Source organism: Balaenoptera physalus (genome assembly GCF_965194825.1).
Source record: "Balaenoptera physalus genome assembly, chromosome: 17".
In the NCBI taxonomy this organism is placed as follows: Eukaryota; Metazoa; Chordata; class Mammalia; order Artiodactyla; family Balaenopteridae; genus Balaenoptera; species Balaenoptera physalus.
The window spans coordinates 17,203,291-17,347,469 of record NC_138895.1 but is presented as its reverse complement, the minus strand read 5'-3'; the positions used below and the strand labels follow the sequence as shown (position 1 = coordinate 17,347,469).

At 39.0% G+C, this 144,179-nt stretch overlaps 1 protein-coding gene and 1 pseudogene across 2 annotated transcripts in view; both read left to right on the top strand.

Moving 5' to 3' along the window:
• Positions 1-44,096: 44,096 nt before the first annotated feature.
• On the top strand, positions 44,097-121,554 carry TRPA1 (transient receptor potential cation channel subfamily A member 1). Its single transcript, XM_082432662.1, has 29 exons — positions 44,097-45,793; positions 46,160-60,258; positions 65,519-65,679; positions 72,129-72,288; positions 74,787-74,962; positions 78,947-79,054; positions 81,971-82,079; positions 82,270-82,415; positions 82,880-83,016; positions 90,809-90,857; positions 92,952-93,051; positions 93,704-93,804; positions 94,810-94,979; positions 95,066-95,230; positions 96,252-96,366; positions 97,321-97,487; positions 100,417-100,510; positions 103,510-103,569; positions 104,096-104,194; positions 105,682-105,752; positions 106,311-106,473; positions 107,252-107,341; positions 107,607-107,776; positions 109,382-109,511; positions 109,943-110,125; positions 113,064-113,132; positions 116,718-116,831; positions 118,345-118,445; positions 119,088-121,554. The coding sequence occupies exons 2-29, from the start codon at positions 60,204-60,206 to the stop codon at positions 119,290-119,292; spliced, it is 3,468 nt and encodes a 1,155-aa protein (XP_082288788.1). The 5' UTR covers positions 44,097-45,793; positions 46,160-60,203; the 3' UTR covers positions 119,293-121,554.
• A 19,852-nt stretch (positions 121,555-141,406) lies between these two features.
• Positions 141,407-144,179, top strand: part of LOC309646357 (serine hydroxymethyltransferase, mitochondrial pseudogene) — a 23,248-nt pseudogene continuing 20,475 nt past the window's right edge. The window contains exon 1 of the transcript in view: positions 141,407-144,179. This exon is cut by the window's right edge and continues 20,475 nt beyond it. The product of the transcript in view is annotated as a serine hydroxymethyltransferase, mitochondrial pseudogene (transcript).

Sequence of the window (144,179 nt, the reverse complement as noted above, 5' to 3'; positions counted from 1 at the left end):
TGGGGATGGAGTTATTTGAAGACTCCCCTCACATATCTGGCCCCTGTGCTCAGATGGCTGGGACACCTAGAACTGGACAGACATCTCTCACATACAGCCTCCACAGTGGTTGGCTTGGGCTTCCTTACAGCATGGTGGTCTCAGCGTGGTTGGACTTCTCAGTGGTAGCTAACTTCTTCCAGAGTGAGAATTTCAAGAAAACCAGGTGGAAGCTGCCAGCTCAGAACTCCCACAGTTCAACTTCTTCTGTAGTCTATTGGTCAAAGCTACAGGCCAGTACAATTCAAAGGGGTAGAAGAACACCTTTTGCTCTGACTCCACCTCTTGCTAGGAGAATGGTATCCTCTTACAAGGAGGGAAGGAACTGAGGGCAGCCATCTTGGAGTCAAGGTACCACACACCTGCATAAGGTTCACCTGCTATCAGTATTCCCTGGGTCAGGAAAGGAACTCTACATTTTGAACAAGTACCCCTAAAAATTCTTAAGTGCACTACCTTTTGAGACTCAGTCTAGTTAATGTTTGGTAGTGGTTGGATCTCTCCTCTTAAATTTTTGACCATAAATTTAAAGAAAAGAAGAAGAGATTCCACTTACGGGTTTGGATCCAAAAGGCTGGTTCAACAAGTCGTATAGATGAACATTACTGAAGAGAAAGCGTAAACACTCTCTATTAAAATGATTGACTTCTGGGGCTGTTTACCATAAACTCACACTGATTAGAGATCTGAAAGAGGCCTCAAATTCTCTGTTAAAAAAGTTTAGAAAGTATAAGAGAGAAAGGGGCATATTTTCAGGAAACAGCAGAGTCTCACAGGGAGCTTGTTCTCAGATGTGGGGATAGAAGATGATGTGAGGTGGGGAGTCCATTTGTGGCCCCAAGGTTGGGACAGGCGGGTCTTGCACCTCCAGTCAGATCACTTCCAGAAGAGGTCCTGAGTCCTGATGGATGACCAAACTTGCTCTTCTCCTACAGGGAGGGGCCAAAGCACACCGCTCGGCTAGAACTTAACAAACTACACTCTCTAAGGGGCAACCCATAAAAAGGCACAGGAATCTAGAGACAGCCTTTAAGCCAATAGGAAGTACAGAAGCTCAATCAAAGGAGTAACCAGGCATCAGGGATCCACAGATTTATTCCATGCCCATCATTGAATGCAGGTTCTGTGCTGTTCTTCCTTAACTCTGCAAAGAGTATTACAGCCATCTCTCCTTGATGACTTGGAGAATGGAATGCCAGCTAGATTTACCATTCCTCAGTGTCCTGGGCCCCAGGTTCTTGAAAGAGAAATCTGACAATAATGCAATAATTGTATTATTGTATTAAATAATACAATTATTATTTAAATAAATTGTGTTTAAAATTTAAATAAATTTAAATTTATTTAAATTATTATTTAAATAAATTGTATTGTATAAATTTGACAATTTATACAATAATTTGTATAAATTAGCCAATAAAATAAGTTAACACATAAAATTAACCTCAGAGTTTCAATACAATAAAGCAACTGTGTTCAGCCAACCAAGGCACAGAATGGAGCGGCAGAGAACAAACCACTCATATAACGAAATAACAGAAGAACTTGGCTTATGGCTTCCATTATGTGGGCAGGATCTTGATGGCCCGATCTATATACTCTTGAAGGTAAACAATTTAAAGACATTTAAATGAGAACGTGAAATGAATTGCAATGACCCACCCTCCTCTCCAAATGATTTAATACCCACAAAATTCAACCATAAGAGATACCTCGGCTACTATAAACATAGAGTCTGTCTATGACTTTAGGAGCTGTGATATATTATGACAAGATCATGATAAATTCTGGTGGTTCTTCCTCTAAGAAATACTGCGGAAGTAAGTAGTGTGAATATGCAATGCATGAAAGCAGGAACATTGTTCTATCCTGCTATTATCGTTAATACAGTGACTGAAATGTGAATAACCTGAAATCAGCAAAAGATATATCAGTCCTGCCTTGCAAGGTGACTTTCTATTGCTCCAAATATAATGAGCAGTCTGGTTTTTTTTGTAAGAAGAATCCCTTGAGAATGGTGTGTGGCTGGAGAGTAAAGTAAATTAATCAAGACCTGAACTTTCCTCTTTGGTCAAGAAGGGTCATTCTTTTTTAACCTTTACATTTATCCTTATAATTCTCAGCTGTTTTTCAATGCAACCTTACTTAATCTTCAGGAAATCCCTGTAAGGTAAGTCAACATTATTAAACTGAGATACTGAAACATTAAATGATTTGCCCCACTTTTTGACACAGAAAACCAATGTCAAGGGGCAGAATTAAAATGTAAAAGGTTCATCTAATGGACCATTTTCTCTCTTTGGACACAGGTGTCTTTGTTTTTTGTAACAGACTACCAAGAGTTTTGGAAGTTGATAATGACATTTTGAAAGTCTCCTTGCCATCTAAAAGAATAAAGTAATGAAAGATTGATATAAGACTTCGTGTGGAAGCCATTCTTTTTTCAAAGAAGGGAAATGACCAGAAAGGGTTGTGTTATGGCCTAGAATAAATGTAATGCAGTCAGAGACAAGGGCCTGACTGCCCTTGTCAGGCATCCTTCTCCCTTGGTGATGATCTGAAGTGATCCAGGGAAGAATTGAGTAAACAGCAAGGGGATGAACTGCAACATAGTCAGAAAGGTGTGTTGCTGTCATCTGAGCCCCATGAGATCTGAAGATGAGGGGAAAATGGAATGCACAGCGAAGTGATTTCTAAGGCTGTGTTAGTTTCCTAGGGCTGCTGTAACAAAGTACCATAAACCAGGTGGCTTAAAAACAACAGAAATTCATTATTTCACAGTTCTACGGGCTAGAAATCCAAAATCAAGGTGTCAGCAGGGTTGGTTCCTTCCAAGTGCCCTGAGGGAGAATCTGTTCCACACCTCCTCATGGCTTCTGGTGGTTGCCTGCAATCGTTGGTGTTCCTTGGCTTGCAGATGCATCACTCCAATCTCTGACTCCATCTTCACATAGCATCTTCCCTCTCTGTGTCTTTTCACATAGCCCTCTTTTTATAAGAACACCAGTTATATTGGATTAAGCCCCACTCTAATGACCTCATCTTAATTAAATATGCAAAGGCCCTATTTCAAAATAATGTCACATTCACAGGTACTATGGCTTAGGACTTCAACATACCTTCTTGGGGGACACAATACAATTGCTAACAAAAAGAAAGGGAGTGGAACAGAGTCCCTGGTGAACCTTTCATTGAAAGCCTACAGTTTAAACTGGTCTCATCATAACTGTCGATTTTAGATGTAATAAGATAAAGAAAACAAAGTCATGGGCTATAGGTTAGTCTTTTTTTAAAAAATAAATTTATTTATTTATTTTTGTCTGCACTGGGTCTTCGTTGCTACGCTCGGGCTTTCTCTAGTTGTGGCGAGCGGGGGCTACTCTTTGTTGCGGTGCGTTGGCTTCTCATTGCGGTGGCTTCTCTTGTTGTGGAGCATGGGCTCTAGGTGCACGGGCTCAGTAGTTGTGGCTCGTGGGCTCTAGAGCGCAGGCTCAGTAGTTGTGGCGCACGGGCTTAGCTGTTCCTCAGCATGTGGGATCTTCCTGGACCAGGGCTCAAACCCGTGTCCCCTGCATTGGCAGGTGGATTCTTAACCACCGTGCCACCAGGGAAGCCCCCAAATATACTTTTTAATGAGCCAAAATAATATTGTGAAGACAACTTATTTCCAAAGGCTGGAAACCTCTATCTGTGAAAAAGCATTGTTTTTACACAAATAATGCTGCATTAAAATTATTTCTCATGCAAATCCCATTATTAGCTTGATAGTGCTCTTTCCATTTAGGCAATGAATTCCTAATAGAAAAATTGTAATTGTGATCATAGACTTTCCAGGGTTTTTGACTTTTCAAGAATAGGGGATCATTGATTTAACATATAAGTTTATTTTAAAATATAAACATCAACTCTTTCTTTTTTCAGTCCACTGTGAAAAAAATTCTATGTCTTCTCTAGGCACTTGCATGCTTCTGACTGTCAATGGAAGAGGTGCCTTTTAAGGAAATACAGAAAAAGAAAAAAGGTTAATATTTCAAGGTACTATCTTACAATGTTTATAAACAAATGGGAATACATTGGGATATATTTTACTAGTTCACATTTTAAGAAGGACATCACTTTTATTTCCTATCTTTTCTTTTGCATTAGCTATGCAATATTTGCCAGATTCATATATGTTGCACTAAAATCATTGAAATAATCTCATGCTACCCATGGTCTACCTTGCTTGTCTATATTTTGATCATTTAATTGTCACTTTCAGATACCTAGACATATAAAAGCAAATGGAAAACAAAAGACTTTTCTGGGGTTGCTCATTGTCTAGCCCATGGCTTTGCACAATAAAGTCAAAATAATGATCTATATATGTTTTTTTTCATTATCCAGAAGGATAACACCACAACTTTAATACTGAAAATCATTAGTATAGACCAGTAAATAGTTAACTTACCTCTAGGAAGTATACCTTTTAAAATGAACATAAATTTTTGAGTCTTATGAAAATGATTATTGGTTAGAGAAAAATCCTTATCATTGGGTCTATTTTGGGTATAAATAAAGAGGAGAAAGATGGTTGGAATTATTGGATGTAGAAAGGATTTAAGAAGAAGAATTGAATAGGTTTGCAATGGTGTTTTTCTCTTTAATCTTGATGTATAACATGACTTACAATAGAAGTGAAAATTATATTATTCTTGAAGTAAGAGAATTGCTTACTTCAGATATATGCTCTGCTCTTTGCCTGGAAGTGTCAGGGTTATAGTGAAAAGGATTCACATCATTAAAAGCTTTTTTTAGGGGGGGTGGATAGGAGTGAGGGTAGGAACAGGACTAACTACCCAGATGAAGAAATAATAACATTAATGTCAAGGAAAATCATTACTTGGGATTTCTTTGGCTGGTCTCTTGCTGGGAACTTATTTGATTGCTGAAAAAAGATTAGACATGTTTAATTTGCTTTAGGTCAAAATCCTCATTAAAATGAGAATTTATTGTTTACTTGCCTTGAGAATTGTGAAATTTTCTATTCAATAAGATATAGTGATGGTGATGATCTTACTTAAAATACATTGTGATCCATCCTAGAAAGTATAAATAAGATTTTTAAAAGAGTAAACAAGCAATTTGGGAAAAGAACAAAATGTAACAGAACCAGGAACAGTACTAATGGTGCTATTCTCACAGTTTTACAGTCTTTCATTTAAGCATCTAACAAATTAGTTACAAGACACAACTTGTTCTGGGGAATCAGCACTATGTAGTGGAAATATTACAGAGCTGCATTTAGCGCCCGGCAACTTTTGGCTTAAGCTTTGGCCACCTCATTTGTCTCCCTCATTATTGTCATCATGTCATTACCATCTCCACCATCATCCTTATCATCACCTCTGTAGAGAAGTCTTCTCTGAACTAACTCTCTTTCTTTGTCACTAGAGTTTATCTTCCCATATTTTTTTAACCCCTTTACCCTATCTTAAGTTTTTTCAGGATATATTTAAACATCAAAAATTATATTTTCTGTTCATTTGTTCAGTCTAGCTACACAAGAAGAGGATGGATGAAACTGGATGTTCTTAGAGCAAACTAGATGTCTGAAAAAAAATGTATTGTAATTCAAATATATGAAGACTAGAAGCCCATAGTCAGTAGGACACATGGATTGACTAGATTTTCTAGGGGCATCTGTGCCAGTGTATAGAGTCAGCCATAGTTTTTGTCTCCTCCTAAAAGTGGTCTCCTGGTCGGGATAGGAGAATAGGAGTTGGCTTTCCTCTATGAGCCTATATACCTTCTATTTGGAACACTTATGACAGGATATTACAGTTGCCTGTTTCATTCCCTGACTGATCTGTGAGTTTTTTAAGGTCAGCAACTATTTCTTGTTTAATACTGTGTGTATAAAACAAAGGTCAATGCCTGACACCAAGATGTGGAGCTCAATTTTGTTCTCTCATTGAATTAACGAGTGAGTATTACCTTAAACATGTATGTACCATAGTCAAGGTGTTTGTATGTGGGGGGTGTGTGTGTGTGTGTGTGTGTGTGATCTTGAGTTCGGTGTTGGCCTTTGTAGTTCCATGTTATATTGAATGGTTCTAATTCATCCAAATAAATTAATTGTGAGAATTATAGTACATCAAATGTTGCTTCCTGAGAAAAGTAGAATCAAGCTGTCAAAACTGATTGGAAATTTCAAATAATCACTCCAGCCTTTAATTTTGTATATGTACCATTAAAGTAGTTTGAATGAGGCTTGTGATATAAAATGTAAATTTGGTTTGTGGTATAAAAATAGCACATGTATCCATAACATATTTCATGATTATCAGTGATGGTTTAATTTCAAAAGAGCAGATATTAAATTAAAATACACTTCACTCCCTCCCAAATTTCAGTTAAATTGGATTGCAAAGTTCAAGTTTTATGTGAACAGAAAAGACCACAGGAAAGGCCAATATAATTAAAATTCAATTAATATCGTACTCTTTTTTGAGCCTACAACAAACCATCCATTGTATTTTGGCAATGAGTAATTCCCATTTGTCATGAAATTAGCCATTTACTTTCTTCTCCAATTTCAAAATCAAGTAGCAGTCTGATTACATTCATTTCTTTCTTGGTTGAACTCATACGTATGTTTTTCATTCATAGTTCTTGTGAGATTCTCTGATAATATTTATTTACTAAGCCTTTTGAAATATGAACATTTATAGGTCAATTCCATTAGAGAAATAATTGGGTTCTTTGCCAACATCAGAATGTAATAAGTAATGGTAAATCAGCCTTTTGAACAAGTAGAAAATTAAGATAAAGTGTCTATTACGGAAAAGGGGGTTGCATTTGTTTTCATATTTCCCTCCCAGCAAGAAAAAAATTTCCAAGACTTTGCTTTCAGTTCCTTTTGGGTCTTGAAATGGCCTTGGGCATCGATTTGGTTTTACAATGATTTAGATTAGCATGACAACATTTGGATTAATAATTCTTTTTTGGGTAAATTGAGCAATAAAACACATTTATAATAAGTAAATGCAATACTTATATTGTTTACTCTGTTCTAATTACATATGTTGTCTCATTTAATACTTATAATTAATCCGTGAGAGATATATTATTGTTCCAATTTTTCAGATAAGGAAACTAAGGCTCAGAGAAGTTAAGTAACTTGTCTAAGTTCAGAAGAGTATTCTGCTGCCCAGCAATATACATAAGAGCTATTGAATGCTATTTTCATTCAATAGCTTTGTTCTATGCACAGTTGTTCAAATTGTGCAAGACTGGAGAATCCTAACAAAACTTAGAAATCTAATAACTCAGTTGCTAAATCAATGTTGTTAGCTCAATTGTTTTAACACTAAACATTTATCCAATTATGCCTTGCGTTTCTTAGTAGTAATTTCAAATTTTAATTGTACTATCATATTGACTAAAATTTTGGTTATTTTCCCCTAAAATAAACAGTGTAAATCCGTGGACTTTGGGTGGAATATCTCCTTGGAGCCATGGCTGCCCATCAGATGGTCTTGCAAAGAATGGCCTGTTTGCTATAACTGAATTAATCAAAGTCTCTCAGATCATCCATAAATCTATAAATGCCATCTGGTATCTATGCTACATAAATTAGACTGAGATTTTTGAAAACTGGAAGCATAAGTGAAATTCCTAACCTCCAACCTCAAGGCATCAACTGGAACTGTCCAGCAATCCTTCTGCGTTTCCCTAGTCTGTGTGCCTCATTATTCTCCACTGTGACTATTTGAGAATTTCCCCTCTCTTCCTAAACTTCTGTTCACTCTCAGCCTCCTACTTTGCAGAGAAAATAAGAACATTAGATGGTGTGGCTGGCAGACCATGGTATGATGGGCCCCAGTGATCACCACCTCCTGCTGGTCACACACCGTTGTGACTTGCATCTTGCTGGCAGTCTGTATTGCTTTCTTGACTCCCACACTTTAATGAATTAGACTGCCTGTGGTGGCAGAATTTCTAAACTGGGCCCCCAAAGATGTTGAGTCTTAATCCCCAGAACCTATGAATATAATATTATATCACTCTCATGATTATGTTACATGGCACACCTGACCTCAAGATAGGGTGATGATCTGGGTGGGTCTAATCACATCAGTCCTTAAAAACAATGAGCTTTCTCTGGCTAGTGGTAAAAGAGGAAGTAAGAGAGACCTGAAACATGAGAAGGATTCACCATGCCATTGCTGGCTTTGTAGATGGAGGGGACCACATGATGAGGAATCCAGGCATCTTCTAGGAATGAAGACCAGCCTCCAAGTGATGGCCAGCAAGGGAACACAGACCTCAGTCCTGCAACCGCAAAGTCCTTCCAACACCCTGAATAATCTTGGAAGTGAATTTTCCCCCAGATCTGCCCCTGTGGCAAGGAACTGATGGCATCCTCTTGTCAACAGCCAACTAGGAACTGGGCCCTTTTGTCCAACAGTTCTGGGGGAACTAAATTCTACCAATGACTACATGTACCTGGAAAGAGTTTCTTCCCAGTCACGCATTCAGATGAGATTCCACTCTTGGCTGACACCTTGATTACTGCCTTCTAAGAAGCCCTAAAGCAGAGGACCAATCCCTGACTATGGATACTGTCAAATAATTAATGTGCACTGTTTTAAGTGCCTAAGTTTTGGGGTAACTTGCTATGTAGCAATAAATAAAATAAATAGCACATACAGATTAAAAATGTCCTCCGTTGCTCTCCATCAAACCTATAATTGATCACCATGAAAATGCAACTTGCTATAGCCTGGCTTGTTCCCTCACCACCAAAGGTGCCAGTGAGCTTTATACTAAATCCAATGGGGCTTCCCTGGTGGCACAGTGGTTAAGAATACATTTGCCAATACAGGGGACACGGGTTTGAGCCCTGGTCTGGGAAGATCCCACATGCCACGGAGCAACTAAGCCCGTGCGCCACAACCACTGAGCCTGCGCTCTAAAACTACTGAGCCCGCGTGCCACAATTACTGAAGCCTGTGCGCCTAGAGCCCGTGCTCTGCAACAAGAGAAGCCACTGCAGTGAGAAGCCTGTGCACCACAACAAAGAGTAGCCTCTGCTCGCCGCAACTAGAGAAAGCTCATGCGCAGCAACGAAGACCCAATGCAGCCAAAAATAAATAAATAAAATTTAAAAAATAAATAAATCCAATGGTCACTCAATATCTTAGAAATGTTTGCTGTTGCTGCCCACTCTCTTCCTTTGGCTTCCACCACATCCCACTCGCCTTGTTTCTTCATAGCTCTATAGTTTAAGACTACCCAATCACTTTTGAGAGGTCTCAAGCCTGCCTTCCTCCTGTGAGTTTTGATCATGTGGGAAGCACACATCTCAGACTTGCTCTTAGTGGGGAAGTCGCTCCCTCTTATTGTTTTAATCTCCCCTTGCTCTGCCTTCAGAATGGTCAGCCAGTAGCTTCCTCTTAAAACTTTTCAGGTGTCCATCTGGCACCAGTCTCCATCTCCTCCAAATACTGATGAGCATATGCCAAGCTCCCTGAGTCGTACTCCTGCAGTTCCTCTCACATAGCATAAGCTCCCCTCTCCACTCACTCACAGCAAGGGAAGGGAACACACACGCACTGATAACCCTCATCAAAGATATCTACTGTTGTGTTCAATTTCTTTCTTAATGTTATGGAGGTGGATGATCTACTAATGCTGGTAAAATCAGTATCACAATCTCTTAGCATGTCTGCAGAACCAGACTGATCCCTGTGATTTTTTTTCAGCCCCTGGACCTCCGCTAAAACTAGGCAACAGTAAAAAGCATCACTTAACATCCTACATTTTTAAGGCTGCATTTTCGTCCTAAAAGGATGAAGTAGATAATACAATTCATTCAGATTTTAGTCTTGGATACATTTCTTGGCATTATATGAGAGAGCTCCAGCATGTGGTAGGACCTATAAATACAACAGGAACATTGCATTAAACATATTTTACAGTTTTGCAACCAATAGTAACATTAGGCTATATAAAATATTTCTCTGTTTTCAATAGACTCTAGTGTCAAGACACTAAACACACAACCAAATAGTACACTAACATCACCATTATCTATAATGTTTGGAAAAAATTCTCTACACATGAATATTGTAGTTGATTCTCCAACATTCATTCTACCCATGTAACTGGCCTAAGACAATCATGGCAGGTCCATCCCTATTGCCAGTGAGTGGATCCAGAATGGGCAAACGACCAATGAGACATGAGGAGAGGTCTGCAGGGACTTCTGGGGAATATTTTCCTGGCTCCAAAGAGAGAGCTTCAAGGAAAGGATAGTCTCTTCTTTTCTAGATATTGTACCAGAATGAGAAAACTGGAATCGCTGCAGCTATGTTGCTACCAGCCTAAAGATGGAACCAAACCAGAGAATGGCAGAGAAGAGATGGATAGCGCCTGGATCCTTGATGATATCACCTTTGGAATCCAGGTGTTTATTACTTGCAGCAAAAACTATTTTACTGATAACATATTTTGAGCACCAATGACATATAGAGGTCAAAAGGGACTTTTGTAGTTAAATTTATGCAGGCATCCCTAGGAAGAAAATCAGAGGAGTTTAACACAAATATAAGAGCAAATTTAAAATGAAGAACAGGGCCTGCTTTTAGGCTGGGTCTTATGAAAGGACTAATCTGGTACCAAAATTAAGATACCAGACAAGCCACGACAGGAACAAAGAGTTGAGAAATACAAATGGAGTCAGAACTTGGAGGTGAGGGTTACTTTCTTGCATCTCAAAGAGTGACCTTAAGCCACCACAACGTCCTCACCAAGTGAGACAGAGATGCTAAAGCCCCAAGACCAACTCAGAGAAGTTGTTGAGCCAGGAAAGGCCTGGAACGTTCTGCCCTCCTATATGAAAAACAAAGACCATTGTCCATCTTCTTGATTGGCAGGTAACTTAAAAGATAAGAGAAGGCAATAATATCAACCTATAGAGTCTTGGGAAGGAGCTCTAATCTCCTGACCAAGAATATAGTTGGAACACCAGGAAGACCCAAACACACACCAAGAACCAGAGGACATTCTATTACTTCACTGTTAAGCCATTTTACATTAAAGTGGTTTTATTTCAATATATTCAAAGAGAGTAAAGAAGATACGGTGTACAAGCTAGATCTTATAATCGAAATACCAAGTCATTCTCTTTGTTGCTATTGAATTGTGAGTCTCACCTGCACCCAAACATAACCACATGTACGATTAAACCATATTTAATTATTAATGTGATGTTGGATGTACATGATCTTGTACATTGTAGAAAGTTATCTCATTACTCCAATCCTTTCCTCCAAAACCAGGGCTAGAGGAAGAGAGTCTACTCTTCCATACATGTGTCAAGAATAGATTAAATCTCACAAATCTGGAAGTAGTCATTTAAAATAAGATCAACCATGGCTCAAATCCCAGCATTGACACTTTTCTGGCTAAGTGATTTTTGAAATTTATTTAATCCCTTGAATCTATTTTCTCCTAGGGGAAATAGAGATAATAATGTCTCCCTAAGAGGACCGTTATTGGGCCTGAAGGAGGGAATGTGTAAAAATTGCTTATCAGACAACCATAACCTAACAGAGACCAAACTAGGTCAGTTCTCTTCTTACTTTTCCTAATAAGGACTTACATTGGAGAGGGAAAAATCACTGAGGGGCTGAGAGATTTTATTGGATCAATCTCCCTAAGGGATGTTTATCACAATGGGGCCCCAAGAAGTCAGAATATCTTTGCTTGGATGAGAATTCTAACTTACAGATATTAAAACATAGCATTATTTTTAGCTGAAGTGTACTTAAGTATGTGAAAAATAATTGCCTGGGCCTTATTTTCTTATTTTTGAATTCTTAGAAAAAAGGAAGAGAGATTCTGTGTAAATGTCAGTATTTGTTGAAATGCCTACGGGTCCCTCTTACTTTTAGCTCCTAGGAGCTGGAAGTTCTAGTTCTGGGGGATGATTATGAGACTGTTTCCTGTATTTACTAAATAGAACTAAATAAACAAAATAAATGTCTGACAGGAAATTGTATTCACGAAAGTCAAGCCACTGAAATCTGCTGTGTGAGAGAATGGAAATGAATTTGAGGAGAAGTAAAGACCACAGAACTCTCCCTACCATTCAATTCTACGTAATCCACATCAAAGGGAGTTTAGAGGCAACATCTCCTGGCTGCTGGCACAAGTCATGAGGGGGATGCTGATCTGCAAGGGCTCTTCAGTAGAAGCCTGGATGCAGGAGGGGAACGGAGGAGGGGTTAGGAGCAGAGGGACCCCCAAGAAGGAGGACCTTCCACAAGGGCTCTGTGGGGCTCTTCCTAATGACCCTTTGGGGATGAGGGGCACCCTATTCCTGAAGCTTTTGACCAAGATTCAGAGGGACATGGAGAGGCAAAATCACATTCTGCATCTGGCCCAAACCTGTCCTATTTTCTAAATAAGTTGATAGATAATGTCTTTCATACACTTAGAACCTCTGCTTTGTTTTTCTTTTTTTTTTTAATTGAAGTGTAGTTGATTTACAATGCTGTGTTAATTTCTGCTTTACAGCAAAGTGATTCAGTTATATATATATATATATATATAATAGATATATATATTCTTTTCCATTATGGTTTATCTTAGAATATTGAGTACAGTTTCCTGTGCTAGACAGTAGGACCTTGTGGTTTATCCATTCTATATGTAATAGTTTGCATCTGCTAACCTCGACCTGCTACTCCATCCCCCACCCCCTCTCCCTTGGCAACCAGAAGTCTGTTCTCCAGGTCTGTGAGACTGTGTTTCACAGGTAGGTTGATTGGTGTCATATTTTAGATTCCACATATAAGTGGTATCATATGGTATTTGTTTTTCTCTTTCTGACTTACCTTCACTTAGTATGCTAATCTTTAGTTGCATCCATGTTGCTGCAAATGACATTATTTCATTCTTTTTTATGGCTGAGTAGTATTTCATTGCATATATAAATATATATACACACACATATATATATATATATATATATATATATATATATATATATATATATATATACATGTACCACATTTTCTTTATCTATAGAATCTCTGCTTTGAATCTCCCTTATATTAGCCTGAATTTTAACAGGAGCTAGAAGACTTATAATTCTATATTTTCTCTGGAGGGTACCATGGTTCTGATATTTTATGCTGCTGACCCATGGGGGATTTATATATTTTGATGGTTAGGTGAACAGCTTGTAAAACACCTCAATGTTTCTTCTTTTTGAAGACTTTTAAGACTCATCTGTTATTAGAAAGTATTGCTCCTTTCTCTCTTCTCCCACAGCAGTTTGTATGTGTGTGTATCTATAAGTATTTCCAGAGGCTTCTAAAATTATTTGTTTACAAGTCTCTACTCCATAAGAGTATTAATTTCCTGAGGGCAAGAACCTTGTATTATTTATATTTAAACGCTCAGCACCTAACAAGTGACTGATATATGGTAATTCCTCAATACTTCTGTAGAGTGAATAAATAAATGCTGACATTCCTTTACAACATTTGCAAAGATGGAAAGCCAGGGATGGTTGGAAGGGAATTTTACATAATTTGCATATCCATATAAAATTGGATATATCTTCAGTTTGTTTCTGCTCAATAAATATTTTTTGAATATCTATAGGTACCAGCCAATGTTTTGGGTATAGGGGACACTGAGATAGTTATGACATTATTCCTACTTGAAAATAGTTCAAAATAAATTATTAATTTTAAAATTTGTTCTGGATAAGAGAAGTGCCTTGACATTTCTCTGGAGCTTACTTGTGTGTCTGATGGCAGTTAATCTATCTGTAAGTATGATGCCATTTGAACTGGTTTTCTTATTCTAATGTAAGAAACCATAATCAGTATTGCCAATAAAACAAAAGCCCATACGGTTTTTTAAAAATTGCTCATTTCTCTGCACTATAGTTTCATGAAATTATATTCTTTGTGTCATGGGTAACTTAACTAGATTATTGCAGTTTAGTAGTTATCTGTTCTTATGCTTGGTTTGTACTTATCCTTTAAGTGGGACTTGCAACACTGCAAGGTGCTCGTCTCAAAACGCCTCTGGTTTTTGAGCCATTGCTGCCATCCAGTGGGAGAATATCATATTTCATTAAATAAAAGGAAGACCATTCCCCCAAATAACTAATACTATAATCATAATCAAATTTTTCTAATCACAACACCAAAAATTAAATCCTCTATGATACTGAATTACAATAAAAACTAATAAAAGCTAAGTCCTTTAAAACATTAACCATTCCAACAAATCTTGATCAATATATACAGATATTATAATCGTTTGGCATGTTTTATCCTTGCATTGCTGTGCTCATGGTTATACAAGATACCTCTTTTCTATCCTTCCACATTTATTACAGTTAGATGATTACTCTTACCTGGCAATTCTAGATGATTAGTTTCACTCTTCCTATTTCCAATTTTTCTTCTGTGTTTCAGGGTTCTCTAGGGAAGACACAGAGAAGTTCATGCAGGTTCATTTTGGCCCTGCTGCTCATTGGATAGCTCTTTTAATACCTCATTAGTCTTTCTTCTATGTTTTCCCATAATTCTAACCCAAGGTTCAACCATTTTTATGGTTCTTAAAACTGTTTAGAGATATACATGCTTGGATGCATATGCAATTCTTGTTAATATCTTTATTTATTTATTTATCTTTTTTGCACTGCTTTCGTTTGAACTAGTGGATGTACTATAGAAATACAAGCTTGATTTCTAAAAGATTAGGTCAATAAGTACTCATAAATGCATATGATTTCTGTACACAGTCTCCAACTACCTGGCACCTGACAGGGTCAAGAATTATAAATGAGCAAAAATCATGTTTATCTAATCATTGCATGCTTGAGAGTGTGTTGACCGGCATAATTAGGAACATATCTTTGAGTTTTACAGAGAGAGTCTTTGCCCTAATCTCTTGTCAGAGGGATGGTGTCAGCATCCCTTCTATGAATTCTTCTAAGTCCTTTTCACTTTAGATGGTTCTTGCCAGCAGATCACACATCCAACTCTACTTCCAAATCTCTGCCTTCCTTGTGGATGAGATGGGAGAGAGAACCGTGTGCATGACTGGACCAGAGGAAGTAAAATTTACTAAACGGTCTGTATCGCCATTCCTTTTGGGGTGAGTTTATTTCTCTTGTGATATGCTTGGCTTGTTTTGAAAGAACATCTTTAACTGCCTTTTGGGGGAAATTTTGAAATTCCATTAAAACCTGTCTCATATAAAGCACCTTCCTTGTGATTTCAGGAATTCTTTTTGTATTGCGTAACATCTGATCACTTTCCTGTCCATATTAAAATTGTTAGCAATGAAATTTCCGGTGCTGTCCTTGGGAGACTAGAGCCTGAAATTTAAAATACTCAAGTGGATATTTCGTCTGAATGATTTAACATCTGACTCGTCTAAGTTAGCCAGGTAACTTGTAGATATTTTGGCATTGTCCTCAGCATGACTTCCCTGCAACTGGTAACAATTGTGTTAGTATCTTCTTTCCATTGGTTCTCTTTGTGATTTTTTTTTTTTCTGTGAGTTTCAAATCTTTCTTTAATCAATAGCTTCCTGGTCTCAAATATTTTTGTTCCTTGATCTTTAATTGCTCACAGTACCTAGCAAAAGACTCTCTTGACATTAATCAGAAATCTTACGATGATAAATGTTATCTTTCACATTTAATTATTCAACCTAATAGATCTTTCTATTCCTTTATAATATGTTTCCTCTCTAAACTGTAAAAGCAGAAGACACCCACCTGCTTGAACCGATGGTTCCACTGAATCAATTTTAGGGAGGACCCCTGACTGTCACTGGTGCCCACACTCACGTAATGAAGCTTCGACAGAGACCAGGACACGTGACAGGCCTGTCCTTGAGAGCTTGGAAGTTGTGTGTTATATGGAATACCAATTCAAGCCTAATGGAAGTAGTTAAGAAAATTTTAAAAAGAGGAGATAAAGATAAGTTTGTCTCAAAAACCTTTAGAAAACAGTCAATGTACCATAACTTCTTCTGCAAGGGCGTCACATGGATGAGTCCACACACTGACAAGTAAACTCCCAATGAGATAAAAATATTAGTGTAAAAATACAAGTATCTAACTAAGAGAGGGTGGACAGTGTGCCTTTTCGGCAAACACACAAACGAAAGCCACCAAAATCTCCAGGCCCAAAGCAAGGAGAATTACTCAAAATAGTATAAATTTTGGCAGGTAAGTCAAACCCCTACCAGTGTTTGATTGATTACCTTTGTATAAGGCATTGACGTGTAATTCTACGATCACTTAAGTAAAAAGTAATTGTGATCATCAAAAATCACTATTTAGCACTTACTTTGTGCCAGCAGACACTGACGATGTAAAAAGGGCTGAGATTAGTCTCTATTATCCAAAGAAAATAGGTACAGAGTGATGCCAAAGAAGAGTGGCAAAGGCAGAACAAAAAGAACTTTTCATTGACGTACAACTTTGTTGGGCTTCTCTCTTTCTGTCTCTGAAATTCTGACTTACAATCAACAAAACTGGATAAATAAAATACAATGCAACTGGAGGAGACTGAGTTATAATTTATTCTCTTATATGCCACTAAACATCTAATTAGCAGAGAGAAAAAGATACATATTTTAGACTCCTCTTAGGTATAAGAAAACAAAACAAAACAAAATCCCACAAAATTGATTCTTGTATCTCAAGTGTCAGTTTCTCAATATCCTACAAATGAAACTCCTTTAAATATCATCAGAAATGTTTTGGAATTTAAAATGTACACACTGCCTGGAAATCTCTGAGTGGGGAAAAAAAACTTGATTTAAGTAATTTCAAACGTTAGAGAGAAATGTATTCATTATTGAAACCAACTCATCAAAGCAAATGAACGCATTTTTAGAAAACACAGTTCCAAGATGGGGTGACACACACTGTAATCGCAACAGGAAGGTGTGTGAGGAAAGGGACCCTTAGTGTTGACAGGCTTTGCACTGACACAGTCTCTATCAAATGGGGATGCAGGTCAGAAGGTACTTGGTTTGCAAAGTACTGCTGAAATGCTATTCCGTTTAACTTGAGGGTGTTGATCTCTGTTTGCACCTTTGAATGAACTTAGGGAGCCAAGATCCATAGGATCCTTGAGGTCTGTGTCTAACAGCAGTGGTGACTAGAATGAAACCGTCTGTAATCATCCTCCTGAGGAAACTGACCAATGGAAGTCGCTTGTGAGATAGTCTGACATGCATAATGTTTATCTCTGTGTCATTTACAGGAAAAATTGACAACCTCTGTGTATTAGTCAGGGTTTTCCAGAGAAACAGAATCAATAGAATATGTCTGGGTTTTTGTTTGCTTATATATATGTATATATATATATACATATAATACATGTATATATGTATTGTAAGAATTGCCTCACACGATGATCACGGGTCTGCAGTTAGCAAGCTGGGGACCCAGGTGAGCCAAAAGTGAAGTTCTGATCAAAGGCCAGCAGGCTCAGGGCCCAAGAAGGGCTGATGTTTAAGTGCAAGTCGGAAGGCAGGAAAAAAAACGTCTCCAGCTGAAAGGCAGTCAGGCAGGAAGAACTCTCTCTTGTTTGGGAGAGGGTCAGCCTTTTTGTTCTATGTGAAACCTAAAAACTTCAGAGATAAAAATATGGAAGACATGAAAAGGAAAAGATATGAACCAGTGCATTGATTTAAGAAATGTTTTCTGAGACTCACTAAGCGCTGAGCATTCACTGTTCTTGGCATAAGATAGAAGGCAGTGAACGAAGACAGATATCTTGGCCTCGTGGAGTTTACACTCAGTGACAAAAAGATGGTAAAAAGTAAGAGTACATAGACAGAATATGATTTCAGGGGGAGATAAGGGCCAGGAGGAAAAGTAAAGCAGGCCCAGTGGCTGAAGAGGGATGAGGTGGGCAGATAACCTGAGACAGGGTGGATGAACAAAGTCTGAAAAGTTACATTTATAACGTCAGTTTACATTTATAATTACCTTTTCCCGTTATCTTTGCATCCAGTTAGCACTTTAGCTGGTTAGGATATTTTACCTAAATACCCCAAACTTTCATTCCTAAAGGATCTAAGTTCTCAGCAATGCTACCTTAATTGAGTTGCCACTGTCTCCTTTAATTGACATGGAAATATCAGGGGGTATCCCATAGAATCCTCTAGGCTCCAGGCACACCCCTCCCTTTCTGTCCCTATATAGTGGCAACCAAATTTCATCTTGCTATTTGGGATCAATAACATTAGCTAGCACAGTGATCACCTTCTTTGTCTATTTGTTCTATAGAATGATGACACTCAAATGACCAAGTGGCCATCCTAGTTTCCAGTTGGGAAATAATTGTTACTTCCTGTGGGAATGTACCAGAGTTCAAAGGTATGATGATGGGAAGTAAAAATTTTGTGAATAAGTTATTAGGTATAATAGATAAGCCCTTCCTATTTTCATGCTTGATCCTGGACTCACATATTCTGACTGTGGGAGAAACAGAATCAAATCGTTGTTGCTTATTTTATGCACATACCACATCCTGTTGGACACTGCAGAGAAACTTTACAGAGAATTAGCTCTATCGCTGAGGTTTCAATAGGCCAGTTCTATCTAGGTAAATGGTAAGAACAATAAACTATTTGGTTGTGGTATCATCGCTTCTCTTCTCTTTCCATAAAATGAGTTTCTGCGTTCGAAGCCACGCTATATGGGAGAATGGGAAGGTAAATTAGGTACCACATATGAAGGTGTTAGGACAAGTATAGTAGGCAAAAAGGCAAACCTCTATCCAGAATAAGCATCTACTCTAGTGAGGGCATGTAACTTTTCCTTGTAAGGTAGAAGGGGTCTATGGTAATCAGCCTTCAGGTGACACTGGTATTGGTCTCTGCTACTAGCAAGCTGGACAGTCAACAGTGGTGGGGGAATCAGCTCTAGTGCGGGGGAACCCTGTTCTCGAGCCTCTGCATATGCTCCATTTCTGCCCCATAAGTGCTTGTAAGTGGGACCATTAAGCAAACACTGGGGTGGCTTGGGAAGAGTTTAGCTGACATCCAAAGAATGAATAAGTTTGCTCAGTTGCTTATTGATAGCCTTCCTTAAAGCTAGTGCCTTTGCTGCCTGTTCTTATGGGACTTTAATATCCTCATACAGTGGTCTCAGTTCAAGAGACTATTTGCCTGTCCTATTGTTTTTATTCATCTCTAGGTTCTGTTACCTAAAAGGATATAATTTTGTTCCAATTTTATCCTACCTTCATTTACACATGCATATCCTTCCTACCATGATGTATAAAAAGAACTCAATTTTAGGTTTGAGGAGTTGATAGTTAAAAGTATGTATGTGAAATCTTAGTTTCTACTCAAGTAGGGTTAAAAATGTAAGCTGACCATTTTGAAACAGATTTTAACAATGTGGATAAGATTCTTACTAAACATTATGAAGAAATCCACTGTATATGTCAATGTACTTCAGTGGCACACACAAAAATATTTGTAATACATGAATCTTTCCAAAAAGGGTGGATGTTCTAACTAGAATGCCAAACGCCTTGATGGGTGATGGAACATAGGCTTGAAGTAGAACTTGGGACAGATGAATTGCTTTGCATTATAGCTACCTGAGAATTGTGAAGAGGGAAGCAGAATGCAAGGTAGGCTGGCATCCACTGGATGGGAGGTGGGTTGAGGTGCAGGACGCGTCATTAGCATAAAAAGTAGGGGCGCAAGAGGGAAGAGATATGGGAACATATGTATATGTATAACTGGTTCACTTTGTTATAAAGCAGAAACTAACACACCATTGTAAAGCAATTATACTCCAATAAAGATGTTAAAAAAAAAAAGAATCTGAAAAAGAATATATATAACTGAATCACTGTGCTGTACACCTGAAACTAACATGGCATTGTAAATCAACTATATTTCAATAAAAAATAAATAAAATAAAATAAAAAAGAAGTAGGGTATTGGAAAGGGAGTGGTCCAAGAGGAATTTTAGGGCCACAGGCTCTTGAGTGTGACTCATAAATCTCATGAAATGCTTAGTGTGCTTAGAGTAGTGGTAGAAACTGATAAAGAGGCACAGTTCCGTGATTGACATGGCACTGAAATCATAAGGTTTTGTGGATGAGGACACTGCAGACAACTGAGTTACATAAGTGAACTTGGGCAACTGGTAACATGGAAAAGAACCCTCTTGGGAATATGTTCCTTCATGGGCCTTAGTTTGGTGGGTGCATGTTTCTCTATAGTATAATGACTGCTCAACAGTGATTTCCTGCCCTGTTTTTTACTAAGCCATTTTTACAATGGGACAATTTGATAAATTTGGTAAACATCTTAGGCTAGTTCAAAGGCAAACAAACTCATAAGAGGATGGATAATAGTCTGTTCACTGGTTGCCTCTAAATAGATACAATGAGTCACCTCTTCCCCTTCGTTTACCATCTGCTGTGACTTAGAAATCAGCCCTAATTTAAACAAGAATGTACTTTATTCTCTTTTTCCCCTTCCTTTGATATTCTTGCATGTGAGAAGGATTGACCTAGGACTCACACATTTATTTATTTCTCGTTGTACATGATAAACCATATTTGCTGAAAGTCTCATTCTCTTGTTGTAAACCAGGTAACCTAGTGAGCTGTATTATCTCTTTCAGATTGAAAGGGTGAAGCCTAGAATGTTAAATTTTTCTGTAAGACTGAAGATGTTGTTTGGGTCAGGCAAAATGCATTAAAGAGCTTCAGATTATTAATAGGCATGCTATAGCGGTATATGTTATCAGCTCAAAATAGGTAACAATTTTGGTCAGGCCAAGAAACCAACAGGTATTTCCTCATAGAGACCTACCAGGTTCATAGTTAAGCTTCTAGGCAGTTCTGAACATCTCCTTAGCATTCTGTTCTGCTCACTGCCCCAAACTATTCTGCAGGCATGTGAACATTAGAAATAAATATTGTCATACTGAAAAGATGAACATGTTGATTCCCAAATTAAGGTTCCTTCTGATTAGAAATTGGCTAGGTCTATACTTGTCAAAAATTTTGCTGATGGTGACCAAAAAAATGTATTTACATCTTTTAACTGTAATCTCTGTGCTAATTTTCTTCTAAAAAAGACCAGCATCTCTGTGACTTGGACCTAATTTAACTATTTAGAGCAAGTCCAATGATGGTACATATATTTAAGGAGTGTTGCTCAGTGGTTCAAAGAGTTATTTGGTGAAGAATTTCCACTGATTTTATTGGATGTTAATGGGTTGTTATGTTGTCATCTTGGAGGAGAACTTTATAGTCAAAGATAATTCGTATCTTTAGCCAACTGCTCACTTCGAGCTTGAAGGGAGATGGAGAGATATAAATCCTGGTTCTTATATGCTGATTTGTTTGCAAAAGTACATAACCCGGTAATCCTAAACTTGTGTATCTACAATAGGAAGTCACAGCCATGAAGATACAGAATTGAAAATTATATGGTATTTATTGAGAGTTGTATCAGGGGCTTTACTTGCCCTGTGCTCTGGTGCACTTTTGCACAGTATTTTATTCTTTTGAAGTTTCAAGGGTAGGCATTTCAGCAACTCTCACTGGACAGGGAAGTGGGGATTGAAGGGCCAGAGTAGAAATGGAATAAAAGTGCTTAACTTTCCTGAGTGTCCTCACTCATGGCATGTCGATGAAAGCATGATCTTACCTAATTGTCACAACAATCCCAGGAGGGCGGGGCCATCAGTCTCATTTTGATATTAAGCACCAGAGAAAGTGGAGAAGCCCGTCCTGGAACCCAGGGCTGTGACAGCAGATCTCTTGGTCCTCCCCTGTGCGCTATATGCTGCAAGATAGAAACTCAAGTCAAAGCTCTTGATGGAGCTCAAGTGTACTGTGACCAGAGCCAGCCTCCTGGGCCTTTGGTTTTGCCCCTGCTTGTAAGTGAGGGTATGTTGCACTGTGTCTGGTGCATGAAAACACTCAATTAACATGTGTTGCTTTTCTCTTCTCTCCAACTCCTCTGGCACACTGGCTGTTGACTCCTTTCCCTAAAACATTACTTTTATCATGTTATTCCCCTCCTAAAAATCTGATAGGTGAGAACCACATCAAAATCATAGAAAATGGAATGGATAAGTAAGCTATGGGATGTTTACACAATGAACTATTAAATAGCAAAGAAAATAATTGAACTGCAGCTACATGCCACTTCATAGATGAATATTATGGAAATGTTGAACAAAAGAAAGAAGACAAAACATTTTTATTTTTATTATTTTTTATTGAGGTATAGTTGATTTACAATATTATATTAGTTTCAGGTGTACAACCTAGTGATTCAATGTTTTTATAGATTACACTCCATTTAAAGTTACTTAAAGTATAGATCACCCTCTAAATTTTAAAAAGAGGAAAAATGAACTATGTTTCTTACGAATGCAAAGCGTAGCCTGGGCCTTGGATGGACACAGGTGGTGTGCCAGGAACTCGTGCCTGGTGGATCAGGAAGCTAGTGAAACTCCCAGAAAGCACATATTTAATAAGGCCACCCAGTCAAGAGCACCAGATAAGAGCACTCAAGCCCTCAGAGTGAAGTCCTACTTCTCTACAAATAGTGATTTCTTGCACATAAAGTTGTCCTGTGTTGAGGCTCTCAGTATGATAAAGATTCCTGCAGAGGCCACTGTGCAATTTTCAAAGACCAACTGACCTGAGATAAGCCTGTGGAAACTGTGAGGGTCAAAACACCTGCACTGACGTCCAAAGCCATGATTTCTTCCTCTTCTAGCAACTTCTCTCCCGAATTCCACTCTTGTCTTTATAGGTTTCAGTGTTTCTGATTCATGCACCCAGTAGTGGGGTATCTGACAGGACCTAAAATATTAAAAACACGCACTTTATCTCAGCTTGAGATCTGAATAAGGTGAGAAATAAAACACCAAGTGAGACATAAAGCATATTATGGCAAAGGCAAAGTTGGAGAATAGAGCTTAGTTTGGTGGCCAAATGTGCAGCCAGGTTCAAGGGCAGTACTGATCCTTGGAGGGGCAGAGGAAGGTGAGAGCTTGCTGTACAACCCCCCTCCAAGAGGAGAAGGTAGGACTAAACCAAGCACATCCTGTTTATCCTTCCGGAAATACTCCTCCTCAAAGTTGATACTTATTAACCTGATGTGGCTTCTACCATCCAGGGGAAAAACTGAAGGAAGGGCTGGGAGTTACACCAATTAATCTCCTCCAAGTGGAAGGAAGTGGGAGCATTGATCCTCCCTTACAAGGAAGGACAGAACATTTTCAAAAATATTTCTAGGGCTTAGGCAGGCTGTGAGGTGTGGAGAACTTGTGTGTGCATGTTACCTAAGACCTATGTAATATGCTTTAAAAAGTTGTATTCAGAATTTAAAAGCCAAACACCTTAAGAAATATGAGCTAAGTCAAAACCTGTATCACAGTTAGATTTATAAAACTGCACAGAAACCTGCAGATTAGAAAAAAAGAATTTTTCAAAGGGGTCCAATTTCAACAAGTGGAAGAAATGGGTCAAGCGGAAAGAATTTCTATTTTCCTAATTGGAAAAGGAAGAATAATTAAGGGAATGATTCCGCTTTGTGCCCTTCTCTCTCTTCTATAAAGCTATATTTTACAGCTGTGGCAAAGGGGCATGGAGTCTAAGCTAGTTTTTCTCTCTTGAAAAAAGAGCAACTTCACCAAATCTTTGTGCTAAGTAACTTCTTGTTCTTGGTTATAGAGTTTTTTTGTTCTTGTTTTTGTTTTAAATCTTTATTGAATTTGTTACAATATTGCTTCTGATTTTTTTTTTTTATGTTTTGGTTTTTTGGCCTGGAGACATGTGGGATCTTAGCTCCCCGACCAGGGATCGAACCTGCATTGGAAGGTGCAGTCTTAACCACTGCACTGCCAGGGAAGTCTCTTGGTTATAGAGTTTTTAAATGAGAGATTAATGTTGCAAATTCACCTACTGTAACCGACGTACCTTGAATATATACTACATTCGAAAGGAATGATTTCATGAGAGTTCTGCTTTATGGCATTCTAATTTTGTAGAATTCTGACGAAAGCTCCTTGGGGTGAGTAAGAAGAAAACTAACAGGTTTCAAAATGCAATTTTTAAGCAGTCTACTTTTTAAATAATAAATCGAAGAGAATGCTTTGTTAATTGATTGGATTTTAAAAATTTTTTGAGAAGCTTAGTGATTCAAAACAATCTATAACTATTTGCTGTATATATGCAAGTGTCTCTCACTCTGGAACGACTTTTTAAAATGTCAATGATTTTGCCCAAACTTCCCCCAAACAGCTGGGTGTGAATATAGCCACATAGGGTCATGATTAAGCACAGTACTAGCTCACAGTGGTAGTGTGATTGTAAAATCTGAGAGTTTTAAATTTGCTTTAAGGAATTGCCTTGTTTGAAATATAAATACAATGCAAGAATTTGTAAATGTGAAAGCCCCATGCCTGAGGAAAAACTAAATTCAATGAAATCAGTGGAAAAATCACATCCCTCTTTTAATTAGCGTCCCTCCTTGATGAAAGAACTGATCCTCTAAATGTAATGCCGTAGGATTAGCAAAGTTTTAACTATTTGGGCCTCGGATCTAGAAGAGAAATTCACCTATCTCGACAGCGAGGCTGATTTGAGAATTGTGAACGGTGTCTGTGGGGCTGGCGATCTGTGTACAGAGTGTGGATTTGGGGTTTAGATGTGAAGTTTAGCACAGAGGGCCACAGGGTGAACAGTGGAAGCAGGCCAGGAAGCTTCCAGACTCTGAGCTAGCCCAGTGATTCCTGTGCTGGGTTTGGTCCTGAGTCAGGAGGAATTCATCGACTATGCATTGCCACACCTGGCAAGGTGCAGGTAAGGTCAAGGTTAAGTTCTCATAACCAAGTTTTGAATCACATTTTCAAAGGCAAACCTTGCAAATTCCTCTTCCATAATGAATGCCTTTGATGCTCCCTCACCAGCACTATTCGTAGAACTGACTTTAAATGGTGATTTTCATAGCAGACATTTGGGATGAGATACAGGTCACATGGGATGATTTTGTAAAGAAATCTATCATGACTGGGCAGTTGATACAGAGAGGTTGGGGCAATCTGAATACAGGAAAGTCCTATCCAGAGCTGCCATATAATTTTCTTCCATATAAACTCACCCTCCACTTCCTACACACTTACTATGATGAGAGAACCAGTTCTTACAATGGGATCACGAGTTTCATTTAAAAGCTTGATAAAAATTTTGACCATCTACTGGGTGCAATCATTGGATAAGACAAAATACTTGCTTTCAAGTAGCTGAGTGAGAAAACCAACCACTATAACTGCAAAAATAAGACATGCAAAAAGCCTGAGTAGGGTGATGTTGTCTAGCCTGGGAATTGAAAGAAGGCTTCTTAGAGGAAAGGCTGTCTGAGTTGCGCCTGAATAGGGAGAAAATAGCCAGGAAATGGGGCATGTGTCTTGGGATGGGAATGGCAGACAAAAGTTCCAAGGGTGGGAGCCGAATGAATAAACCCTCAGAGGTTCGAAAAAAAAGAAGAGAAATGCACTGAGGTTTCCAGGGAGTTATAAGCAGTTGCAATCATGGCAGGGCAAAGCATGAGGCCAGACGGCTAAGAGTCAGGGCTGGTTAGTTGGTGGAGCAGGTCATGGAAACATTGCAAGACACAATGCAAGAGGCTTGGACTTGATCCTTAGGCGACTCGGGAGCCATCGGAGGGTGTTAAATGGAGAAGCTGTCTTTAAAAAGACATGGCTGTGTGGAGAAAGGATTTGAGGCAGACAAAATAAGGAAACCATTGAGAAGGCTGCTGCCCTGGGAGAGAGATGATGAAAGATTGAACAGGGCAGTAATCACAAAGATGGAGAAAAAGGAGATGGATTTGAGAATTATCAGGAGCTAAAATTAATAGAATGTGGTGATGGATTATATGGGAGACGGTGAAGGAGCTCCGTACCTGCCGTGGTAACTAATTGGCTGTAATATAGCCTATTCAAAGAGCCCACTTAGAAGAACGCAATTCAGTTTTGAGTATTTTGTTGGAGGCCCCCAAGTGGAGATACCCACTAGGCAGTTGGATATGTGCTAAGGGCCATAGCCAGGTCAGGGCTGCCGCTACAGATTAAAAAATCAACAGCAGAGAAATGGGAATTAAAGCCATGAGGTGAATGGGATAATTCAGGGAGAATGTATAGAACACAGAGGTCAATGGGCAAAAGCAGCAAATGGATGGGAGGACCAAAGAGCAACAAAGAATCATCAGTATAAAGAAGTAGGAAGGCATGGGTTGAGGGTGCCAGTGGTGAGCTTTAGAAAGGTCCAGAGGGACTCCTGGGCATATATCTGGAGACAACTCTAATTTTAAAAGGTACATGCACCCCAGTGTTCATTGCAGCACTATTTACAATAGCCAAGATGTGAAAGCAACCTAAATATCCACAGGCAAATGGATAAAGAAGATGTGGTATATTTATGCAATGAAATATTACTCAGACATAAAAAAGAATGAAATAATGCCATTTGCAGCAACATGGATGGACCTAGAGATTATCATACTAAGTGAAGTGAGTCAGACAGAGAAAGACAAATACCATATGGTACCGCTTATATGTGGAGTCTAAAAAAAATGATACAAACGAATTCTTTACAAAACAGAAATAGACTCGCAGACATAGAAAACAAACTTATGGTTACCAAAGGGGAAGCAGGGGGGAGGGATAAATTAGGAATTTGGGATTAATATATATACACTGCTATATATAGAATAGATAACCAACAAGAACCTAGTCCCTATAGCACAGGGAACTGTACTCAATATTTTGTAATAACCTATAAGGGAAAAGAATCTGAAAAAGAATATATATCTCTGTATAACTGAATCACTGTGCTGTACCCCTGAAACTAACACAACATTGTGAGTCAACTATACTTCGATTAAAAAAAAAAATATTACAACAAAAAAAGTTTAATTCTGAGACGACATTTTCTGAGTAAATGCACTTAAAAGAGTTGAGCAAGCTTTAACCTACAAAGTAACATTGATCAGTTGGATGTTAGGAGAAAAATTTTGACCCGTTGACCAAGTTATTTGTACCATCTAGAGCTAGAACTGCATTCTCCAGTATGGTAACTACTACCACAACTGGCTTTCTATGTTTAACTTAATTCAAAGTAAATCCAATTAAAAATGGAGTCCCTCAGCAGCACTACCACACTTATTAGTAGTGCTACATGCTAGTAGTTCTAATTGCACTAGGACATCAAAGTGCCCATTAGCCACGTGTGGCTAGTGGCTACTGTTTTGGACAGCATAGGTATAACATTACCGCCATGGTAGAAAGTTCTACTGGATGGTACTGATCTAGAAATGACTACTTGGTCTCTTGATGCCCAAGGAAGGAGCCATGTGCTAATCAAAATGCCATTTACTAGTAGGAAAATTGCAGACGTGGTTACAGTGATTATGTAGTCCTTTGTTCACAGTATAAAACATTATAGTATTAGGATTACAAACCTTTGAAGACTGAAATTACATGGAGCTAAATTTAGGAAATTAGTATTTAGCAGTACTGAATAAGTGGAGGTGAATTCTTTTCCCTTTTGTGTTCCAATTCAGTAAAATTTGGATATGCTGCCATCATTTGGGTGATTAGGAAAACTGAACCAAGTCTAAGCAGTTGAAGTTGGCATTTCCTTTCTCAAAATCTGCCAAATGACGTAAAACAGTAGATGCCTTTTGTGTATCAAGGTTACTTTGCTTTTAGAAAAAAAAAAAAATCTTTCACTATCTCTAATTCAAACCAATGACCTAAACTGTTTAAATTGTTCAAAATTATAAAGTGAGAGGTCAGAGAGCCCCCAAATACTGTTCCATTTGGGGGGGTGGGGGAAGTAGGTTAAAAATTAAAAATATCTTCTTCAATTTGTGTTTCTTTATAAATTATCCTTCGTATTGGAGAGTAGTAATGCTAGCTTCTGAGAAGCAAACATTAGTAATCACAATAAACAATTCAAATGAAATTAATATCTATTCTGGTAGTGGCTTAGAGGATGAAAGTAGGAATTCACTGAATAGCTTCTTTGCTATGGCATTGATACTTCTTTTAATAATCAAACCATTACCCAGGAAATGTTGCCCAAGTTGAGGACGCTGGCTGGTCTGGATGACCCAAGCATGCGGCTGTGTGGTGCGCTGCCCATAGCGAGTTACTGCCTGATTAACAAACAGGGAACTATAACTGTCTAATTGTGTTTTTGTGGGTGTGCGCGTGTGACTTTAAATAATGGGTCTTGCTGCTCAAGAAGTACAGAAGGAAAACACCGGGAAGAGCAGGCTGAAAAGCTGTTGTTCTGAAGGCGTCCAGCAGGTGGCAGCAGTGCTGCAGCTAAAGCGAGCATGCGCCTTACGACTCCGATTGAACCAGACTGATTTGTGATCAGCCTTAACTAACCATTTCTCTTTATGACACCAAGCCAGAAGCACAATCTAAATATCTATATCTTCAGAAGAAATCTGCTTTCATCCTGGGAGTGACTGATTTTAAACATAATGCACAGAAAGCTTACATACAGCGCCAGCTTCAAAGGCTTGAGCACAGTGTAGCGGCACGGATGAATAAGCACCGTACAAACAGGAGATAAGTGGATGGACCACTTTCCACTCTAGGAGAGGCCGTCTGTGAAGAACAACTCTTTCTTTTCTAACTCCCCTTTTCCATCAGTTCCTTCTCCTCAGCATGTAAGAAGAGAAATATATTGCCATTCCTAAAAAACAAAATTCTCCAAACCTTTTTTGACCTTTGCTCCCACCAGCCACCATCCAATTTGCTTCTCTCCTTATAATCCCAAAACTTCTTGAAGCCACGATCAATACTTCCTAATCTCTAGAACCTGCTGTGTAGCACAGGGAACTCTACTCAGTACTCTGTAATGGCCTATATGGGAAAAGAATCTAATAAAAATAAAAAAGAGTAGATATATGTATAACTGATTCACTTTGTTGTACACAACATTGTAAATCAACTATACCCCAATACAATTTTTTTTAAACATCTTTATTGGAGTATAATTGCTTTACAATGGTGTGTTAGTTTCTGCTTTATAACAAAGTGAATCAGTTATACATATACATATGTTCCCATATCTCTTCCCTCTTGCATCTCCCTCCCTCCCACCCTCCCTATCCCACCCCTCTAGGTGGTCACAAAGCACCGAGCTGATCTCCCTGTGCTATGCAGCTGCTTCCCACTAGCTATCTATTTTACGTTTGGTAGTGTATATATGTCCATGCCACTCTCTCACCCAATAAAAATTTTTTTAAAATTTCTAATCTCTACTTTCTCGTCTCTCAGTCTCTCTTCAACTCCACCTCATCTGTTTCCCATGCTTGTGTTTCTCAAGTACATCCTCCATACAGCCCGAAAGGAAATTTGCCCAACTTCAAATCTCCTTTGTGGTTAAACCTTTGTCTCTTAGGATAGAGTTCAACTCCTGAGCAGGGCATCGGAGGGCTTCCTCTCTGCCTGACCTTATCTCTCACTAGCAGGCCCCAACGGCAGGCAACGGTTCCCAGCACACACAATGCCTTTTCTCATTTCTATGCTTTTGTTCCTTTTCTCTTCTCTCCCTGGAATGCCTTAACCCTTCCCCTTTCCCAGCTTTGCTTGAATTTCCTACGCATTCTTTAGCACCAAGCTCAAATATCACTTTCCTCCAAGAGTGTTTCCCTGACTCCCCCAGTCCTAGATCTGAGTTTCTGTAATCCCCTCTGTATCTCTCTGGAACATACTTATTAGCGAATATGCTAATTATCCGTTATCTGTGTCATAGTTGTTTTTTTTTTTAAAGATTTATTGATTGATTGATTGATTGATTGCTATGTTGGGTCTTCGTTTCTGTGCGAGGGCTTCCTCTAGCTGCGGCAAGCGGGGGCCACTCTTCATTGCGGTGCGCGGGCCTCTCACTATCGCGGCCTCTCTTGTTGCGGAGCACAGGCTCCAGACGCGCAGGCTCAGTAGTTGTGGCTCACGGGCCTAGTTGCTCCGCGGCATATGGGATCTTCCCAGACCAGGGCTCGAACCCGTGTCCCCTGCATTGGCAGGCAGATTCTCAACCACTGCGCCATCAGGGAAGCTCTGTGTTATAGTTTTTTGTTTGTATGTCTCTCTTCCCTTTCAGACTGAGAATTGCTTTACAATAAGGAGGAGGTTTGAGAGTTTAATGATTCATTAGAGACTCCAAACAGAAACAATATTACGTAAAATACTTTGTCTTATACACATTATAGAAAACTTTCTTTAAACATCTGCTACTTATATAAATACAGACATTTATAGTTATTTCAGAAGAAGTACTGTAATGGAAAATTATGGGATTAATTAATCTAGGAGTCGAATATTTAGAAAATAATGAAATATGGTTCTTTGGGAGAAAAAGTAAACAAACTTTGGAAAATCTAACTAGAGGCGAAACAAATGGTTAAACAAAGAGAACATGATAAATACATAAAGAAAGTTACTACTATTACAAAATACCAGGCCCAATGGTATGCAATACCAAACTGCTTCAGTATGAAGTATTTAATATGAATGGACTAATCACCAAGGATCAAATTTAAACACTTATCAAATAGTCTACATAAAATACTTCAGATTTTTACAAGTGAATTATTTAAATATTTCAAAGAAAATTTATGTACCATTAAATTGTTTCAGAACATAGCAAGTGGTATGATTCACAATTCAGCCTAACAAAGCAAACATAATACTTGAACCAAAAACCTATTCTTAGCCCCCAAACTAAAACCAAAACCAAAGACATATTTCAATTAAGAATGTACATATGGAAATCCCACGTAGAATATTGGCTAATAAATGCAACCATATATTTTAAATAATATGCCTTGATCACAAACGACTTATTTGAGAAAAACAGGGAAGATTCAATATCTGGAAAGTCATTAGTGTGCAGTATCTCAAACTTGAAGGAAAAATTATACACATTTTTCAATTTTATAATAATGACGTTTGATTAAATTAAATGACCATTTGTAAGAAATTTTCTTTTAATAGAATAATGGCTCTTAAATATAATAAAAAGCTTCAAGTGTGAACTTTGATAAATTTATCATTTTTTCCATTTTTAGCGAAAGAGCCAATTGTTTCAACTTTGTATCCTGAAAAGAGAATGTGGTAAAATGTTTTGAAATCCAAGTTGTCTACAGTTATGTAGTAAGGACCCCATATGTGGCTTGCAGGATATTTATGCAAACAATTATTATGCCAGGTTGTGGTTCTTGCCCACTAGGTCTAGATGAGTTCAAACTTTGTAATTCTTTTCCTGTAACCTATGTCTGTATGATTCTGGAACTAAGCAATATTTCTATAAAGGCATCCTTCTAAAATTTGGCAAATATTTTCCAGAACAGAAAAAAAAAAAAAGAAACTATATAAATACTGATGGAACAGAGTTTACTTAAAAATGATGAAAGAATTACAAATATGAATTTTCTTTTTGTCAGTTATCTCCCAGAAGTAATCCAAGAGCAGTTATGTTATCTTTGCTGCATGATACCATTAATAAAAGTTGAACTACTAAAATATCTTAGCAAAACCTGATGGGCAAACCCTCATCCTCCTACTGACCTTTATTCTTGGGGTTTGAGGGAGATAAATAAGCATTCCTGTATATGTGCCAGCCCCCCTGCCCCAAATCAAAGCCAACTGAGAAACAAAATGAACTAGTGGAGATGAAAAACATCAGTTTACATATTGATAAAGCTAGATGGGAGATGTAAGGCCGTATTAGGCTGCTGAATAATTTCCTCACAAGGTTGACTTTCCCTCGGTGACTGTAATGTTCTCCTGCTATGGGCGGAGCCAACCACTGACCACTGGAGGAGCTGGGAGCAGCCTCTCCTGAAAAAGAGACCAATGAATGCTGTGTTCTTTCCCTAAACTCACCAGTAAGATCAGCTGTTTTCTTACCAAGGGAAAGAGTACGTGAGGTAGACCTCTCAATACTAGAGAAAAAAGGTATAAATTCCCAATTTGTAGAGTACAGTTGCTTTTACCAAATATAATATTTTCAGTAAGTTCTTTTTTTAAAAAAATTTTAATTTTACTGGATTACAGTTGATTTACAATGTTGAGTTCGTTTCAAGTGTACAGCAAAGTGCTTCAGTTATACATACACATATATTCACTCTTTTTTAGATTCTTTTTTCATATAGGTTATCACAGAATATTAGGTGGAGTTCCCTGTGCTATACAGTAGGTCCTTGTTGGTTATCTATCTTATATATAGTAGTGTGTGTGTGTGTGTGTTCATCCCAAGCTCCTGATTTATCCCTCCCCCCTACGATTCCCCTTTGGTAACCATCAGTTTGTTTCCTATGTCTCTGAGTCTGTTTCTGTTTCGTAAATAAGTTCATTTGTGTCATATTTTAAATTCCACATATAAGTGATATAGTATGATATTTGTCTTTCTCTTTCTGACTTACTTCATTTAGCATGATAATCTCTAGGTCCATCCATGTGGCTGCAAATGTCATTATTTCATTCTTTTTTATGGCTGAATAATATTCCACTGTATATATGTAGCACATCTTCTTTATCCATTCATATCTCAATGGACATTTAGGTAGCTTCCATGTCTTGGCTATTGTAAATAGTGCTGCAAGGAACATTGGGGTGCATGTATCCTTTCAGATTATGGTTGGCTTTGGATATATGCCCAGGAGTGGGAGTGCTGGATCATATGGTAGTTCTATTTTTAGTTTTTTAAGGAACCCCCATACTGTTCTGCATAGTGGCTGTACCCGTTAACATTCCCACCAACAGTGCAGGAGGGTTCCCTTTTCTCCACACCCTCTCCAGCATTTATTGTTTGTAGACTTTTTGATGATGGCCATTCTGACCAGTGTGAGGTGATACCTCATTGCAGTTTTGATTTGCATTTCTCTGATAATTAGTGATATTGAGCATCTTTTCATGTGCTTTTTGGCCATTGCTATATCTTCTTTGGAGAAATGTCTATTTAGATCTTCTGCCCATTTTATGATTGGGTTGTTTTTTTGACATAGAGCTGCATGAGCTGTTTGTATATTTTGGAGATTAATCTCTTGTTGGTTGCTCCACTGGCAAATATTTTCTCCCATTCTGAGGGTTGTCTTTGTGTTGTGTTTATGGTTTCCTTTGCTGTGCAAAAGCTTTTAAGTTTAATTAGATCCCATTTGTTTATTTTTGTTTTTATTTTCATTACTCTAGGAGGTGGATCAAAAAGATCTTTCTGCAATTTATGTCAGAGAGTGTTCTGCCTATGTTTTCCTCTAAGAGTTTAGTGTCCAGCCTTACATTTAGGTCATGGAAGCAACCAAAATGTCCATCAACAGAGGAATGGATAAAGAAGATGTGGTACATATATACCATGGAATATTACTCAGCCATAAAAAAGAACAAAATAATGCCATTTGCAGCAACATGGATGGACCTAGAGATTGTCATACTGAGTGAAGTCAGACAGAGAAAGACAAATATCATATGATATTGCTTATATTGGAATCTAAAAAAAAAAGGATACAAATCAACTTATTTGCAAAACAGAAGTAGAGTCACGGATGTAGAAAACAAACTTATGGTTACAAGGGGATAAGGGGTGGGAGGGATAAATTGGGAGATTGGGACTGATATATACACACTACTATATATAAAATAGATAGCATAAGAACCTGCTGTATAGCACAGGGAACTCTATTCAATACTCTGTAATGGTCAGTTATATATATATAACTGACTCAGCTGTACACCTGAAACTAACACAACATTGTAAATCAACTATACTCCAATAAAAATTTTAAAAAACTCAGACTCTAATATGAGGTTTCATAAGAGCAATTTTGGGTGATTTTAGTGACTTTTTAGTGTAGGGACAAATAGTCATATTTTTTGACAGAGTCTGTGGTAATGGCTATAACTAAATTCAGAACAAGAGTTTATTTTCATACTGATGAACATATTTTCAACAGAAGTTAAAGGTAAATAGCTTTTAAGGTAAGTAGCAGAACATAGATTTTAGTCAGGGAAAATATCATATCCAAAGGTTATTTATTTTCTGATTTATTTAAGCTTTACTGATGATAGTGATAATGTTCAATCATCCAGAAATTCCACTCTTTAAATTGACTTCTCCCCCGAGGATTCTTGGTAACTAAAATTCTGCTGTTTAATGATTAACTTAGTGTGAGCTTAATAAATGCTATTATCTAAATGACTAATGAAAAATAAACTTCTATAATATCTAGCTAGTCTAACCTTTGGGGAAGAACATGAAATATGAGAAATTTTTAAAATTGTGACCGGGCCTTAAGTTGCATAGATAAAGGGAAACCCAATGACACTTTAACCTAGGTTTGTGAAATTTCCCAATTTCTCTATTTATCTTCATAATGACAAGCTGGCATTCCTGCTGTAGAGGGAATGAGAAACTTATTTTTGAATGTCTAAACCAAAAGGTAGCGCTCAACTTGGTGGTGTTATCAAACAGCATTCACGCAGAACGTGATAAAGTCCCCAGAGGCAGATCAGTGATGGTTCGCAGGATGCTTGTCAGATGTGTTTCTGGGCAGCGAAGGTGCCCTTCCAGTGCAATCTGGCAGTTACTTTCCTCCGTGGCCACTGCCCACCACGACATCAGGCAGCAGAGCAGAGGCCGACAGCAAGCAGGGCTCTCACACCTGACACTTAGCTGGTGGTGGACCCCCAGGCATCGTAGCCATCCTGGCTGAGCGGCACCCTCCTTCCCCCAGAGCCAGTGAAGGCTGCTCTTAAAACCTGGTCTTTGCCTGGCCCAAGAACTACCATTTTCAATAAAGTTTCTGATACAAAGCAGCAGCCATCCCAAGGCACTTTTACGCAAGACGAGACCAGTATGAGACAAACAGAGAAGGTCTAATGGGATCTGGGAAGCATAGGAAAGGTGAACAAAGACACTTTTCTTAAGCATCCCTGGTGTTATGGGTTGAATTGTGTTCCCCACCAAAAAACCCCTTATATGTGGAAGTCCTGACCTCCAGTACTTCAGAATGTGACCTTATTTGGAAATAGAGTCATTGCAGATGGAATTACATAGTTAAGATGAGGTCAGGCTAAGGTAGGGTGGGTCCCTAATTCAATGAGTGGTGTCCTTATCAAAAGAGGAAGTTTGGACCCAGAGGCAGATGCACACAGGGAGAACACCCTGTGACAAGGAAAGCAGAGATTGCGACAAGGCTTCAAGAAGCCAAGGAACACCAAAGATTGCTAGCAAACCACCAGAAGCCAAGAGAGAGACATGGGACAATTCTCCCTCACAAACTTCAGAGGGAACCAACCCTGCCAAAAACTTAATCTTGGACTTCTAGCTTCCAGAACTGTGAGGCAATAAATTTCTGCTGTTTAAGTCACATGTTTTGTGGCACTTTGTTATGGCAGCCCTAGCAAACTAATAGACCCATTGAGCCAGTTCCTTTGGAAGAATTAAAACTCACTACCAGAACACCACTGTATAGAATTTATAACGATTGTATTTCTAGAACAGATGGATAGATAGTTGGAGAGGAGGAAAAGGAATAGGTAGATAGGCTTTCATTAATTCTAATTGTTTTATTTCTACACACATATGCCTATCCATCTACCTAATCTCTCTCCATAATTTAGATAACTACATAGAAAACTGTCCATCAATCTAATTCCATGCATTGGGGTCAGTCACTCTCAGCTTCTTCTTGCTGTTGCTGTAGTATGTTCTAAACACTATTAGAGATATTTGCATTCAAGATTCTGTCGACCTGGGGGGCTGGCCAATTAGATGGTGTGTCTCACGGAGAGACGCTTTAGCTACACTCCCGCTGGGGGTGCCACAGGTCAGAGCCAGGAAATTAAACAACTCTCTCTTGAGCAACTATTATGTACAAGGCTCAGTGTGAGGCATTTGGGGACAATACATACATTAATAATTAACTACTAAGCTTGACATTAACAGGAACACATATATCATTTTTGAAACTTTTCATTAATAATACGATAGATGGAAAAAAGACCCTGGATTGTACAGCCAAATTACAGGACTCCTTTGAATTTAGGATGGGTTTTATGCCTCCAAGGTCTGGCAAAGCCCAACTACAGCACTTTTGTCCTCCTCCTCATAAAGAGGTCCATTCTCTAGGGTCCCTATTTCCTCGGCATTTGCACAGTGAAGCCCTGTCCCCTGGAAACCTAATGCACAATAAAGTCAAAGAAAATTTATTATTGTATGATTATAATAACTCATTTACCTATACCTCTTCCACTGGTGAAGGGCAATTTCCTCAGAATCTCTAAAAGGTATACTACTTATCTCCATATGTATTGAGGAAGAATATTTATTCATGTATTTAGGGATAATTTTATTTTGAAATAGTCGATAATTTTTTTCCTATTTATTTGCTTCTATTTTTTCAGTGACTTTCTGGAAGATGTTTTATGAAACACTTTGGATGCCATATCCACTCTCCTGGGTTCAGGAAGCACCCAGGTAATAAAAACTTCCTGTATGTCAGGGGTCCCCAACCCCTGGGTCTTGGACCGGTACCCGTTGGAGGCCTGTTAGGAACCGGGCCGCACAGCAGGAGGTGAGCGATGGTGAGTGAGCAAAGCTTCATCTGCCGCTTCCCATCACTCGCATTACCTCCTGAACCATCCCCCACCCCCACCTCCCCACCCCGACCGTGGAAAAATTGTCTTCCACGAAACCGGTCCCTGGTGCCAGAAAGGTTGGGGACCGCTGCCATATGTGATACTTGGACCTTACCAGATGAAAGGGCTTCTCTCTCTGCCCCAGAACACATTATTTAACTACAGTTAGAAGGGGCTTCTGGACTTAAACGCCGCTGAAACTACTTCAGGAAATAATTTGCTTTATTGATGGGTAAGAAGAGATGCCAAATGCAATCACAGAGGCAGAGAGCAAATATTATTAAGATTCTGATGGAAAGAACATTATTCAGTTTGAATCCTTTCATTAGAATCCAGTATCTTGTTATACATGGGTACCAAAAAATGTTTTCAAATTAACGAGAGCCCCCTTATTTGGATGTATCTGGAATCAGCTTTATAGAAACCGAACACATTACCTGTAGCACCCGGAAGTCCCAGTTCCACCTTTCTTAACAGGATCAAGCGAGTTTACTGGACATTCATGAAACGTGTTTGAGATGGACATGGAGTGGCTCATCTGAACACAGTGACTACTTGGGAGAAGGTAGAGAACCACTTGGAAACGTTTAAAATCATGAAAATGAGTGATGTTTAGCTGGTGAAATTTGGAAATAAAGTTTCATTATATTATCTACTTTGTTGGGAATACATTTTTACTGTATTATATGCTTTACTTCACTAATTTTCAAAAATTACATGGACCCTGGGACTTGAGTAGTTTCCCAGAAGCTATTTCATCTCTTTGTGTGTATTGCTTATGTTATAGGTTGAATTGTGTCCTCTTGAAAATGCATATGTTGAAGTCCTAACCCTCCCAACCCCCAGTACTTTATCATGTGAAAATAAGATGGTTGCAGAAGTAACAAGATGAGGTCATACTGGTATAAGGTGGGCCCCTAAAATAATATGACTGGGGTCCTTATAAAAAGGGGACATTTGGACACAGACATACACATAAGGAGGATGCCATGTGAAGACAAAGGCAGAGATCAAGAATGCCAAAGATTGCCAGCAAACAACCAGAAAGAACCAACCCTGCCAACACATTGCTCTTGGACTTCCAGCCTCCAGAACTATGAGACATTAAATTTCTGCTGTTTAAATCACCCAGTTTGTGGTACTTTGTTTTGGCAGACCTAGCAAATTAATACACTTACCCACTAAAGAGCTTTTAGGAGTAAATCCCATGCCCCAGCCAAGGCAACATTAATCATTCCCAGCGGTCTCAAAGGGTGTTGACAATCAAAATAAATGACCTGTTTGCACACTTCGGAGCAGAAGTGTCAAGTCGTCTGGTTCTTTCCTTGTTATATGGTGTTACATAGATCTCCATAACTCTAGAGGCGCTAATACTAAAAAACAAACAAAAAAAATTGTTCCCCACTTAAGATTTCCTTAATACTATAATCCATTTATTTCACTTCTTAAAAATTATGGTAATATACACATAACCTAATATTTACCATCTTAACCATTTTTAAGTTTACAGTTCAGTCCTGTTAAATACATTCACATTGCTGTGCAACCAATCTCCAGAATGCGGTTCATCTTGCAAAACTGAAACTCTGTACCCATTAAAGATCAGGGCTTCCCTGGTGGCACAGTGATTAAGAATCCCCCTGCCAATGCAGGGGACACGGGTTAGAGCCCTGGTCGGGGAAGATCCCACATGTCACGGAGCAACTAAGCCCATCTGCCACAGCTACTGAGGCTGTGCTCTAGAGCCCGTGAGACACAACTACTGAGCCTGCGTGCCACAACTACTGAAGCCCTCATGCCTAGAACCTGTGCTCCACAACAAGAGAAGCCACCGCAATGAGAAGCCTGCCCACCACAATGAAGAGTAGCCCCTGCTCTCTGCAACTAGAGAAAGCCCGTGCACAGCAACGAAGACCCAACACAGCCAAAAATAAATAAATAAAATAAATAAATTTATTAAAAGAAAAATCAACTCCCCTCAGCCCCTGGCAATCACCTTTCTACTTTCTATCTTTATGAATTTGACGACTCTAGGTACCTGATAAACGTACAATTATACAGTATTTGTCTTTTTGTGACTGGCATATTTCACTTAGCATACTGTCTTCAATGTTCCACCATATTGTTGCATGTGTCAGGATTTCTTTGCTTTCTAAGGTGGAATAATATTCCATTGTATGTGTACACCACATTTTTTTTATCCATTCATCCTTCGATGAACACTAGGGATGCTTCCACCATTTGGCTATTGTGGCTAATGCTGCTGTGAACAGGATCATGGGTGTACTATATAATCTTCATAAATCAGTGCTGCTTTTGTTCAGGCCTTTCCTCAAAGGTCTTCAAATTTCTTCCTGTTGGTGTTCTGTTGACATTTTCTCTCACCTCTCTGTTCTCTTCTCGCAATTTCTCTGTAACCCTTCACTGTACTCATGGTCACAAGGACGATAGCAAAGTCCACGAAGGCTCAGAAGTTAGCAGGTCAGCTAAGCCTCAAAGGGACTCATGTTCAGAGTAACCCAGGGTTCTCAGGATTAAGGGATTTGGTCCACAGAGATAAATTATAATGATTTCAACTATTTCTTAGATACAGATTCATATGACCTATGCTAGAAACTTAACTACAACTCATATTAAATTTTCTGTAGGAATGTAGTGAATATATTTGGGGGATGTAATTTGTATTGATCTGTATGCTAGGGCTACAACCTGTAAGTAATCTGTAAATTAGCGGCACTCATAGAAAAAGAAATTTAGAAATCGTTTTACCCATATAGTAACAAAATAATATGGGTGTAGAATTGAACACTGCCTACGGGTCTACAATTCAAGTCTATAAACATTTTTAAACAAATACGATATTTTAGACACTAGATATAATAAGAGCCCCTACCTGTTAACACATGCTTTAAATATTCTTCCATGCACAATAAAACTACTAGGTGAACATGATCACCCCAAATCCCCTGGTGGGGAGACCCTAAGCTTAGAGAAATTACGTAACCTACCAAAATCACAGATGATCTGTGTGAGAATCAAAACTGTCTGATTCTCATGTTGGTGCTCTGACTGCTGTGGTACAGAAGCAGAATTCAGCAAGAAGGCAAGAAAACTCTAGATGAAAAAAGGAGAGGTCTGGGCATTGCAGGACAGACAGGGAGCCTTTTCATAAAGGTTTTCATTTTAACCTTTGATTTCATTAACTAATATTAGAAAAATAAGTCTTTCAAAAAGAATCTTAAAATTCTTTCCGTGTGACAGCATCACTGTAGCATAAGTTAGGTGTAGTCCATTTTCCAAGGGCGATAGAACACATTCCTGGTCTATCTGATGTATATCCTTCCTTAGTTATTCAGCATGATGAAATGACCTCTTTATACAAGCAATAGCATAATATATGAAGATGAAAGATAATTGGAAGTCACAACAAAATATTTAATTCAGATTTTATAAAGATCCTTAATTACAACCTTTAAAATATAAACTTACCTCTTCAATTAAGATACTCATATTGTATTTGTCTTTTTCTGTCTGAATTATTTCACTTAGTGTATTGCCTTCAAGGTTCATCTATTTTGTCCCAAATGGCAAGATTATCTTCATTATTCATGGTTGAATAATATTCTGTTATACATATTACCGTTTCTTTATCCATTCATCTGTTGAAGGACACTTGGCTTTCATAGGTCCACTATAGTGAATAGTGCTGCAAGAAACATGGGAGCCAGATATCTCTTCAAGATTCTGCTTTCATTTTGGGGCTATATATATATATCCAGAAGTGGAATCTCTGAATCACAGGGTAGTTCTATTTTTAAGTTTTTGAAGAACTTCCATATTGTTTTTTCACATCAGCTGTACAATTTACAGTTCTGTCGACAATGTGCAAGGGTTCTACTTTCTCCAGTACATGTGATTACTTGTGTTCTTGATGATAGCTCTTCTAAGAGGTCTGAAGTAATATCTCATTGTGATTTTGATTTATATTTTCCTGATTAGTTATGGTGAGCATCTTTTCATGTATTCCTTGGCCATTTTGATGTCTTCTTTGGGAAAATGGCTACTCAGTTTCTCTGCCCCCTTTTAAAAAACTTGGATTCTTTGTTTTTTTATTAAGTTGTATGAGTTCTTGATATATTTCTGATATTAATCCCTCAGAGGCTGGGAGGTGGGGACATTGGGGATATGTTTTTAAGGATCCAAGCTTAGAACAAGTAGATAAAGAACACCTGGAGAGCTAATGCACAGCATAGTGATTATAGTCAACAATATTGTATTATAAATTACAAAGTTGGTAAGAGACTAGATTAATTGTTCCCATCACAAAAACAAAAAGCAATGAAAATTATGTGATGTGATAGATGTGTTAGCTAATACTATGGTGCTAGACTTTTTGAGATATATTAATGTATCAAATCAACACACTGTACACCTTAAACTTACACATTGTTATAAGTCAATTATATTTCACTTGAAAATGTAAAATTAAAAAAAAAAAGGTACTCATAAATTCCAGATCCTGAAAATATATTTTTAACTTCTGCCCCCCCCAAAGAACCTTTTATTCTCATTGCTTTCCAATATAACCTAATTTATGTGACTGAATGTCAAGATGAGGTGACTTTCCAAATAAAATTTGATAGAAATTGTATCTGAGAAAAGCTGAAATTGAGATTTCTGTAAAAAGTTGGACCTGAGATCAAGGCGGACTTAGAGAAAATTTTTTCTAATGGTTTAATTTCAGGAACTCAGCTGAGCTGATTCCCTTGTTACTGGGGCCACTCTCAGAGGAAAAGTGTGCAAATGATCTGAATCCAAGGAAGCAGGGGGATGCTTTTGGAAAGCTAATGGGTTTTAAAAACCTCATCCCCACCAGAACCCTGATGGGCAGCATTAAGCCCTTGGAACGTGAAAAGTGCTGAGAGCACAGTTTTAATATTATTAAGCTTCTCACAGTGAATTGAAGTTTCTTGTTCAGAAAAGTGCTGAAGAAAACCTCAACCCTATTGACATGCTGAAGAGTAATAATGTAGAAACCTGGGGGGATGGGCCGGGGGAACAGCAACAGTAATTGGAAGCTGATGCAGCAGTGAAATATAAAGGGTTTTCCTCACAGAGTTCAACAGCAATGATGAAGGAGGAGAAGAGATTTCCCAAGGTCGGTCGAGATGAGAACAGATCCTCAGAAGTTATTTGATTCAGTTATACATATACACATACCCATTCTTTTTCAGATTATTTTCCCATATAGGTTATTACAGAATATTGAGTAGAGTTCCCTGTGCTGTACAGTAGGTCCTTGTTGATTACCTATTTTACATATAGTAGTGTGTGTATGTTAATCCCAACTTCCTAACTGAATCATTTTGCTGTACACCTGAAACAAACACAACTTTGTAAATCAACTATACTCCAATATAAAATAAAAATTAAATTAAAAAAAGAAGTTATTTGGCAAATCCCAACTAATGGCAGTAATTGTGAGCCACTGTTGGTACATTTTGTCATTTGAGGCAAATCGAGTCTTGTAAGACACTAGAAGCAAAAGTCCCTTCTTGATATATTCAATCCTATTCCAAAGCTTTAGAAGAAAGTATATTTACTTTTATAAAAAGCACTCCCAGTAAGTATTTTTAATGATGTAAGATGAAGACATTCCTTATCCAGATGACCTACAATTACCTTTGTAATCTGAAAATGCTAGAGCACCGGAACGTCTCTGTATGGGATGAGGCGGTCATAGGTACAGACCCCTCCTCCTAATCCCTGCTTTTTAAAACCCATCCCAAGAGAGTATCTCATGACTCCCAGGGTGGCCTGTGCTCTGCACCCTTAGTGATAACTCTCGCGGATGGATGGATCCTTCAATGGTCCTGTGGCCAACCATTCATTAGGAAGATTTCTATTTTCCTAGTGTTGATTGAATCTTGCCTGTGGAATGTTTTCATGTCTGCCTCAAGGATGCTCAGATGGGAATGGTGGACAGAGCTGGGTTTCATAGAGCTTAAAGAATTTGTTATAATGAATGTCTATGGGTAGAATTTGGTCTGAGACTTTCTTGCATTATAAGTTGGTAAGAAGGTAGCGGAGGAGTGTCTACACCTTGGCAGTCTTTGTTATGACTACTGTTATCCACTGAAAAGGACCTAAGAGTCATGCAACACCAAACTAGCTTCAAACTGTCTGTAACATCACCTTGTTCTACCTTTGTATTTGCAATCCGAAGGAAGTTAAATAACTAGTTCAAGTAACTAGAAACCTTCATCTCACCTCTACTGATCTGTCAATCTGTTCCTCCAATCCAGCACTGCCTAATAGAAATATAATGAGAGCCACTGTTTGAAAAGTTAAAAGAAACGGGAAACATTTATTTTATAATTCAATTTTTATTCCAACATATCCACAATATTATTGTCTCAACATATAATCAATGCAGTTAGTAAAAATATATCCTAATTGTTTTTTTTCTAACTGAAAGTGGTTGAAACTTGATATGTTTTTTTACACTTACAGCACATTCAATTCAGATGGACACATTTCCAGTACTCCATAGCCCCATATGGTAATGGTATTGCATGGGCTGGTACAGCTCCAATCTTTCAAGGACAAACTTATTTGAACCCTCTCCGAAGCCTACAGCAATCTCTTCCTCCACCAAATTCCTGTAACAATACTTTAGTACCATTGCCCTGGGTTATTCGTTTCTTTTATTTACAAATCTTATTTCTTCAAATTGACTGTGAAATCCATAAGGTCAGGATTTGTCTTGAATAGTTCCAGGCTTTTCCTCAGTGAGTCTAGCAATGTGTTCTACATGATAAATAATTATGTATTTATTCATTTAACGATTATTTGCTGTTATTTCACTGCAATTATGTAAAAAAATATTGTTTAAGAACAAGCATGGAAAGGTAGGATTAAGGCAAATATATTTTGGATAACTTCATTCAATTCATTCAAACTCATTCATTCAATATTCTGGTGCAATCAATAAAAGTGAAAGAAAAGTTATAATAGTTAACATTTATTGACCATTTATTATTTGAAGTACTAGGTTATCAAAAAGTTAATTTTCATTATAATCCAATGAGATAGGTACTATTATTTTATCCATTTTTTTCAGAAAGAGAACAGAATGATTAAGAAACTTGCCCACGATCCACAGCTAGGAAATGGCAGTTGTGGTTTATATCCAAGTATTTGGGCTTCAGAGACCACACTCATCACCTCTACACAATCTACCTCACTATAATGCTATTCATCATATTATAGCGATGATGAAGATGAACTTAAGAAATTAATGTTCTCAGAAATTGTAAGACCATGGACCAATGTCAAATGATTTCTCTGCCTCCTGTCTCTCTTCCTACTTTTTTTTTAAATGATAAAAATAATCATGGCAGGGGCACTGTCGTAATTGCATACCACTGTATCCCCAGCATCCAGCAAAGGGCCTAGCACAGAACTGACCCAAATGATGTTGGTTAAATGAATGAATGAATGATGATGGTATATTCTTTATACATTCCGTTATCTGTCGCCTTTAATTAAACTGCTCAAAATTTTTCAAGAGTCATAGAGTAACAATTAGGTTGAAACAATTTGCCAAAGACAAGCAGTTGATTCAGCGACCAAGATAATAAAAATGAAATCTGTTCCCATTTTGTAAGATGCAGAAATAACTCAGATCAATAAAGATTCAGATTTTAAAAAAAGCAAACTGATGTTTGTTTTAGGCCACACTTGGATGGGAAGTGAAGCAGGAACTAGAGAGTCAGTGGGATCCTGAGTCTCTTGGGAGATCAGAGACCTTCCTGCAACATCCTGGGCTGACCAGCAAGTTCTTACAGTGTGTCTTGCTTCTCTCTCAGCATCTACTCCATTCTCTAGCACCCTGTGAGCAATGACACATATGATACTTTTCTCTGTATTTTTCTTCTCCACCTCGATGGTATTCAAAGTGTTCTTTGTAATGTCATACGTTTCCCCTGCTGCCCTGCGGGGGCTGCCATAGTGAGTTGGAAGCTGTTTAAAAAGGGTTTGAGGTCCCCTACCCTGGATTCAAGCAGTGTAGTTTTATCTTTCCCCACCGTGCAGACTGGGATTCTGGGCAAACTCTTCTTAGAAAGACGATTGTTGCTGGAAAAAAAAAAAATGTTTGAAAACCTTTGAGCAGCCTCTGCTTATGCATAGTTTCTATTTTCTTATCTCTTTGTTTTTCAGTAGCCTCACTCAGCTAAATAAATCTTTCATCCATTGAGATGACCTCTCAGATTTCACCTCAGGATTTTACAGTAAACATATATTTGATTTCAAAATCCGCTGCTCAAAATCTCATGCTCTTGGTATTAACTCACATTTTGAAAGATGTAATGCGATGGACACAGTCATTTTTCCCCTTTCAACGTATTATTTCATTGCTCTTAAATTTTTTCCTTTAGTCCCATAAGCTGTAATTGCAAAGGATATACACAGGGCAAACCTTGGTTTCCTTTTTTCCTCCCTCCCTCTCTCTCTCCCTTTCTTTTTCCTTTATTTCTTGAAGTATAGTTGATTCACAGTGTCGTGTTAGTTTCAGGTGTACAACAAAGTCATTCACTTATGCATACATATATATCTGAAACCTTGGCTGTCTTGAAAGTGCCCCAGGTGTGGCAGACATCTTGATTTCTGTGTCATGTGTGTACTTTTTAAAGCTAAATCATAACTTTAATATGTGAGCAGTGTATTTGACAACTATTTTCTCCTAATGCAATACATTATATTTGGGGGTAAAAAGCAAAACAATGTGTACCAAAAAGTGTCTAGCACGGTTAAAATAATAATATTACAGAAATGTTGGAAGGGGAGAGATTTTTTCATTCAGAAATCTTACTGATACACTCAAATGAGTGATGGTGCATCTATCAGCTGAGTTTCATTATTTCCTAAGAGTGTTACAAGCTTTCTTATATTTATTTTTCTTGGAAACAATTAATAACTAAATAAAATCAGGCATTTTTTTTAAAAACGTGAATCTATAATACTGTTTATTTATTTATTTATTTATTTATTTTTAAACTTTTGGGTTTATTTATTTATTTATTTATGGCTGTGTTGGGTCTTCGTTTCTGTGCGAGGGCTTTCTCTAGTTGTGGCAAGCGGGGGCTATTCTTCATCGCGGTGCGCGGGCCTCTCACTATCGCGGCCTCTCTTATTGCCGAGCACAGGCTCCAGATGCGCAGGCTCAGTAATTGTGGCTCACGGGCCTAGTTGCTCCGTGGCATGTGGGATCTTCCCAGACCAGGGCTCGAACCCGTGTCTCCTGCATTGGCAGGCAGATTCTCAACCACTGCGCCACCAGGAAAGCCCCAAAATCAGGCATTTTTAATTCTGAAAATTTTAGAATATTACCGCAGCTAGATAGTTTATACACTAATGTGAATGGGATGCATTCCTCCACATAGTAAAAATAGAATTGTTTTTAGAGAAAAAAAGATAATCTGAAGTCCCTAAGAGATAATTTAATACAACACATATTATTCCAGGAATCAAAGATCCTGAATAAATTATTTGTGAAAGATCGTAGTTACCTCATTCCCGTTATTATACAACTTGAAGAGTTATGGCCCCATAGATTCATGGGACGATAGTGGATTTCAGGGAGTCTGGGAACCACCTAAAATGGTATGATTTATTCATGTATTTACATATAATATTTTCCTAGGTAAATAGTGTGTAGTTTTTATCAGAATCTCAAGGGAGTCCATGACAGGTGAAATTCAAAATAACCACTTTAGCAATTGTACAGTTGTTTCTTTGGTATATTTTGAGGTGGACGTTTGTGATTGGCTTTCCCACCATCCACCTTCCCCGAAATTTTTCAGAGAGAGCCACAATTTTCATTTGAGGATTCATTTTCCACTATTCTTGGTCTATGCCTGAAACTGATTTCACTTTGGCTAGAACCAATATACTGCCTTTTTAAGAGAATTGAGGTTGGAGTCTGTAACTTGCAATTAAGACCTTCCAAAGACTTACCATATATTCTTTTCCCTCAATTACTTGGCTTTGCTTTTTGCAGACAAGATCAAAGGTTGGCTGCAGGCAAAACCAAAGCTTGACCAATAGAATTTGCTCTGTCTTTCATTTGCTGGAACAGATTATATATAGGGAAACACCAGCCTTGTGCTAGCATTAAGTCCCCATCAGTCGATTTTATTATTACCAACATTTTGCCTTTTTTTGCTCCCTTTATAATGTTTCCTCAGTGGCTGCAGTTGCTTACTTCCCACTGAGACGTAACGTTACTTCTTCCTGGATAGTGAGAGATCACTTTTTGCCTTCCTTTTCTGGTGCATTCTTCTGGATACCATCAATTTCTTCCCCCTGGTTTCTTGCCCTATGAAGGAAAGATTCTTAAACAAAGATTGTGAAATTCAACTTCTGTTCTACAGACTGATGCTTCATTAATGCTTTTAGGGAGAGACAGAGGTCATTGCCAGTAACCATATGGATGAAGCATTGAATATTACCCCTCAAACACATTATTTATTCCTTCTTGATGAGAACACTTCTATCCTGTAGGACTTAGCCCAACTGTTCTGTAAAGACATTTTTCTTTCTACACTTCATTGTGGGAAATTTTATACATTCTGAAAAGTAGCTGGAATAGGCATATGGTTAGCATGGAGTAACAGCAGACTAACCCTCCTACTGAAACAACTAGAAAAAGTCAGATAAATAATGCAAACCAGATTTTGAAAGGTATCATTGAGCTGTGGAAGTAACAAAGATAAAATCAATTGAAATTATGGAGAGATGAGACCCTTCCAAAGTATGCTGATGAGGGTCAGGTATTTTTCCCTCTGGGAGTATTTAAAAATTCTGAACATGGGCAGAAGGTAGAGGTTAGAATACCCAGAGGAGATTTATAGGAGGAAAGAGAGACCTGCAAAGCTTTTACTGGTTACGTGGGGCTAGAGTAATACATGGGAGATGGAAGGGGTTCTACTGAATGGTAAATTTCCCCATGAGCCATTTTCTGAGTTCTAGGTCTATACAGGAGGCTGAGGAGAAATCCAAAAGCACTTTTAAAAGGCAGAGTGGGATCCTGGGTAGTTTCACTGTCTAAAAACAACAGCCAGTATTCTTCAAGATCCTTGACAAAATGTAAAGCTGTGTGGGGTGAGGATCTAAAAAGATCACCTGAGAACCTCTGAAGGCAGAAATAAATCTCCTACAATGTTTCAAGTCTAAGGAGGCAAGCACCAAAAAAAATCTCAATTAATATCCCAGAAAGGACATGCCTTTAAAATCGATGTGAATAAGAATGAGTCTTATTAAATGCAACCCAGGCCTGACTCAGCAAAATCGTTGACTGAATTGAAATATTCATCTGTTCTCTCTCTTTTCCTGAGAAAGGAAATATGGAAATCTCTTTGATGGGAAAATACTTCAACTACAACCTTTATGGTCTTTTAACATTAGAGCCTATATAGTTCTTTATTGTTCATTTTATCTCACATGTGATCAACAATTACTTGACAGAGAGCTGATCCATGAATGATCCTGATATTGGGGTTAACAGACAAGGATATTAAAATTCCATCAACAGTATTAAGACAAAATATTGTGCAAAAGTATAAGCATGCTGAATGGGAGGACTGAATAGAGAATCCAGAAATAAACCTATAAAAATTTAGGCAGCTGCTTTATGGCAAAGCTGACCTAGCAGTGCACTAGACAAAAACAGCTTTGAAATAACTGTGCTGGGTTCAGTTGTACCATTTTTTTTAGATTCCACATATCTACAAAACAAAAAAAAAAGAGTTACAGATGTAGAAAACAAACTTATGGTTACCAGGAGGTAAGGGGTAGGAGGGATAAATTGGGAGATTGGAATGGACATACACACACTACTACTATATATAAAACAGATAACTAATAAGGACCTACTGTATAGCACAGGAAACTCTAATCAATACTCTCTAATGGCCTATATGGGAAAAGAATTTTAAAAAGAGTGGATATATGTATATGTATAACTGACTCACTTTGCTGTATACCTGAAACTAACACAACATTGGAAATCAACTAGACTCCAATAAAAATGAAAAAAAAAAAAACCCAAAAACTGTGCTGGGTTAATCAGATGTCCGTATGAGGGACCAGTGAACTTTGACTCCCATCTCACACCATATATAAAAATCAAGTTCATATAGATTATTATAGATCTACATGTGACATGGAAAGTGTCAAACCTTTTAGAAAAAAGTCATCTTTGTGACTTGGATTGTTTAAAATAGTACACAGAAAGCATTAAAGATAAAGGAAAAAGTTGATCAAGTGGATTATGTTAAAATTAAGAACTTCTGTGTATCAAAAGACACCTCTAAGAGAGTATAACAACAACCCACACAGTGGAGGACAATACTCTCTTACATGTACCTGAAAAAAGACCTTTATCCACAACATACAAAGAACTCTTACCAATCAATAAGAAAAACATAGACATACCAAAAATATTGATAAAATATTTTAACATATACATCACAAATGAGGATATCCAAAGAGCCAGTAAACCTATAATAAAATGTTCAACTTTACTGTTTTCAAGGAATCGCAAATTCAACCACAATATATCACAATACTCCTGCCAGAAATAAAAAATGAAAAAGATAAAAAATATCAAGTATAGGCAAAGATGTGGATAAACTGGAACACTTAGACAATGCAGGTGTGAATATAAATTGGTATAATCCCTTGGGAAGGTAGTTTAGTGCTATTTGTTATAACTGAACGATACGCACCCTATGACCTAATTATTCTCAACAACAAATATGCTAAACAACAAAAATATGAACATATGTTCATCAGAGGACATGAAATAGAATTATTATAGTGACACTAATTTGTAACAGTAAAAAACCTGAAAATTCCAAATGTCAGTCAATAGTAGAATGGGTCAGTAAATGGTGGTATATTCACACATTGGAATATATGTAGCAATGAGAATGAATGATTTACAACTACCTAAACAATTCCCAAATATCTCATCCTAATATTGAATGAAAAACCAAGGCACACAGGAGTGTTCCATTTACATAAATCACATAAGTTAGCAAAGATATGCTGCAAGAAGCCAGGATAATGATCAGCCTTGGGAAAGTGGTGGTGGGGATTCATGTGGGGTCTTCTGAGGTTCTGGTAATATTGCCTTTCTTCACCTGGATGCCAGTTACTCAGGTGTGTTCACTTCATGGATATTGAGATTTCCCTTACAAATTTTTTAAAAAGTAGGCAAAACAGTAAAATGAGCCATCATGTATCCATGTAATCTTACTCAGCTACAATGATCAGCTTATGACTAATTTTGTTTCAAAGATACTCCCACTTCTCACTTCCCATATTGCTTTGAAGCAAATTCCAGACATTATATCATTCATTTCAGCTGTAAATATTTTAGTTAATATCTCTAGATCATAAGGATTCTTTTAAAAACATAGCTACAGTAACATTATCAGACTAAAAAATAGACAATAATTCCTTGATATTATAAAAAATACATCAGCATTCAAGTTTCCAAACAGAGCATATATACAGTTTTTTTGTTTGTTTTTTTTGTTTGTTTTTAATAGCTAGAGAAGTTCGTTCTACTTGCAATCACTCTTATTGAATGAAGTCCATTCCATGTGGGATCTGATTCCCACATGTTTTCCTGACATTTTTTTCATCTGTTAGTTCAACCGTACCAACATCTATATACATATAAGAAAGTTTAGTTTTTTACTAATGGTTTGTTTAATGAATAAATGACAATGCTTCCTGAATGTTAGATACACACACACACACACACACACACATTCAAACTCTATGTTTAAAATGACCCCCTTTCCTATGGCTCTCTAAGATAATAGTTTTCTAGTTTTGTTAAAAGTCTTTTACAATATTCTATTTTCAGAATGATGTGTGTGAACAAATATATTAGATGAAATTGCTTTTTAAAAATCAATATTTGACTTTACAATTGTAAGAAGGCTCAGAAGACAATAAAGGCACAAAATGGAAATTTTGCTTTCTATAGCAAATTATAGCTTTGTGGATTCAAGTGACATATATAATACACAGGGCATGTTTATTGCTGTGGTTTGGACATTTGTATAAAGGAATTATGGTGCTTCTTGAGCACAGGATGTTTGCACCAATGATACTCTCCTTTGTATTACCATGGCCTATATTTACTCAACATGTCTTGATGTTGGAATCCTTGAGTCATCATTAAGGAAGTTGGCCTAAGCCCTTGAAATACAATGATGTTTTCCTGGATAACTTTTCAATGAATAAACTTTTATGGTGACAAAAGCAGAGGAGTACTTTGGCAAAGTTATCAATTCTGATTCTTCCCTCACTGTAATTGGCCTCTGCAAAAGGTAAGCAGGCCATGGAAGAAACTCCTGCTAGCAGATTTTATTCTTCTTTTGTGTGTGTTTGTTTTTTTCTTTTTTTCAGCTGCGCCACGCGGCATGTAGGACCTTAGTTCCCCGACCAGAGATCAAACCCCCGCCCCCTGCATTGGGAGTGCAGTCTTAACCACTGGACCACCATGGAAGTCCCTAGTTGATTTTATTCTTGATAATATAGGTAATGAGTTCTCCAGCCCCCAATAAAAAGTAAAGCCAAAATTTTGGAGCTAATCTCTTTTTGATTTTAATTGGTTTCCTCTTCCAGCAACCAAGAGACATCTTCCAAATTTGTGCCATTTTTAATAAAGGGGAAAGGGTAATGATAAGGGCTTTTTGATGTTGTTTTGTTTTTAGAATGAGTAGTTTTAGAATGACTCTTCCTGTGTCATTAGTGAGAAATTGTGAGAGGCTATGTATTAGAAGGTGTGATATTGTGATTTATAATAAAAAATATATATATTTGGTCTTTGTCCCCTTTTCTGGAACAGAGCTTCTAAAACCATTGGAATTTCCTAAATGGTGAGCGCTATACAGGTATCTTTTGTACTGTTAATGTGATTTCTGGAAAGCAGGTAGATAAGGATGGGGGTTGGTTGTCAGATCACCACGTGATTAGAGGGTTAAAACTTTCAGTCCCACCCCACTGACCCTCAGGGAGAGGAGAGGAGATTGGGGTCAATTGCCAATGGCCAATGATTTAATCTATCATGTTTATGTAATGGAGCCTCCATTAAAACCCAAAAGGAGAGGGTTTGGGGAGCTTCCAGGTTGGTGAACATGTGGAGATTTGTGGAAAGTCTGAAGAGGGCACAGAAGCTCCACACCCTTTCCCCATAACCTTGGCTTATGCATGTCTTCATCCAGATGTTCCTGAGTTATATCCTTTTATAATAAGTCAGTAATCTAGTAAGTAAAATGTATCTCTGAGTTCTGTGAGCTGCTCTAGCAAATTAATAGAACCCTAGGAGGGGGTAGTAGGAACCTCTGATTGATAGCCAGTTGGAAGTACAGGTAACAACCTGGACTTATGACTGTCATCTGAAGTCCAACAAGGGGGTCATTGGAACCTCCAATCCGTAGCCTGCAGGTCAGAAGCACAAGTGACAACCTGGGCTTGCTACTGGCACCTGAAATGGGGGGGCAGTATTGTGGGATTGAGCCCCTAACCTGTGGAATCTGATGCTATCTCCAGGTAGACAGTGACAGAATTGAGTTGAATTGTAGGACACCCTGGTGGTGTCTGGAGAATTGTTGGTGTGCAGAAACCTCTTCTGCCAAACACTGAAACTGGATCCAAGAATCTAAAGAGAAGTACTGTTGTTAACTTCAAAGAAAAAAAGTCTTTATTGTTATATTAACAAAAAGTACAGAGTAGAGCAATTCCAAGATTGGTTCAGTAGCTCAATGACATTGTCACAGACAGATTCTGTTCATCCTTAAGTACCATTCTTAGCATGCCAGTTTCCATTCTCATGCAGTTTGCCTCATGTCACAAAATAATTGCCACAGCTCCAACATTAAATCCTCATATGACAATGTCCAAAGCTAAAGAAAGGAGGGAGGCAGAAAGAAAAGTGCCTGTCATAGGGTCCTCCCTCTCCTTCAATCAAGGAGTTAAATTATTCTCAGAAGCCCACCACCCTCCCAGCCAACCTTCTCATGTCTCAAGTTCTAGTTGTTCATACCCAAACCAATCACTGGCAAAGTGGAATGGGATTACCACAATTAGTTTAGACATATTATGGTTTAGTCCCTGTGCTTATCAAATAAAACTCAGTATTATCAAAGAAAAAGATGGAATGGAATTCACCTCTCCTGGGTTGCATCGTGGTTGTCTGCCATGCACCATTTTGAACAAAGTCCTCACGTGTGTTTTCCAACCTTGCATTCATCAACGTGTGTTATATGCCAGATGTAAGACAACAGAAATCAACATGGAAAGCAAGAAAAACAAATAAAAACAACTTATTTATTAACACTTTTAGTGCACAGACATAACAATATACTCTATCTATTTTGTGGAAGGCTCATAAGTCATGTCACTTTAGTAAACTTGTTCTAGATAAATGCATTAGTTGAGATAAGGATAACATTTGAGCAGACATTTTCAATCCTACAATACTACAAAGAATGGGTAGAAAGGAGTGTTAACAGTGCAATTTCATCACAACCATAAAAAATAATTAAAATCATATTTACCTCTGATGATATTTCATCTTTATACACCAGATCACCAAGTAATTTTCTGGAAATCTAAATAAAATAACTCTGTAAAAATGTATGAAAGAACTCCAAAAGACAGCACGAAAGTCCACTGAAAGAAGGAAAAATCAACAAATGGAGACTTTATCGTGATGACTATTCTGGAACAAACACATCTGAGTTTATCTTCCCCCCAAATATTTACTTCATTTGCTAAGACAGCTTTCCTGATGTTTTAAACTTTTCATATGACTAGACACCCTTGTGACTAGGCAGCAACACTGTGAAATTGTGATGAGGCAACTTTAAGGATAATCGGGCAACATTTGGTAATATAAACGCCTGCTCTATTAATCCTATTGGAAGATTAACATCTGCACAGAAAGAAAATTAGCAGTTCAAACAGCGTTCACCAAAGTCTGAGGTGTGCAGTGCATCCTTGGTGTCCTTGTACCTGAAGCTGGCCAAATTGGCCAGCATCTTCTGGAAGTGTGGTCTATAAGGGGAGCAGATTTTTACTGTTTGAACAGATGGATGGAATTGGATCAGATTATTCCCATGAATGTGACTGGAATCCTCATTAAAGGATGCTCACCCAAGAGAAAAAACATAAATCTAGAAATGCAGGGTGCAGGAGAAAAAGTGAAAGGAAGATAGTGCTGGGAAGCAATAGGAGGATAAGAAGAGATAAGCAGAGGAGGCCAATGCATTTCTATTGCCCCCAATCATAGTTGTATCATCACCTGCCTGTTAGGACCACCTAACTGGTCCCCCATCTTTAGTTTTTGTGCCATCCAACCCATTCCTCACGTGAGCAGCTTGATTTTTCTAAGAAGCAAATTGGGTTGCTGCACCTTTTTGGTGTCTCACACAATCTACAAGGTGAGAGATAAAGCCCTTGACAATCTCACTGCTACTTACCTATGTAGACACTCACTGCTCAGTTTTATGCTCCAAGATCATTGAAAAACTTATATCTGACTTTCAGGTTCTCAAGCCTTTATCCATACTATTTCTTTGCCCTCAAATGGCTTCTCCACCATCCGTTGACTCCTGTTAACACACCAACTGCTTTTCCCTCTAGGAGAAGGTCTTCAGGCCAGAAACCATGTCTTTCTTTCTTGTGTCTCCAGTATCTAGCCCAGAGGGTCTTTAGCAAATGTTAATTGAATGAATGCATCATTTAAAATGGGAGATTAATGTTTAGCCATATATTCATTCCAATACTTTATTTCAATTAGTACACTGAGATTTATTTTAAATGCTGTTAGATGTACAAGAAAACTGTGATATTTATCTTGGTTTTTCCAATAGTAGTGAAGGGATTTTTTTTTTTTAATTTAAGTGTAGTTGATTTACAGTGTTGTATTAGTTTCTGGTGTACAGCAAAGTGATTCCATTATATATGGGTATTCTTTTCCAGATTCTTTTCCATTATGGGTTATGTTAAGATATTGAATATAGTTCCCTGTGCTATACAGTAGGATCTTGTTGTTTATCTATGAAGTGATGTTTAAGGAAAGAGGGTAATGATGTTCAGCTTGACTCTCAATTTGGCCTTTATTAGAGATTAACTGGCTATCTCCCTTGGATCTCTGCTTGGAATCTCCCAACGAGGGTGAGACACAATTTGTCCAATATTAACCCTAATTTGGATTGATTCTGTGCCTTCCTGAGCAAGAACGTAATTTTACTTTGTTTCTTTTTCTGAAACCACAACACAGGAAATTTATATCTGGAAGGGTTTGCTCTTGGGCAGGCAATTTGTCTGGAAGTATTTATTGAGCACAGTCAGGATGAATGAGACTACGGAGTCTCAGCGTTTACAGATGAAAATAACAATTACATGAGTAGAGAGATGGAGGGAGTAGGTGAGGCAACTTGTTGATGTGTGGAGATTATTAAATGTTAGAGTTGGCAGCCAAAGATGTTAGGGAATCTTTATCCCTAACAGTCCTTAAAAGTCACATATGTTGACTTTGGGAAAGTCAGTCTACCACGCTATGCCTAAGCTTCCTCATTTGTAAAAAGGGGAAAATCAAGGACCTACTTTCATAAACTGTCATGAGAATTCAATGAGATAATAAACCTAAAGCACTGAAATGAGATAATAAGTATGAAACTCTACTTCCACTCATCTCACCCTCAAATTGTCCTCCAGCTTCCATAGTGTCTATGTCCCAGAGGTCTAATAAATCCTAACCCCCTCTTTATTTCTACGGCCATGGTTCAGGGTTTCTTCCTCTCTGACTTTCTGACCACCACGCCATCCATATCGATTTTATTGACCCCACTCTGGCTTGCTTGCTTCATCCCCTACAGTATTGTTAGAGATATCTCCCCAAACACCTGGAGTTTAAAGCCCTACAATATGGACAACCCTATTACCAAAGCATCCATGGTCCTTCACGCTCTCCTTTCCTTCTACGCCCTCATGAGAACCCATGTGCTTGCAATGCCTTCATTTCACCATCCTTTCTCACTTTCGTGATTTGCACCTGCTCCTCCTTCTGTCCGCACTGATCTTGCTCCCATGCATCTTCCTTCCTCACCCCAATTTTCTCCTCGTTAGCCGCTACTCATCAAATAAGAAGGGCTTTGCTTCCTTCAGAGAGCCTTCCCTGAGCAACCTCCCACCCATAGCTGTGGTCCCACAGCACGTGCGGAAGGACTAACAGCAAGCACATTTCTTTCTCCTCTTAGGAACTACATCTCCCAGACTCCCTTGCAGTTATTATGGTCATGTGGCCACAATGGGCCTGGCCCAAAGCAGTGCCCTAGAGTTGGACCATGCTTTCTCCCATGGCTTCATACAAATAAACAAGGCAACAAGGGAAGCCACTAGATGATTATAGCAGGATCCCTGGTCTGTGAACCACGACTTGAAGAGAAGTTTCTGGCTGATTGGGAATACCTGTTTTGGACTTTGCGTGATTGAGGTACCAACTCTGATTCCCGCAGTTAGCCTATGCTAACACTGTACACTCTGGTGCAAATATCTACTTCTCTTTCTTTCACATTAAATTCGCAGCTCCTTAGGACATCCTAATATACTACCTAGCATACAATTACTGCTCAATAAATGTTTCTGAATTAATAATTGAATGAGTGAATAAAAATGAATTAGGGACAGAAAACAGAACACATCAAATGGAGCATCTCCAATCAAGTTGTCATGTTTGATGTCTGCAGCTAGCTTAACTTAAGACATTACAGCTCTCACAATTATCTTGTTAATTACTCTCTTTAGAAGTTTATTTTTTTTCAAATCATATCTATGGTAGACCCAGATATATGCTTATGGTTTGAGGCTTTTGTCATTTTATTTTGGATAGTTTTCTCCTGGATAATTCAGTTTTGTCCCCAATTTACTGGTATATTACACATTTTAATAGGTAAATGACAATGTTGCAATCCTTTATATACTTTTCTTGGTCTTCTGTCTTTTATTCAGTAGAAGGATGGTAATTAGTTTCCCGCAGAAGCTAGATAATTCTCTTAAGGCTACCACTTTTAACTAATTTGATTTGTGATATTATAAGAGGCCGTGGTAGGTGAGATAAACTTACAAGCAATAATTAAATTAGGTGACTCCTTTTCAGTGGGCAGAAATCAAATTTCAAAACTCAAATTATGAAAACTTAGTGTTCAGTCATCATTTATATAAGGTAATCTAATAAAAAGGCATAATATTGACTCTTAGAATGAACCACCCCTTGTATAATTATATGGGACTATAAAAGTGGGTGTAACCTATTGACTGTGTGGGAAAAGGAACAGCTCTCTACTTGGATGTCTAAGCCTGGGTAACATTAGAAACAGTATGTCAATTTCCATGAATAAAGGTAAGCATAATTTTTATTCAATATCTTGTAACTTTCATATTTTTAAAGGATAATGCATGTATTTCAGCTCTTAGGTGAGTCAAGGTTTCTGACATAAGAAATTAATATAATAATAATACTAATTATGTATCTGAAAGGCTAGTTTGTGTTTCAACTGTAAGGAATATAAGTTCTCATTTTATATTTGATGTTACTTAGTTCCAATTTGGCCTAGTTCCCATCATGAATTGGATGAAATTAAAACTTTATTTTTACATATAATTTTATTTGAATTGTTTGAGCTATGGTTGTCCAGAATTCACTGAGAGGTTTAATTAAGACCTGGAAACCTAAAAAGTTTTTCTCTTCACAGACTGGGATAAGTTAATACATCCTTGAAACAATAAAACAAGAATAACTCTATATACTGAAGACAGACTTGGAACTACAGATATTATTTGTGTTAACTACTTAAGATAAATTCAATAAAACATTTTCATATATTAATTTAAAATATCCTTGTGTTCAAAAGGTTCCATATATAATAAAGTTATTAAGGTAAATAGTAGAGGTGCTTTCTTTTGTACTTTTACTGCCCCAGTCAACAATGATCTTGGTATAAATTAATTAGTGGATAGCAGGTAAAGTTGCACCATAGAGGCTTTTAATAATCAGCAGGGAGCTTCACTGTACTTTCAAATCCTATAAAGTATAATACTGCTACTACGAGAAATCCACCATTATCTCATTCTTTGGCAGATATCATGGAAATGTATTTTAAATTTTGACTGTTGCTTCAGGTTAAATAGTTAGAAATAAAAACTCACAACATAAAGATTAATTCCACCATCTGATTAAGTTATGGAATACAATTTATAGGAAGAGAATACAAGTAAAATAAATTTATATATCTTGCTTTATTCTAAAATTTGAAATACTATTTGCCATGACACAAGGGACTCTTAGCAAGGTTTTCTTTGTTTAGGGAGCCAACTTAATTAGCTTTTTTTAATATCTCACATTTGAAATAATCTTATCGGATTCACATTTTTATTAATTGCTCCAATAATCTCTCTAGTCCACAGTTGCCAAGGGCCCTGGAATGGTGCTGGTTTGGGTAATCTGTGTCTATCAGTTGGTCTTCCGGGAGGTATAGACAGAGCAGAATCTGCTTGGGTTTCTCTGTATCAAAGTACACTGAATTTCTCTGATTCCTGGTAGAAAAGAGCATTTCATAGGTGTCCACAGTAATATGCGTATGTGTGTGTGTGTCTTTGTGCATGCATGCATGTATGTGTATAACTTATCTATTTATCTGTATTAAGCAGAATTTTCCATCTGGGACTCCACTGTCACCAAACTAACAACATGGCCTAGGGAGTAGTAGAATCTCATGAACATTCATTTCTTCCCTTCCTCCCAGACCCAATTCCTTCTAATGTAACTTAATTATTTCAAGATGTGCTATACAAAAAAATTTCTCTTTTCCACACAAGTTGGCGTAAACAGGATAGAATTTTTTAAAATTACAGAGAAAATAAGAGAAAGCGATGGATTCAGATAGTTGTCTAAGCACACGTCTACCTTCTTTCCCAACTGAAAACCTATGAAATAACAACAATGTGTTTTTAATAAAGAGTAAATCCAAACCAAGGTAGGAAAACAAAAAAAAACAATGCATCCAACAATTTAGACATCTTAAAGAATTCTGGAAAGATGGGAGGGCAAAGGTATGTCATGAAATTTTGTAGAGCTGGTATAAAATTCAGTGATTGTACCAATGGTCATGAACTTGGAAGAGTGAAAGTCTTCAAATAATTAGAGAAATTTCTCTTTCTTGATGAGAAAAGAGATAGAAGGAAAGAGAGAAATACCTTTCATAACATTGATTCCCAGATCAATCTGTGTCTTACACTAGTACTACATTATCACAGGTCTTTTTAGTTCTATGAGCCAGTCAATTCCACTGTTGGTTCCAGTTTTGGTTGTGTCATTCTGCTTTCTGCCATGAAAAGATACCTAACCTTGTGGATATAAATGATGATATTGAATAAAATGGAAGACAATTTCCCAGAGCCAAAGAAAATCATTAGATTAGAAGTAACCACAGAGTTCAGAACAAGGCAAACAACAGAAATCCTTCACTGAGTTGCATATTGGTGAAATTTTCATAACACCTAGAATAAGATAAAAATCCTAAAAGGTTTTGGAGAGAAAATAAAATAAATTACCAAGAAATGAATGAGAAACAGATTGATATAATTTATCTGTAAAAATGGATGGTGAAAGGGAAAAATAAAGTCTTCAAATTTCAGAGGGAAAATGACTTTGAAAGAGTTTTATATCTATTTAAACTATCACCCAATAGGAAGCCAAAATAAGGACAGTTTTGGACACTCAACAGCCTAGAACTTTTTACCACCAACTTCTCTTCAACAAATTCTTCTTCTCTAGAAGAATTACTTATATATGGAATCCAGAAAATTCATATGACTCTAAGAAAAAGAATGATAAAGATTGTGAGAAACAGTAATATAAAATATAATAATACAATTCACAATTGTCTAAATATTTTTATAAATAATTTTTAAAAATCTGAAACTAAACACTGGATATATTAATATGGATGACAGGGACAATCAGGAAGAAATAAATGTAAGCATGCTAAGCTTATTATATTATAAATGGGAAGATATAGACAATCATTAACTTTTGAGATTGACAAAAATCTCAAGTGAGGAACAACAATAAGATATTTTGATGATTTCCCATCAGAAACAATGGAGGTCAGAAGGCAGTGTAATAAAATTCAAAGTGCTTTAAAAACCTGTTGAATTAAAGTTCTACATCCAGCGAAAGCATCCCTTAATAATTTTTTTCAAGCAGAATTGCCTTACAAGAAATTCTAAAGGAAGTTCTTCAGATTGAAAGGAAATGATACCAGACAATAACTCAAATCTACAGGAAGAAATGAAGAGCACTGAATATGGTAAATATTATAACACTTTATTTTGAAGTGTATAACATACATAGATATAGTATACATCTATAAATGTATTACATATGACAGTGATAGTATGAAGGTGGGAGAGAAAATGGAGGTGTATTGGAGCAAAGTTGTTATAGTTTACTGGAATTAAATAAGTATTAACCTCAAGTAGATTGTGATAAGTTGAAGATGAACACTGTAATCACTACACAAAGAAAATAACTTATTAAAACAATCTACCAATGAATTAAAATGGTCTGCTAAAAGAATTGTTGAACACAAAATAAGTCAGTAATGGAGGAATAAAATGGGAGAAAAATATATGAGACATAGAAAACAAATATCAAAATGGCAGTACTATAGCAAAAATTACATTAAATGTCAATGATTAAACATTGCAATTAAAAGGTAGAGACTGTGGAGTTGAATAAAAGAGCAAGATCTAACTCTATGCTATGTATAAGAAATACTTTAAAGATACACATAGGTTAGAAGTAAAAGGATGGAAAAAGAGCTACCATGTAAACAATAAACATAGGTGATCTGGAGTAGCTATCTCAGACAAAATAGACTTTAACACAAGAAATATTACTGAAGACAAAGAAAGAAATTTCATAATAATAAAAGGGAAAATATAACAGAATAGCAATAATTACAAATATGCATACATTTAAGAACACACAGCTACCCAAAATGAAGTAAATCCTGAACAAAACTGAGAGAATAAATCAACAATTTAACAGTTATAATTGGAGATTTTAATACTCTTCTCTTAGCAACTGATAGAAGAATAGAAAGGAAATCACCAAGAATATAGAAAACTTGAACAACACTATTAACTAAATGGACTTTAAAACATTCAGAAACTTTACCAAATGACAGTGGAATACATATTCTTTTGAAGTGTACATGAAATAATTTCCAGGAGCAACCACATGCCATCCCTAAAACAAGACTCAGTAAGTCTACATTTGAATTTAGATGCATTGAAATCATACAAAGTATATTCTCTGACCACAAACAGATTGTCAAAAACAACAAAAAGAAATTTGGGGAAACCCCAAATACTTGGAAATTAAACACACACTTCCAAAAAAGAACTTGTAAATTAAAGAAGAAACCACAAATATAAACACAACAAAGCAAAGTTTATGGGATGCAGCTAACACAGTGCTTAGATTAGCTTTAAATAATCTTTAAATGCTTATATTAGAAAGACCTGAAATCAAAAACCTCAAGGTTACATATCAAGGAAGTAACAAATCAAATCCAAAGTGATTAGAAAGAAAGATAAATCAAAAGAAAAAATATTGAGAACAGTGAAGCCAAAAGTAGTAAAACAATAGAGAAAAGTCAATAGAATCAAAAGTTGGTTTTTTGAAAAGATCAAGAAAATTGATAAACTATTTGCTAGACAAGACAGATGACACAAATTACCAAAATCAGGAAGGAAAGAGGGGATGTTATTACAGACCCTGAAAAAATTAAAAGGACTGTAAGAGAATTTTATGAACAACTTTATGGCAAGAAATAGGCAACTTAGATGGACAAATTTCTCTAAAGACACAATTCACCAAAGTTTACTCAAGCAAAAATATTTTAAAAATCTATAAAAGATAATAAAAGTGAATTGGTAATTAAATATATTCCCAGAAAGAAAAGAGAAAACCCAGACAGACCCAAACAGCTTCAGAGGTGAATTCTATCAAACATGAAAGAAATAATACGAATATTATACAACCACTTAGAAAACAGAAGGGCACATTTCTGAACTTCTTCAGAGAGGCCACTATTATACTGATACCAAAGCCACACAGAGACATCAGAAAATAAGAAAACTATACACCGATATTCTTTGTAAACATAAACAAAAAATCTTTAACAAAATATTAGCAAATTAAATCCAGCAACATATAAAAAGGTTGATTTAATATTAAAAACTCAACTAATATAAGATAATAGAATAAGTAAGGAGAAGCACATGATCATCTCCATAGTTATAAAGTATCAGACAAAATTTAACACTCATTAATGATAAAAATATCTCTTAATGAAGTAAGCGTAGAGGAGACGTTCCTCAACCTGATAATATGCAACTGTGAAAATCCTACTATTAACATCATACTCAGCGGTGGAAGAGAATATCTTCCCCCTAAGATTGGGAACAAGGCAAGGATGTCCACTCTCTGGACTTGCTATTCAACAATGTCCTGGAGCTTCTAACCAGTGCACTGAAATGGAAAAATAGAAGTTAAAGGCATACAGTTGGGAAAGGAAGAAGCAAACTGTCTTTATAGCATAAGACATGATCATATACATATAATTTTCTAAGGAATCTAGAAAAAAACTATTAAAGTTAGTGAGCAAGATTAGCAAATTTGTGGGAATAAAAGCAATATGAAAAATCAATTGTATTTCTATATATTAACAACAGACAATCTGAAAGTGAAATTAAGAAAACAATTCCGGTTCTGAAGAACCTAGGGTCAGGACAGGAATAAAGACGCAGACATAGAGAATGGACTTCAGGACACAGGGAGGGGGAAGGGTAAGCTGGGATGAAGTGAGAGAGTGGCATGGACATATATACACTAGCAAATGTAATAGCTAGCTAGTGGGAAGCAGCCACATAGCACAGGGAGATCAGCTCGGTGCTTTGTGTCCACCTAGAGGAGTGGGATAGGGAGGGTGGGAGAGAGATGCAAGAGGGAGGAGATATGGGGATATATGTATACGTATACCTGATTCACTTTGTTATACAGCAGAAACTAACACACCATTGTAAAGAAATTATACTCCAATAAGGATGTTAAAAAAAAACAAACAATTCCATTCAAAATATCTTTCTTTTTTAAAATTTATTTATTATTTATTTAATTTTTTAAAAAAATGTTTGGCTGCATTGTGTCTTCGTTGCTGTGCGCCGGCTTTCTCTAGCTGCAGCGAGTAGGGGCTACTCTTCGTTGAGGTGTGCAGGCTTCTCATTGTCGTGGCTTCTCTTGTTGTGGAGCACGGGCTCTAGGCACACGGGCTTCAGTAGTTGTGGCACATGGGCTCTAGAGCGCAGGCTCAGTAGTTGTGGTGCACAGGCTTAGTTGCTCCGTGGCATGTGGGATCTTCCTGGACCAGGGCTCGAACCTGTGTCCCCTGCATTGGCAGGCAGATTCTCAACCACTGTGCCACAAGGGAAGCCCCAAAATATCTTAAAACTAATAAAATACTTAGGAGTACATTTAACAAGAAAGGTGTATGACCTGTACATGGAAAACTATAAAACACAGCTGACAGAAATCAAGAAAGATTATGTAAATGGAGAAAAATACCATGTTTATGGATTAGAAGACAATATTAAGATGGCATGTCTCACCAAACTGATCTATAGACTCAGTGAAATTCCTGTCAAAATGCTAGCAAGCTTTTCCATGGAAATTGACAAGATGATCCTAAAATTTATAGTGCAAAGGACTTAGAATAGCCAAAACAATTTAGAAAAAAAAAGAACAAAATTTGGAGGACTTACACAATCTGAGTTCAAAATTGACCATGAAGCTACAAAATCAAAACTGTATGGTACTGGCTTAAACACAAATATATCTATCAATGGAATAGAATAGGGAGTCCAGAAACAAACGCATATATTTATGGTCAATTGATTTTTGACAATGGTTACAAGGCAAATCTATGAAGAAAATACAGGTTTTTTCAACAAATGGTAATAACTGGATATCTGTGTGAAATAAAAAGAAACTCAGAACGCTACCTCTCACCATACACAAAAATTAACTCAAAATGAATCTTTGTAAAAGCTGAAACCATAAACCTTCTAGAAGAAAATATTGACGAGAATCTTTTTAATTTAGCAGGGAAAAATTTCTACATATGACAGAGCACAATCCATAAAATGGACAAATTAGATTTTAATCGAAATTTTATAAATTTGCTTTTCTAGTGACAGCATTAAGAAAATACAAAGAAGCCACAAAGTCTAAGACAATATTTGCAAATAACTTATCTGGTAAAAGTCTCATATCCAGAATAAAGAACTCCATAGCTCAATAATAAGACAAACAATTCAATAAAAAAGAGGCAAAGAATTTAATAAGCATTTCATGAAAAAGTCATATGAATGGCTAATAAGGCATGAAAACAGAGACAATATCATTAACCAGCAGGGAAATGGTAATTAAAACCACAATGAGATACCACCAAATACCCACTTGAATGACTATAATCAAAAGATTCCTGATAGTAAGTTTTGGTTAGGATATGGGGAAACTGGAATTCTCATACAGTGTTGATGGGCATGTAAAATGGTACAGCCACTTTTGAAAACAGTTTGGAGGTTTCATACAAAGCTAAATACATGCTTACCACATGACTCAGCAATTTACTACTAAGTATTTAACCAAGAGAAATGAAAATATGTGTCCACAAAAAGATGTGTATGAAAAAGTTCATAGCTGCATTATTTGCGATAGGGAAAAACTAGAAATCTGGGATTGGTTGAATCCAGGGATGCTGAACGCGTGGATATGGAGGGCTGTGAATTCATACAACAGAATACTGCGCAATAAAAAGGAAGAAACTATTAATACACACTCCAACATGGATTATTCTCAAAGCGCATTATGCTAAGCAAAGGAAGCCAGATACAAAAGACTATACAGTGTATGACTCCATGTATCTTAAATTTCTAGAAAAGGCCAAACAACAAAGACAGAAAACAGATCAAAGGTTGTTTAGGGCAGAGGGTGGGAGAGGGGACTGACTGCTTTCAGGGCACAAGGAAATTTTTTGAATTGATGGAAGTAGTATAAAACTGGATTGTGGAAATAGTTGTAAAAGTGTATAAATGTACTAAAGACTCAGGGGACTCAAGGGTGCGCTCCGCAGCTGCAGCCTGGACGGGCAAGTCGCGCTGTCCGCCCCAAAGCTGCGGGTCCCAGGACACACGTGGCGCGGCCGCCCGGTGGCCGCGCGTGGACACGATGGCCGCGTCCCCACCCCTCCCTGCCCCGCTCCTGCTTCCCGCCCTACAAGCAGCCTGAGCCGGACAACGCCTGCCAGAAGTTCTCTCGGCCTCACGCACAGCAAACCTCTTTGCTCCCGGGGACCGCCGGGCGCAAAAGAGCTCGGAGCTCGGGCGCTTACCCGGGTCGGGACCCGTACTCGACCCCGGCGGCGCGCGCACGCGCGACCCCACGGCCGCCTCCGCGCCCGGCGCCCGCTCACCGCTCCCGCGCTCGCTTTCTCGCCCCAGGTTCCGGGGCCCGTGGGGAGCAGCTGCCGCAGGGGGCGTCCGGGGTGTGGTCAGTGAGGCGCAGCCTGAGGAAGATGCTGCGCCCGGGGGAGAAGAAGGAGCCCCGGGGCGTCGTCTACCTGGGCGTGGAGGACCACATGGACGACTCCAAAGACTTTAAGGTACCCGGGCCGTCGGCGGTCGGGACGCGAAGTCCGGGCGGGGGTCGGCTCTTCCTAACTTTACCCTCCCCGACTAGAAGTTTCCTAGCCCGCAGCCCCGGGATGGGAGGACCGGGCGAGGTAAGGGCTGCCTGCTTCGGGGTGTGCGTGCCTTCCAAGACAGGACCTTCTCAGGAAGTGGGGCGGGGGCGATGGACCGAGTTATTAAAAGGCGCCCGCCCGGTGCCTGCTTTGTCCTTTCTGTTTGCTTGTTCACCCTGCTCTTGCTCGTGATGGGCAGCTGCAGTCTGGGGAGACCTACCCCCAAAGTATCCTTAGCATTCGGCAGAATCAGGCAATTGCCTAAAATCAGGACAATTTTGGAGCGTGTGCTGTTCCACTTGACCTTTTTATAGATTTTATTTAGAACCAAACAGCTAGATGGCTGTATCTGGCAGTCGGAGAGCCAGCTGTTCACGGGGTGTTTGGGGGTTCAGAAGCATATGCTTGTCTCTTGGAGTGAAACAGAGAAACGAGCACTTACCAGTGAAGTGCTGCAGGGGATGGCAGGACCCGCGGGCTCCTCCAGGGGTGGGGCAGTCGGAAGGGGCTTTGGGGGAGGAGACCATTCGAAACTGGGTAGGTGGTCTTCCGGAGGCCCCAGGGCTAGGATGGGGCTTCTGTTTCTTTTGCGATTTCCGGCCGCTCTGCCCAAAAGGCGGCACCAGCGCCCCCTGCCGCCTGATGGCGCGATCCGAGGGCGGAGGCTGTGGACACTGAGAACACTCGCTCCTGGATTTCCTCACGTTGTCAGCAGGAGGAAGAATCTCTTCTTAAACGTTAAAATAGAATTAAAAGTTCTCTCTAACCCCCAGCACAAATCTCTCTGCACGGTGGAACCCTGCTAACATGTCCTTATGTACTTTACAGGAAGGATAAAAGGCTCATACAGATACACACACGTTTATATCTCTTTTTTATTTACAAAGTATGAAGCCACAGAAATTTGCACTTTGATTTACTCATGGAATATATTTTAGAATACTTTTAAAATCAGCACCTGGAGATGTACCTCACGCTTTTTAGCAGCTTTATAATATTCCCTGGTATGAATGTGTCATGCTTTATTTTACCAGTCCTGCACGTGTATACTTAGGTGGTGTTTGTTTTGTTTCGCTATTACACATGTGGTTGAGTGTCAGTGAGTGTAGATGTGGCTTCCTCTGTCTGTCGACAGTACCTTAGTGAGTATGTTAAAGTCCTAGTAAGATCAAGAGTTACGTACAGTTTTAATTTTGGTAGAAATCGCCACATTGCACTCTAAATAGGTTACATGAATTGACAGTGTTTTTAATCATGTGTGAGCAGGCATGTGTAGTAAATCACATAAAGCAACAAACCAGGTCTCCCAAGGCGAGTCTATTTGCACGTCCAGATTAAACACTGACTTTTTTTCCTCCTTCTTAATATTAGTCTATTAACTATGGTCTTTTGGCTTAATAAAAAGAACTGAGGTTACAAGTGAATATCAAACACTAGGAGAGTGTCTTTGGAATTAATATTAAGGGACAGGAAGAAATTTTTAAATTTTGAAAATCATGCTGGAAATACTTTCTTTGCTTACCGATGTGGGTTTTGTTTTCTGGAGATATTAGTGAAGGAATTCTGCAACACAAAGTCTCAAACTTATTTTTCATCATGTTTTTGTTTGTCTTTATTTAGTTTTCTTGCCTAAGTCCAGTCGAGGCATTTATGTTATTTAAGGCTTTTAGAAACCACAGTCGAGCTTGTAGATTGAGGGATTTATATATATTATTTTATTACCTAACTCCAGATCATCCTGTAGAAACCTCAGCTGTGAGCCTAGTTACAAATCAATACATATAACACTCTGGAGAGTTCTGAACTCTAAGGATTTCCTCATTAAGAAGAAATTATCATATTTTCCCCAGCACACACATTATCTCAGGAATACTGACAAAATCAAAGGATGGCAGAAACCTGACAGGATTAGAAATGTGGGAAATGAACCATCTGACTGATGCCTATAAGCTTTTCCAATGACTTTCTTTCAAGGGAGTTAACGCTTTAGCATTTGGTCTTTCATTTGTTATAATTTCTCATAGTTATAATCTCTCATTTGTTAAAATCTCTCATTGTAATATATAGTTTCCCTCCTTTTTGCCCTGTTACCCATTATACGTATTTCATTACAGCAACCTAAAGCAGATGTATTTGATATCTCCAATTTAAAGGACTCAGAATTAGCTTCTGTAAACACGATCTAGTCTGTTATGTTCTATATCTAGTCATATAGTTCAGAATCCGTAAGAATCTGAAGTGACCTCACGACAGTAGAAAACTATATTGACTGAATAGATAACCTGTCTACATGACATCCTTGACTTACTTTCAGAACTTTCTTTAAAGAAATCTCTTCAAAGCCTAGCTTAACATGTCATGAGGGCTTCCCTGGCAGCGCGGTGGTTAAGAATCCGCCTGTCAATTCCGGGGGCACGGGTTCGAGCCCTGGTCCGGGAAGATCCCACATGCCGTGTAGCAACTAAGCCCGTGAGCCACAACTACTGAGCCCGCGTGCCACAACTACTGAAGCCCACGTGCCTAGAGCCTGTGCTCCTCAACAAGAGAAGCCACCGCAATGAGAAGCCCGCGCACCACAACTAGAGAAAGCCCGCGCGCAGCAACAAAAACCCAGTGCAGCCAAAAATAAAATAAATAAATTTAAAAAAAAGTCATGAACTGAATTCAGACTGCTTAGCACACCTGATGAGCTTGTATAGAATATTTAGATGCTCTGCTGTCATTGTGAACTCAGCAGTGCCTTGTGAGCCTCTGAACCCAGTCCTTGCTGTCAAGAGCATGTGACTGGGTTTGTGTTGACGGCACATCACTGAGCAGACCCGTAAATTGCTCTTTCTGGCACTGTCGGGTAGACGATAGACTCCCTTTATTGTCACTGGAAGAACACATCAAATTCAAGTGCTACAATACTTCCAAATGGATTTAGGTAAGCACTTCCTTTGATAGGGTGAGACATTGAGAAAGAGCCTCTTTCTGTGAGAAGCTCATTTTAAATTTATTACTGAATATGCATAAATTTGGAAATGGTTGGACACACTGTTGTAACCTGTATTCGCTAAAGCTGTATGTAGCTTATACAGAATTTTGTGGTTGAAAAGTGACACATCTCTATTTAAGGGACTATCACTGAAGAGTGATTTCTTAGGTACTATTCTGTAATAACAGAGCAAAATCCAATGTTCAGAATTGTAAGAGAGTTTGTTTTATTTCAACCTGATATTTACTGAATGAATTCTAATATGCTCAATATTTTATTAGCTATTTGAAAATACATTAAGTACTTTAAGACTTCATTTTATTTCATGATAGCTTTTTAATTTTAATAGAAACATTCCTGTTATCTTTAAAATAACAAATTAGGGTTTTGGACACATATATTATCAAATGTGACCAGTCCCAGTCAAAGGCAGAGTTAAAGCAAGAACTTGGATCATTTGTTTGGGGGAGGTTTTCACCTTTTCAGAAAGTAGTCATTTTCCAGTGGGTTCTATGAAAAGCTACTGTCTTGTAGAACATTTTGCTTTTGGTCCATGTGATGAGCTATTTGCTTAAGAAATAGCTTTGGAAAAAATTCAGACAAATGTATTATTTGGTCACATATTTGTAAAGCTGAAAGGAATATTGAGAAATAATTTTAGTGTATATATTAATGAAGTTCCCTTAATTTTTCCCATTGATTTTTAAATAAGTAGTTCAGGGAAGTTCTAGTGTGTAGCCCATATCGCCTCAACTGCTGCCCTGTAAGAGCTCTGGGTCCCCCTTCCTTCCTTCCTTCTCTCTGGAAAATTTATTTACATATATGAAAGTATCATGTAAACTAAGCATATAAATGTCTAGTACACATTTAGTATAGACGGTGTGAGGAAAATACTAGAGATAGTTTCTCAAACCTTTTTAGGTCTCAGAACCCCTTTTAACAAACAATCTTGAGGATCCCAAACACTCCTTGTCTTCGGGTTAGAGCTGCCAATATTTGCCATATTAGAAATCAAAGTGGGGAAAGTGTTTTAAACATGGGACTACATGGCACATATCCCAGTGACTGTCAGAGGTGTGATGTCACCACACACCTTGTGGCCTCTGGAAAACTCTGCTCTGCACCAGTGAGAGAGTGAAGGGCTGGGGTACAGGATGGCATGAGTTGCTCTCTGAAGGCCTGGAGGAGGAGGGAGGGTTGAGGGGGGCTGTAGGTCGTTGGGAAGCAAGGAAAGGGAGAGGGATGCGCTTCATTCAGGTGGAAGCCTGGAGAAGCTCAGGCTAAGCCCAGTAGGAACCCAGCAGCACAGCCTGGTGCCGGCAGAGCTGGACACTGGTGAGCAATTCAGGGACAGGCCCGAGCTTGGCTTCAGCCTCAGTTTGGGGCCAAAATCTGCAATTCGGCTTAGGCTTTGCCTTCGGCAACCAAATATCAAAATACCGAATTTGATACCATTTCTGGCATCTCTGAACTGGCATGTGATCAATGATACCATTATATCTAAACAATGTAAATATATTGGCAATAAAATAAAGTTTGTCATTTATATTTATTGCTAATAGCTAAATATTCACTTTCAAATATAGGCAGGACTTCTATAAGCAACTTTGAATAAGAATCGTGTCAGTCAGTTGAAGTATAATTAATGATTTTGAAAATTCTTAATTTTCTATGTAAAACAGACATTTAGAATTTTCAAGTAGTTGAATAGGGAACTAGATTGTCAATTAATATAGTTATTAAGAGAGGAGGCATTGTTAATTTTAGGAAGAACAGAACACAATTTTTGATCCAAAGCATTTATAGGAGTGTAATAATAATGCAAGGCAAGATAATAGAAGCAAGTTTTTGACATTAAGGCTTTTATGAAATTTTTTTTGCTATAGTAACATTAATAACATTAAATAAAATGGTGTTTAGAGAGTTATTTGATTTTTGGTAAGTTTATTCTGTTTAGGCAATGAGCTTTTCAAGAAAAAGTCCTGTTTGGGAAGGTGTCACGTCTTGTGAGGATGAATCAAAAACAGAATGTCAGTACCTCGGAATTTCACAAGGAAGAAATGTAATGTCACCCATGATTAATCATGTTCAGTGCAGTTATACTAAAGAATATAAAGAGCATGAAGAAAAAAATCTTAGAGAAAAATAAGATGTTCTAGAAACTTCTTGCTTCTCCCCTGACATCAGTGGAAGTGAGCATCTGTTGGGAATTACACTGCTACAGGCCAGTGACGACAGCCAACGACGCCCAAAAGTTATGAAGCCTGCTCTGCAAAGTCCATTCTTATGCTCTGGAACCTTATTCTATCACACGGTTCATTCTAGGATGGGGTTTTGCCTTCAGCTTCAGTTTCTACTGTATGTGGGGTTTTTGGCGTTCATCAGTCAGCCAAGATATGTATTCCGAGCACCTCCCGTTCAAATTCTGACCTTTCCCCTTACTGTGTGCCGTTGGGCAAACAGTGTTACCTCTCAGTGTCCTGATCTCTGGCTCTGAGTAAGTACACAGTAATGCTAGCCCTTCCTGAGTGCAGAGAACAATGAGGAATGAACCTGACCTGAGTAGGCCTGGTGCAGGATCCCAGTGGTCAGAAGAGGAGGGATCGTTCATTCCTGGAGGAGAGTGGGCAGCTATTCTAGATCACTGACCAAGTGACCTAACGTGACGATTCTTTAATATGATTCTAGCTCTGTTATCTAAGGACATGTGGGATGGGAATTGACTGTCAGCACGAAGGCCAAAGAGAGGACAGTAATTTAACTTCCTGCACTTAATCCTTGAATTCAAGAAAATCTTTTTGTCTAACCAGAATCCCTCATGCTGCAGTTTTAGTACATTTCTCATCTGGCAGAGAAAATGCCTCTATGTTTTCACTCTACTTATTTTTTCTCAGCTCGCATCCCTTACACTTACTTCCAAACTCTTCTTGAGGCCTTTATTTCTACAACATATACAGGTATAGGATCAGAAAAATTGAATTATTTATTTAATGTACTTATCAATGAGCATTTGCTGTCACTTTCTATATGCCTAAGCATTTTGTGTTCTCCAGAAAAAAATATTGACTTTATCATAAGCATGAGAAATAGTTTTGGATGATAGTCTTTTTCGTTTGTTTGGTTTTTGTTTTTTTTTAATTTTTATTTTATATTGGAGTATAGTTGATTAACAATGTTATGTTAGTTTCAGGTGTACAGCAAAGTGATTCAGTTATACATATACTACATGTATCTATTCTTTTTCAAATTCTTTTCCCATTTAGGTTATTACAGAATATGGAGCAGAGTTTCCTGTACTGTACAGTAGGTTGGATGATAATCTTTTAACGATTAACTTATATTAAGTTTTACATATGCTTATTTAAGGTAACAATTTTGTATATACTTCTAGGTGGTTTTCGAGGGAAGTGCATGCGGTTTACAAAACTCTGTAAAGAAACAAAAGAGATTAAAAAACTGTGATGATGTGAATGCCTCCCCTTTGCACCATGCTGCAGAAGAAGGTCAAGTGGGTCTGATGGAGATGATCGTCAATGAATCCTCTTGTGAAGGTAGCAGAACGTTACAACGAGTACTCCGTAAATCCATCATCCCGTTAGACTCATTAGCAAGAGCGGAATAAAGTGATTCTGGAGGATAGGTTAGTTCCAGATTATAAAGGGCCTGAATATGTCACTGAGGAGTGTGCTGTTCCCTCCAGGCCAGTGCCCCTCAATCTTTTCCACTGAAATACTGCAGAGGATAGTGCAGAGATCGGGGACAGCCCCCTGCAGGTGCAGATTTTCTTTGCATTTTGATGATAGATCATAAAAATTCATGTACGTTTCATGTATTCTTGTATACCATTTTCACTGAGGTCATCGTATACTTAAATTGCTTATCGTGGAATAAAATTGAGACTCCAAGAAGATGTAACATCCTCCCCAGCCTCATACCCCCAGCCTTGTTTGAGAAACTCAACTGTGCTTGATAAGGAAGGGGGATGCCACAGAGATTTAAGCAGTGAGGTGGTGTGATAAGACCTTTATTGTTTTAGGTAATTCTGTCAATATTATGGAAGATAGATTAGAAGTGCAAGCTCAGTTAAAAAGCTATTATAGTAGTAAAAAGAAGATGAGCATCCACCAGGGTTTTGAGATTAGAATAAGGAGAAAGGGAGAGATTCAGGAGCTATTTTGCGTGTAGAGTAGACAGTGCTTGGTAAAGACGGAATATGAGGAGTAAGTGGCCAGGAGTTGGACTGACTTTGAGATTCTTAATTTAGGAATTAGGTTAATAGTCTAGTCATCCAGAAGAGAAGGCATATAAGAAAACAGAAGAAAAGTGAGTGTAAGAGTGTGAGGTGTTAATGGTTTGGGTCATACTGAGTTTAAAAGTCCCAGGGGACATCCCCTTGGAAACATTCAGTAGACTTGGAGCCTAGTATCTTGTGTCTAGTAGACTAGAAATACAGGAGGAAAGGAATAACCCCCACAGGGCCCTCGTTGCATAGGAAGTAGCTCAAGTGGTGGAGATGCATGACAGAGACCATAAGATTGCCAACAAAGGTGGCTAAAGGTAGAACACCAACGTGCAGGGTCAGAGGGCAGAGGAAAAGCCAGAAAAATTACGGTGAAGACAGTGATGGAGAAGAGATTGATGACACATGAGCCAAGGGAGAGCTGAGTTAGAAGGACCAGGTGCCACAAAGAGGTCACATAGGAAGAAGATCACAACAACCTTGCTGTTTAGAAGGCCTACCCAACCCTTGTAAAAATGATTTCTGAAAAGTGATGGAGGTAAAAGACAAATTCAAGTTATTTAATTGGTGAATGGGACTTCGTAAGTTTAGACCCCAGGTTAATTAAGTTTGGTGCTGAATGAAATGCTGAGTGGAGTGCTTTGTCTTGATCAGGCCAAATGGTCAAGAGATGTGTGTATGTCAGTTTGTGTCTGTGTGTGTGTGTGTGTGTGTGTGTGTGTGTGTGTGGTTGAGAATGAGGCACTAGAATGAATGAAAGAAGATAGTGGGGAGATAAATTTTAAAAAGGAGAGAAATGGGAAACGTGGCTGCAGCATGGTTCCAGGTATCGTACAATAGATGGTCCCCAAGTCATATTTATGAGTGAGCACTTTTCCTCCTTCTTCAGGCATAAAAATATCCTACCACCAATTACAATGGTTGATAAAGCAGTCTATTTTAGAACAGATATAAAAAAAAACCCTAAAGTATCAAAGGGCATGCTGAGCTCACAGGGTAAATAGTACAATATATTGTATTGTAGAAATATGTGGAAACCATGTGTGGCATCAAGGGGCTCAAACTCTAATTCCATTCTTTTGTTTATTTGTGGTGTGTCTTTTTTCTCATTAACATTTTTTGAACCATTGCCTACGGGCAGAATACTCCACTAAGATCTTTAAGGACATGATTTGATATTCTTCTGACAAGAACATTGCAAGGTATACATATCTTTTTCCTTCCTCCCTCACTCCCCCCTCCTTCCTTCCTTCCTTCCATCCTTCCATCCTTCCTTTCTTTCACCAAATTTGAATATGAGAAAACTGAGTTTCTAAGAGGTCAGTCAGCTTACAGAGCTCCTTACTAACTGTGTAACGTTGGCAGGATTGTGAACCTCTCTAGGCCTCATCTTTCTGAAAAACGGTCACAGTTCCTTGTGGGCTGTTGGAGGGTTGAATAAAGTAATGGTTGCGTGGAACTTCGTACAGTGCCTGGCGTAGAGGTATTGCTTTTATATAAGCTCATTGCTTTATAACCATTCCCAAATTCATACCACAGATAAAAACATGTGATAGGAAGACCTATTTCTTATGGAGTCTATAGATCGACAGCTAACTCATTTGACAAAGTCAGTGCCATATGTATGTGCATTCCCAAAGGTGTCCATTAGATGTTTTTGAGAACTGAAGCTATCTTTTAATTTTTCCTAAAGAAGGAGCAGCCTGCTACAATGGCACTTGGCACTGAGCTTTGCAGTGAATAGGCGTGCAGTAGGCAGTGAGTACGGTCCAAGCAAAATCTAACCCATGTTTTCGTGTCTTTTTCTAGTACTGAATGTGATGGATGATTATGGAAATACCCCTCTGCACTGGGCTGCAGAAAAAAACCAGGTGCAAAGTGTTAAGTTTCTTCTTCGCAAAGGAGCCAATCCAAACCTCCGAAACTGCGACATGATGGCCCCCCTGCACGTGGCTGTGCAGGGTTTATACAACGATGTGATGAAGGTAAGGCTGCAGGCGGCTCCCCAGGTACCGACCATCGTAGCGTGGGCCGGGACCCACGTCCAGCTGTGTCTGCCTGCTCCAGAAGGCCAACCTCAGCTGCCAGGGCCAACGGAATGTAATGATTTTAACGTTGGCTTTTCTTCTGACCAACTCACGATAGTGGTGATGATGATGATGACGATGAGACTAATAATAACAACAGTCTTCATTGACCAGTTCTTATGTATCAGCTACCAGCGTTTTTCCGTGTTTAAGAGCTTTCCGTGTTTTAGTTTTTTAAATCCTCCTCATTTAAAAAAAATCTATAAAGTAAGACTATTATTACCCCCATTTCATAGCTGAGGAAGCTGAGGTAGAGAGAGAATTAAATAACTTGCCTAATTAGCGCATAAGAGTTAGGTGGTGAAAGCAAGAATTAGAAATTTTTTTCTCATCTTTATGTTTTGCAAGTCAAGGCTTTACTGCTTTTACCTGGCCAATTGAATGATTAAAAGGAAGAAGGTGATGGGTGCCTCAGTGAAGACAGAAAGCATCATTATGATTTACTGTTTTTGTGAAAGTGAATGGCATGCCTTAGTGGATGGCATGTCTTTGCAGAAGACAATAATACTATTGGGAAATTTCTTCTTATTTTTTTCAAGAGAGTGGGTTTGGTCAAATAGAGGAAACCTTGGTAAATGCCTAAAGGGTATGGTTTAGGTCATGGCTTTTAAACTACATCTCAGGGTCTCACAGACACACTAGAAAACACACATGCTGACTTAAAGAGGAATGCAATTTACAAGCAGATCTTGTTCCAGAAATTCATTTCTTAGGTAGGCAATTTGGACCTTACAGTAAGTTTTCCTATAAAAGCAGTGTTGTGAATGATGACTTGGCTGTTGTGCTTGTGACCTGTCTTAGTCAGTTCGGGCTGCTATCACAGAGAACCGGAGACTGGGTGGCTTAAACAACAGTCATTTCTCACAGTTGTGGAAGCTGCATTGTCCAAGATCAAGGCACTGGCAGATCTGGTGTCTGGCGAGGGCTTGATTCCTGGTTCATAGATGGCCTTTATCTCTCTGTGTCCTCACATCGTGGAAGGGGCAAGAGAACTTTCTGGGGTTTCTTTTACAAGGGCACTAATCCCATTTGTGAGGGCTCCACTCTCATGACCTAATCACCTCCCAGATGCCCCATCTCTTAGTACCACATGGGGGATTAGTATTTCAATATACGAATTTTGAAGGACAAAAATATTCGGTTGATCACACCACACCAGTGAGATCTCAGGGGTGTCCATGAGCGCCATGCTCCCTTAGCCCAGACACCTTCCTTTCAGCTCCCTGAGTCCTTGGCTCCTTTAAGCCAGACACAGAGGGTGTGAAGGGAGCCCCGTTTCCTCTCTCCCCTTGTGCCTTGTATTTAACATTGCCGTAATTCTTAGTACAGGGTATGGTAATCAAATGTTCACATGCTTTTCTCCCCTTCTGGCTGGGTATCCTGGAAGGAAGGACTGTGTGTGACTAATCTAACATCTCCAGTCCTCAGCACTGCTGATAAATGCTGGCTCTTGAATGAATAAATGAGTAACTAGGCGTTTTGGCTGAAGGAGAAGGGGAGAGCTTAGGTATCAGTGCCTAAGAAGATGAGTCAGGGCAGCCCCTTGCAGAGGTTACTGGAAAGGCCTTTGTCAACAGGCTCTCTGTTTTTGCCAATGGCTACATTATTCATGAGCCAGATGCTACTTAAGTGTCGTCTGTGTTCGGCCACTAGTGACTGCAGGGCCCCCCAGAGATGCTGCTTGTTTCCCCAGTGAACTCTTGTGCTTCCTCTGAGGCTCTTTTCAGAAACAAATGCCCACTGACTTAATTAATCTTGGCTCCAAAAGTGTGATTTGGGAATTCAAAGGCAGGTAACAGTTGAAAGGCTGTTGTTAATTAGAAATCAGAAATCTTCAGGCTAACAAATACAGAAAGATAGGTATCACATCGAAATAGAGAAGAAAGTCTAGAAATAAGCCCATAACTGATTTATAATCTAGATGGTGGATATAACAGGTTTTCCTGGGTGACACCAGAACAAGAAAAAAAATAGGGTTATAAGGGAATTGAAATTAGTTGTCTCTCCTTTTCTTGGTCTTACCAACCATCACTTCATTGAAAAGTATTTTCAAGCCCTTCTGCTTCACCCGAGAAGAAGGAGGAGGAATTTAGGAGTGTCTCTCTGTGTGCTTGCAAACAGCAGTCCTGGGGGCCTGACTCTCCCAGTTACACCCAGGGGTCAGGCCTGTACCTCCACCAGCTCTTGCCAATTTCAATCTCCATTGTCCAGCCTTCCTCCAAACCTTCCACTGCCGCCTTGTGGTTATAAAGTAAAAAATTGCTACCCATGTGTGACCTCAAGTTCTTACACAGATACCAGTGGTGTATATAGCGTTCCCTGGGGCACACTGGACCGCGGGTTAGGGGCTGGCCTTGCTTCTCAGTAGCCTGCAGGCCTCAGTTCTTGGGGCTTAAGCTCAAAGTATCCAGTTTGAGCCTCCCGTGGGACCTCCTGGATTCTCATCAGGAGACTTCCAGAGGCCACACCTGCCAGCCTCCAGACTTGCCTGGTCATGACTGAACTTGAAGTGGGCACACAGTTTAGTTGCTCTCTCTGGGCTCCCTGCCACATACAACTTAACACAGCTTTAGGAAAGATCGTGCTAACGGCAGTGAGCAGAAACCCCCTAATAGATGCCCCAAATCTATGATCCAAGATTCTAAGAGGGCAAAGATAGAAAAACCTCTCCTTATAGACTTGGGTGGATTATTTCACAGGTGAATCCAGAGTTCGTTAAGAACAGAATGCGATGCTTCAAGTCCATAGACTGAACCGTGTGTTCTCATTTTCCTTCATCAGTAATCTCCCTGTGTATTCCTGTGGCCTAAAATTTCAGTGTAATTTTCCTTAATGAGCAGAGCTAATTAGCCAGCCTAGTTCATTTGCTGACACTCACATCAGGACACATTCTATTAACAAGGGGCTCTGTGTGCCTTTTTTTTGGTAAGTCAAGGTTTTTAGGAAACAGCATGTTTAATAAATTCTTTCTTAAACAGCTTAAGTGCAAGCACATGTTACAGTTTTATCAGAGACTTGCTGCAAAAGAAAAGGCCTCTAGTAGGCCAATTCAAAGATTTCTCCTTTGAGAGAGACATTTATGTAAGATAATTTTTGTTAGATTTAATATAAAATGAAGACTGATTCAAGATCTATAGATTCTTGGCCAATAATCAGCCTGAAGTCAACCAGGTGAGGGGGTAACAGGTCTTCAATTAAATTCCATCAGAAAAATCGCTTAACCATTTTATCAGGAATGCTCGTTTTTACATTAGCGACAAAGTTTCTGTTCCAGACTGTGTGAATTGATTGAGTTAAGCTATACCTGTGTTACATGAGACTCTTCTTTTCTCTACTGGAGAGAATGGAGTTTTAATGGACATTTCCCAAAATACTTGCAATCTGGGTAAAAGAAAAATGACTAGATGGGAAAAGGAAACCATTCCCTCCCCTCTTCGCCTCTCCCTCCCTCCCTCTCTTCTTTCTCTCTCTCTCCTCTTTCTTTACGTCCGTCACTCCTCTACCACCTGCACATTCCAAATGGCTCCACCAATTTAGTTTTGGTAGATATTAGTTAATATAGCTCACTTAATACAAGTGAGAGGTATTCAGTGAGCAATGTTAACTAGTATCTACAATTCTTAGTCTATTTCCTGTTCTACAGCTCCATGTTGCCTTAATTGACATGCTGTAGAAATTGCCATTATTTCATCTATTTGAGAAATTTACATAGTACCCACTATGTACAAGGTTTCATGCCAGATTCCATGGGAGAGTGATGAAAAAGATGACTAAGGACATGGTCCCTGGCATCCTAGAGCTTAAAATCCAGTGGAAGACAAATACCCCTATTGGGAAATGTCCATGTTAACTTTTTAACAATTATTCCCCTCTTTTATGTAGGTCTTGATTGAGCATCGCACTACTGATGTTAATCTGGAAGGAGAAAATGGAAACACAGCTCTGATCATCGCATGTTTCACAGATAATAGTGAAGCAGTGCAGCTTTTGGTTTGTACTTTAATCACATTTTTTTCTGTTTTCTTTATCCTTTAGTACAACATGAATTTTTGTTATTTACAACAGCTTTCAGTTTCTCTTCTTAGCAAAATATAAAGTGTAGACACTAGGTCAGAAAAAAAATAGTTCTATGTGTTTGGGTATATGTACACACCCCTTCAATCTTAAATGAGTCTGAGATTGCTTATCGAAGACGAATAGGAAAGCATTACAGAAAATGCGAGAAGATCGAAGTGAAAAGAAAGTATCAACAGGAAAATTTAAGGTGAAGCTGGTGGTCAGGCTAGAATACAAAATACAAAGCATAATGGCCTGTATGTTCATAAAGGTAGATCATACTTTTGACTCTGAGCTTCTGAATAGTAAAAGGAAAGATGAATATAGTCATTTGCAAACTTATCGTTGGGCCCTGAGATAAAGGCTAAGGGAAACACAGCCATGCCTGTTCCCAAGATGAGAAGAAATTGCTGCCATGGGTTCCCAGACAGGGAACCTTGAACGGTATAACGACTAAGGTCTTTAGCCACAGCCCTAAAAGCAGAGCCACGCTTCTCTCCCGTGAGATTTCTTGGGGCCAGTCCAGTCAGACTCTGGAGATACCCGTCACCATGGCTGCGTCCTGCTCCACGGAATGCCCCTTCTGAGTGTGGGACAGAGTTCCATCAAATAGCCTTCTTTTAAATATTCCTCAACCACTCGTACATTATTCAGGCCAGGTTCTATACTTTTAGCACTTGATTTTCCCTCTCCACCATCCCAGAGAGTAAATAAAATGAAATAAAAGAATTGCAGAGTATCTGTGGGATATTTCAATTTACAAATATGTTCTAACCTATTTACTAGGTATACTTGGACAAAAATACACATTCTTATAAGCTGTCATGATTGGACCAAAAAGAGAATAAAAAATAAAGTAACTAATACTCAAATAAAGAATTTAGAAAACGGGCCCCAAATAAACCAAAAGAAAAATGGAATAAAGGAATAATAAAGTTGAAAACAGAAAGTAATAATTTTGGAATTATTCATTAAATCGAGTTATTTTCTCCAAAAAAGATAATAAAACAGACATAGTATTGGCAAGTCTAACCACAATGGAAAAAGCTAAAGCACAAATCAACAAAATTAGAAATAGCAAAGGGATTTAACTGAATATGATGGGGAATTTTAAAATGGCAAAAGATCAGTATGCAATCCTATCCTAAAAATTTGAAAATGCTTTTCTTAAGGGATAAATAACTGAAAGTAAAGTGACTAAAATTTAAAGATCTGTAGGGAACCATTAAAAGTATTTTAAAAAAGCATTATTAAAGCTCTGGAACCAGCTAATATTACATGCTTTTATAGATTTTACACGTTCTTTCAAACTTTCAAGGAAAAAGTTTCCATTTTAGATAACCTTCCTATAGCACAAGAGTGAAACCATGCAGATTAATTATATGAAGCAGACATAATAGTAATTCCAAACTTGAGAGCTCCCCTGACCAAAAAAATGTAGATCAATTTCACATACAAATATAGATGCAATCTTAAAAATACTAGCAATTAACTCATTGAGATAATTAAAAGTAACACGTAATACCATGTTGGCCTTACCAGGGAATGTATGGAGAGTTCAGTATTAGGTTAGATTATAACCCATCGATTGACCCGAGTCAACAAAGCATATGATTATATCGAGCTATTTATCTTTAAATGGTTATAAAATTACCTGTATTCTTACAGATCTATAAGGAAAAGACAGCGCTCCACAGAAAATTGGCAAGGGACGCATAAAGTTTATTTAATTTCTCTAGTAATCAAAGAGAAACATGTTAAAACAGTGAGATATCATTTTCTTTAATCTCTTAAATTAGAAGGATGAAAAATCCTTACTGACTTACAGTGTTAGAGAAATTTTAATGAGTCGGGGAATTTCATTCACTGTTGCTGCGAATACTTTTTGACTCACCAATTCCAATTCTTGGAATACATCTCAAGGAGATAATTAAAGGTATCACTGATATTAACACCAGTGTTATATATAGCAGAGAAAACTGAGAAAAAATTGAAATTTAATAATAGGGATTCATTATATAAAGTTTTGTGTACCCCCAAATGGAATACGTACTTGATAAAATCACATAATTTAAGAATATTAAGTAAAATACGTTTTTAAACAGTGCGATCATATAGTATACACATAAACATTACTTTCGCAAAGAAGACAAAAGAATATTGTCTTCTAAAGTGTAAAACAATTCTCTCCCTAAAAGTGAGATTATAGGTGGTATTTGCTTCTTCACACTTTTTTGCTTTTTCAAAACCTCTTGTTTTGTGATAATGAAAGGTACTTAAAACAAAACTGAAATCCAGTGATCTGTAGAAAATGATTGTTGAAAATGGTTGATTCAGAGGTCAAGGTAATATACCATTCAGTTCTTTTAACAACGTTTTAGTAGAGAACTTTCATTAGTAAAATGTCTAATTTTCATAATTTAACATGAGTGCTGGTCTAATCATTTGTTAATTGCACAAATGAAAGGAAAATTATCTGGGAAATATCACTTTATTTGTATAAGGAATTGAGAATGGTTGTAGGAGGAATCATGATAATGTCTTTAAAAATCTCTTTAATTTCATTGAAAAATGTGTTCACTTTAGTTTGGTGGGGGATCACATTGATATTTTTGTGTCTATGTTGTTACTTCATCGTTAGAAAATATAAAGTGTCTGTAGTTCAGAATCTTAGCCTAGTTCCAAAATTACCTTCTTGCCTAGATTTCATATTATATGAAGCTTTTCTGTGTAGTTTTACATAGGCACGGAGTAGTGAAAAGGTCTGGGAGACGCATATTCTTGCCCATTCTTGTGATCTGGGCTTTAACTTGTGTCATTTGACTTCTATTGTTCTTTCTTTTCTTCCAGTTAAATAAAGGAGCTAAACCATGTAAATCAAATAAATGGGGATGCTTCCCTATTCACCAGGCTGCATTTTCAGGTGCCAAAAAATGCATGGAAATAATATTAAAGTTTGGTGAGTAAAGGCTTTCCTCCATTATATAGTGTAAAGAAACCTATTCTGGTGGATGCTATTAATTTGAGAAATATTTAATATAATTTATACCTGGGCTTTTCTGTAAGTCTGAAAGTCCTTTCTTTTTAAAAAAAAAATCCTTTTATTTCTTTATAATATTTGTTATCTTGAATTTTATTTTCTCCTAAAGGTGAGGAACACGGGCATAGCAGACTGTCTCACATTAACTTTTTGAACAATGGGAAAGCTAGCCCTCTGCACATGGCAGTTCAAAGTGGTGACTTGGAAATGATTAAAATGTGCCTGGACAGTGGTGCAGAGTTGGACCTGATGGAGGTAGTTGTTCAAATTCCACCTGATACTTTTATTGTAGAATTGTCGTGAATTATTTGCCAAAGTGCTTTACAGGTCTTTTACGATTAAATTAGATAGATATTATTTCCTGCTATTCATGTAGAAGCCAAACAAGAAACTCTCCCAAATTTTAATCTATTTAAAGAATTTTGAGAGCTACCAAAAGCAGTTGCAAACACAAATACAGATACAGTAGAGATACACTGATGATAGGAGTACTGTCAGAGCTGTCAAGAACTGTCGGATTGCAAGGAAATAAAATTGCTAGCTAGGATTTTTCTATTGATGCTTTTCAATAGATGAAACCAATTACTATTCACCATCTGAAATTCCATATTCCTTGATTTTGTTGGCCTGGGGAGAAAAAAAAAAAACAAATGAATTTAGGTTTTATCCTTAAATTGGGATGAAATATTGATTGATTCTAATATCAAAACTCTTTACAGAAAGGGAAGTGCACAGCCCTTCATTTTGCTGCCACCCAGGGAGCCACTGAGATTGTTAAACTGATGATATCTTCCTACTCTGGCAGCAGCGATATTGTTAATCAGGTGGATGGAAATCACGAGACACTGCTTCACAGGCAAGTTTCCTACCTATGATTCTGCATACAGATTTCTATTCATATGTTTAACTATACCCTGCAAGACAAAGTTAGCACTTATGGTAGCAGAGATTCTATAGTTCGAAAGAAAAGAGCAGAGATAACAAAGGTCCTGTGGTTCAGCTGGAATCTCTATGTTCCTCTGGAATCAAAGTAGAAAGTTAAATAGATTTTCATAGCATAAAATCTCCAGTGGAATATTCTGGATCAATTCTTAGTCCAGTGGCTATAGGCTCAAGATTCATTTCCTGTGTGCTCAGGAGGTGAACATACATGGCTTTTCAAGCCCTGTCTAATCTGTTTCAGTTCCTCACGTGTGTCTTATCCTCTTTCTCAGTGGAGGTGATGGAGCAGATACATATGGATGGTCCACTTTTCCCACCCTATTTCCCTTTCCACTTAGCCCCACAGTTACCCATAAATGTTCTCAAAACATACATGTAGTTTTAGGGAACGATTGCCAAGCTCAAAAGAAGATAAATATTTCTGTTGAGTTTAACAGAAGTACAAATCAGAGAAAAGCATCTGAAGCTATAGGCTTACTAGCTGCTAGGACAGGAAACAGGCAGTGTAGACGGAGAGTTCAATTCCTTGGGAAGACAAGGACTGAATGCGCCCTGTGTGAGAGAAAGAGGTGACTGAGATGAGCCTTTGCTGTCTCTCTGTCTCTGTCTCTATCACTGTCTCTCTGTGTCTCTCTCTCACACACACACACACACACGCAGAGCTGGAAGCCTGGAATGGCAGAAAAAAACTGCGATATTCTCAATAGGTAATTGAACCAAGAAATCTACAATATCCCACAGGGAAAAAGAAACTCTAGCTACCAACATAAGATCTGGTTCTAAACTGGGAAATGGGGGGGATGGTGGTGAATGTACATATTAGCAAAACCACCAGCCACAACGGGCTATGCATGAATAGAAGGGAACTCCAAGGAACTTCCACATAGGATGAGTTTGCAAATTAAAATTTAGTAGCATAAAGGAAAACATAAAATTATGACAATGAAATCAACAAAAGGATAATTTACTTCCAAAGAAATGGAATAATTGGGCAATTTACAAATAAAGTTAAAATAAGGATATTTAAAACTTTCAGAAATTTAAAGGAAGGAATGGTCGGTTATGTAAAAGTAGGTATATTAAGATAATGGATTATGGAAAACAAATTGGCATTTATGAATCAAAGATTGGTGATGAGAAAAAGATCCAGTTGGAAACCCAAGAAATGCAAAAAACAAATACTGAAATAAAACAAAGACTCAGTAGATAGATTAACCTCTACACCAGAGATTTCTCAAACTTCTGCACATTGGAATCATGTGAGGAGTTTATAAAATCCCAATGTCAGTTCATGTGCCAGATTACATCGTAATTCCTGAGGAGGGGTCTCAGGAATTTTTAAAAACTCTTTGTGATTCCAGTGTTTAACCAATTTGGAAACCTAGTGATCTGGGTATAGTTAAAATGTGTACATTTAGAATAGAGCTTTAATATACAAATATGCATAAGAATGAATTATTTTAGGATAATAGACCCATCTCCCTGACCAAAAACTGTACTTAGCCTGGTGACTAGCTAGACACATTCAACTTGGATTGGCTGAAGATTTCTTGGACCAGTTCAGTCCAATTCTGAGGAACCTAATATTGATGTATGATCCTGGAATGTCTTTCTGATAGACAGTGACCTTTGGAGTTTATCTTGAGGTTCAAAGGAAAGCTTGCTCTTTGGGCTACAGTTCCTTTTGCTAGTGTAGTGCAAAGATGTCAGTGGTCTGCAGGCCACACTTTGAGTAACAAATCTCTGGACTGGAAAGATTTAGAACAAATTGAATGGGACCTTAATGTTATTATTTATTTCCTAAAATTACTAAATACCTCTAATATCATTTATAATGCAACCTGTTGTGAATTTGGGGTGAAAATTGGCAAGCTGATTCTAAGATTTATACACAGGCATAGAGGGAACTTTCCTCAACATAATAAAGGCCATATATGACAAACCCACAGCCAACATTGTCCTCAATGGTGAAAAACTGAAACCATTTCCACTAAGATCAGGAACAAGACAAGGTTGCCCACTCTCACCACTATTATTCAACATAGTTTTGGAAGTGTTAGCCACAGCAATCAGAGAAGAAAAAGAAATAAAAGGAATCCGAATCGGAAAAGAAGATGTAAAGTTGTCACTGTTTGCAGATGACATGATACTATACATAGAGAATCCTAAAGATGCTACCAGAAAACTACTAGAGCTAATCAATGAACTGGTAAAGTAGTAGGATACAAAATTAATGCACAGAAATCTCTTGCATTCCTATACGCTAATGATGAAAAATCTGAAAGTGAAATTAAGAAAACACTCTCATTTACTATTGCAAAAAAAAGAATAAAATATCGAGGAATAAACCTACCTAAGGAGACAAAAGACCTGTATGCAGAAAATTATAGACACTGATGAAAGAAATTAAAGATGATACATCTTTAATTGCTTTGCATATATTGAAGAATCCTTGCATTCCTGGGATAAACCCCACTTGATCATAGTGTATAATCCTTTTAATGTGCTGTTGGATTCTGTTTGCTAGTATTTTGTTGAGGATTTTTGCATCTATGTTCATCAGTGATATTAGCCTGTAGTTTTCTTTCTTTGTGACATCTTTGTCTGGTTTTGGTATCAGAGTGATGGTGGCCTCATAGAATGAGTTTGGGAGTGTTCCTCCCTCTGTATATTTTGGAAGAGTTTGAGAAGGATGGGTGTTAGCTCTTCTCTAAATGTTTGATAGAATTTGCCTGTGAAGCCATCTGGTCCTGGGCTTTTGTTTGTTGGAAGATTTTTAATCACAGTTTCAATTTGAGTGCTTGTGATTGGTCTGTTCATATTTTCTATTTCTTCCTGGTTCAGTCTCGGAAGGTTGTGCATTTCTAAGAATTTGTCCATTTCTTCCAGGTTGTCCATTTTATTGGCATACAGTTGCTTGTAGTAATCTCTCATGATCCTTTGTATTTCTGTAGTGTCAGTTGTTACTTCTCCTCTTTCATTTCTGATTCTATTGATTTGAGTCTTCTCCGTTTTTTTCTTGATAAGTCTGGCTAATGGTTTATCAATTTTGTTTATCTTCTCAAAGAACCAGCTTTTAGTTTTATTGATCTTTGCTATCGTTTCCTTCATTTCTTTTTCATTTATTTCTGATCTGATTTTTATGATTTCTTTCCTTCTGCTAACTTTGGGGTTTTTTTGGTCTTCTTTCTCTAATTGCTTTAGGTGTAAGGTTAGGTTGTTTATTTGAGATGTTTCTTGTTTCTTAAGGTAGGCTTGTAAAGCTATAAACTTCCATCTTAGAACTGCTTTTGCTGCATCCCATAGGTTTTGGGTCGTGTTTTCATTGTCATTTGTTTCTAGGTATCTTTTGATTTCCTCTTTGATTTCTTCAGTGATCTCTTGGTTATTAAGTAGTGTGTTGTTTAGCCTCCATGTGTTTGTATTTCTTACAGATTTTTTCCTGTAATTGATATCTAGTCTCATAGCATTGTGGTTGGAAAAGATACTTGATATGATTTCAATTTTCTTAAATTTACCATGGCTTGATTTGTGACCCATGATATGCTCTATCCTGGAGAATGTTCCATGAGCACCTGAGAAGAATGTGTATTCTGTTGTTTTTGCATGGAATGTCCTAAAAATATCAATTAAGTCCATCTTGTTTAATGTATCATTTAAAGCTTGTGTGTCCTTATTTATTTTCATTTTGGATTATCTGTCCATTGGTGAAAGTGGGGTGTTAAAGTCCTCTACTATGATTGTGTTACTGTCGATTTCCCCTTTTATGGCTGTTAGTATTTTACTTATGTATTGAGGTGCTCCTATGTTGGGTGCATGAATATTTACAATTATTATATCTTCTTCTTGGATTGATCCCTTGATCATTATGTAGTGTCCTTCTTTGTCTCTTGTAATAGTCTTTGTTTTAAAGTCTATTTTGTCTGATATGAGAATTGCTACTCCAGCTTTCTTTTGATTTCCATTTGTATGGACTATCTTTCTCCATCCCCTCACTTTCAGTCTGTATGTGTCCCTAGGTCTGAAGTGGGTCTCTTGTAGACAGCATATATATGGGTCTTGTTTTTGTATCCATTCAGCCAGTCTATGTCTTTTGGTTGGAGCATTTAATCCATTTACATTTAAGGTAATTATCAATATGTACGTTCCTATTACCATTTTCTTAATTGTTTTGGGTTTATTTTTGTAGGTCTTTTCCTTCTCTTGTGTTTCCTGCCTAGAGAAGTTCCTTCAGCATTTGTTGTAAAGCTGGTTTGGTGGTGCTGAATTCTCTTAGCTTTTGCTTGTCTGTAAAGCTTTTAATTTCTCTGTCGAACCTGAATGAGATCCTTTCTGGGTAGAGTAATCTTGGTTGTAGGTTTTTCTCCTTCATCACTTTAAATATGTCCTGCCACTCCCTTCTGGCTTGCAGAGTTTCTGCTGAAAGATCAGCTGTTAACCTTATGGGAGTTCCCTTGTATGTTATTTTTTGTTTTTCCCTTGCTGCTTTTAATATTTTTTCTTTGTATTTAATTTTTGATAGTTTGATTAATGTGTGTCTTGGCGTGTTTCTCCTTGGATTTATCCTGTATGGGACTCTCTGTGCTTCCTGGACTTGATTAACTATTTCCTTTCCCATATTAGGGAAGTTTTCAACTATAATCTCTTCAAATATTTTCTCCCTTTCTTTTTCTCTTCTTCTTCTGGGACCCCTATAATTCGAATGTTGGTGCGTTTAATGTTGTCCCAGAGGTCTCTGAGACTGTCCTCAATTGTTTTCATTCTTTTTTCTTTATTCTGCTCTGCAGTAGTTATTTCCACTATTTTATGTCCAGGTTACTTACCCGTTCTTCTGCCTCAGTTATTCTGCTATTGTTCCCTTCTAGAGAATTTTTAATTTCATTTATTGTGTTGTTCATCACTGTTTGTTTGCTCTTTAGTTCTTCTAGGTCCTTGTTAAACTTTTCTTGTATTTTCTCCATTCTATTTCCAAGATTTTAGATCATCTTTACTATCATTATTCTGAATTCTTTTTCAGGTAGACTACCTATTTCCTCTTCATTTGTTAGGTCTGGTGGGTTTTTGCCTTGCTCCTTCATCTGCTGTGTGTTTCTCTGTCTTCTCATTTTGCTTAACTTACTGTGTTTGGGGTCTCCTTTTCGCAGGCTGCAGGTTCGTAGTTTCCATTGCTTTTGGTGTCTGTCCCCAGTGGCTAAGGTTTGCTCAGTGGGTTGTGTAGGCTTCCTGGTGGAGGGGACTGGTGCCTGTGTTCTGGTGGATGAGGGTGGATCTTGTCTTTCTGGTGGGCAGGTCCACGTCTGGTGGTGTGTTTTGGGGTGTCTGTGGCCTTATTATGATTTTAGGCAGCGTCTCTGCTAATGGATGGGGTTGTGTTTCTGTCTTGCTAGTTGTTTGGCATAGGATGTCCAGCACTGTACCTTGCTGGTCACTGAGTGGAGCTGGGTCTTGGTGTTGAGATGGAGATCTATGGGAGATTTTCACCGTTTGATACTACGTGTAGCTGGGAGGTCTCTTGTGGACCAGTGTCCTGAACTTGGCTCTCCCACCTCAGTGGCACAGCTCTGATACCTGGCTGAAGCACCAAGAGCCTGTCCTCCATACGGCTCACAATAAAAGGGAGGAAAAAAAGAAAGAAACAATGAAGAATATAAAATAAAATAAAATAAAGTAAAGTAAAATAAAATAAAGTTTTAAAATAAAAAACAATTATAAGGAAAAAAAAATTTTTTTTAAGTACAAAAAAACCCAAAAACGGACAGACAGAACCCTAGGACAAATGGTAACAGCAAAGCTATACAGACAGAATCACACACAGGAGCATAAACATACACACTCACAAAAAGAGGAAAAGGGGAAAAAAATATATGTATCGTTGCTCCCAAAGTCCACCTCCTCCATTTGGGATGATTCGTTGTCTATTCAGGTATTCAACAGATGCAGGTACATCAAGTTGATTGTGGAGCTTTAATCCGCTGCTTCTAAGGCTGCTGGGAGAGATTTCCCTTTCTCTTCTTTGTTTGCACAGCTCCTGGGGTTCAGCTTTGGATTTGGACCCGCCTCTGCATGTAGGTCGCCTGAGGGCGTCTGTTCTTCGCTCACACAGGACGGGGTTAAAGGAGCAGCTGCTTTGGGGGCTCTGGCTCACTCAGGCCGGGGGAGGGAGGGGTACGGGATGCGGTGCGAGCCTGTGACGGCAGAGGCCGGCGTGACGTTGCAGCAGCCCGAGGCGCACCGTGCGTTCTCCCGGGGTAGTTGTCCCTGGATCACAGGACCCTGGCAGTGGCGGGCTGCACAGGCTCCCGGGAGGGGTGGTGTGGAGAGTGACCTGTGCTTGCACACAGGCTTCTTGGTGGCGGCAGCAGCAGCCTTAGCGTCTCATGCCCGTCTCTGGGGTCCGCGCTGATAGCCGCGGCTTGCGCCCATCTCTGGAGCTCGTTTAGGCGGCGCTCTGAATCCCCTCTCCTTGCGCGCCGCGAAACAAAGAGGCAAGAAAAAGTCTCTTGCCTCTTCGGCAGCTGCAGACTTTTTCCCGGACTCCCTCCCGGCTAGCTGTGGTGCGCTAACCCCTTCAGGCTGTGTTCACGCCGCCAACCCCAGTCCTCTCCCTGGGATCCGACCGAAGCCCGAGCCTCAGCTCCCAGCCCCGCCCACCCCGGCGGGGGAGCAGACAAGCCTCTCGGGCTGGTGAGCGCTGCTTGGCACCGATCCTCCGTGCGGGAATCTCTCCGCTTTGCCCTCCGCACCCCTGTGGCTGCGCTCTCCTCCGTGGCTCCGAAGCTTCCCCCTCCGCCACCCGCAGTCTCCGCCCGCGAAGGGGCTTCCCAGTGCGTGGAAACCTTTCCTCCTTCACGGCTCCCTCCCACTGGTGCAGGGCCTGTCCCTATTCTTTTGTCTCTGTTTTTTCTTTTTTCTTTTGCCCTACCCAGGTACATGGGGAGTTTCTTGCCTTTTGGGAGGTCTGAGGTCTTCTGCCGGCGTTCATTAGGTGTTCTGTAGGAGTTGTTCCACGTGTAGATGTATTTCTGATGTATTTGTGGGGTGGAAGGTCATCTCTGCGTCTTACTCTTCCCCCATCTTGAAGCTCCTCCAGAAACATAGACTTTTAAATCATTAGTATTAACATTTGTTATGATGATGCTTTAATATAGATTAAAATTTTGTATTTGCTTTATTAATGAACATTATCCTTATGGCTGGTTGTGAGATGATACCAAATGACTTCAATTCTATCCATCATTTTTTTGGCTTCATAAAACTTTAGGAAAGCTAATGCTGCCTTGTTAACTTTTGCCAAAGAGGGGGCATTTTGAACCCTGCAGATAAAGTTTAGGTGTACCTTGCATGCAACTGTTGTTATTCCTCATGGTCACAGTGGTTATAGCCAGTTCCTTTGTCTTTTATTTTAAACTCTTGGACAGATTTTACTATTCACTTCAGAACATCTTCATGATGGTTTTACAAGGAGAAAATAGGTTTACAGAAAGATGAGGAAGAAAATCTTGTGATGTATTTGATCTTTCTCTATTACACTTATTTTGAAAAGTTACCCTAATCAGAATCCAATTATAGATTTGGAAGGTTTATTAACTCTCTAGCATTTTATCATGTTATTAAATGATCCTTTAAATTCACTTTCTGAATATAGTAGCTTTATTTTATATATTTATATCAATAGTTCCTTAATATGCTTATAATTCTTTTTGCAGAGCCTCATTATTTGATCACCATGAACTAGCAGACTACTTAATTTCAGTGGTAAGTATTCCATTAACAGGTTTATTTTTTATTATTATTTACAGTTGAAAGGTCATATAATTACATACTATGAATCTTCAAAAATAAACCAAATTTTGATTTCTTGCCTATCAGCAAAAAAGTTTACAAAAAGATGATTGATACATTGGCAAAAAACTTTGAAATTTTTTTTCTATTTCTTTAATTTTGTATTTCTAAGATGGATGTTCATTAAACTTATTGTGATAATCATTACGTGATGTCTGTAAGTCAAATATTTATGCCGTACACCTTAAACTTACACAGTGCTGTATGTCAATTATATCTCACTAAAACTGGAAGAAAAGGATGCTTGATACATTCACAAATAGAGTGCATTGTGTATGAATGCATAATGGTCAAACCTCATTGCCAGGAAGCTAGAAGTACCAGAGTGTACTTTTGACACCCGTATTAGTGCTTTTAGTGTGGGGAGTTGGTAGATCTATGGCAGGGAAAGCTCTTCTGTGAACCTGGGAGAGTGTCAGGCTTGGTGACTCTGTTGACCCTTCTAGAGCACAAGTGACTTTGAGGTGGAGGCAGGACAGGAAGCACATGTGACCTTCACCTTCCATTGTAATCTTCTTCCCCAGCTGCCTCAGTGCCAGCTTTCAAACAATGAGAAAGTGAAGAATTAAAAATATTGTCCAAGGTTTGTTACAAGTGAAAGCACAAGATCTTTTTCACTCTAAGAAGTGGAATCAGTCAGCTTTTGAGTTAAATTTTAGTAAGCCCTTTATACAGATGAGTCAGTGATGTATTTATTTAAGCCCCACCATATCAGTAATGACTGTAGTCCCGCTTGTAATATTTAATAGGTGTTTGTTGTCAGTAGCAGCTACTGAAATTGTGATATTTACATAGAAGAATCCCGGGAAGACTCATTATATACCATCGTTTTGTCATGCACGGTTTCCTGCAAATGCAGCCATCTCTTCACCTGCCAAGACTGTTGCAGGACTTCACTGATCACTATCATGCTTTCAAGGGGATACTGCTGCCACGGTCATCTGTATTCAGTGGGTACCAAAAGAAAAGAGTCATATTCCCAATTGGAGTTTAAGCTCTTTTTATTACCCTGGGCGAAAGATAGAATTCTTTCCATGAACTTTTTTTTTTTTTTTTTTTAAACACCCTTCCAGTCCTTCCAAAGCATTTTTTTTTTTTTTATTATTATTTTTTTAATTTTTGGCTGTGTTGGCTCTTCGTTTCTGTGCGAGGGCTTTCTCCAGTTGCGGCAAGTGGGGGCCACTCTTCATCGCGGTCCATGAACTTTTAAAAAGCTTTTGTTTCTTGTCACATCAAATATTATAACCATAACATGTAATGGTAAATATTGACTTATTCATTTAAAAAATATATATACGAAATGCGATTTTGAAATGCACATTTTCTCAAATACGTGACTAAAATTTTACTTGAGGATTTGAATGATTTCAGTTCAGTTATTTCAGTTCATCTATTTCAGATGAAGTAGAGTTTTTAAAAAGTGAACAACTGTTTTTTTCTTGAGTTATAATTGACATATAACATTATGTTAGTTTCAGGTGTACAGCGTAATGATTCAATATTTGTATGCATTGAAAAGTGACCACCACAGCAAGTCCAACTACAAAGTTTCAAAAATGTTTTCCTGTGATGACAGCTCCCAGGATCCACTCTCTTGGCAATAAAAGTGAATAATTTCTTGTGAATGCTTTTAAAATCACAAATGCAATAAACTTATAATTTTTTTCTTATGGACATTTAACAATCTTTTCTTACAGTGGGAACTAAACTAGCGCTATAGGTCAAAATTTTATGATTTCGGCAGGAGGAAGGATCTATTGCCAGATGTCAGTCAAAAGATTAACACGTGAGGAGAATTTTCGTTGTTGAAGTTATAAAAGAATGCCTTGATTTTCCCTATAATTCATACAACATTGGAATTATAGGGAAATGTCAAGCAGTCATATGCATGAGTGCTAGGAATATTTTGGACACTCTATCCCGATGAATGAACATTATTTACAGAATGCAGCGTAAGCTGATTTGTCTGTTCATAAGCTCTTTGTTGAATGACTTGTTTTATTTTAGGGAGCAGATATTGATATCACCGATTCTGAAGGACGTTCTCCACTTATGTTAGCAACTGCTTCCGCATCCTGGAATACCGTAAATTTGCTCCTCTCTAAAGGTACTAAGAGGGACTGAGGCAAGCCTTTAGAATTACTACTCAGTTTGGTTAAACATTTAGTATCCATTTATTGTGTGCCAGGCTTTGGGCCAGGTGCCATGTATACAAAGATAAATGAGATACTTCCCATGTCTAGAATAATTTTCAGTCCAGTAGGGAGCAATACTTGAAAAGATAATTTAAGAACAATAATTGATAACCTTTATAAGGGAATTATTACATCCCAGGCGTTTTGCTGAACACTTTCTCTGCATTCTCTCAGTGAATCAATCCTATGTGATGTAGGTACTATAACTGTTCCCACTTTAGATACTAACCGAGTAAGATAACAAAGAAAAGAGATACCTTCCCCTCTTCTCTCTTGATCTCTAATCTGTCTATATTTCTATTTTATGTTTTAAAAGGTGAGACCTCATATATTAATTAATGTAATAAATCACATATTCTCTACCCCCTTGTACAAACACACGCACACTATAAGGTAAACACATTTTAAACCATGTTTAGTTTTCTTACCTAAATAAAGTTTTCTGTAACTTAAATGTTGGCAAAGTTTTAAGTCAAAAATCTTTTATTTTCTTACACTGAAAATCCACCATAGGCCATGCTTTAAATAAATGAGTAGGAGTTATATTTATATTGTGCTTTTTAGGTGCCCGTGTAGACATAAAAGATAATCTTGGACATAATTTTTTGCATTTGACTGTGCAGCAACCTTATGGATTAAAAAATTTGCCACCTGAGTTTTTGCAGGTAATACATATATATGGATTTCCATAAACTGAGTTGGGTTCAACAGAGAGTAAAGTGATTTTTTTTATTATGATTTTTTATTACTTTGAAGGCTCGTTCTGGAATTTAAATTTTATTTCTAAATAAAGATGTCATATTTGAATATTTATTTATAACACAGTAGTAATTATTATGATAATGATAATAAATTACACTGGGATTGTTTTCCAAGCTATGGAGGGTTTCCGTATAGCCTCATCTATAATACATTGACTTTCCTTCACTCTTTGACCATTATGAATTGCATATCAATGGGAAAGTCAAGGACATGAGTGAATTAGCAACACTTCATCATCAATGAAGAAAAACTGCTCAACGTGCTTGTTGACAGGTTGAAAACCTTATCTCCATATTTATGTTCACCAACTGATACTTACTGAGTGACTATTAGGTGCATTTGAAGTGCATCATATTTTTGTAACAAAGAGATTTTAATATAGTCAGTGTCTTAAATAATCAAAAATATATATTTGAACATTTAAAAAAATAAAATGTTTTTGGATCTATTTAAGCTGCTCGTTTGCTTTTTATTTAATATACATATAAAAGATAGTGACGCTAATTTTAACATCGCATCCCTTTTGCCTAACAGAACACATTAGCATTAAGCTGTTAAGTGCTATTGGGGGGGCATTTTGGGGGGGAGTGAAGGGAGAGTTGAGAGGGGTGGTTCATGGTCAAATACATTTGGAAGATGCGGGTTGAAAATGTTAAATACATTTCCTCCCCTCAGGATTTTTCAGCGCCTTTAATATGGTAATGTACGTTATAGGAAGACACAGCATGCATCATCTACATTTATTTTACTGTAGTACCCTTAAGGGTATTTATATTTTTGCCCTCAAGGTGTACATATTGGCCCTTGCTGGAAAATACTATCCTACAGAATAGGTTAACATAACAGAAAAACACTATGTTAGCATCATAGCAGAGTTATATTTAGAATATCAGTTCTTTTTCCCATAGATGCGCCATATTAAAGAGCTGGTGATGGACGAAGACGACGATGGGTGTACTCCTCTACACTATGCATGTAGACAGGGGGTCCCTGTCTCTGTAAATAACCTACTTGACTTTAATGTGTCCATTCATTCCCAAAGCAAAGATAAAAAATCACCCCTGCATTTTGCAGCCAGGTAAGGGTCACTTTAAGTGACATATGAGCATGTCTTCTTTCTGTTTAATATTTGCTTTGAAAATGTCAAACTTTTTTTTTTTCAAGTTACGGGCATATCAATACCTGTCAGAGGCTCCTCCAAGACATGAGTGACACAAGGCTTTTGAATGAAGGTGACCTTCATGGAATGACTCCTCTCCACCTGGCTGCAAAAAACGGGCATGAAAAAGTCGTTCAGCTCCTTCTGAAAAAAGGTGCATTATTTCTCAGGTGAGGTTATATGATTGGAATATTTAAATGTTCTTTTTAATTGGCTCTTGCACCTAAAACAGTCGCTCACTGACCCTGAAATTAAATTGTGTCAGGATCTCACCCTTTTTTTCTGTGTCTAATTTGGAAAAAAAGGCAAGCCTTCATTGTGTTCGCATCTTGAATTTCTGCGAGAAAGGACAGACATTTCCCAAAGGGATCAAGTAAGCATCTTTGAGAGCACAAGAGGCAAGATCTCTTCAGATCCAAACTCTTAGAAAAATAAGTGGCATAAGTTAAGCATCTTCTAGCCAGGTTCTGTAAGATGATATTATTATTATTATTAGTCATAACTAGTGGCCACAAAGACTAATACCACCATCATGGAAATTTTTTGATACGATATTCAATGAAAGAATAAAGCAAGATTTAAAATAATCTGTATAAGTACATTACAGCCTTGAAAAAGAAATATGTATGAGACAGACATGCTGACTCTAGTTTCAGCCACCCCAAATATTTGATAATGTGTTTATATACTTTTATTTATTTATTTTCCTTCCAATTTTATTGAGATACAATTGACACCATATAATTTTAATGTGTACAGCATATTTACTGGACTTACATGCATCTGAAATGACTACCACAGTAAGTTTAGTGAACACCCTTAATCTCAGACAGATACCAAAAAAAGGAAAAAAATTTTTTTCCTTGTGATCAGAACTGTTAAGATTTAATCTGTTAACAACTTTAGTTTATAACATATGGCAGTGTTAATTATATTTATCACGTTGTACATTACATCCCTAGTATTTATTTATCTTATAACTAAGAGTTTGTACCTTTTAACTACCTTCATCCAATTAGGCTTGCAATTAGCTCATTTTTTAATAGATAAGTAATACGTATTTAGTTGCTAGAACTCAGATATCTCAGATATGCTTTGTTGATCATCAGACCCACCTTCAAATGGGCAGTATCCCTTCCCACCTTTCATCTGTAAAGTAAATGCACACGTTTTTTCTTACCTCTTTAACAGTGACCACAATGGCTGGACTGCTTTGCGTCACGCTGCCTTGGGAGGGTACACGCAGACCATGAAGGTCATTCTTGACATTAACATGAAGTGCACAGATTGGCTAGATGAAGAGGGGGTACGTACTGTGTTTCTCATACCTACCCCAAATCTTGGCATAGAAGAAACTTCCAACACTGCAAGAGACCTTCTTAGCTACCCTCTCCTTTCCTTACCCTATTTGTAGCCTTGTATTGAGTTCTTACTGTGCAGACCCTTAGTGAGGAAAGAGTCAAAGGGGAACAGAATAAGGAGACAATACCAAGGGATGGGTGCTAGTTGAGGACACCTGGTAAGTCTCGCAGAGGCCCGCCCATGGCCCGTGTGGATCGTTGATAAAATTTCACCATTCCCTAGTGAACCGAGGGAAATGAAGAGGCCAGGGGTAAGTTTTCCCTCAAACTAAGTGTATTTGATTTGAAAGACTGTCCTTTATTCCACTATGATGTTCTTCCTCCTTTTTTGGAGAGTGTGTATTGAAATGTACATTCTTTCACAAAATGACAGAGCTAGAGGAATGTCATTGCTTTTTAAAATGTCTTTATGTGGCAAAACTAAAGACTGGCAACCTTGTATCAATCTCTGATTTAAAAAAAAAACTTTTACAAGCCTGTGAAAACCTAAAATCTGGAAACCACTGCTCTACTAGATGATAAATCTCCCTGAAGTATTTTCTTCTGTGTTCAATATCCGTATTCTGAAAGCTTGTCCTCTGTCCTTGTGGAATCATCCCACTGCAAAAAAGAAGCAAAACAAACTGCTTGGAATTCACATATGCGCACACACACTCCCACCCTCACCCTACACACACACACACACACACACACACACACACACACAATTTGTACTATGAACTCATTATTTTGAAGCTTGATTCTGAAGGCCAGTTTTAAATTTTGTGTATTTGGTATTAAATAGCTAGTTTTGTTAATAATTTCTTTCGAGCAATTCAACAATGAAACAAAGCAATAAAACAGCCAAAGGCTGAGTAGCCACTGTCACCAGATATTCCGTGTTCTGTTTTCTCTGAAAGAATACCGCGCTTCACTTTGCGGCAAGGGAGGGCCACGCCAAAGCCGTCGCGCTGCTCTTGAGGTACGATGCCGACATCGTCCTGAACAAGCAGCAGGCCTCCTTCCTGCACACTGCTATTCACAATAAGAGAAAGGAGGTGGTTCTCACGACCGTCAGGAACAAAAGGTACGTGGCTGTCCTGTCCACCATTGCTTAGTGTCCTCTGGCATCGTGGATTATTTGCAATATGCGAGGAAGCAGAAAGAGAAAAAGAATAAAAGTTTCAGCTGTCAATCAACATTTTTATTTATTTATTTTTCCTTTTTTCTTTTTTTTAATCGAGGTATAGTTGATATACAATATTACGTAAGTTTCAGGTGTACAACATAGTGATTCACAATTTTTAAATGTTATATTCCATTTATAGTTATTATAAAATATTGGCTCTATTCCCTGTGTTGTACGATATATCCTTGTAGCTTATTTATTTGATACACAGTAGTTTGTATCTCTTAATCCCCTACCCTTATCTTGCCCCTCCCCCCTTCCCTCTCCCCACTGGCAACCACTGGTTTATTCTCTATATCTGTCAGTCTCTTTCTTTTTTGTTATATTCACTAATTTGTTTTATTTTTTAGATTCCACATGTAAGTGGTATCATACAGTATTTGTCTTGCTCTGTCTGACTTATTTCACTTAGCATAATACCTTCCAAGTCCATCCATGTTGTTGCATATGGTGAAATTTCATTCTTTTTATGGCTGAGTAGTATTCCATTGCGTGTGTGTGTGTGTGTGTGTGTGTGTGCGCATACCACATCTTTTTATCCATTCATCTGGTGATGGACACTTAGGTTGCTTCTGTATCTTAGCAACTGTAAATAATACTGCTGTGAACATTGGGGTGCATGTATCTTTTTGAGTTAGCGTTTTTGTTTTCTTGGGATGTATACCCAGGAGTGGAATTGCTGGATCATATTGTAGTTCTATTTTTAGTTTTTTAAGGAACCTCCACACCATTTTCCATAGTAGCTGCAGCAATTTACATTCCCACCAACAGTGTACAAGATTCCCTTTTCTCCACATCCTCGCCAGCATTTGTTATTTGTGTTCTTTTTGATGGTAGTCATTCTGATAGGTGTGAGGTGATATCTCAGTGTGGTTTTGATTTGCAGTTCTCTGATGATTAGCGATGTTAAGCATCTTCATGTGCCTGTTGTCCATCTGTATGTCTTCTTTGGAAAAATGTATATTCAGGTCTTCTGCCCATTTTTAACTAGGTTGTTTATTTTCTTATGTTGAGTTATATGAACTGTTAATGTATTTTGGGTATTAACCCCATATCAGTCATATCATTTGCAAATATTTTCTCCCATTCAGTAGGTTGTCTTTTTTTTTTTTTTTTTTTTAAATTTTTATTTATTTATGGCTGTGTTGGGTCTTCGCTTCTGTGCGAGGGCCTTCTCCAGTTGTGGCAAGCGGGGGCCACTCTTCATCGCGGTGCGCGGGCCCCTCACCATCGCGGCCTCTCTTGTTGCGGAGCACAGGCTCCAGGCGCGCAGGCTCAGCAATTATGGCTCATGGGCCCAGCCGCTCTGCGGCATGTGGGATCTTCCCAGACCAGGGCCCGAACCCGCGTCTCCCGCACTGGCAGGCAGACTCTCAACCACTGCGCCACCAGGGAAGCCCCAGTAGGTTGTCTTTTTGTTTTGTCAGTGGTTTCTTTTGCTGTGCAAATGCTTTTAACTTTAATTAGGTCCCATTTGTTTATTTTTGCTTTTATTTCCTTCGCTTTAGGAGACAGACCCAAAAAGTCAATCAACATCTTAAAATGTCAGTTGTTTACATACAAATTTTAGTGAACTCTGGGTAACAACAGATATGTTGCTTAACCTCTCTGATCTTCAGTTTCCATTTCTAAGTCATGGGAGCATAGACCACCTTCACAGCACTCTTGTGAGGCTCACAGGGTTCAGGTGTGTGTAGTGTGTGGCACCATGGTTGTTGCCAGGCAAACTCTGCCCTGCCCCACCTGAACTTGCCTGATGCTCTCCTGCCAACGGAAACCCCAAAAGTGGACATTGGTGAAAATATTCTCCACGGTATATCTGTGTTGTTACCAGTGCCATCAAAGGGAATTTCCTTTAACCCATGATCATTTGTGGTTGTGGGTTTTTAAACCATACTCTAAGGAGTTTTAACGATGAAGGTGGAGAGTAGTTTGTCCCATGTCTTGAACATAAACCATTCTATATAATCACAGATGGATACGCACCAGGGCCCAGTGTCACCCAGTAGTGGAGGCAGAGGTGAATAATCTCATATTCAAGGCAGACCGAGCCTGTGTTTTGGAGAGCGGGCAGTCTCCAGATCCCCTGGTCGATCCTTCCTTTGAAACACTAGTCAATGCAAGTGGGCAACCCGAAGTTTCTGTTGATTATACAGATATCCTAGATGGATTTTACCGGTAGGGTTAACAGAAAATTTGTCTGGGTCATTTTTAGAACTAGCCTCCTATTACAAAGATAGGATCTTAAAGATAAATGGGCTCTTTTTACTTCCTGTTGTAGATTTATTTCATTTTTGGTATCATAAACATCTTATCCAGTCCAGCTGGATGGCAATAAAGAAATGGGCAAATCTGCAATGTTCTGACAGAACGCATGTTTATTAATGTACTTGATACATGTTATTTTGTAGTTTAGTTTAATTCAATACATGATGTATACCTGGATTAAATGTAAAGTATCACGTGCTATGTTGCTGTTGTATGTATGTACATGTGGGTACCTCTATCTGGCATGACCAGCTCTGAAAGTACACACCATTTCATGACTTCAGGAGGAAAACAAGGTAAAAACTCGCCTTCTTGAGAAGGCATTTGGGTAAAGAGACAGAACAGTGATTATAACAGCCATCCCAGAATTTGCCCACATTTCATTTCCATTAACGGACAAGGACTCTATTGGATTGATCTTGGTTCACATATTGATTCCACTGGAACCAATTCAGTTTCTCCTAAAAATAATAATCTTGAATTTCAACTGGTAGCTTTGTTGTTGCACGCAACAGGAGGATTCAGAATTGTGTTTGTTTTATTTTATTTTTTTTTACAGGTGGGAAGAATGTCTTAAGGTTTTTAGTCATTATTCTCCAAGCAATAGATGTCCAATCCTGGAAATGGTAGAATACCTCCCTGAATGCGTGAAAGTAAGCTCTCAAAACAAAACTCCTTCTGGGTATATGCTTGGCAAATAATAAAATGTGAGGATTTATTGTTGTAATCACAACCTAAACATAGTAATTTCCATCTTTAAAGTAAGGTTTCTAGTTTTATATATGCTATAAGGGAATCTAGCCAACGAGTATTTGAGAAGGACCTACTTGGATTAAAAAATCCTATTAGTGGTTATGCGCAATATAGGAAAATATGTTAAACAGATTTTTTATTCAAACAATCCAAGTCCAGAGCAGAGACCACTAGTGCTGGTTACTGGCTGAATAATGCCTCTAGATGTGCGGGCTTTTGGCATGCGTGTTATTGTTTCAAATTTGCATTCATTAGTTGCGAACATGTAAAACCAGGATGCTTCCCTTAAAGATCCAGGTATCTAGCTTTCTATAAAAATCAGAAGATCATGAGCCTACCTCCTCACGAGGCAGGAATCACAGGGCTGAGTATCAGCGGCTTCCTTTAGCTGGGCACGAGCTCTCCCATTTGACAGACCACACCTCTTCCTTTCAGATACTCAACTCTCATGCCTAGTGTTGGTTACCATATATTCCCATTCTTGTGCAATTGTTTTCTTCATAGTAGAGGGAGATTTCTCTATGAATGCTCCTACCCAAACTGTGAAGATAAAAGCCGGTACAAGGAGAGCCAACATTTCAAGAACAAAGGGAGAGAGCTCTTAGGCTGGTACAGTTCATTCATTTACACTATTGGCCTGGCCTCTGTGGGCCTCTGAATGTGTGACTCTATGCTAGATTAAACACATACCCAGCACATGACTTGAAACCAACTACAAGTCAAATACGCATGAGCTCTCGGGCACGTGAAGGATGCAGATAAAAGACCTCCTGGGAAAGTTGGGATTTGAGGATTGGGACAGATATAGAATAATCAAGAAAAAAGGAATGACTTCAATAACTTTCCCTTCACTTAGAGGGAAAAATATATTCAAATACTGGAAGAGGCAGTGAAACAAAGGGACACAGGGGACAGAGGGCCAGATTTGGAGCCTGGTGGCCCTGGGATTTAGTCCTGGCTCTGCCTGTTGCTCTGTTGCTTTAGGTGGGTCATTTCACTTCTCTGAGCTTTCTGAGCCTCATTTTTTATTTTCTTTATCGCTAAAACAGTGATGCTGATAATGATCTTGCAAAGCGATTACAAAAATTAGAGATAAAATGTAAAAACTGTTCAGGATAGCAACTGGCACATATGATATATCTTACTATTTTTCTACTGTTTATGTGGTTATTAGTACTACTACTACTACTAACACTATTTTTATTTATTCAGTAAGCACTTAGAATGTGCTAAGTGCTTCATGTGCATTTCTTCTTTAGGATGTCTAATGGAAATTGGAGCCAGTTCAGTTCATAGATTAGCATTTTAGGTGCATAAATCTCATCAAGGGCACATAAATATTCAGGATTGAAAATGATCTCAGACTTTCTCACTCAGTAATTCCAGTTGTTGGAGTCTGTCCTCATGAATAATCAGACGTATAAACAGATTTACGTGCAACGATGTTTCCTGCAACATCATGAAGAATAGTAAAAAAGTATGTTAGAAATATTCACATATGGAAAACATAGAAATTATACCAAAATGCCAAAATGTTAATAAGAGTTATCACAGCTGTGATTATGATTTGGTTTTTCTTTTCTTCTTCATGTTGCTGTATATTCTCTAGTTAGTGTTCTATAATGACTTGGTATTATTTTAGGATGAGGAATATATTCTTTTAACTAGGGGAAATGAAGACTCTTCTAGCTCAGCATCACATCACACATTTGAATCATGTGCACAATCCCTCCCCCACTCCCCTCCCCTCCCCCAGCAGCCCAGCCTTCACTTTGCCTGTGCTGGTTATCACAAAGCTCACCAGCTGTAACAGCCAGGCCCGCCTCCGGTTCTGCCTTGCACAGCACTACTGATTGGTCTTGCCTTTCTTTGCCATGACATCTATTATGACCCCCAGTACTGCTGCCTGGTCACCAACAGAGAGAGACTTCCTGGAGATTTTTAAGTTGACCTGGTGCTTGAGACCAGCCAGGATAGAGGTACCCTTCCAGTGGGGCCTGGGTCCCTTTGTCTCCCCTTCAAGGTGCTAACCCTAACCCTCGTGTCCTGTAGGTGGGGTCAACCAGATGCCCCAGGAACACGCTGATGGGGTCACCTGGGGCCTTGAGTCCACATCCAGTTCCAGGAGGGTAATCTGACTGGGCAGAATTTCTTTCTCAGGAGTGTGATTTGGGCGCCACCAGAAAGGTCCCAGCACACCGATTTGGGGTGACTCAATTTGTTTATGTAGTAGACAGGGACCCCGCAAAATATTTGTCCCTACACTTGCTAGGGGCGGATCTAATGCTGAACTCCTAAGTGTTTTCTCCCTTAATTGAGCATCTAGAGGGCCGTCAACTGTTTCCTGTTATAATACCGATGCCCCACTGCCCTGTCCACGCCACTCTGGATGTGTGCTTTGTCAGGGTTGCTCAGTAAGCCAGGTGCAGAAGCAGACACAGTACTCCAGGCTCGAGCGATACAGAGGAGGGGACCTAGACTGTGGGAAGACCCCAGTGCTTGGCTAAAGGTCTCGACTGGGACAGTAAGTTATCACTAGAAGATGCTGAGCAAAGGTGTCCTCAGTCATCTATATATTTTCTAGAAACCCAGAAAAACATCTCGTCTTAGGCAAAACCGATGGCATATTCCTTACATAAATTTTAGTAAATGCAATTTCATTCTCAAGTGCATGATATTTTTTTGAATCACTCGGTATTTCTGAGGCAGCAGTGGTACATGTAACACTTTATGTTTTAGACCTTGTTCCTGAGTGACTTAGATTATAGTTTATCTTTGAGGTGCAAGAAGCAAAAGACAGGGAAGGGAATATCTTGGGTATTCTTTTAGAAATGGGATCAAATTCCATCTCGTATCTAGCCTCCTGCGCAATATCGTAGCCGGTTTTTCTCTCTCAAAGGTACTTTTAGATTTCTGCATGATGCCCTCCACAGAAGACAAGTCCTCCCAAGACTACCACGTAAGTTTATTTTATTACAATAACTTAAAGTCTATTCTATTATAGTTGTTTAAGGAATATTAAAAATAATGTTACTAGAGTTCCAGAATCTCAAAAGATGGTAATTGTCTTCATTTCTCATATTATTATATCATCTACTTATGAGAGAATTTTTTCCTTAGATCTCCAGTTTTCTCCCAGTATTTTAATTGTTTCTAATAGCATTATTTAGGAGTGTTTCTAGTCTTTATATTTTCTTGGGTAATATTGCCTGAGGAATGAAATTCTAAAAGATCTAAGTGGTTTTTAAAGAAGTCATCTTTTTCCATGACTGTGAGTTAGAAAGCAATCAAATAGCCTGCCAGGACATTTATTTTTTGAAACTAATACAGAATGACTTAATTTACATTTCTTCAGGTGAAATGACTCAACTTTATTTGAATCACTTAATTTTCAGCAGAATTATAGGCTTGCATAGTTGATGTGTTAAGAACTACTTTGGAGGCCTATGCTAGACTGTAATTTTTAAAAATTGTATCTTCTGCAGATCGAGTATAATTTCAGATATCTTCAATGTCCATTAGAATTCACCGAAAAAGTAGCACCTGTACAGGATGTTACATACGAGCCTCTTTCAACCCTCAATGTAAGTCCGGTGTTTTCCTTATCCACGTAGTTTATACACGGGTTCTGTAATGCTTTGGTATGATAGTTCCAGGAAGGAGCCTGGAGAGAATTCCAGATTTATAGTTTGATGTCTATGTCTGCCATGTGGCCTAACGTTTTATTTTTTACTAAAGAAAGCAGTCATTTTCTACAGTTGCTATAATTTGGTGCCCTTAAAGTTCCACACTCTTGATCACTTTAGTCCTAATGGTCATGTTAAACCTGCCCAACCCAGAATCCAGTAAACCATGGACAGCACAGGCTGACCATCAGCATTGGCTCCCAGCTCCTTCTATCTCAATATAGACATACATATTTAAGAGTTTCCAACAGTCTAAATAAACCACAGGAAAATGCAGGGGGTGACATTTACAGTCATAGATTCCAAATTCAGCCAACCACTGGGCTCCAGGGTAAACTCTGACCTCTCAGAAGCTCTTAGATCCTTCTGGAAGAGTGAACCCAACCTGAAAGTGGGCCCTAAACACACAGTTTGGACCCAAATTTCCCAAGAGACTGGCTCCAAACCAGCTCTTATTCTAACGAGTGCTTTTACATTCCTGGCAGATGAGGCAATGAAAGCCGTGCAGGTGACCTACGTCAGTGTACACCAGGGGTCTCAAGCTCAGATAACTGCAGAGGAAACGGGTACCAGATGAGTGGGCTCCTGGCCTAAAAGCACAGCAGCTACTAGTTTCAACAAAGTTTTGCCATGTGGAATGGCAGCCCAGGCTTGTGTAAATATCAGCAACATGTAAACGCATGTGCACGCAACAGAAAACATATTTGAAGGTTGGATTGGCAAATTGTGATAAGGGGATCAAGGATATAGATCTGTTCCCTCTAATATAGCAATGGAGCCACATGCAACTACTTAAAGTAAAATTAATTAAAATTGAAGTTAAAAATTCATTTCTTCATTTGCAGTAGCCACACTTCAAGCACTCGGGAGCCTATGTGGTTTGTAGCTCTCATGCTGAACAGCACAGATATAGACATTTCCATCACTGCAGGAAGTTCTATCAGACAGCATTGGTCTAGACCAATTAGGAACTTTCGTTAAGTTTAAATTTGTTCATCTCGCTACATGGAAGCCTTTGGTATAGACCATGGTACCAGCCGTCACCTAAAGTGAAATCGAGAAGGCTTACTGGGGACTTGGAGTGTGAAGGAAGCAGAGGCATGTGGATTTTATGCCCATAAGGCTGGTGATGGCAACTGACTCTCACATTTGTTCTATGCAGAGCATTTTAGCATCTGTATAAAATGGTTCTCTCTAGCTCGTTTTTTTTTTTTTTGAAGAAATATATTCTTGATATACTTTTTGATCTTGCAAATTTTCTAAAATAAGCAAGTGTTGTTTTGGTGTACCAAAATAAAATTATAAAACCAGCAAACGAAAAAGCTGAGTATATACTCAAGAGTTTAATGTGATTGTGTTTTTATTGATCTTTCCTCATTTCTCAGGCAATGGTACAACATAACCGCATAGAGCTTCTCAATCACCCTGTGTGTAAAGAATATTTACTTATGAAATGGTGCGTATGAAGTAGTGTTTCTTTTTAATGAAGCCCTCATTAAATTTATTAAAGGTCTTCTAAATAATTATCTTTAATGGTATCTTAATATTTTATATTTTATTACTTTAATGTTTTACATCTTGAAAAAGAAATATGTCAAAGGCAAATTTTGGTATTAAAAATGTTGATATTATTTATCTTTGGCATTAAATGAAATAGTTGGGGGGTGGATCATTATATAAAACATGAAGAAGCATGCCTGGGCCCTGCAGTTTAGCAGACAATGAAGTAACAAGTGTGTTCCTGGGAAGAGCATTCAACTTGGAGTCAGAAGATATGAGCTGAAGTTCCTTCCATTAGTTGGTGAGAGATTTTAAGTAAGTCATGATTTCCTAGGAAGCTGTGATTCCTTTTCTGAAAATGAAAAAGGTGAGTTCCAAGATCTTCTTGGTTTTAAAGTTCAGTGAATTTATCAGATACATTTCCAGGAGAGACTATAACTACTCTTTCTGCAGGCATCTTAAGTAAATATTTGGGGTTGAAATTACTCAGTTATGGTTTGCTTATGTTTTGTAGGTTGGCTTATGGGTTTAGAGCCCATGTTATGAACCTAGGATCTTACTGTCTTGGTCTCCTGCCTATGACCTTTCTTATTGTCAGTATCAGACCAGGTATGGCTTTCAACTCAACTGGAATCATCAATGAAACTAGTGACCATTCAGAAATATTAGACACCAAGGTATTTTCAATTGGTTTTTATGTTTCAACTTTTTAAAATAAAGGATTTTCAAAAGTGTGGGCTTTTTTCTTTAGAAATACTAACCTCATAATAAATCTGAAATATCAAGACTTTGCTTAATACAAATAGCTTATAGAATTCATATATGTAGCAATTTCTCCTAAAATCCTGTGTAGAATGAGAGGGAATATAAATTAAAAGGTCAGTAAATGAGCTAGTAAACTAGCTTAAAGGGAATTGACATGTATGAGAGGCTAGCTTGGATGCTGAAGTATAAAAGTTTAAAACAGGTATACAAGAAAGCAGATTTCTGGCTGCCAGGGATCGTGGGAAGAGGGGAGTGATGCTTAGTTGGGGATACGGTTTCCATTTGGAGGTGATGAAACAGTTATGGAACTAGGTAATAGTGAGAGTTGCATAACATTGTGAATGTACTGAATGTCACAGAATTGTACATTTTAAAATGTAAATGTGTAAAATGTAAAATTTTTTAAATGGCAAATTTTTTGTTATGTGTATTTTATCACAGTTAATATGATATAGATCTACAGATTTGTATTCCTTTAGAATTCAATTGGCAACCTCTCTTAAAGACATTATGAAATGAGTGTGTTGTCTTTATGTTGGCATCACGATGATTTTCTGTTTAAAGCAAAAATGGACAGCTTGTAGAAATGAAATCGAAGAAAAACAAATATTTAATAGTGAAAATTATGAAGAAAAGTGTTTTATTTTAGATCCTTCATAACTGTTTGTCTTTCACCCTTTTTTGTTTCAGAATTCCTATACTATAAATATCTGTATGATTTTAGTCTTGTTATCAAGTATATTTGGATATTGCAAGGAAGTGGCCCAAATTTTCCAACAGGTACACAATACGTTTTATATCTCTAAAGTTGCAAATATTTTAATACGCAGAACATAAATTAATTGCTAAGCTATTATTGAAACAGTATATGTCAGAATAAAACCACACAGCTTGATGAATGTAAAGACCGGAAATACCAAGCATAAACTTCTCTCCAGCTGCAATGCCAGAAAAATTCTGTTACTGGTTACATATATATAACCATCCATAAGATGCCAGGTCTTAGTCTCTACATGTGGTAATTCTTCATTCTTTTCAACCCCAGAAAAGGAATTACTTTTTGGATAATAACAATGCAGTTGAATGGATTATCTACACAACAAGCATCATTTTTGTGTCACCCTTGTTCGTCAGTATACCAGCTTATGTGCAGTGGCAATGTGGAGCAATTGCTATATACCTCTATTGGATGAACTTCTTATTGTATCTTCAGAGGTAAAACCAGCTTGAACGACTTGTACATCCTTTAGGCAGATTTAATATCAAAGCAAGAACTATTATAAGTATCATGAGTTTATCACTGGCTTATTTCTTTTCCAATTGTTTTAGACTGTGAAGATATCTTTTGTATACTATTAAGGAAAAGGGGAGGAAGGTTTGGAGTTCAGAGGGTAGACCAGGGTTTCTCAACCTCGGCACTATTGAAATTTGGGGCCAGATAATTCTGTGTTGTGGGAGGCTGTCCCGTGCACTGCAGAATGTTTAGCAGCGTCCCTGGCCTTTACCCCCTAGACACCGGTAGCAACCCCCTCTCCCCAGTGTGACTGCAAAAAATGTCTCCACGGATATTACCAAACATCCTCTGGGCCACAGAATCACCCTGGATCAAGAACCACTGGTCTAGACAAATGTAGATGAAATGTGGGAAGGAAATGGGAGTAAAAGTATTGGTTATTCTTATTTTACCTGGTAGTTTGGTGAGCATTTATCTCAGATAAAACAATCAAAATGAAGTGACAGATATGGGGAATAATAATGACATAATAGAAAAAGTAAGCCCAACAAATCGAATCCTAGAGGGGAAATAAGGGCTAAGCTCCACTACCTCCTGCAATTGCTAAATTGAGTTAAATACGTTATTTCACGTAACCTTTACAATAACAAGGGGTAAATGTTATTACTCGCAGTGTTTCAAAGAAGCTGAAGCACTGAGATAAGTGACTGGCTGGAGAGCTCAGCTAGTTAAGTCAGGATGCAGGCATTTCCCCTCAGTCCTTCCATCTCCAGGAACATGCTTTTCCCACCGTGTGGTCTGCACTGCTGCGTCATGAGCACGCTGCTCTGGGGATGTAGGAGAGGACACGGGATGGGGGGAGAAGCAGTGGCCTGGAGGGCAAGAGGCTTCAAGATGGGTTCAGGTACTGCCACCCCCCGGGCTTTGTCACCATCAGTGACTTTAGCAAGTTGCTAGACATCTCTGGGACGTCTCCGAGTTTCTGAGAACTCTAAAGTCCTTTTCAGCTTTAAAATCTTGTGAGTCCCCCTTTTAACAAGTTGTCTTTGCTGAAGGAAAAGTACATGTTAGTGGCAGGTGACACACCTGTTATCTACCCAAAAGTCTCACAGTGTTGGTAGCTGGGGGAGAGAAGGGAAACCTCAGGAACCGGTGGGGATGGTGAACGTAGGCCTGTGCCCAGGAATAGGTGCCCTCGGGGACGTGAGCTCATTGAATCCATCTCCCCTGGATGCATCAGACAACGCCTCTCTCTACTCCATCAAGCGTTTAGTAGCATTACTTGATATTGGGACGCTGTGATTTTTCTCTCCTACTTTGGCTGAAGTAATGTCCAGTGGTCAAGTGGACAAACAATTCAAGATAAACATTAGAAAGACGGAAAAAAAAAAAAACAAAGCAGTTTGACAGTTTGAAAATAAAGACTTGACTATTCATGAATTCTCATGTCTCTTTTTGAAAGTAACTGGCCTTGATTATTTCATCTGTGAAACCTAGTACCTGGTGCCTGATAACTAATGACACTGAGTGAAATACAGTTTGAGCAGAAAAGTGAATAAATACTGTAATTGTTAAAATGTCCCTAGATTTGAAAATTGTGGAATTTTTATCGTGATGTTGGAGGTGATCATGAAAACGCTGTTGAAATCTACAGTTGTGTTTGTCTTCCTTCTTGTGGCTTTTGGACTCAGCTTTTACGTCCTCCTGAGTATACAGGTGAGGTATTTGCATGAGTCATTGATTTTGTTGCTGTGAATATTGGGGATACATATTTATACTTAAATCTTAATGGTGTAGAAAATTCATAATACCCTAACAATATTCGAATATTTTTTTATCTGATATAATAGCATTCACATGATTTTCATTACAGGAAAAAGTATAGTCTTACTCAATGACTCTTTTTCCATTGTCAAAAAAGTTTATGTTTAGTGCATGATGATTTGTTATATGTGCAGAAAAGATGTTTTTGATGACTTTACCTCCAGTTTATTAGTAGTTCTTATCACTGTATTTCAGTAGCTATATTCTTATGACTTAAAAAAAAAGGTATTTTAAATGTGATTTTTATCGTTTCACTCTCCAGGAAACATTTTTTTCATTATATGCATTTTCCATTTCATTTTCACCTTACTGTCTTTTCTCAGGATGCTTTCTGCTCTCCGTTGCTTTCTATAATGCAGACCTTCAGCATGATGCTAGGAGACATCAATTATCACGATGCCTTCTTAGAACCGTATTTGAGAAATGAATTGGCATATCCACTTCTGTCCTTTGCACACCTTATTGTGTTCACCATGTTCGTTCCAATTGTCCTCATGAATTTACTTGTGAGTAATTTATCCTTGTATTTTCTGTTGGTTGATCATTTGGGACGTTTAATAATCATAATGATTTATAGCCTCTTTAGTCTCCCTTCATGAAGGGGAAGAGGGGACTACTATAAAGTTCATTCATTCAACATTCATTTAGTGCCTGGGGCGTGACAGGTAGTGTGAGGTCAGCGGATGCAAAGATGCATTCACTTGGCAAATATTTATCGAGAACCTACTAAGTGCCAGACACTGATCCAGGTGCAACAGTGATGAACAAAACAGACCAACACCCAGTCCTGACATGATTATAAACTAGTCATGAAGTTGAGTAGTAAACCAATAAATATGTAGCATGATGTCATGGGGGTGTTAAGTGCCATGAAGAAGTACGAAGTAGAATAAGGACATAATGATGAATGGTGTGTGCCGCTTTGGGGTTGGGCTGGGGGTCACAGTTTAGGCCGAGACCTTCATGGAGTGAAGGATTAAGACCTCATCTCTGCCCTCGAATTTCTCATTGAAATTCGGAGATTCAAGTGAGGAAGAGTCGCTCACGCAGAGGGCATCTGCAGCATTTAGCTGCCACCTCTGAACCAGTCAGAGGCTGGATGCCTTCAGGAGACACAAACATTCCCTTCCACAGAGAGCCTGCTCTGGCCACGGGCATCTTGGCTGATGCAGGCAGAAGTACATCCTAACACCAGGTCCATGGGGAGACTTTCCCGGCAAAAATGTGCTGAATGTGTGCCTGTCCATATAAATACATATTTATAGATAGATAAATAAATAAATATTTAAATGGACAGGCACACATTCAGTACATTTTTTCTGAATCTGACTGTGGCAGAGACTGCTAGGCAGTGCTGATGGAAAGAAAAAAAAATACAGACTACTTAATGTTTTGATTCACATACTTGATACAACTTCAGAGTTTTCTTTTGGTGACCTAGAAAGATAAAGGATGGCCCTAAGACTAATAAAGCCCACTTCCACTCTTATGTTTGGGGAGATAATTATCTAGAAGAGAATTAGGCCCAGCGGAAGTACAGGCTGGTGCCAAACTCAAGCCACTAAACCCAGCACCCATGGAGCAGCTCTACCTGTATCTCCCAGAGGAAAATCCAACCCAGCAGAGCTGAGACTGACTGTTCTTCCTTCAAACTCTGCTACTGCCTCTCAGTAGCAACTCCCAGTCTTCTGACTCAAATCATTGGAAGACGTTCTAAATCATCCCACCCCCGCCCCCTTTCCTCAGTTCTTTGAATAAAAGTTGCCTCTCACACCTACTTTTATGGGCCTGCACCCTCCTGGCTCCTCGTCCGAATTGCTGCAGGACGGAAGATTCTATCTCCTCTCACTTCTCTGTCTGTTCCTTCCTGCAAATTGTCGCCAGAGTGATGTTCTCATAATGAAAAGCTGGGTTCATCAGTGTCTCTTCCAAAAATTTTTTCTATGATTCTCCGAAAACTTCAATCCAGTCTAAACCCATTATCATAGCATGCACGGGTTCTCGTAATCTGGATCTTACCCAGATCTTACCCAACTCTCCCCGCTTTGAGCAGGATTTACCCAGACGTTGCACATTCACTGAGGGTGCAAGGCTTTCCTTCCTGCCTCCTGGGGTCCGGATGGGCTGTGATTTCCCTGGAGAGCCCGCCCACCTTGGGTTAACTCTAAGCTCTCACCACTGAGCTCAAGCATCATCTCTCTTAACCAACTCCCTCCGCCCTCCAGCACCCTTAGTCTGAATCGAGTGCCCCTTCCTTGTGTTTTCATAGTTCTGAGGACACAAATCAGAGAAAGATAGCAATAAAACCTACTTCCGAGGTTGTTGTGAGGATGAAATGAGCTAAAACAAAGCACCTAGAACAGCGCTTGGCACATGAAAAGCATCTAGTAAATGTTAACTACGATTCAACATTAATAACTGACTCATGAGCTCAGATATCCTCTGAGCCCAGGCAAGTATCTTAAATGTGTGAAGCAGCAGTTATGAGACAGCTGGTTCTGATGGGGGCAGATATAAACTAGAGAGAATGCCCATCTAAAGGCTTGCGAATTAAAAATTTAAAACAACCGTTATCCTGCCAAATAAAACCTACTTGCTGACTATCTAAATGGTTCTCAGTGCTAGTGTGCATGCCCTGGAATATACTCTTTCACTGGTCATTCACTCAGCGGTGACTTTGTGTACCTACCATGTGCCCTGCTCTGTTCTAAGCACTGGGCATATGGTGGTGACCTGGGCAGACAGAGCCCTTCTCTCGGGGCGTTTATTTGACTTTGAGCTCCTTGAGCAGAGACTGGTTTTTGCTCTCCGACTGCAGCATGCAGGAGGCTGGTTCAGCATAGACAAGTACTAAGTTGCTAACAAGTGATGAGAGAATGAGTGAACATAGCTGATTTAATTCGGATTCAGTAGAACTGAGCTGACAACTTGCCTCCACCTAATTCTACCTAGCCATGGACTTCTAGAGGGAGATTTTACCAGAGCTTCACCCACCCTGAAAGGGTACCTGTTCCTCCCAAACAAATGGAAGATATACATTTCTTCCATTCCCTCAGGTTAATGTTTTAGCTTTTCCATGTTGTCAAGTCACTCTTGTTTACCTTGGGTGCTAAACTCCTGGAGTTTGCAACCATGTTTCATGGCTACACCAGTCCTAGTTGATATCACATCACCCCTGTCCTCTCCAAAAATAACTTCATTTTATTTTAAGATAAGATGAAGTGCAGATTAATTTGTGTGCCTTCACTTTTCATGATAATACTTAACGATTACTGGACCCACTGATGTGACCGCAGTTTTCTGTAAGGTGTGTAAGCACAGTGTTTTGAGGCCACTGCTGGTGAACGTCATGCCCACTCCCCGACTGTAGCCAGAGAGACCACAAGTGTATTTTGAGGTTGAGCCATTAAACCAAGAGTGATTCACTGCTGTGTTGTCCTTCAGATTGGTTTGGCAGTTGGTGACATTGCTGAGGTCCAGAAGCATGCATTGTTGAAGAGGATTGCCATGCAGGTAGGTGTTATATTTAATTATCACTTGCTGAAATTAGCACCACCCTAATTATTCAAATGTATCACTGCTGGTTTCTGAGAACACAGTTATTGAATACGGGTGCTGTCTTAGTCCTGAGAAGCACCGCACTGTGCAGGTCATGCATGTTCTGTGATTTCCCTGCTGGGGTCAGAGAATCAACCATCATGAAGAAGATTTCCCACAGCAATCTCGGCAGAGAAATTGGGAAATTGCCTGAGCCTCTTTTTATGTCAGCATGTGGCCAACCAGGTAGTTAGAGGCCGGACCAAGAACATCACAGGTGAAGCACTCTGTCTCCTGACAGCCAAACTGTTCAAAGGAGCGCTTGATATTCTGGGCACAGAATTACAGGGTCCTCCCAGCGTGTGCTATATTGAAGTGTTAACTGCATACATGAGATTTTGTTCCCTAGAAATCGTATTCTTAGACAATTTGATGTAAAATTCCCTAGAGTCAAGGTTCCTGGATGGATCCTTGGCTACTGGATCTTGTGAGGTAGTTTCCTGTTACAGGACAGAAAGCTATTTCTGTGCTCTTACTACATTGCCTTTCAGTTTCAAATCTGAATGGGAATATTTGATGTTTCAGAAATATCTGACGACCAGTTGAATATATACATTTAGGAACTTAGGCCAGTTCAAAAGGAAAAAAAATTCATGCTAAGATATAACTTTCTCCTCACTCTTCACTTTTCTTGGTCACACTGCTCTCTTCTGTTACTTATTCAGCTATATGTTAGCAAATATTTATCTTAAAAAATTGCTCCAGTACATGGGATGTACAAAGCACAGTGCAACTTAGCATGAGAGCCCAGAGGAATTAAAGGGATGTGATCTTTGACTTTAATAAGCAAAACAATCTAATCAGCACACCAACTAAACATTCAGAGTATAAAATATCAAAGTCAACTTAGAACCATCCTTAAACTCTAAACTCTGTGACTAAGCTGTATATCATGCAGAGAGCTTGGAACATTAAAGAACATGAATTAAATGGTTAGAATGTCAGGTACAGAAAATCAGTGTAAAAATAACTAAGGAAATGCTGCGTGGAAGAATTGGGATGTGAGCTGGGCGTTGAAGGATGGTGGGATTTAGAAGGGCTGCGAGGCCGGTCCAGAAAGGGGGCACCCAGCAGGAGCAAAGGGCCGAAGGCAAAACAGGGGAAATGGCTAAGGAGGTGTGATGGGGCCTCCTGGCTTGGAGGGATGGCTCCTTAGAGGGGGATAAGGCTGCTCCAGATGATAGAGGGCTTTACTCAAAAACAGCAAACAAAGAAGAACCTTAGCTTGGAAAGAAAGGGCAGTAAATGATGAAGTGCTTCAAGTTATTTTGTCAGTGACTAGAAAGTTATTATCAGCCCTTCCAAAGAATGGGAACAGAATGAAAGGGGCATTTAAGAGGACCTGTTACTCTCTTGGTTTAGTGGGGGAAGACTGCAGGAAGGAAGAGCTACGGACTGGCTATCGCCATAACAAAGATGGAGTGCAGGACTCCAGGTAGGCGGACAGGAGAGGAGAAGGGATGTTTAAGCTCTCGGCTGGCATGTCGGCAGCCTTTCATAACTGGTGACTCCTGAAAATACCAGGGGGATCAGTATGAGCAAGGGCACTAGGCAAACCGCCTGGAGGAAGCACGCGAAGGTGCAGCGCCAGTGCCGTTGACTTGGAAAGCACCGTCCCGTATGAGATTTGATAATGCTCCCCGAAACCAAACAGCGCAGAGACCGCCAAGGGAAGCAGGCAAAGCAAGTACCCCCATGTTATCTGTTTCTTGTTTTGGGTCAATAATAGTATTGACTAGAAAACCAGGAAGCCGTTCTCCTTTCTTCCCTGAGTTGTTTTTTAAGCAACTCTCTATCCACGTACAACTCTCTACATCAGACTTAACAACCGAAGTTTGAGCCCACGTCGGAACCGGTGGCGTAAGAGGATGGGCAGCAATGCATCTCCTACCGGGAGGTTGAGTCTTCCCACAGAATCATCTCAAACACGAGTGAGGCCAGAAAGGCCCCTGAGACAGTGCTGCTGGGAGATGCATTCACGAAGTGAAGCGTCAGTTCCTCAAGTACAGGAGTTGTGAGTATCTTGAGGGGCTCGGAGCTGTTTGGTTAGTTTTTAACACTAGTTTCCCCATTTCCCAGAGCAGGCTGGCAGCCGTGGACATCCACAAACATTTACATACATGCTGCATATTACAAAAGGAAACCCACGGAGTGCTTCTTACCCCTCAACATGGAAGACCCACCAGGTAGTAGAGGTGAAGACGCTCCCTTCCAGAGGAGCTCTGCTGGGCGCGTCCCACTGGACCCACCACGATTAGACTTTGGGCTCTGCCTGCCATCCTCGCTAGGACCGTATTTCAGAGAGGTAGTCTGGCAGCTCCTGTGTAGGGAACGAACAAGGTTAAGACACACCATGTGCTTTATCTGTCGGCAAACACGAGGGTTGAATAAATCCTTGTCAGTCGAGCTGGAGTAAGTGCATGTGACCTCTGAAAATGTGTATGGCAAGGGGAAGGAATATTGCCCTGAAGACCCAGGGGAAGAGGAATCCCTGAAAATTACATTACTCAAAACATCTAATTGGAATTGTTAATAAGATATAAGAAAATATAGCTTTTCTTGAAACTGGAACTAACATAAAGTATGTTAAGTGGCGATAGTGCTATAAAAATACCAGGGAAGCAAGTTAGGGAGTGTGCTATGTGGGAGGGGGGCTGCAGTTTTATACAGTGTGGTCAGGACAGTTCTTACCATCACACCATTTAGGAATATCAACCACTTAGATGCCCATATATTAAAAAAGCCTATGGTCTTAGAAAGAAAAATCTCACTTATACGGTCATTATATTAAACGTAGCTAAACAACGGACACAAAGGGCTCTAAGAAGAGAATCAAAGATAAATTTGGCAAATGCAACCAAAAAAGTGGAAAATATGAGAATTAAATTCAATAATAAGTCAAGGTGAAAACATAAAACAAAAGTTTGTATCTCTGAAACCAGAAATTATCCTCAAGGTGCGTCATGGATAAACCGTTTGGCACCTGATAGCACAGCGTGAAAGGTTTATCAGGTCCTCTTGGATGTGCTTAGATTCTCCTTCTTTCCCTGCTGACCTCTGTATCCCTCCACTTCAGCACTCCCCCCTCTGCCCTGTCGTAGGTGCACATCGTAGCACCCACACCTCGCGGTTGTGCACATTGTGGAGTGTGGCGCCCCGAGAGTGTGGCTTCAGTCTTCTTCTTCTTGACATGCCCAGTGTTGGTCATGGTCCCTGAACAGTAAACGTCTGCGACTTAAATGGAATCCCTTCTTTAAACAGCTGGCCCCCGATGGCAGACGGCTGCCCCTGTCTTGTCGGTGGATGAAGTGAGAGGTGGGGGCAGGTGACAGCGAGCTCGAACTCAGGGTGAAGGAAACTGGGCCAGCCCGGCTGCCTGTGCACAGGCCAGGACGCGGGAGCCCGTCTCCAGTGCGCTGTGCCAACGACTGCTTCCCTGCCGTGTACGGGTTCCAGGTGCTTATCGATGATTCCTTTCAATAAATCCCCAATGCACTTTAGGTGGAACTTCATACCAGCCTGGAAAAGAAGCTGCCACTCTGGTTCCTACACAAAGTCAATCAGAAATCCACCGTCGTGTATCCCAACAGACCCAGATATGGTGAAGGGCTGTTAGTAAGTACATGTGACAAAGATCGACATAAATAATGTGATGGAGCTTAACATTCATTCATCGTGTTATCCCCAGGGGTGCCTGGTAATGATCAGTGGGGAGGAGACATGTAGTCCTGTCTTCCAAGTGGCTCGTCCACAGCCTCTGTGTTAAATATATACCACACCACTGTGAGAGCAGATGGGGGGTGGGCCAGCCATACCCTTAGGGATCTTTTCTTACAGTGTAGCTATACTTCACTTGCGTTTCCTAGTCACATGTCCCTGACATATGTGTGCAGATGTGTATGTGTACGTATCTAGAACACACATGTACGTATACACAGGTACGTATACACACACACAAGGAGAGTGTACATTATAGAGAACATACAAACTGTCAAAGACTAAGCAAGGTCATTGCGTTATAATGGAAAAGGGAGTATACTAAGAGTTGAAAGTACTGGATGCTAATACTTTCTGAGTTCTTCATAGGTTAATTTTCCATTGTGTAGTCATAAAATGATAAAGTCGATCTCAGTATGAACCTAGGCTTTCTTCTGCTCTAAACTATTTCCCTATTTGATTTCACTCGTACCCACCATTGCAGTCACTACTGAAACACAGAAAGCTCAGCAGTTGATTCTCCTGCCTAGAGCTCCTTGAGTTTCAGGCCCCTGTATCCAACTGTCTACTTGACATCTTCCCTGGTACGTCTTCAATGTACCTCAGATTCCACATGTTCAAAACATACTCATGCAAAACACACTCATGAGCTCCGCCCCTCCTGTTTCACTTCCTCCCGACATCCCCTACAGGGGGAGAGTGAAACAGCACCATCCTTCTCCAGACTGTCTTATTTCATTGACGGTCACCTCCATTCATCTGCCTGGGCAAGACGTCATCCTTGTCGTCTCCTTTCCCTTTTCTCACCCCTCACACCCAGGCAGTCCCACATTTGGTCCATTTGACTTACCAGGTGGCCTGTGCAAGTGGCTATCTTCTCTTGCCTGGATGGCTGGAACTTCCTCATTCCCAGTCATTTCACACCTGCCCTTGACCCTCGCCAGTCCGCTGATGGTTTAAAAGACACTAAATTTAAAAAAATATATTGAAATTGCATTTCAGAAATGTCCCCATGTGAAATTCAGTTGTGTTGGATAATGGTGCAGAGCAGTTTTAGAGAACCAACAACTAATCCTGTGTGGAATACCACCACTCATGATGGACGTTCTTCATGAGAAAATATAAAATGGTTCTGTTACACCTTTTCCTAAACAACCCCCCATTCCAGTTTACTCCCCTATATTATTTATATGTCTTGTACTTTCCTCTAGTGTAACATATATGACTTCATTTTATAGCTCTTTGCATTTGTCTATTTCTCTTAAGAGACTGTGAGCTCCTTGAGGGTCATGGCTGTGTCTGAATATTTGTGCTAGCATGCCGGCCTCAGTAGCTGAATCACGGCACACGTTCAAGAAGTAGTTCCTGAACTGAGTTCTACCTGCGTAACTATTAATCTTTTATCCCATAGCGTGGTGTATTTCATTATTTCTTTTGCACCCAAGAAGTGAGACAAGAAATACCAAATGCTGATACATCTTTAGAAACAGAAATAATGAAGCAAAAGTACCGGTATGTATGCTTCCTTTCAGCTGTATTTGAAAAATTTAAAACTCTTAACAATGATGCATAGTATAAGTTTATATTGTATATTTGTGTTTATTTATCTATATTGTCAGGCTTTAATTGACTGATGTGGCTAGTATATTGAGAATCTTGAGACTTTTTTTTAGACCCAATAACTGATTTGCTGCTATTGACAAATCAGTTTGCCAATCAGTATCCTAAACTGCATTCTTCATCAGCCGTCTGAATTCTTACATCAAAACTCTGGAAGCTTTGAGGATCCCTGGAGAAGCTATGTAGTGTACAGTGGTCAAGCCTGAGGGCTTTAGGGTTCATTTACCTGCATTCAAAGACCTACTCAACTGTTTACTAACTGTATGACCCTGGGCAAGCTGCTGAACTTTTCTGTGCAACAGCGTTTTACTCTTTAAAATGGGAACAAAGATTAACTAGCCATGAATGAACAGTGTAAGCTTGGGAAAATCACTTAAACTTTAAAAGTATGTATTTCTTAGGATTATGATTACCAGGAGGCTCCAACCTGGGCACAGTTAGTCCGCTCTAGAACACCTGAGTACACAGGCCTTCCCGCACTCGAGGGCTGAAAGGATGATTGAAAAGAAACTCATGAAATGTATGTCCTTTTAGGCTGAAGGATCTCAGTTCTCTTCTGGAAAAACAGCATGAGCTCATTAAACTCATCACTCAGAAGATGGAAATCATCTCTGAGACAGAGGATGAAGATTACCACAGTTCTTTTCAAGACAGGTTTAAGAAACAGCAGTTAGAACAAAGGAATTGCAAATGGAATTCTGTACGGAGAGCAGTAGAGGCAAAACCACACAGCCCTTAGCATTAGTTATCCCAGCCTGCAACGGGGTTTCCGACGGGGGGCGGGGGGTTACGTGACTTACTGAGTCTAAATCCCAATTTGGCAAGAGTGAGGAAAAAGCAGAAATATGATTCTGATTCCACTATATGTGAAATCATGGTTCCTGTATTCTATAGGAAAGGTAGACTCTCTTTTTCTATCTCTCTTCATATTTTTTACCAGTCACTACGTACAGGGAATATCCTTGCTAATAAGTTCAGGTTGGACTTTACCTCACATTATTTGAATGGGTAGAAAACTAATTTGCTAGAACACACATTTGTAATGATAAGGAGTAATACATGTAACTATTAAGCTAGAATACAAATGTCAATACTGGATTCCTGCTTAATAATTATACAGTAGGGAAATGCATTAGACAATGAAGTATCGTATTAGGTCCTACCACTTGGTATATTTTATGTGTTGGACGACTCTGTGGGTGGAACCCTGTGTGCTCTGTTCCCACCAGAATAAATCCCCCCACCTTCCTGCTGCTCCTGACACACCTGATGTCACTTTGAGATGAGGCCCAAATGAATAGACCTTATGCATGAATTTTACTATATGTAGCGTCTGCTTTTTCTGTATTTTTTTGTTTGCCGATGATGGTAATAAATGTAAAATCGATACAGTCACCCCAGTGATTATCATGTGAGCGTTTTATTACATTTATTTTTGAGATTTGCAAAAATGCGTCCATCATATATGTTCTTTTGCTTTTGATGTCCCGTACGACGTGTGAATCAATTAAACGCCTCATCGTGGATCTTTCCAAGGCCCCTCTCCTGTTTTATTTTCCTCTTCACCCCAAGTCTCACGTTACTACCCCCAGGAAGCACCCTGTCTAAGGAATGTCTTTGGCCATGAATGTATTTTTGTGTTTTGTTGAACAGTATTGTTTGGGTATGTTTTTATTTACATAGGTGTGCGTGTTGCTATGCTATGGCTCTTGTTCTCTTTCTTACTTCCTTCCACTGAACGTCATGTCTGCAGGGTACAACTGAGGTGTCCCCTGTCCAGTTAGTAAGAACCTCTGATGGCTGCTCCCTGTCACTGTGTGCACCTGCGCATTGGACTCTTGTCTGCTCCAAAGATGGACCCATCGGTGGCCTCCCCGCCCGCTGTCACACATCCTCAAACACACTCACTCAGGCAGAGTGCTGAGTGACAATATGTAATATGAAAAAACCGGACATTTTTACATCCGTGATCCAACAGAACCGATGGCCTAGAAGCTGTGTTGTATGTGCGTTAATCTTTGATACGAAAACGAAGAGCTTTTGGCCTTTGTTTTCCTAAAAAAGAGAGACTGGAAGTTCACAATACAGGAGCAATAACCAGGGATGTCCCGATCATGAAAACAAATGGTCCTTTCACAGTCTTCACACTTCTCAAACTTTGTGTAGCTTGAGCAATACACATCTTCATTCAACGTTTATTGAACACCAATGTGTGACACACTGTACCACACCCGTTGTGGGAGATATTGAAATAAATATGTTATCGTACTTGCTCTTAAAAGGTTTACAATTTAATGAGTATCCTTTACTTTCCAAAATTCTCTCCTCTTTTGACCCCCAAACACTGCATTCTCCTGCCTCTTCCATTATTTTTCGGACCACTTGTCCTCTGCTTCTCCTCTTACTGGCTTCTCTCTCCTGCCTGCTAACTAGATGTTTACACCCCTGAGGTCTGTCCTTGATTCTCTTCCCTCACACACTCCCTTGCAATCACCATAGCACAACTTCACTTAGGTCTGTATCTGACAAATTGATGTATCTTCTGCCCCTTCTCCCAAAGTCCAGTTCTGTATTTCCATAGTTCTTTAAATTAAATACATATAAATATGAATGGGGGACAGTAAACCAGTTCCTCCTGGTTTCCAATTTTCTGTCAATGGTACCACCATTCTCTCACGCTCCTAGACTTGAAACTAATATACTATGTTGGTTAATCTTCCTAAAGTACAGCTCTAAGCCTTTATATCCATGCTAAAAAGCTTTAGAGACTTTCCTTTTCCTTCATAAGCAACCTAATCTATTAACCTATCGCCTCAATCTAATTTAGTTTTGTCTTCCGGTATTCCACACTTGATCCAAATCAAAAGATCACTATTCCATCAAAACACTTCATGGTTTCCCATCTCCATACCTCTTACTTTCTCTCTCCCGCCCACAACATCCTCTCTCCAACTCTTTTCATGCTCAGTTTAAATGGCACCTCCACCCTGGAGTCTTTCCTAATTTGCAAAGGTGACACTCCCTGCCCTCTCCGAACTGCAGCCTCTGCATTTCTCCTTCGCCACTTCTGCCTGCTATGCTGACCAAGACTTCCTCTCCCACTAGGGGGTAGACTTTTGAGGTCCATGATTCACCATCATCAATAGTCTCAAACAATCCAAAGAACTCCACCCTGTTTCTTTTTTTTTTTTTTTCAACGTGTGTAGCTCCTGGCACAGGGCCTTGCATAATGGATAATAATAGATGTTCAATGCAAATACATAAATCAAATAATTAAAAAATCAGGGAAAATAATGCATACTATAAGCCTGAAAGATGTTGCCAGAAAACTGGTCCAGCCTGCCTCAGAAAAGCAGTTGAGTGTCCCTATTCTGTTGACCCTTGTCTCAGAGAAGTTGAATGATTTTCCTCTAACTGGTGGAAGAGACACTGAAACACCACTTTTCTGCCTTTTTTCACTGCTTCAATATGTTTGCTTGTTTTACGGTTTTTAACTATGGTTAGCATGGGCAATGGAACGTGTGCTTAGCAATAAGACAACTTGAATGTTAATACTGATCCTAATTCTTCTTGGCTGAGTGGATGTTTCCACATCTCTTAAAATGGTGATAAGAACATATATCCCTGTGGTGTTCAAGGGGTGGGCGATATCGTGCATGCAGAGTGCCTACTTCAATAAATGCTATTGCAGTGAGTGTAAGAGGACAGATTTACCTGAGGTAAAGGGGTCATAGAACACTGCAGTCTTCATACTGTACCAATTTCATATCATGGCATTTACTCAGAAGTTACTAATTGGCAACCTGATACAAGCTGAAGCTCCCAGGAACTTCTGAATCTCATTAGCCAAACAAATCCTGAAATGTATGAACTACAATAGAAACCTCACATTTAGTGAAAACTGATTAACTATTATAGCACTTTTTCTTATCTTTATTTTTGCCTCAGATTCAAATCACTAAACATCGAGAGAGCCCCACTCTCTGCTAGAATAAATCACTGTTGGATGGACCTAGAGATTATCATACCAAGTGAAGTAAGTCAGAAAGACAAAGACAGCTACATATGATATCACTTATATGTGGAATCTTAAAAAATGATACAAATGAACTTATTTACAAGACAGAAGTAGACTCACAAGACATAGAAAACAAACGGTTACCAAAGGGGAAAGGAGTGGGGGAGGGAGAAATTAGGAGTTTGGAATTAACAGATACGCACACTACTATGTATAAAATAGGTAAACAAGGACCTACTGCATGGCACAGGGAACTGTATTCAATATCTTGTAATAACCTATAATGGAAAAGAATCCAAAAAAGAATATATATGTGTGTGTATATATATATATACACACACATAAAACTGAATCACTTTGCTGTACACCTGAAACTAACACATCGTAAATCAACTAGACTTCAATTTAAAAAAAAAAATCACTGTCATTGTGTATTTTTAAACCATTGTGGACATTTTGATAGGAATAGATAAAATAAAGAAAAAAGGCTTATAAAGTATTTCTCTGTTTCAGGCACTGCTCCAAGTATTATCTTACTTGATTCTCAAAACAACCATATGTGGTAGGTACTGTTATCATCACCATCCTTGTTTTATGAAAGAAATCATGACACTTCTAGATGCAGTAACTTGTTTAAAGACACACTGCTGAGATGTGAACTCAGTGTGTGCTTTCTGATCCTGTATTCTTATCATGACGCTATACTGTCTCAAATGAAAATCGGAGAAAAGATAATTTTTTCCTCAGGGGCTTTATACCTGAAAGATTACTGAGTGGATATTTGCAATGTTAGCAGTCACAGGCAAGTGCATTTAAAGGTTGGGAGACAGAGGACACCAGAGACAGCATGAAAAGAAAAGTGTGAAGGCTGAGCATTCAGGCTGCTCGAGGCATTTCCGAGTCAAACTACTGATACTTCCTGGCTGTGTGATCCTGAATAAGACACGTACTTAAACTCGCTGTGAAAGGGGGATATTAAGAGCAGACACCTCAGAGATTGTGCTGAGGATTAAATGAGTGAATGCAAGTGAAATGCTTGGAATGGAGAATTGGCAATATTCTCAGTATTAGCACTCAAGATACTAGCCATTATGGAAGAGTAAGTCATTTACAAAGAGCTGGCAGAACAACCTTTTATTTAAAGCATTTTTTCCTTTATATCCAAACTGAGAAATGTAAGAACTACATATGCACTGTCTTAAAAATTCAGCTATTATATTTCAGAATTTTTTCCCAGTTTCCAAAATTTCTCAAATACAATTTAATTCATGTGCTTGATATGGCTTCACTATCTTACCAGATCACAAGTGATATTCTATAAGTTGTAAAAACCCAAATGCACAAATTCCTTCTTTTAATGTGACTGAACTAGACAATGGATACCTAAATAGTCCTTTCACTAGTCTGGAATCTATTTCAAGTGATGGTGACTTATAAGAAGATGGTGAAAATGAAATGTATCACTTGAAGACTAGATATAAATATCAGTACATATTAGAATTTTCCAGGCTCTTTTTCTATCTGCTAAATGTGTTTAGGCTGCAGATTTATTTTAAAGGCTGATTTTTGAAGGGTGCTGAGATTTAAAAGGCAGCCTGGAAATAAGTTGCGTCCTTCCAAAACAAATATCATTGACTATAGTAGGAACAGACTTTTTTTAAACCTGTCAAAATATAGTTGACCCTTGAACAACGCAGGTTTGAACTGCAAGGGTCCATTTATATGTGGATCTTTTTCAAGAGTAAATACTATAGTACTGCACCACCCGAGACTGATAGAATCTGAGAATGCAGAACCACAGATGTGGAGGAACCGCTGCACATAGAGGGCCAACTATGCATTATACCGGGATTTTGGACTGCAGGTCCCTAATCCCGCCCCCTCCCCATGTTGCTCAAAGGTGAACTGTACATCTAAGAGACATTTAACTTTAAAAATTACTTAGCTTAGATGTGGAATCTAAAAAATAAAACAAACGAATGAATATAACTAAACAGAAAAATACTCATAGGGATAGAGAACAAACTAGTGGTTACCAGTGGGGAGAGGGAAGGGGGGAGGGGCACGATAGGGGGAGGGGACTCAGAAATACAAACTATTAATATATATAAAATAAATAAGCAACAAAGATATATTTACAGCACAGCGAAATATAGTCATATTTAAATGGAGTATAATCTATAAAAATGTTGAATCATTATGTTGTACACTTGAAACTAATATAATATTGTAAATTAGCTATATCTCAATTAAAAATAAATCCCTTAGCCAGTATATGCAGGACATGCGGGCCAGGTCTGAGAGAGGGGCCAGTAACCCAGGATCCCAGGTGTCAAGCCAGCCACCTACTTGGCTGCAAGATGCGGAGTACCATTAAGGGGAAATTGCAGGAATCGGGAGCTGGGAAACCTCCTGATGACCTTATGGAAATAATGCCTAAAAAGCAATCAGAGCCAGCTGACAGAGGATCTGCCTCTGATTCTAGGGATTGTCACAGTTCCTTTTACTGTGTGGCTTCCTGATGGCTAAACTGAGTCTGAAGTCTCTGCCACCAACATCTTTGGTACTCACCTGCCTTCAAACAACAGCAGTTTCAGAGGGGAGACGAGGGAAGACAGGAAGCCGCGGTCTACCCCTTGCAATTTCCAACTGTACGCTCCCCAAAAAAGGGGATTCGAGCATTTCCACAAGTTCTCAGAGTGCAAAAGGAGACTTAAGCTGAGCTGCAACTCCACTAAGTCAACAATGAAACTAGCGCTCTCTACAGGTGAGATGGCTGCTGAGCCGGAACAGAAGACTTCCTTGATGGAGACCCCCATTTCGTGCAGGAGGACGCTTTAGCTCAGGAGAATCTACGGTGGTTCTGCTCATTCTTTGTTGAAATTTATTGGTCACTTGCAAGGGTAAAGGTGGTATTAATGTAAAGAGGTCTCAGCTGCAACTGCAACATTACAGTAGTTAGGCTTCTGATAAATAGATACGCAGAACAACCAGGTGTATAAAATGGTGCTTTCAAGTGAATCAAAAGTACTTAGCAGCTTAAAGGACATAATCCCCTCTGTAGAACCAAAATTGGAAAAAATGAGTATTGAGGAAGAAAACGCTCAGAAGAGAACGCTCAGCAGTAACTTGTTGTTGTTCAGTTGTTTTTAAAAATTGATGGAGAAGGGAAGGAGGAGGGGGGTGATTATGGCTCCTGGGCAGGAAGGACAGTATGTCAGTACCAGCAAAACCCGAAGGGAGGGTCTCACTAGCACCTTCTAAACAAGCTGGCAAAAATCTAATTTTGAAGCAATACTGAAGCTCAGGAATCTGTGAGAATAACAGCCAACTCTTCTATAGCCCCACAGACACAGTTGTTCCCGGAACTCAAATTCCTCATCTTCCTGCCGCAGACGTGGTCCAGGGGCAAAGCAGGATCCTCAGTTTAATCCCCACTTAAGGACTTAGAACAAAAAGCGGAAAATTTGGTGGGGGGCGGGGAATCAAGTGGCTCAAAGGCAGTTGTTTTCCTGCCTACAAATCGACTCAGTAAAGGCAAAACCCCCTGAGGCTCAGTCAAGAACCACATTCTGTGCAGACAGAGTGTTGATTCTGAAGAAGCTGAAGTTGTCTGAGGAAACCGTAGTGGAAACAAACCCGGAGCTGGGGCTGAAGAGTGCAGACATCTTTACTTTCAGAGCAACTTAGGCAGACACAAAAGCTTTTACAACCAGTTAGACCTGCAAGTCCCAAATTTACTGTGACACTGAGTGGTGTCCCCAGCCACTGAGATACAGGTTAGGTCCTGTGAAGGCAGGAAACCAGTAAGCCAACGGCAGTCTTCAACTAGGGTCTCAAAGTCTCTTCCACCCCAGCAGAGACAGCTGGTCCTCAGCCTTTCAAAGGCTGGTTGTGCCACAGAAACCAGGGAAGTCCCGGGAACTACAGCACTGAACTGCCTGTAAAAATGTGTGCAATTCCCACCATGCAGTGTCACTTTGAAAACTCTATGAAATATAAATTTGCTAAAAAAATGTGTATTCTTCCAGATTTAAATAAGATGGGAAATGTGCTAATCCAAATTGTCCCTCTACTCACTTGAGGAGAAACCCAGTTCTGCAGCAGTTAGAGTGCTGCCGGGCATCTCGTAGTCAACCCTGCCCTTCCTTCTCAGTTCTCGAGGAATGAAGGGGCCCTTTTCATCCAAATCACTGTGGTCTTACCACTCAGTACACATTCCGTTTGCACATTTTACCTTCCTGCAATTGCTGTGCTGCCACAGCACGCTTTGAAATGGATTTGACCTAAGCTGGTAAATGACACTGCCAAACAAATGGCAGAAGAACAGGGATTTTGAAAGTGTCCATAAACTGGTGAATGACGACCCACAGAACTTGGAAATGTGGAATATGTTAATTTCATAACGACGTGTAGAAGTGTACTGCCTATGTGACAGGTCTAATTTTTCAAAACGCTGTTTTTTAAGTAGTTTCAATTTAAGTAGTTTTTAAGGCAGTATTTTTTTTTTTAATCTGAAGAAAAGCCAGTGAGAGAAAAAGCTAAATTCTGTGAAAGTATTTTGACGTTATGTTTGATACTGCCATTTTAAGTCCTAGCATTTTATAATAAGAAACATCAAAATGCGGCAACTTCCTTGTTATGAATCTAATACCCAGGGCTTAGAAAAACAAATATTGTATATTAACGCATATATGTGGAATCTAGAAAAATGTTACAGATGACCCGGTTTGCAAGGCAGAAATAGAGACACAGATGTAGAGAACAAACGTATGGACACCAAGGGGGGAAGGGGGGGGTGGGATGAAATGGGAGATTGGGATTGACATATATACACTAATATGTATAAAATAGGTAACTAATGAGAACCTACTGTAGAGCACAGGGAACTCCACTTTGCTGTACAGTAGAAACTAACACAACATTGTAAAACAACTATACCCCAATAAAAATAAATAAATAAATTTTTTAAAAAAGAAAAAATAATAATAATACCCAGGGCTTCATTGATGTTCTCTGCATATGGAGATTCAGCAAGAGAAATATCTGTGAAAAGCTGAATTGCTGCTTCTGGTTTTCCCCAAGATTGGTACACAACTACCAAAACCCACTTTGAAACAGAATAAAATAAGGCCAAAAAAGCACTGAGTTGCGTAAAGAGACATTCTGTTCTATTTTTAGTTTTTAAGGTTGTTTGTAATTTGAAAAGTATGTAACTAGAGCAAAAGACGTGGGGAAGGCCTTTCTGGTTGGGTACAGCTCTGCTGCTCGGGTAAAATGTTTCCTAAGATTCAGTTCCTTACCTGCTGGGAAACGATGAGTAGGAAAAAGCGGGGAAAAAGTCAGTATGGGTGTTTTGATTAAACCATCTATTTAGAATGGCAGTTGCAAAAATAAGTACAATTTTAAATGTTTTTGTTTATTGTTAACATTTTCTTTTCAATAAATATTTTAAGAAACTATTATCATAGAAAAATATTACATGTATATACACACAGAGTATCAGAAAAAGTAATTGGCTGCAGAATTCAAGCTCACATGGATATATACACACATCTTCATATTTTGAAAAATGACATTCTAATAACCATTCACAAGTGAATATATTGAGTTCCTACTGAAGATAATTTTTGAAATGTAAGATCAGACTTAAACAGTACATTTCAAATGGGTAAACAGCAAATTACCACTCTACATTGGAGCTCTTGTGTTAATATGTAAAATTTTATGTGTGTAACAAAACTTTTTATTAAGAGGAGAAGTATCAGATGCTTTTGAATTAAACAAAGAATGTATCACTGATAACAAAATAGCTATTTAGTCATTTAGCAGCTAGCATAACCTTCAAAGAAGAAGGTTTAAGGCAACACAAATGAAAATACACTTCCAGCTTAACCTTACCATGTAAATATTCTAGAGTCAGCCCCAGACAGGGGCTTCAACTCCACACAGCTAATGGCACTTGTGACCCACAGAATTCCCAGCTGGATTTAGCCTGTCTGCACTGCACTTTAGAAACAAGTCAGAAAGAGGCAAACTCTCTGTTCTTCTGATGCCATCTGTATATATTTTGGCTATTTCAGGATATAAGGTAATGGAAAACAAGCACCTTTTGTTTCATTTTTCAAGGTAATGAGGAGCACATTTGACATGTGCGACAATTTCACTAGATAAGACAGGAACAATAAAACATAGGGCTGAAACACCAAGAAAGAATGTTTCCTAAGGTCCTACTGGGCACTGCATAGTTATTTTATGATGTTTTAAAGCTCATTTTTAACTGACCAGGCCTGAGTCCAAACTCTGGAACAAGGGACACCTATGAACTCTCACTAATCAACAAATGTTCCAAGAGATCAGGAACACCATAGCACGGATGTATATGACACAGGACACAGATGTTTACGGGAGGAAAATAAACAAAACAATATAAGAAAAGCTTTATAAAAAAAGGAAAACATCAAGACCCACAAAAATCCAAAATCATAAACAAGAGAAAAAAAATAAAACCTATCAATTCTGACAACAAATATAAACATCAGTAAAAGGGAAAAATACTCTCCATTTGGGTTAAGAAATTTAATTACTAGAGAATTACCTAAACTAGCATTACAGAAAGAGGAGCAAAGGTAGGTGTAAAAATGTAAACAACAGGAGCGACAAAATGAACTTAGCACAAAGAACTCAAGGGAAAAATTGTAAAATTAGAAAAAAAAATATTGCTTTACACTGATAACGGTTTTGATCTATTAGGAAGTCATGAGTTATAAACCTTTTTGTTTCAAGGAAGTTATCAAAATGTGTCAGGCTGTAACTGGTAGTAATGAATCATTGGTAGAAATTTTGTGGGAGAATCTTATCACAAATCCATTAGGCTAATCCCAGCTCTACGTTTATGAATTGTGTGACCCACAAAGGTTATTACAACATAGTTGCCAAGGAAGCAGTAGAAAAGAGTCTGCTAGACCACAGCAGAGAGTAGCAGCTGCTGCGGTACCACAGGTGCCAAAATTAGGTTCCCAGACTAGAACAGGACCTGCTCAGAAAGATGGGTCTTTGGAGACAGGAGGCTTTAGGAAGCCTTTAAGTATCTGATTATATTTTTAGTGTCAACTCCCTACCTGACCCAAGGTTAACCTCTTTTGATCCCAGCCTACTTTTTCCCCCCTCCAATTGCTGACATTAAAATCCCATTTTTAATAATAAAGAGTTTAAACAAATTCATAACCCATGGAACTTGGAAGTTGAGAAAAATTATAGAGACAAAATAATAGCTAAATCTGAACCATTATTGGGTCTGGCTTTCTTCCCCTCTTACCTGATTTTTATTGACAAAAATGAAGCTGTTTTAGTCCATATGCCAATTGAGAGGGTATTAAACCCTCCCTGTGTCCCTTCCCCAATTAATTTACCACCTGAACTTTAGCCGAATGAGACCTGCCCTACTTACGCTACTTAAATTCAGTCTTGCCCTCTGCTCCCTCCAAACCTTGCACTTCATGTGGGTTTGTCCCATATTCCCTCATCCCCTCTGAATAGGATACTTGTTTCAACAGGTGGTTCTCATGGTGACTAGGATATGCTTCAGGGCTGTCATCTACCCTTTCACTGAGATGCCAAATGACTCTTTATTTATATATATATCTTTACTGGAGTATAATTGCTGTACAATGTTGTGTTAGTTTCTGCTGTACAACAAAGTGAATCTGCTATGTGTATACATATATCCCCATATCCCCTCCCTCTTGCGTCTCCCTCCCACCCTCCCTATCCCACCCCTCTAGGTCGTTACAATTTATCAAGCTGATCTCCCTGTGCTTTGCAGCTGCTTCCCACTAGCCATCCATTTTACATTTGGAAGTGTATATATGTCGATGCTCCTCTCTCACTTCGTCCCAGCTTCCCCTTCACCCCGTGTCAAGTCCGTTCTCTACGTCTGCGTCTTCATTCCTGCCCTGACACTAGGTTGATCAGTACCGTTTTTTTAGATTCCATGTATATGCGTTAGCATACTGTATTTGTTTTTCTCTTTCTGACTTACTTCACTCTGTATGACAGACTCTACGTCCATCTGCCTCATTACAAATAACTCAATTTCGTTTCTTTTTATGGCTGAGTAATATTCCATTGGATATATGTGCCACATCTTCTTTATCCATTCATCTGTCGATGGACATTTAGGTTGCTTCCATGTCCTGGCTATTGTAAATAGTGCTGCAATGAACATTGTGGTACATGTATCTTTCTGAATTATGTTTTTCTCAGGGTATATGCCCAGCAGTGGGATTGCTGGGTCACATGGTAGTTCTATTTTTAGTTTCTTAAGGAACCTCCATACTGTTCTCCATAGTGGCTGTATCAATTTACATTCCCACCAATAGTGCAGGAGGTTTCCCTTTTCTCCACACCTTCTCCAGCATTTATTGTTTCTACATTTTTTGATTATGGCCATTCTGACCGGTGTGAGGTGATACTCATTGTGGTTTTGATTTGCATTTCTCTAATGATTAGTGATGTTGAGCATCTTCTTATTTGTTTGTTGGCAATCTGTATGTCTTCTTTGGAGAAATGTCAGTTTAGGTCTTCCACCCATTTTTGGATTAGGTTGTTTTTTTGATATTGAGCTACATGAGCTGCTTGTATATTTTGGAGATTAATCCTTTGTCAGTTGCTTCATTTGCAAATCCAAATGACTCTTGATTCTGGCATGTTCTAGTACCTCGCTGTTAAAAGTGTGGCCTGTGGACCAGCAGCATGGGCATCCCCTGGGAGCCTGTTAGAAATGCAGAATCTCAGGTACCACCTTAGACCCACTGAATCACAGTCTGCATTTTAACAAGGTCCTGATGATTCAGATTACTGAGAAGCACTGCTCTAGTGATTGTTTCACACTAATATCACTGGATACATGATTTAAAAAACCTACAGTCAAATATGGGAAATGATCGTATTTTAACCGACCCCCCACCCCCCGCCCCAGGTTCACAATGCATATTGACTTAATAAAGGCTCTGATAAAACCGGTAGTGAATAAACCAATATATTTTGTTTTCACTCCATAATAAGTTTGAAACTTATTACCCATGGGTCCCCTGTCACATGATAACTATTAAACATCCTTAAGAATTCACAATCTATAGGACATATTTTGGGAGATGCTGAGCTAACGGACATAATGTGATGAAAGAAAGCAAATCACCAATTAGGCACTTCTTTGGATTTCAGTTTTCTCACCTATGCAATGGAGATAAATCTTGCCTTATTGATGGCCAAGAAAAAGATGAAATAGATGTGACAGCCCTTTGAAAATTTAATTAATTAATTGATTCATTTCACAAATATTTATGAGTGCCTTCTCTGTTAGTAGGTGTGGAGGCTACAGCAAAGAGAAAAGCAGACATAGTTCCTACTTTCATGGAGCCAAAAATCAGTTTCAAGTGAATTGAGGATTAAGCTCTGTAGACCACAAATGTATGCAATGATTCCCCTGAGGTAATCAACTGCTAAAGGAATCCCATAAGTGTTAGTTTAACTCAAAATTATTTATTTAATTAGCAAAATGCCTTCTCAAACCCACAAGGGAGTAGGAGTACCTACTGGGTAATAATAAAGATATTAACATTTATAAAGAACTTTATAATATGTACTTTTTAATCAGTGGCATGCTGGCAAGCCAGCCCCTGCTGTATAGTATTTGCCAGTTTCCATGGTGTAAATACTCTCACCAAGGCCAGTTAATTGCAAGCTACTAATATGACATCATTGAATATGGGGATGGGAAGATTTGCAGATCCAGAAAAGTTGTACACTATCAGCCTTGTGAGCCAGTACAAACCAGCTGCAGCACATCATGGCATGGACCGTTCTAAGTAGTTCACATAAAATAAATCATAACCACTCTGTAGGAAAATAACTATTCTATTCCCCCATTTTACAGATGGGAAAACTGAGGCATAGAAAGATTGCATAACTTTTCCAAGATCATGCAACTAGTAAACGGAAGAGCTGGGATTTGAATCCAAGGACATATGATTCCAGATGCCTTACCTTTACATAATATAGCCAGTGCTTAGTGGAAAGTTCTGATGTAACTCCTTCGGTTAGTGTCAGTAAACTCCACCTCATTCATTCATGTATTCATTGTACCAGGAGTAGTCAGTGATGGGGAATATACTTTGGCTGAGATGCTGATAGCTGCTCCACTGGAATGAAAGTATTCTATGTGGGGGCTAAAACAAACCACCATTTGAGTGTGGCTAACACGCCTGGTGATAGAGTTGCACTCTCATGGGACAGCCACCGGATTCCCTTGGTTTGGCATTCCAGATAAACTGACATTTGTCCAAAACTGTTCTTCAGTAACTGTGCTGAGAGATAATGATAGAAGTTCAGGTGGGCACGCAGATAGTGTAGTTCTTGTTATCTGAATGGTAAGACTATTGTCCTGGATTAAGCTAAGGTTATTCTATCCAGACTTTAATTGGTTAGGATAGTGTATTAGATTGCTAGGGCTGCCGTAACAAAGTACCACATACTGGGTGGCTTCAACAACAGAAAGTTATTCTCTCAGAGTTCTGGAGGCTAGAAGTCCAAGATCAAGGTGTCAGCAGCGTTTGTTCTCTGAGGGCTGTGAGAGAGGATCTGTTACTCGCCTTTCGCCTAGCTGCTGGTGATTGGCATTCTTTGGCTTGTAGAAGCATCACCCTGATCTGTTTCTTCATCTTCACATGGCATTCTCCCTGTGTACATGCCTGTGTCCAAATTTCCCCTTTTTATAAGGACACCTGTCATATTGAATTGGAGCCCACCTTAATGACTTCATCTTAACTAATTACATCTGAATGACCCTATTTCCAAATAAGGTCACATTTGGAGGTACTGGGGGTTAGTACTTCAACATATGACTTTCAGAGGGGATACAATTCAGCCCATAATAGACAGATCTGTTTACAAGAGCAAAGCTCAAAATAACATGGCTATAAATGAAAAATTTAAAGTTAAAATGATATAAACTAAAAGTTTATTTCTCTGTGACATCATAAAGTCTAGAGGTAAGGAGTACAGGATAATATGACAACCCTGCTTCACAGAATCCTTTACTCACCATCCAAGCATGCGCCCTTATCTTCAAGGTCCAAAATGTTGGCATCCAAGGTCCTAGGCTGTGGGTTAGAGGAAGGGACAGGAAAAAGGACTGCACCAATTGCTTCTTAAAGAAGGTTCCTAGATCTGTACATATTACTTTGCATATATGCTATTATATTTGTATTTAGTAAAAATGACTACATTTTGCTTTAAGAGAGGTTGAGAAATATAGTTCTTATTCCATGCAGCTGTGTGCTCAGTGAAACTTCCTATTATTTGAAAGAATGGACCAATAGACGTCAGAAGTCAACCAGCAATCTCTACCACAGATTATAAGAGAAAATAACTAAAATTCCACCACCTGTTAGGAGGGGACAGGCTCTTAAAGTGTTGAACCATTTCTAATGCCAGTTACCTCCCGTGGGGAAGACATGAATCTTAGAACAGAAGCATTCTCTGGGAGGCTGAGTCTTAGCTAAGAGGCAGAGACGACTTTGCTCAATCAGGCCTTTGAAATGGCACAAGGGTGTGCAAAAGGTTAGGTGTTAAACAGAAAAGCAGTCTTAAGGATGTACATTAGAAACTAGTTAATATGACATTCCAGGAAAGGCCTTCTTTTTCTTTCTGGAGGTCTATGGGAGATGGGGTAATAGCTGAAAGCCCCTGGTGAGCAGCACTTATTTTGCAAGCCAGATTTATTTAGTTTTATGACACTCTCTGTGTTTATTTCTCTTTTTTACTCAAGAATGTACTATAGCTTATTTTTGATCATTTCATTCCTGTTTCAGCTGTGAGCCAGTTATTGAGTCAAGGGATTCTGCTCACACTTAGGTCAGAATGTTGAAGTGATGGAGTGGAGCCCACCTAGGGCCCTATGGTAGAGGTAGTAGCAATTTCTCTGATTGCAGTTGTGTTACTGGCGTGGTCCATCACCCCGTCCTTTCCTACTAGCAGAACTTTCTCTAGAGCAAACTTCGGAAGTTTGTGTTTTATTAAAGAAGCCTACTTTACCTCACTCCAAGTTAAGATCTTCCACAGTCTAGTGCATCCACGCCCAGAGCTCTCTCTCCTTTTCTCCCCTAAGCTAACTGATTCTCTGCTTATTCCCTGCGTTCAGTACCTGCTGGTCCATGGCCACCAATATGCTGAACCAAAAGAGGACTAGTTAGTAACTTTCTTCCTGCTCTGATAACCTCAGGAATCAACAGCAAGGGGAAAAAAAAAGAGAGAGATTTGTAAAATTCCTGAAAATTTGACCCTGGGCTCTCACGCTGGTATGGAAAGGTCTAATAAGTCACTGACTCTTGAACTAATGGATGACATTCAAAAAAAGAGTTACTCCAGATTTGAGAAGTTGCATCAAAATCCGTCTCAAGGGGCTACAGCCGAAACAGCTTTATGAATATCAGAAGAATGAAGAATAGCTTAAGGGAGCCATAAAAGAGAGTTCTGATGAAAGTCTCCATCTTCAGGAAAGCATAAATCTGCTTTACCGAAAGGAAACTTAAATAGGGAAGAAGAGAGTAAATAAACTAAGTGAACAGAACAAGGGATTTTCCTGTTCCAACACATCTTCGGTTCACAATGTACAATGTTTCCATGAAACGCTGAGTTTGTTTTCCTATCCCTCAGCACAGAAGTTAATCCTCAGCACAGAAGTTAATTCAACCTTCAGATAAGCTTACTTCTGAAGATTCAGGAACACAGCAATAATTTTTATCTCTTATAAAATGTGATTTTGAATTTTCTATACTTTAGTTTTATTACTATTTAGGGATTATGCAAATTACTCAAAAGGAAGCTTGATAGAATCATAATTCTTAAAATAGTGTTTTATAAACACAGATGATTTAAATTTGAATATTATGAGTGAATTATTTTCTTTTCACTCTCTCTCTAAATAATCAAAGTTTAGTATTTTGTCGATTTTGTTGTTTAAATGAGTTCACTAAAAAAACTATAATAGGAATTTTATTTGAACAATTGGAGATGATTTGAAATAAACTGGGGGCATTTGAACAAAGTAATTGAAGACAGTTGAAAAAAAGGCCATTTCTGTTTATGCCCAGAGATGTATTTACTACAGTTATAAGACAAATATGAGAGCAACTTGACGTTCACTTAAATAACTTTTAGTCAGTTTTTAGAAAATATTTCAGAGCCTTTGGAAATCAAACATTTAATAAAGTTAAGAGGCTTCTCTTGATTTGGAGTTTTATTAAAGTGAACGTTTAAACTTACTTGCAAAAATGGAGAAGTACTTTTCTTAGTCATCTTCCCAATTTATTTGTGAGTTACAGACTTTGTCTTTCTGCTACAAATGTTCTGCCCAGCAATTAATGCATCTAGTCCTATGAAATTATGGCGTCTGAAGGAAAAGTCCATGGAAAGAGGCTGGAACCAATGATGGAGGTCCTGGGAAGATGAACAGAAAATAAGCTGAGCCTCTGAGCCACAGGGGATGCCTGGTAGGGGCAGGGGGGAAGCACAGGGGTTTTTAGCACACAGACATCACAGCATAAGACTAGATGTTCAGGAGAGATGGTTTGCACTCTCCACTTGAATCTGAATACTTAGTTAGGGCTGGGAAAGGAATTTAGGAAAAAGAATATGGAAAAAAATTCATTCATCTGGTTAACACTAGATGGCAGTGAATGATAGTACTTATTAAAAACTAGGAATCGGGTGTCAATAATGGTATTATGAACATATTTGGACTGTCTTCAGTCTTGACATAGAACAACAATAACAACAACAAAAATCACCTGATCACTCTTGCCTTGTTTCCTGTTCTAGCTATAATCCAAATGATGTATAAAAGACATTATTTTTTTTCCCTTGTCCAAGGGCAACTATAGTTTTGTCTCAATCTTCTGTATTACACCCAGTTTCTCTAGTCTTCATTTTCGTGCTGCCTTGTGTTGTGATCTTTTACATTTATACGCCTTAATGTAAATACCTTTTTTTTTTCTTTCAAAAAAGAGCTTCTATATAAAAAGAACTCTTTGCAAACAGGGGCACAGTTCATCCTTTGATTGTTGTCATCCATTCCTAGTCAAATGCTTTAAATGCTTTGCACTTGGAGGGCTCTTAATAAATACTGAATCTTTTAAATATACAATATATTTTATTAGCTTTTGTTTTGCCATATGTGAAACAAGCCTGTGGCCCATGGCCACCAATATGCTGAACCAAAAGAGGACTAGTTAGTAACTTTCTTCCTGCTCTGATAACCTCAGGAATCAACAGCAAGGGGAAAAAAAAAGAGAGAGATTTGTAAAATTCCTGAAAATTTGAATTCTTTTCTACTTGTTAGTCTTGTTCTCTGTAAGTGTATAATATTCCTAAAGGAAGAGACTGTGTTATATTTTCATATCCTCAGGAAGTAGAATATTAGCATCTTGGGCCATCAGAGCTGAAAAGGACCTTAATAGTCACATGGTCCAACTCCATCCGTTTCCAGAAGAAGTAACTAAGGTTCAGAGCAGTTTAGTAACTTGCCTGGGGTCACTGAGCAGCCCTTTAGAGAGGCGTTAGAAACAGAACCAAGGTATCTTGGCCTGTAGAGTTTCTTCATTAGTACTTTTTAAGTTCCCAGGCCGAGGTGCTGAAGGAAAGTAGGTTCTCTCCAGGCTGGGGTCCCGGGCTGGGGACGTCCTGCCCACGGTCACTTCTCTCAGCCGGCTTCCGAGGCTTTGAAGTTCGGGGAGATGGCACAGGAGTCCGGCGCAGGCTTTGCACGACGGGCAGACAGATGGGATACAAGGCCAGTTGTCCTTTAAGCCACTGAAGCAATCCCCCTCGGTCCCCAAAGGGTGAGTGCAGGTGTCTGAAGCTCTCTGCCTCCAAGAGGAAAGAAGTGTCCCCAGTCCTAAACTTAAAGGGGAAGAGAAATTTGGGACTCGGTCGGTGAAGCTTCGCACACCCCCAGCCTGTCACCACCCACGTCCAGGGGCGACTATGGCAGCGCAGGTGGCCTCGCAGGTGGCCCGGGTGACAGCGCTGGGGGCCAAGCGTCCCGCGCCCACGCCCTCCGCCCGCCTGCGCTGCGCCCGGGCCGCGCGCCACCTCCGGGTCCCCGCCTGACGCCGGTCCAGCGCTCCCTCCGGAGCAGGATGCACGCCCCGCCGCGCCGGCCCATGCCAGCTGCCCCGACTCCGCGCTGGTAGCGCAGGCAGGAATGTCCCCAACTGTCAGCGGGGCAGGGCCGCCAATCCGGACTCCCCTGACTCTCCGAGACAACTTGTAAGAGCGGAGAGCTCACAGGACAGTAAGCAGGCGGGTCGGCTGGGTGGCTTGCGGCTGCGCTTACTGGCGAGAGCGCTGGGCTGCGGAAGACCGGAGCCCTTGCACCAGGGGAAGCTTGACTTGGTTCGCCCTGATTCTACGTCCTTGCAGCCCCAGCTAATCTCGGGCTTACAGGAATGTACACTCGCTCTCTGAAACTGTGGAGCCACCCTGGTCTGTTGCCCAAAGAAAAAGAATTTTTAAAAAAGTTAAAAAACAAAAGCAAAACTTTCCTGAGCTTAAGAAATCTGCCAAATTTTACCCAATTCGAGATCTCTTCAGGTGTTTTCCTGACAGATGGCCATCAATCACCAGCATAGGTGAAATCTTAGATGGTTCATATTTTACTTCATACTTGCTTCCTCTAACCCCTGCCCTGGCTAGCCTTCTTGGTTAGCATATAACTTTTCCTTTTTAATTTTATATATTGAAAGATGAGTACTGTGGGTTCTATTTTTCCATTCTTTCCCCTTCTCTTTATATACAGGCTCATTTCCCCCAATATTGTTAAATGAAATATTCTATCTAGACCAATCCACACCCTGGTTGTCTTCCTATGGCTAGAGTCTCACTTATTACTGTGTCCTTTAAAAGGCTTGGATGCAGCAGGAGCTTTGTGGCTGTTCCCCCACTGCATCTAGAGAAGAGAGTGGCCAGTGATGCATTTTATCACTGTAGGATGCAAGAGGAAGACATTCATGAAAATGTGAGAAGCAAGAACTTAATACCCAGGAAAGTCAACTGTTTACAGGAGAGGAGGCCAAGAGAGGCTGAACCTGACACAGCCTGCAGGTCTTCTGTGAACAGGAGCCAATATTTTTCTTCTTTGGGGCATTTTACCTTCCTATTGAATGTCTGTTCCATTTCAAGATTGGAAACTTAAATGCAGAATGTATGTTGTTTTCATTTAGTTTGAAGACATCAAAGATGGGAATATGCCTGTTACAGTCTTGAGTACTTGGTAAATAATGGGCTGAAAAGCAGTTTTAAGTCTGACCAACTCTTCGCCTATTGGTGAAAACCTTCCAGTCACTTTTAGGTAATAAAAAGTTCCATCTGAAAACAAAAGGTTATCACCGAATTTCACATGCTTCCTCTGTCCTAGCCTGGCTTGCCTTAGAAGCCTGCGGTGTGGAGAGGTTGTGTCATATCGGCCCCTTCTCTCTTTCCTCATTGGTCCCTCCTTCCACATTCAGTATGCTGCCTCTGTCTCTTACAGGAAGGGGAAAAGGAGGAGAAGTCTTCATTGATCAGTGCAGCTCTAATCTAACATTGAACCCCTTGGGTATGGCAGGCACCCAAAGTGAACTCTCATAAGATACTACTGCGAGTTCTTCAGTCTTTTGCTGGGGACCTCTAACTGCAGCTCCCTGGTGTGGGTTCTGTCTCTCTGTTAGTCCCTTTTGCCTTCTTACTCCTTACCATTTATATTCCATGTCATATATCCAGCCTTTTTTGGTTTAGGTTCTTCATCCCTGGCTGGAAGCCCTCTAGGGAAGGGTCCTTTATGAGATGGGGAGTGGCTGACTCCTTTCTATAGGGTCTGTGTGTGGCCCATAGGAAGTACATACCTTTACCCACTTCATGGAGATGCAGCTTGCTGTGACTTTAGAAGTATAGGATTACAGCAGTGGTACTCAAAGGGGGGCAGAGAATGGGAGACAGAGACATTTTGGTTGTCACAATTGGGGTGGGGGAATGCTACTTGCATCTAATAAGTATGTCACTGAATGTCCTACAATGTACAGGAAAGCTCCCACAACAAAGAATTAGACCCAAAATTCCACAGCTCAAGGTTGGCAAACACTGGATTAGAGGAGCAACTTCCGGACACTATAAAAGTCTATAATACCCTGCAAGAGTTAAAACTGAAACAGAACAGAGACAGAAACTGAGAAGAGTCATCACTTAACTGTTCTTTAGAATTTCCAGAAGATTTGGCCTATTTATCCCCTATCACTGTGCATGGGCTCATGTGTAGGTCTAGTTATAAGATAATAAAATACTCTCAAAATGTGTTCTAGCTACCCAAGTGGATGTCCCTCGATGCTGGATAAATTTCTCATTAAGAGACTTTTGCTAATTCTTAAACTACCTCCTTACTTTGCATTTCTGTAAATCCACTCAGCACCACATCTGAAAATAGTAAGATTAGTCAGCTTTGCATCTGAAAATAGGAATCTTTGTCAGAAACCAAAAATGAGCATTTCTTAGGTACTTGCTTTGAAGGCTTAATTACTATCACAGTTGCATTCTGAAAGGCATTATAGCAAGAAGAAGGGCAGCATTGCAGGGGCCCCTAACTGGCTAATAATGATGAAGGCACTAAGGACAAGCAAAGCTCAGCCTCACTGGACAAGCTGCTCACCCTTCAGCTGGGGAGACCGCCTTTTCTTTCAATTTAACTAAACTTAAGTATGATGGAATGAATAGCATTTCATAAAGTTGGGGCTACAGAGAACTGCCCTGTTTATTTTAGAAATCGAATCACTGTCAACTTCATGTTTATTTCAGATGTTACTAGGTAATCAACAGGCAACAAACAGCAGGAGAGTAGATCTGGCAGTGCCATAAGGTAGCAGTTGCCGCAAGTGACATAGGAGGAAAAGGTGTTACATTACAGTGGGAAGAAATCACAATGTGTGCAGCTGCTATCACAGGGTTTTGGAAGAAATATGTAAATAGAGCAATGGAGCATAAACATAACGAGGAAATGGGCAGGTCTAAACCCTGTAGAACTTAAACACAGCTTGTTTAGAAAACAGAGATGGTTCTTGTAACTGCAGCTCTCAGAGGTGCAAACGGCTTATGTCTGATTCCAGTCTGTGGTAGCAAGACCCCTCTTTACCTTGAATAAACAGGAAATTACAACCAAAGAACGCACGGTAAGACAGGGTAATGCGATCTGTATCACTCTGCACACTAGATTGCCCTGCTCCTGGATTTATATATAAACACTTCAGAGCTTTCAAAGGTAAAAGGCTAGATCTGTTTATCTCTGCATTGTGTACTTGGGAATTAAGAGAAAATTAAGGAAAAAACCTACTGTAACAGTAAAAGCCCCTAGCGTAATGTTTAGAATATAAAATTCCTTTCCTTAGAAAATGTGGCAAACTATGTTGCAGGAACTTTTAAAATAGCACATAGAACAGAACGTTCTTCCACAGATGAAAAATTAAGTGCACCCTGTCCTTCCCCATACCTGTCTATGGCTTGGTAATGTGTCAAGCAAGCCAACTGAAAGTGAAGGGGAGAACCTTCTCTAAGGCTCTCCATGCCTGGATTTTATCAGAGATTCACTCTTTGTCCCTCATGAAGAATTTGCCTTGATTCAGAAGTGGGCTCATCCAACGCCTGACCTGCACCGCACCTCTGTGCCGAGCCTTTGTTCTGGAAGCTATAGACCTCCTCATTAGAGAATGCCTGGGGCGCTGTCATTCAGCGAAAAGCAGGCAAAAGAGGCAAAAGCTAGAAGTGATGCCAAAGAGATCCTGAGATTGGCTCAGGGCTGAGCAGACAGGAAGTGACCAGGGCAGCACAAGCACCCTGGGCTTCTGATTCTAGGTCAATGTTGTGTCTGTTCCTCCTGAAAATGCTTGTGGTCCCAGACGTCTGTACAGCTGGGCTCACAGACCCTCATCAGTCTGCCGGGTTCTCTCCAGTCAACTGAAACCTATTTGCATGTGGAAACCAAGCCTAAGGATAGTTGACCTAAAGGAAAGAATGAAAGACACTCCACATGTACTCATTTTTCTGGAAGCCTCAGAGAGCTGGCCCAAGTTCTCCCAAATGTACCCTTCAAAGCAGCTGAATCTCACTTTAGCATATAGTATTTGAATACCTTGTACAAAGAAAATATGTTGCTTGTTATAGAAGCACAAACAGCCCTAAGACCAACTAAAGTATATTTTTAAAAAACCCTAAAGTCGTCCTATGTTTGCATTTAGCTTTTCCACTGACTATCAGTGTAACTTCAGGCTGTTGTTTCACCTTTATGTGACTCAGTTACTTCTTCTGTGAGAGGGATAAAAACAGCCCCTTCCTTACTGGAATGCTGAGTCCCACCCTTTGGGGTTCCAGCAGTTGGGGATGTGGCCCAGGAACTTGCATTTTTGGAAAAGCTCCTTACGTGACTCTGATGAACAGCTAGACATAGGAACCACTGGTTGCAATAATTCCAAGAAAACAAAACTATTGTCTCAGGAAAATAAAAGACATTTATTTATTTATTTTTTGGCCGCACTGTGAGGCATGTGGGATTATTAGTTCCCCGACTAGGGATCGAACCCATGCTCCCCTGCAGTGGAAGCACGGAGTCTTAACCACTGGACCGCCAGGGAAGTCCAAAAGACATTTATATTTGATGTTAACCTAAACCAGGCATTAACCTGGGAGAATGCTATTCTAGTTCACGAAATATTTAAATTCAGCACGTATAATTTTATAGACAGATTAAGAGGGGAAAGAAAAGCAGCTAGCTCTTTGGTTGCTGGCAGGATTTTCTCAGCTAATCTGTATAAAGTACTTAGAACAGTGCTGGGTATATAGTAAATGCTCAAAAGATGTTAGCAATTATTTTCAGTATTGAGTAGAAATGTTATTGTTTAGTTTAGGAAAATTGTAAGTAATCTTTAAAGAGGTGAGTAACCAGCTCTCTAAGTGAGCAAAGTGTCTTTTAGAAATTACATATAAATATCCATGCACATTAAAACTTTATCTAACATGTTAACTTCTTACATTTTCCCACCAAGCAGTTTTGGATAGTTCTCTTCTTGCTCTCACTTCACGTTTTCCGTTTTAAAACGGATATTGATAATCTTTTTAGCCTTCTGAAAAACACATACCAAAAAGTACCTGGAAAAGGCATAATGTTCTCATTCAAAGAAACTGGAGCTGGAATCATTCTTTAGTCCATCACTGGGACAAATGTTGAACAGTATTTTGAAATGCATACCAACTAAACACATATCTCTAAAATAAAATTCCAGAAACTTTTCCTGCCTTGTATGTGCTTATAGTACAAGATGTATCTGAAACAGACGTGATGGTTTGAAGGTATAAGATGTTTGGGTTCGGTCGATTCATTTCCCCATCTGAGCTTCAGAAGTGTCCTCGTCCTTCCTTCACACGCCTCTTGCACCTTGCAGACGTCAGCCCACTTGTTCCTTGTTCTTGGGACAGGGTGACACTTCTTAGCAGATACAAAATGACTAAGTAACTTTTAGTAACGTCAATTGTGTGCTGGGTCATTAATGCAAGACCACTTTGTGACCCTGTTCAATTCTTTTAACCCTTTCTTCTCTCCAAGGTGTCCCTTAGCTGGAGCACCAGCCACTATGAAAACACGATCATAAATCACGGTTATTTGTCCACTGGCCCTTCTTACGATACCAAAAAAAAAAAAAAAAAAAAAAGAAAAGAAAAGAAAAGAAAAAAAAGAAGCTCAGGCCTCGCTTAGACAGCGTCTCTGCTCTTGATGAATCTTTATGGAACCTTATCTTATATTTTTAACAGCAAAGCTCAGGCTCTGTTTTACTGAAGCTGTTTATATACCTAATCAGAGTGGATCAGGAAATGTGGTTGACAGCATAGGGCTGCCTGAGAAACCTATTTGCTGGCCAGCATTAAGGCCACTTTTCATCTTGAAGGCGTGATCAATGGAGTGTGTCTGAGGGTCTGTTTAGATTAGGGGAAATAACGCACTGGTGGCCGCATGCACCCCAAGCAAATCATGTTCCCTCACGCGGGCTGCGGTGAAAAGCTTTCCGAGAAAGCGATGGCAGGATTAAACACAACCAGCCCCACACGCACCCCTCCTGTGGTGGTTGGCTGCAGGCTGGGAGGATCCCGGGCTCCAGCCTGACTGGGGGGATGGCGCTGCCAGAGGCAGCAGCTCGCGCTCTGCCCTACCGCTACCTAGCTGGGTGTCCCACGGCCAGCGACTGGATCTGTCTGAGGCTTAGTTTCATCACCTTCGAAATGGAGATGTGTGAGTCAGGGTTCTCCAGACAACTCTCTCGCTCTATCTAGATCTACAAATATATATCATACACATATATATGTATGTATATACATACATACATACATGTACATATACCCCTGACTGGGGCGAGGGAGGAGGTACAGATGAGCCGAGGCACAGAACGACGCCTCGTCTTCAGCCTTCCTTCGCCTTGAGTCCTGGGTCAAGGTAAAACTGGAAGACAGCGGTGTTCTCCAGAGGACTGCCCACTGGC

Excerpts from the sequence above, each read along its gene's own strand:
- TRPA1 (XM_082432662.1), top strand. The coding sequence starts at position 60,204 with ATGATACCAGACAATAACTCAAATCTACAGGAAGAAATGAAGAGCACT. Across the intron at positions 65,680-72,128 it reads ACGACTCCAAAGACTTTAAG|GTGGTTTTCGAGGGAAGTGC; the intron begins GTACCCGGGCCG and ends ATATACTTCTAG. Across the intron at positions 105,753-106,310 it reads GAATATTTACTTATGAAATG|GTTGGCTTATGGGTTTAGAG; the intron begins GTGCGTATGAAG and ends TATGTTTTGTAG.